The 114504-nt window shown below is 30.7% G+C and overlaps 7 protein-coding genes, 3 long non-coding RNA genes and 1 pseudogene across 20 annotated transcripts; 5 read left to right on the plus strand and 6 right to left on the minus strand.

Annotated features, from left to right (window-relative positions):
• The first annotated feature begins 5216 nt into the window (after positions 1-5216).
• On the plus strand, positions 5217-8249 carry LOC107422362 (serine hydroxymethyltransferase 4). The gene is made up of 4 exons (XM_016031801.4): positions 5217-5968; positions 6783-7173; positions 7266-7367; positions 7659-8249. The coding sequence occupies exons 1-4, from the start codon at positions 5291-5293 to the stop codon at positions 7901-7903; spliced, it is 1416 nt and encodes a 471-aa protein (XP_015887287.1). The 5' UTR covers positions 5217-5290; the 3' UTR covers positions 7904-8249.
• Positions 8250-13759: 5510 nt separating this feature from the next.
• Positions 13760-28901, minus strand: LOC107422363 (DNA repair protein RAD50). 2 transcript variants are annotated; one of them, XM_016031802.4, is made up of 27 exons: positions 28213-28883; positions 28027-28113; positions 27736-27903; positions 27115-27290; positions 26515-26629; positions 25255-25483; positions 24918-25096; positions 24651-24821; positions 24145-24249; positions 23942-24049; positions 23639-23850; positions 23458-23550; positions 21903-22030; positions 21033-21147; positions 20756-20885; positions 20370-20579; positions 19401-19609; positions 19000-19201; positions 17213-17382; positions 16812-17136; positions 15948-16073; positions 15815-15867; positions 14919-15069; positions 14761-14823; positions 14550-14683; positions 14341-14469; positions 13760-14201 (listed from the first exon to the last, which is right to left on the minus strand). In XM_016031802.4, the coding sequence occupies exons 1-27, from the start codon at positions 28333-28335 to the stop codon at positions 14162-14164; spliced, it is 3951 nt and encodes a 1316-aa protein (XP_015887288.1). In that variant the 5' UTR covers positions 28336-28883; the 3' UTR covers positions 13760-14161. The 2 variants fall into 2 exon arrangements, 1 of the variants encoding a protein (XP_015887288.1); XR_009638311.1 differs by lacking the exons at positions 13760-14201; positions 14341-14469; positions 14550-14683 and having other exon boundaries at positions 15819-15867; positions 28213-28901.
• Positions 28902-29648: 747 nt separating this feature from the next.
• LOC112492410 (uncharacterized) lies at positions 29649-34580 on the minus strand. 3 transcript variants are annotated; one of them, XR_009638364.1, is made up of 8 exons: positions 33990-34580; positions 33599-33732; positions 32564-32721; positions 31645-31724; positions 31326-31407; positions 30872-30934; positions 30533-30577; positions 29649-30087 (listed from the first exon to the last, which is right to left on the minus strand). It is a non-coding gene; the product is annotated as an uncharacterized LOC112492410 (long non-coding RNA). The 3 variants fall into 3 exon arrangements; XR_009638363.1 differs by lacking the exon at positions 33599-33732; XR_009638365.1 differs by lacking the exons at positions 33599-33732; positions 33990-34580 and adding an exon at positions 33329-33553.
• Positions 34581-35288: 708 nt separating this feature from the next.
• On the minus strand, positions 35289-37920 carry LOC107422353 (26S proteasome non-ATPase regulatory subunit 2 homolog A-like). Its single transcript, XM_016031790.3, has one exon. It carries the CDS (start codon positions 37918-37920, stop codon positions 35317-35319), a length of 2604 nt encoding a protein of 867 aa, XP_015887276.3. The 3' UTR covers positions 35289-35316.
• A 5374-nt stretch (positions 37921-43294) lies between these two features.
• LOC107422354 (26S proteasome non-ATPase regulatory subunit 2 homolog A) lies at positions 43295-46213 on the minus strand. Its single transcript, XM_016031791.3, has 2 exons — positions 46081-46213; positions 43295-45888 (listed from the first exon to the last, which is right to left on the minus strand). The coding sequence occupies exons 1-2, from the start codon at positions 46153-46155 to the stop codon at positions 43309-43311; spliced, it is 2655 nt and encodes an 884-aa protein (XP_015887277.1). The 5' UTR covers positions 46156-46213; the 3' UTR covers positions 43295-43308.
• A 1721-nt stretch (positions 46214-47934) lies between these two features.
• On the plus strand, positions 47935-51829 carry LOC107422357 (3'-5' exonuclease). Of its 5 annotated transcripts, none has more exons than XR_007241868.2 (6): positions 47935-48285; positions 49131-49310; positions 50274-50404; positions 50516-50674; positions 50752-51007; positions 51213-51323. XR_007241868.2 is itself a non-coding variant. In XM_025075542.3 (6 exons), exons 1-6 carry the CDS (start codon positions 47985-47987, stop codon positions 51433-51435), a joined length of 894 nt encoding a protein of 297 aa, XP_024931310.3. In that variant the 5' UTR covers positions 47935-47984; the 3' UTR covers positions 51436-51829. The 5 variants fall into 5 exon arrangements, 3 of the variants coding, with proteins under 3 accessions (XP_024931310.3, XP_060671501.1, XP_015887280.3); XR_007241870.2 differs by having other exon boundaries at positions 50818-51007; XM_025075542.3 differs by lacking the exon at positions 50752-51007 and adding an exon at positions 51424-51829.
• Positions 51830-54570: 2741 nt separating this feature from the next.
• Positions 54571-58176, minus strand: LOC107422368 (uncharacterized). Its single transcript, XR_001581873.4, has 3 exons — positions 57635-58176; positions 57503-57526; positions 54571-55150 (listed from the first exon to the last, which is right to left on the minus strand). It is a non-coding gene; the product is annotated as an uncharacterized LOC107422368 (long non-coding RNA).
• LOC125423342 (3'-5' exonuclease-like) lies at positions 58034-59718 on the plus strand (annotated as a pseudogene).
• Positions 59719-64254: 4536 nt separating this feature from the next.
• Positions 64255-67589, minus strand: LOC107422366 (uncharacterized). Its single transcript, XR_003056584.3, has 3 exons — positions 67471-67589; positions 67365-67386; positions 64255-64772 (listed from the first exon to the last, which is right to left on the minus strand). It is a non-coding gene; the product is annotated as an uncharacterized LOC107422366 (long non-coding RNA).
• A 233-nt stretch (positions 67590-67822) lies between these two features.
• Positions 67823-71514, plus strand: LOC107422364 (3'-5' exonuclease-like). Of its 4 annotated transcripts, none has more exons than XM_060815520.1 (7): positions 67823-68111; positions 68961-69140; positions 70074-70204; positions 70315-70473; positions 70654-70758; positions 70963-71074; positions 71196-71514. In XM_060815520.1, the coding sequence occupies exons 1-6, from the start codon at positions 67823-67825 to the stop codon at positions 71044-71046; spliced, it is 948 nt and encodes a 315-aa protein (XP_060671503.1). In that variant the 3' UTR covers positions 71047-71074; positions 71196-71514. The 4 variants fall into 4 exon arrangements, with proteins under 4 accessions (XP_060671503.1, XP_060671504.1, XP_060671505.1 ...); XM_060815521.1 differs by having other exon boundaries at positions 70963-71061; XM_060815522.1 differs by lacking the exon at positions 70654-70758.
• A 28421-nt stretch (positions 71515-99935) lies between these two features.
• Positions 99936-101863, plus strand: LOC107422361 (UDP-glucuronate 4-epimerase 6). The gene has a single exon (XM_016031800.4). The coding sequence runs from the start codon at positions 100040-100042 to the stop codon at positions 101441-101443; it is 1404 nt and encodes a 467-aa protein (XP_015887286.2). The 5' UTR covers positions 99936-100039; the 3' UTR covers positions 101444-101863.
• Positions 101864-114504: the final 12641 nt, after the last annotated feature.

The following is a 114504-nucleotide window of genomic DNA, read 5'->3' on the forward strand; positions in this document are numbered from 1 at the left end:
CCTTTTTACTAATCCCACACAGACTAGTCCACTACCTTTTTTTAAAAAAAAAAAAGAAAAAAAAAGATATTTTGGTTTTATTTTTTATTTTTTTTTAGCAACTTGGAATTTAAACATAATACTATAATTAGAAAATTAATATGTAGTATCAAATAATGTAAGAGAAGTAGTGAATCCCACTTGTTTGGAATTGGAAAGAAATTGTCAACTTATATATTACATTGTTGTCCCCCCAAAAAAAAAAAAAAAAAATTGTGTTCTATATACTATTCCCTTTAAGCACTCAATACTAATCCCTTAAAGCCTATTTCTTTGCTTTTAGGGTACCTCCTTTAAAACACATACATACCCACATTTCACAAATAAAGTTCAAACTTTATATATTCATTTCAAATGTATACATCCAATCAAGTTGAATTATTTAAGTTGAGCCACATTTGATTAGAAAAAAAAAAAATTCAAATTGGTTAGCTTAATCTAGTTATGTTTCCAAAGGAACCTTATAATTCTTGCGAGAACATATCAGTTATCAAACAATAATCCCTGGTCTGGATTTACATGCCCTAGTTTTAAAAAATAAATAAATAAATAAACTTTATACAAATATTTTTTGCATCATCAAATTGAAGATAGATAAATAAAAGAAAGAAAAAGAAAAATTGAACATAGATAATATGGTTGTTGATATTTCATTAACGTGAACGTTCATTACATACACAAATTAATACCATGTTATTGATAAGGAACGATATCATCTATGATCTTAATATACAAAAAGCATAATAGGTGAGTCATTCAACCCAAAGGCACATCTACATCAAGGTTTCATTCAATCTACTTGACCAAGTAACCACCACCAACCCCAAAGATGGTATTTTAAAATACCCTAAAGTGGCATTTTCTCATCTACCAACAAATGTGACATTTTTCTACAAAGAAAGAAAACCAAAGTCTTTTCACCAACTAACAATTTGTTATCTTCACATAAATTCATATAACAAATCGAGTTGTAAAACAACTTGTTTTTCGTACAAATATTCTGATTCATCTCTCACTCTGAAAATCAAAAAAATATTATGTTCACCAATCTTGTTTATTAAAATTTGGATAATAAATTAATTTATAATTTTTTATTCATATATATCTATTTTAACCTTTAGTCTTGATGAATTTAATTTTATATGTAAAAATTTGATAAATAAAAATAAGTATATAGAGTTTATTTATTTATTTATGTCCCACTTGGAATTTTATTGCACAAGCTAAGCAAGCCTGCAAATACTTCAGCAGACTTTACAAAAAACGCTTATCTAGGTTGGTGTGTGTTTGGTGAGGTGTGTCCAAAATTCCATACACTTTGGTGTAAACTAAATCCACATCTTACTTGAGAACACAGCCTTAGTTTTATGTATTAAAAATGATTAATTAAAAAATTTGAGCAATTAAAAATGAGAGAAATAGATGTGGTGCTCATATACAGCTTTTTAGTCGTACTTAATTGAAGGTGCACTCACACCCCACAAAACAAAACAGCCCAAAAAGATGGATGAGTTTGGGTAGGGAAGGAAAATGTCAACATCTAAGGAGTTGGTGTACTTAAAATGACAAAATTACCCTTCACCAACCCACAAACCTCTCAAACTTCAAAATCATAAATTTCTTGAAAAGGTTAAAAAAAAAATTCTAAACCAGTACATCCAAATACTTTACCAACCCCTAAAAGTGACATTGTGATCACATCATTAACTCATTCTATATCTCTATCTCTCTACGAATTTTTCTTTTTCGGTGAACCAAAAATTTTTCATTTTGTATAAATTATATGAAATTGATATTTCTTGCACACTTTTTATTTTTTTCATTTTGAATATGGGGATTCAAATTTATCATTATTGTTTTAAATAATAGTTTTATCAATTTACTGTCCCTGTAATAAACTATATTTCTTGCACATTACGTTGTTCAAATGGTCCTATTTTGGTGCAAATTCAATTCTCTCTAGTCTCTTTGTTTTGGGGACTGGGAAGATTAATCTTGCATTGGAATTTTTAGTTTTTTGGCATAAGATTGCCATTTTAAAAAATGCTTTTAATCTTGAATGTGATGTCTCACGGTCAAGGTGGATTGTAAGAATTTATTTCCATATAAGGTAGATGTAACAACATTTGCCATGCAAAAAATTAAAAAAAATAAAAAACAATATTTTTTACTTTTTATTTTTAAAATATCATTTTTCAAAAAAATATATATATAATTTAAAAATTTTTAAAAATCACAGCGCAATTCAAATCATCGATAAAGTATAGAATCTCAATAAAGAAAACCCTATCAACATTAAAAACATTTAGAAGTAAAGGAAAAAATAAAGAACAAATATAATTTAAAAATATATAAAAAAAATCACATATAAACTCAAATCACCAAAAAAAAGAACTGTAACGAATGGAAAGTTACTACTTTTTACTAATATGCTGCTCTGTATATATTCCACTTGGTTTATCTCAAAAAATAAATAAAGAATATCGATGAATAACAGAAAAAAAAAAATTGTGAAAAACGTTATATACATATTGGTGAAAAACAAAAAGAGAATAGAGTGTGAAACTAGAATCAATAAAAAAGAACAAATAAAATTGAGAAAAATCTTAGACCTAGATTAGTGAAGAAAATAAAAAATAAAAAAGAAGAAAAGTAAAGCCTAAAACTTAATGATGAACACAATGAATGGGTGGCATTTGAGAAGTTGCAGATCTGTTCAAGCATGGTGTTGTATTAGGGGTGAGAAGACAAGCGATGAAGGAGAAGAAAACAAAGAGAAACGCGCATGGGTTTCATTATTATCAAAACAGTGGGAAAATCGTTTTACTGTTTTTTAAATTTTATTTTATTTTCAATTTATTTTTAAAATTGTTTTTGAAAAAAGTTTGCCAAACTGTTTGCTTTTATTTTGGGAACGTTCTTAAAATAGTTGGCCAACACAGGGTGTAATTTTTTTAGATTACACATGGACATTAATTGATTTTAATTTTTACAATATAACATATATTTTATTTACCACATACAAAAACGAATAGAATATAGGACCCTTTTTTTTTTGGATGAATAATAGCATACAGGAACCTACTAAAACCAAAACATGGCAATTTTTTAGTTTTTTGAATGACAAAACAAGGCAATTTATTGGCATAATAAGATGAGCATTATTATTTATTTAAGTCCATTTTTTTTATTATTTAAGAAAATAGTGATTTTTGTGATTGTTCGATTAATGTACTAACTTCATATAAATAAATAGTAATTATTCTTCAATATTTTTATCAATTAAAATTTACCCCTCTAAACGAAAATATATTTATTACTCTCCATACTTTCAATTAATTGAGTTGTCTTGCATTTGTAAAAGTAATCAATAATATTTATTTTTTTGCCAAAGATCAATGTTTTTTTTTTTTTTTTTACTAGAATCAAAATCAATTACTTATAAATAATGTGAACTATTTAAATTCCAACAATATAACTATCTAATAAATCGTCCCATATAGTATAGTTTTCTCGAATACAGCCAATGACAATAAATTGTTGTCATTGTCCATTTCTGACAAACTTTTCATAAAAATCAATCCATTTTTAATCAGTATATTTGACTACTTAATGATCCTCAAACTTGTAATTTCACTCTTTATTAAATCTTAGGCATTTTTTCATTAATTAAATTTCTCTCAGAAAAAAAAAATGAAAAATGAAAAAGAAAAACATAAATGGATCTAGTGTATAAGTAGATATATAAACATAATAAGAAATTAATAGATGGTAAGACAATATGATTGGTTTTATTGATTAAAAGACAGTACAAATCATAATATATAATTCATAGATGTAATTTTTTTTTTTTTTGGTAATAATAGATGCAAATTTTTTTTTTTATTAGGTATATTATACTGTATATTTTTAAATTTTTTTTTATTACAATCGAATATACTAATATTTATATTTTTATAATTTTATAAAAATATCTTGTGATAATTAAAAGAAACTTTAAAAATATATAATATAATATAGCTCTTATTTATTTATTTATATATATATATTTTATACCCTGCTACATATTTACACCTCCATATTAATTACATCAGAAATCAGAAATCAGGTGATTTTTTTCCCCTTATGCCCCCTATTATTTCTTTTTTCATTTTCATTGATTGTGTTTTATATACAACAAAATATTTTTCTGTTTCTTTCTTTAAAATACACACACACACATATTATATATACTTTTGTTTTTTGATAATATATAAATACATAATGGGACAAAATTAGAGTTTTTGGTAATTTGTTGGACAAAATTTGGATTCTAAACCAAATAAGACACCATTTACAAAAAATTCTGCTACAGTGAGTAAGACAATTAACTAGTTTCCATTTAAACAGCTTAATAGTAGAACCATTGTTTTTTTCTAACAAATATCTATAATTAAAATCCCCAACCTAAAATAAAAAAATAATAATAATAATAATTATGAACTGGTATGATAATATTCCATAGAGATAAACTCCAGTTTATTAAATTTATATAAGTTGCTGTCATTTATCCATCTATTAGCCTTTTTACAGCTTGAATTCACATAAAAAAGCCTCAAAAGCTTGAAGGAGATTCAACCTGATCAAACGTACTTAATGAATCAATGCATTTGCGGAGGAATGAATAAATTGAATACATAAAATTATAAAATCTGATCTGTTTTCTAGAATTTTGTCTTTTACACTTTCATTGTTTTTAAGAACAATATTTCAGATGATAAAAGCAAAATCATGAATAGATCAATTTTAAAACTTGTAGCAAACAAACAAGACAAAATAAAAATAGGTTATAGTCATGAAAATGAGTTTGGAGTTCACAGAGACATAAAAAAGTGTTTAAAGAAAAAAAAGTGTGGCTCTTAAAATTATAAATAAAGGAAAACATTCCGAAATAATTTGTGACAAACAGATATTTTAAAGTAAAAGGGAAAAAAAAAAAGAAAAAAGAAATAAAAGAGTGAAAAACTATTGTGGATAGGCCACCACCACACACCAACAACAAGGTTAAAATAACACACACCCCACCTAAAATCTTGAAAAATCATACAAATTTAAGGCTACAAGGGGTATAACAGTAATTTCAGCCCACACCTCCCTCTTCTTTATAAGACTCAGATTTCCACCATGAAAATACCAACAATTTTTTCCTCTCTCTCTCTCTCTCTCTCTCTCTCTCTATACACACAAACCCTCTCTTTTTCTGCCTTCTCCAATGGATCCCGTTAACGACTGGGGAAACACACCTCTCGATGTCGTAGACCCAGAAATCCACGACCTCATAGAGAAAGAGAAACGCCGGCAATGCAGAGGTATCGAGCTCATTGCCTCGGAAAACTTCACCTCCTTCGCAGTCATAGAGGCTCTCGGAAGCGCCCTGACGAACAAATACTCAGAGGGTATGCCCGGAAACCGTTATTACGGTGGCAACGAGTTCATCGACGAGATCGAGAACCTCTGCAGAGCCAGAGCACTCCAAGCTTTCCACTTGGACCCAACCAAATGGGGTGTCAATGTCCAGCCTTACTCTGGATCTCCGGCCAACTTCGCCGCCTACACAGCGGTTCTTCAACCCCATGATCGGATCATGGGTTTGGATCTCCCTTCTGGTGGGCATTTGACTCATGGGTATTACACCTCCGGTGGGAAGAAGATCTCCGCGACTTCGATCTACTTCGAGAGTTTGCCTTACAAGGTGAATTCCACAACTGGGTATATCGATTACGACAAGTTGGAAGAGAAGGCTTTGGATTTCAGGCCCAAGTTGATCATTTGCGGTGGGAGTGCGTACCCTAGGGATTGGGATTATGCTAAATTCAGAGCTGTTGCTGATAAGTGCGGTGCTCTTTTGCTCTGTGATATGGCTCACATTAGTGGCCTTGTTGCTGCTCAGGTATGACTTTGGGTTTGTTGTTTATTTTTGGTGTTGTTGAAATTTTGGTTTTGTTGCATGTGTTAATTTGGTGTATTTGGTGTCAGATCTGTGTGTTATTTGGGGTTGTACATGATTGGAAAGATTTAGTTTTTGCATGATTTGAACATAATTTCGTGTTTTGAATTTGGGATTTGTGTTTTTCTGTTCCATGCAGATCTGCTATTTGCTTCTTCTTTAATCTTTTTTTAAGATTAAGGTCTGGGTTTTTGAAGATTTTCACGTTCTGTAAAAATATTGATTAACTTCCTTTTTCCAATTTGTCTAGCATGTTTGATTTTCTTTTTCATGCTTGATTGACAACTCAATGTTATGTTGTAATTAGCGTTGCAATGCACGGTTTTGAGAATTTTGTTTCTAAGCTTTGATTTCATAGTGAAATAGTACATGCACTGTACATGCAGGTCTACATATGACATTGACCATCTTTAGGATAAAATTTCAAATGAATTTACTTTAAGAAATTTGTTGTCGGTGGAATAATGAGATTTTGTGTGTTACTTTTGAGTTATAAATTATGAAGTAGATCTAGCCCTGCATTTTATGTTTGTAAGTATAGTTTGGATGCCTTTATTGGTATGCCAATTACTGGATCTGATGAGAACACATAAAACTGGGTCCTTTTATTTAGTTCATGCTGTTTTTTTGTATATATAGATGTGTAATGTAATTGTGTTTTCAAATCGGAAATAAAGCATGTGAATTTCCGTTAATCTAAATCTAATTTGTCCCTGTTGTTCTTACTCTAATTTTATTGTTGTTCTTGTTGGAATAGGAAGCTGCGGACCCCTTTGAATACTGTGACATTGTTACAACCACTACCCATAAGAGTCTGAGGGGTCCTAGGTCTGGTATGATCTTCTACAGGAAGGGTCCTAAACCAGCCAAGAAGGGTCAGCCTGAGGGTGCAGTTTATGACTTTGAAGACAAGATCAACTTTGCTGTTTTCCCCTCCCTCCAGGGTGGTCCTCACAATCATCAGATCGGTGCCCTTGCTGTTGCCCTGAAGCAGTCCCTGTCACCTGGGTTCAAAGCATATGCTAAACAAGTCAAGGCCAATGCAGTTGCCCTCGGAAACTTCTTGATTAGCAAGGGATACAAGCTTGTCACTGGAGGAACTGAGAACCATCTTGTTCTTTGGGATCTCAGGCCTCTTGGTTTGACTGGTAAATGAGAATTCAAACTAATTTGATGGTCATGGATATTGATTTTGTCTCCTGTTCATTCCAGTTCTAATATCCTGACGATGTTTTCTCAGGCAACAAGGTCGAGAAGCTTTGTGACCTATGCAACATTACTGTCAACAAGAATGCGGTGTTCGGTGACAGCAGTGCCTTAGCTCCTGGAGGAGTTCGTATTGGTAAGAACTTCTATATGCATTTTCCTTACTTGGGTTTGGAGTTATAATTTGATGCTCCAAGGAATCTGTTGTCATGGTGGTGTTTGAAGAAATTCAAAGATGAATTGTGAAAAAAGACAGAGAAGAAAACAATTGGACTTTCTGTTTTTGTACATGTTTCAAAGATTTACCTTTGAAAACCTTTTATTATTACTATCGTTTACTATAGCTTGTTTCTAGTGATTCAAGTTGTTGAATTTGTCTTGCTACATTTGGCATGAATCTTGGACTAATCGGAGATTTTATCGATAGGTACCCCAGCCATGACATCAAGAGGTTTGCTCGAGAAGGACTTTGAGCAGATTGGAGAGTTCCTCCACCGAGCCGTAACCATCACCTTGAGCATCCAGAAAGAACATGGGAAGCTATTGAAGGACTTCAACAAGGGACTTGTGAACAACAAGGACATCGAAGCACTCAAGGCTGACGTCGAGAAGTTTTCTTCCTCATTCGACATGCCCGGCTTCCAGATGTCTGCAATGAAGTACAAGGATTAGATTTCATCACTTCCACATTTGCTACACTTGCCATGAACATAGCCTTCTTTGGCTTATGAGTCAAATGGAATTTTCTCTTCTTTTTTTTAAGTTGCCTCACTTGATGCACATCGGAAAGGTTACAAGGGGAACTGAAAAAAAAAAAAAAAAAAAGAAGAAAAGAAGCAAAAAAAGCTTTGTATGGTTTTCAGTTATAGGTTAGCTTTGTTTATTTTTTCTATTCATTTAAAGTTTCTGTTGGTTGTGTTATGAGAGTTTGATATGATATATGTCCTCTCGATAACTAGCTGTATTACTTTTCCAATAAACAATGAAATATGAATCTACAAATATTTTTCTTCTTTAATTTTTATTTTTATTTTTTGGGAATAATAAGTCTAGAAAAAAGTTATTGATGTAGCACGAAATGAAAAAATGATACAAATAAGTGAGCTACATGGTCTACCCCCAACCAATTTTCGTTGTCTTTTTCTACCTCATTTAAGAAAGAGTGGCTCGTGCATCTTTTCTTCTTTTTAGTTTCTTAAAATATTTAAAACTTCCAACTCTATGAGGTATTTTTGAATAATTTTTCTGTGTCACATAACACTTTCTACTTAAAGCACACGGAGGATCTATGCGTAGTTGTTATTGCTTTAGTAAAGTGATACTGTAACAGTCTCTGCACGAGTAAGGTCAATTAGCCGAACTATTGGACTAAGAAGGAAAAAGGAAAAGCCCCTGTATTTTAATGTTGACTAATGACTTGTTTATTAGCTTGGAGAGAAAATTATAAAATACTCTTTGTGTTTCCATTCAAGTTTCAATTTGCCTTCTAAACTTTTTTATTTACATAAACAAGCAATTTTAATATTGATGGGTGAATTTTATCAAACAATGCCAAAAGTTTAGAAGGCAAATTCCTTTTAGAAAAATATATTATGAGGTAAATTGAAACTTGAGTTTAAAGTTGAAAGGTATAACTTGTAATTTTCCAAGCGTTAACATCATGGTGCAACTTAACTAGGGACTACTTAAACTTGGATCAGAGGGAAGCAAGCAAATAGGTTCAGGATCTTCTAAAGCATTTCCTCATATATAGGTTCCAATAAAATATGTAAATGTTTACTGTTAGACTACTTCTTTCTTGTAGAAAAAGTAATTTCACTTTGACATGACTTTTTTTTTTATATAAATATATATATGATTTTGCTATAAAAAAACACCACGTACACGCCTGGGACCATAATATATTGCAAGATATTAGACACATGCAATGCTCTCTATGTGGTGCTTTTGTAGCATGATTGCATATATATATATATATATACACACACACACATATATATGAATTTTTATGCAAATATAACCAATTTCTTTCACTTTGATCATTTTGTTGATTTGGATCCTGATCCTAACCTTGAAATTGAACTAATTATGACAAATTATTAGCAATTCTGGAAAATTTTGATAGTGAGATTTCTCTCAGAAACAACTAATTGATATTGGATAGTAATTGTCGTGTGGCTAAGTTCTGATCATTTTTCCTTTGATGGTTTGTTTGCTTTCATATTTTTATTTCTTTTAAATCTTTTTCCCCTATGTTTAAGATTATACTAAAGAAAGAAAAACGTGTTTCCCTTTGCATTCTTCATAGTTCATACAAACAATTTTTAATATAAATCTAAATTATGTCCCTTCTTTACTTGGAAGAAAAATCTAGTTTACGGTTTACAGAGAAACATGTTCTTACACTAACTATGGAGAAAATCCCAGTTCTTATTAATGGTGGCAAACCAATTTCCCAATTCTCTGCTCCCCAAAGATCCCCATCAAAGAGCTTTGGCTAAGTTTTGGATACAGTTTCTTGTACACGAAGTAATTGTTTTTCTGATTTAAATTTATTAATTACTTGCATAGATATGGAATTCAAATTTCTTTCATTTTTTATTTTATTTTGATGTACATGATTTTTGGTGATTTGGATATCCTGATCATAAACTTGAAACATATTAACCTAGTTGCCTATCAATATCTAACAAAATGTGGCATCTATCTGCTATCTTCTTTCCCCTCTGAGAAGGAAAAAGAATAGGAAGTTACAAAGAAAACACTGGGAAGTTTATGAAAAATCCTGAAAGAACAAGCACTTGTAGACAAGGAATTTTTAGTTTGGTGACACTATAAATATGGTCATATGGAGTTCTAGCTCATTGGTTTTGATTATGAGGAATCACTACTGGTATAGTATATACTTTACGTGCTTCATTGAGCCTTTATGTGAACTTAATTTTCGTTATCAATTAAATTTATATTGGCTTAAGTCCTACCATGGATGCCTGCAAGGACAATTCAGTGTCACAATTTTCTTAGACAATGATTCTCGATTCAAATTTCCCATATACCCTCTCAATATCAAAAAAAAAAAAAAAAAAAAAAAAAAAGTTGAAGTTGAAACAGCGGAAGAGAAGAAGGTAAAGGGCTAAAGGGTATGATGAAAATTTGACGGATCTTTGCTTGTTGAGGTTGTCTATTGTTCTCCCAATTTGGGAGTCATGGACTAGTTAAAACTGCTTTATTGATGAAATTGATTAGAATAGAGCTAGTTTTTCATTCCTATCCATGTCCTCCTTTATTTTTCTTTTCTCTTTATTATTATTATTATTTTTACCTTTCTTTTGTGTTTACATGCTGTTTTCTAATGGCTCGTTTAATAATGTTCTTAGACTAGAGCATAAGTGAATGATAATACGACCATTATGATAGTCATTTCTAATCGTAAAAAGAAAGAAAAAAACATTTATAAAAATAAATCTCGTTTCATAACTAATTTAAATGATTTTTAATATGATTATTTTTATTGTAGTTTAATCAGAAGAAGCCTAAGTATGATTTGAAGCAAAAACCAATTGATATGTTGTCTATTATTGTTTTGGATTAAAATTTGTTCAGGACTCCTTATTATATATAATATATCTACAAATTGATTGCCAGTAATAGGTTTTTGGATAAATGCCGATAATAATAGCACTGCAACTTACTAGCCTGCAAAATCTTGATAATATCACTTTTTAACAGGAAAAAACCACCCTTGTGAAGATTGCATTATACCAAAGTTCAATATGAACCATATTTCATTATATATATATATATATATATACAAAAGTTTATGACGAGCTGCCAATGGAAACCCAAAGAAGTGTCTTCAAGGGGATGTAGAATATTAAGCAATGGATCTAGAGAAGTCTAGATTTCCACTGCATAATTATAAATATTGACGATAATATTTAACTTACAGAAAATTTTAAAAGAACTTGAAACGAAAAAAAAGAAAAAAAAGAAAAAAGAAGAAGTGCTAATATCCAGGATAATTTGATGCTAAAATTGATAAACCACAATTATCGTTTCCTAAGAATAAACATTGACCATCCAAAGTCTCTGCTTGAATACGTTCAAGTTTCCTTTTGAGTCTATCACTTTGTGTATTATGTATGTCTTAGAATTCCAACTATCAGGACAAAAATATCTATACACCAAAAGAAGATCTCCATTTATGGCTTTCACGAAGTATCCATCTAGATCACACGATGGTACCTCCAAAGTTGGTGCACTTTGGCTAACCTTGAGGTACCGAGAAGAGTCACTTTTATCAATATCTTCACTGATTATATCTATAGACACAATTACACCATCAAAGGTGACACCAAGCATTCTACAATAAGCACGATAACAACTTACAACAAAGAAGGGTCTCTTGATAATGCAGCTAAATCAATGCGGTGTGGTTCTATGAATTGAGGAAGATGAAATTTTTGACTAGAAAGTGGGTTTAAAACCATCATCATGGTGGAATTGGAATTGTTGTTTTTCTCATAAACTAGCAACCAACCGTGAGACCAGGAAACAGCACACAAATCTAAAGCATTACAAGTAATATCAGGGATATCTAACTTAAAACTTGCAGATTTCAGTAGAAATGAAATTATATAAACTCTAATTGAAACTTTTGTTGTGTATATGGCACGTCAATAGCCATGGAGGCTGGTGGTTGCTTTGCCACATGCGGTTTTCTTTGTAAAACAAAGCTATGGAATGCCATGATTTGCAAACGGCATTAAACCTTATATAATCAGAAAGAAGGACCATTTGTCCAAGATTAAACCCAAAAGATCAAAATCAAAACCTGACCAACTTGGTGATAATAAATATTTTAATGATGATGATGATGGTAGTAAGGTCGACAAAGAGTGTGCCTTCTTATTTTTAGCCCTTGAACAGGTTGAAGAGCATGACTTTTTAGCCACTGCAAAAGTTGAAAAAAAAAAAAAAGTTTTAACGTTCAAAGGGGAAAGATAGATATATACAGAGAGAGACTATTTCTATTATATGAGACTGTTTCTATTACATATAAACGACGAAGAACAAGAATTCAACTAGGGATATTTTATTTTATTTTTTTAGGCTATAAGTTAAAAGGTTGGAATTTGAAGGGTTACGGTATACGTTAGACACATCCATGTTGATTGGACAATCTGTACACATCTATGTTTATAGATTGAGAGGGAGGTACTTTGAACCTTTACCCTCTTTCTTAGAGTACAAGCATCTTATCTTAACGGGGTGTTTGGGAAGTATCAAAGTTAAAAAAGAAATTGATTTTCGAAATTTAGTTTCCTGAGAATTTTTTTTTTCTTGATCTGTTTGGTGAATAATGGGAAAGTTGAAATTGAAAAGTAATTAAATTTAATATTGTATAATAAATTTAGGATAAATATGTATTTTAAAAAATTTTTAAAACTATTTTATCTGGAATTCTCAAAATGATATCTATAGATGGGAACAACTTTTCTACATATCTTTCTACATTAGTGGGAATCTAATTTTTTGAGTCCACACTTTTTCACTTCAGAATAAATATCCAAACAAAAAACAATTATCACTTTCTCAAAGAAATTATATTCCTACTAATTTTACTTTTACCCAAACATGCCGTAAGAATTTAACTAAGCTTAGAACTTGGGAGGAAGATACATAATAGTTCTAATATTGCGATAACATAGGTGCATGACCTTCTCTATTTATGAATGCCCAAGACAATAATTTTAATTGGCCAACATATTTTGTCTATAAAATAAAATTTATTTAATACATAAACCTAAAAAAAAAAAAAAGAATGGCAAAACATATAAATTATTAACAATAATGTCCTTATCCATATGGGAGTGTGTACCCACAGAATTGTTTTAGCTTGATTTTGAAGCATTGTTATATTCTCATCTTTGAAATATGGGTACTCTGTAATTTTTTTAATAATTCTTTCTTCGTGTTTTTTTTTTTTGACAAATTAAGAGGGTGTGTTTTAGGAATTATTTTGCATGTGACACCTCGTTCTTTTTACAATTAGCTTTACTAAACTAATTAAAACATTGTATATTATTAATTGCTTAATAGAGTGGACCATTCTAAAAGTAATTAAATATGTTCATATAATCCCCTGCCATATTAATTAAACTTGGAACCTAGTGCTATTACTAAAAATACTTGGAACTTAAATATTGCTCCAGGCCAAGCAAGAAATCTACTGTACTAAAATGGCTATAAATTGCCGAAGTCGCCAAAAGCTTTGCATTGCAAGCTTGATCAACAATAGAAGTGAAATGCTCTAGCTCAAAATGAAAACCAATTTCTGAGTCTCTTATTATCCTCCAATACATTGAAGAAGCATGGTCACAAATCCTCTAATCTTTTCTTACATCACCTTTTTATTTAAGCTCAGTTTTCCTCAAAGTATTGGTATTGCATTCAAGCGCCCACTATCATCATAGCTATATGTTTATTAAACGAAACAGGAAAAAAAGAAAAAAAAGAAAAAAGAAATGAAAAACATAAACTTGCAACATTATACAATTACCACCTATCATCCCTCACAGCAACAAATATTTAAAGTTTCCAGTCGGTGTTTGTAAGTTGCCCTGGGGGCTGAACACAGAGAAGACAATTGCATTGTTTGGATAATTTTAAAAGCATATTACATTACAGCTCTACTTGATGATACAAGAGTGAAAAGAAAAAAAGGAAAAATAGAAGATAATATAACAGCGCTTGTGGATGATTCAGGAAAGCTTGAAAGATTGAATGTTTGTACATTTTCACTAGAAGCTAAACAACTTACAGCAAGAACACTGGGACATAAAGAATTTCCAGTCTGCTGCTTCATGTGATTATAGGACATAGGAGCATGAACAACCATTTGGAATACGAACAACCATTTGGAATACTTCAATCAAATATTTCCTGGGCTTCAATTATGCTGTGTTGGCTGAAAATCAAGACCCGAAGGAAGTCAAGATGGTAGTGAAAATCAATATAACAGTAACAGCATTAATGAACATAACAAAAGAGGAAAATGAAAAATCTAAGGCGTATCAGAATTTAAAAGATGAAGATATTAGCCATACTGATCATCCTTTGTGACCCGGTAATATTTTTCTGCATGCTGGCGTTGGCCAATTAGTTGAGCAAAACGCTCATCATGAGTAATTACTATGAGCTGAAAATTCTCCTGGCCCTTTCTATCCTCCATAATTCTGCAGAAAAAGAGAAATATTAGCAAATGCTGGTCATAATCCAGTAATGGAGTCTCAAGATAGTATATAGCTTGTTATACCTAAGGAGTGCTGCAGCAAGACTCTCAGCATTCGGGCTATCCAAGTTTGTTGTTGGTTCATCCAGTGCTAGTATTCCACAATTGAGGCAAAAAGTTTCCGCAAGAGCCAACCTTATGATAAGGGAAGCAAGGACCTGATGACAAAGCATTAGTTTTTCCCACAATTCATAATACAGCTGTACAAATAGTAGGAAGTACAACCATAACTCACCTTTTGACCAGCACTGCACCTTCCTCTCATTTCCAGCTCCGCATCACCAGTCTGCATAAGAACCTATGCAAAAACCAAATGGAATAAAAGATGTAAAAGTAATTAGGGAAAGACAGATATGCAAGAAGCAAGGAAAATGAACAAAAACACGAACACACCTTATAGCTGTATGAGCGAGTCCCGGCTCCTTCAGAATCAGAATGGATACAAATGTAATCTATATCCTGTCCTCTGTATGTTTGCTGCCACAACTCCCTTATAATTTTATTTATTTCCTCCATTTTCATTGTGTGGAAGCGCATGAGCGCCCTGAAAAGTATAAATCAGTAAGAAAAAAGAAATGAAAGCAAAGTGAATCATCAGAGCTTTATATCTATTGACTTGAAACAAATATTTAAAACTCCTTTAAGGGAAATTAAGAATGAGAGTTATTTTTAGAAAGGCCTCAAGTTAACAAAACTGTGATTCGCTTAAGTGGAGAAACAGCACCTTCTCAAGTATGATGAAAAAGACACCTAAGAATGTGAAATTCTGATTTCCACAGCCACATGCTGCCTTGTCCTAGAGGACCATTATTAGTTTCAAGGCATGTGTAAAAGTTACGCATATACTGATACAAGATTTTTGAGACCAGAAATGGGCATCTAACCAAATTTCCTTTGGAAATAACTTGTCCATCAAGAAAACTTGGAACAATTTGTAGATAAGATTGTTATGTGAAAAATGAAAAAGATCAATGTCTGATTTGATTTGAGGCATTGAAGCAGAACAAAACGAAAACAAAAACATACTGAGTTTTTTTATTAAAAAACCAAGCTCTGGCGCTCAAATCAAAATTTAGTTCAATCAAGTAGACCAGCCAAAAAGAAACATATAATGAAGTCTTAACATGACAAAACCAAATAACAAAACTATGTTTTACTCATCAAATAATGTAAGACATTAGTTTGCCACTAAGAAAATTGATTAATGAAGCAAGGAAATTATCTCAATCAAAGTAAGAAAGTTGATCAAAGAATATAAATTAATATAAAATTTATTTCGAGAGGTTTACTTGTCAAGTGCATTGTAATATCTGTCCAGATCCTTATTTGCCATCTCTGTTGTCTGTCACAGTATATTTGGGTTAGTCATACGCGGTGTTAGCAGCAACATATCAAATATTCATGCATTCAACAACACTCTACCTTGAGCTGAATTAGCTGATCATAGTACCGTTTGTCAATATCCTTGTATTGCGCTTGTTTAAGATCAATTTTATTCTTTGAAATATTGCTCTGATAAACAGACATCGTTCCATGATACCTGTTTACCTTTTATAAAGAATAACAGAGAGAAAAACTCATTCATTTAGGCAAACAAAGGCAAGATAAGACAGAAAATATAAGCAGCAGAATAAAGTTGATGTCAAAGGTGCCGCTTCAGCTATCTGTGAATTTCAATATGAGCTAATCTTGACAACATTAGCAGCCCTATAATAACCAAGAAGTCAACTAAATTGCAGCACAGAAACCAGAATGAGAAAAAAGAATTAGAAAGAAGGGTGAAGATAGGAGGAGAAATGATCAAGGAAGAGGACAAAATGATGGTTTATTGTCTGTAAAGTACCACCGCCCATAAATGTAATCAAGTGAAAACAAATTTTATTTATACAGGCAGTCCAAAATATAAGGAAGCCCTAAACTGACAAATATAACAAATGCATTCGTTTATGCTTTAGGTGACTAACTCTTTAACTTCATTCCAGTGAAACACACAATAATTGCACTAATTTGGGTTCCTACAGAGGTTACATTGAGTGATAAAGGTGCAGTCAGTGGAGGAAGCATTGCTGGAAAAGGGGAACAGTGGGGGAAGAAACTTTCTAAATGATTCTAATGGGAAAAATTTATAAACATGAACATAGTCGGAGGATTTATCAGACGATTAATCACCATTTTGTTGCACTACAAGTACACTTTAAAGGAGTAGAAATAGCACCAAACAATATATCTAGATAATAAATGAAGAAACTTTTTAATAAATTTACTCAAACAAGGATTTATCAATACCTCTGAAAGAAGTCTCTCTCTTTCTTGTGAAAGCTTTACAAGTTCACCTTCAAATGTGGAAATCCCACCAATCTTCAGTATTCTGTCTTCCAAAGATTCAATTTCAAGGGTAAGCGCATCTACTTCAGCCTTTGTCTTTCTGTAATTCAAGTTGTCCTCAATATTTCGTCTTAATTGATCTTGATTCCTCATCAAGTCTTTACTTTTGTTTAGTTCAGCTAAAATATCCTCCTTTCTAGCGTCACAACTTTTTAGCTGAGATTCTGACTGATATTGCCTTTCTTGCAATTCCTTCAACTTTTCTCCTTTCTTTAAATCATAATATCTGATAGAACATAAAAATGATGTCAATCTCAGTAGCATTGTAGAAGAACATCTGATTTCAGGTTCACGAAACTTACTCTTTTATTTTAGAAGTCATTTTAAGTAGTGAATCAAACTCTTGCTGATAAAGCCTTTTTTCTTCAGCTTGTTCCTCGTATTCACGGTTAAGTTTAACTTTGAGTTCATTGTAGTCACTCAATAATTTATCTTTCTCCCTTGATAAAGGCCCAAGAGCCTCTGCCAAATGCTGAAGTATGAAAAAAAATAACAGTAGTTTATGCATTGTAATAAAAATTGAAAAATGTAAAATTCAAGAAACAAGACACAAAAAAAAAAAAAAAAAAAAAAAAAAAATGTAGATGGCAGTTCGCATAGTCTCACCCATTTAATTTTTATACATTCAATGGAGAAGTAAATGATAGTTATTAAAACCCAAAAAGACATAATTCATACCCATTTAATTGTGCATGCAGTATTTTATAACTTCTTAAGTTTCTTTCCACACTGCATCATCATCCAGATTTCAACATTATCTTTACTTCTGAGGACTAATAAAGATAACGACCATCGGCCAGAATAAATCCTAAATATGCGTGTTTTCCTTATGCAACTAAGAACTAGCCCAGCAGATTTGATAGCACACCCTTGGAAATGGAAATTTATTCAATGTTCATCAAGCCCTGAACACCTCAACTTCTCAACCCCTGAACACCTTAATTCCAATATATCTAAAGCTGTTTGAAATATTATAGCCATACTACCCACCAAAAATTGTCCACATTTTTAACAAGTGATATCTCTATACAAGTTTGGATGAGAGAAAAACAAATCTACTATATTCTCAACAATGTTTAATTGCAAGGACTGGTGTCTCTCTTATCGATTTGGCTTCTATCTATCAGAATTTATGATCTCTATTTTTCAAGGGAATAGGAACTCCGGCCATTTTTTCCATAGTTGCAGCTTAGATATAGTAATTAGTTGTCTAAATAGTGTACAGCTTGTAAAATATATTCTGGCAAATGTATAAATGCCTAGCAAAACATCAAATTATAACCATAAGAAAATGTGAGCTTACCTTTAAAGTCAATGCAAGATAAAACTTCAATTAATTACTCAGTAAAGCAAGAGAGAGGGGGAAAAAACAAAAAAAAGGATACAATCCAACAATCATATGAATGCAGTAGAAAATTTGGTTAACAATTATCAACATATTATGAGAGAGAGAGAGAGAGAGAGAGAGAAATACTTACATATAATGCACACAAGCTTAAGATAATATTTACATATTGATTATCAACAACTATTCGTACAGGAAATGACCAATATATCAAGCTTAAGATAATATTTACATATTGCAGTATTTGATATTTTTATATTTTTATCTTCGATGCATTGTAAAATAGTCCCAAGCACCTCTACATTTAAAAAAGGTTTAAAAAGGGAAACAGAAAAACTAAGAACCACAAATCAAAGCTGACTTTAGTCAAAGTTTTTATTTGTTTGTTTTTAATAGGTCACCTTTGAAAAAGCTCTCATTCTCATAGAGTCAATCAATATAAGTAGGTTGAAGGTAAACGTATTTTCATTAATTTCTAGTGTTGAAGTTGTACTGACCAACATTTATTACACATACTGTTAAGTGAGTTAATTGAAAGCTTTACATCAACAACCAAATAACCGATTAAAAGCGTAAAATACCATTAGGAGAACCTAGAGAAGCCTGTACTACGTATATCTGTTGATATGTTATGCTGCTAAAAATTTTTAACCACTGGCAAAATAATCATGTCTATACAATACAAAAAAATTTGTAAGAACTTAGATAAGCAATAGAAATAAATATCACAGATAAAGAGATGACCTTTTCATCAAAATCAACTTGACTTTTTTCCTCGGCCAAACGCTCCAACTCTTCTTCTGCCTTTCTGACATCTCGCAATACATTAGCAGCTTTGACTTTCTCCTCCCTGAGACTGTGCCACCGTATTTGAAGGTTTGATAGATCATTTTCCATGTACCTTTGTTCATCCCTTAGCTTCTCCAGTTCATTATGCAAATTATCTCTGTTGCCCCAAAAAGGTAAATTAGATATCTAAAAATAAAAGCAAAGCTACATATCAACAAGTGCCATATACTTGTTTAAACAACTAAACATTTTTCAAACAAATAACTTCTTAAATATATGTTCTATATGCCGATGGATTATCACATATGCTTACAACAGCATAGATTACCAAAAATGGTGGGAAAAATATTATGTACTTTGTATTCTGGTAAGTATTCAATTCCAACTGAATATCTTCCATGGACTTTACACCCTGCCCTCGAAAATCAAGCTTATACTCCAAATCATCAACTTGTTTCTGCCACATCTGAATTTCTTGGAATAACCTATCAGCAGTTTCAACGGGTTGCATCAAGCCCTCAATTAAGTCTTTGTCTGCCTTTACTTGAGCTAAAACACCTAGCACCTACATAAGGAAAAAAAAAAAAAAAGGGGAAAAGGCAGTTATTTCTTCTTAAGGATAGAAACTCAGAAGTAATCAATTTGTCAAAACTACATGGATTATACAAAAGTCACCAGATCAAAAGATTATCATTAAATCTTTAGTGAAAGAACCTGCATTAAAGAGGCACTCCTCAGGTCCCTATCCCATGGACAAACTAATATGACACTAACAAAATTCATAAAGTAGAAACATACAGAGTAGGACAAGAATAGTAGCAAGAAGAAAGAAATGAAACCTGATCTTATTTCCAAAGCACATTCTTTGACAGAGAGATGTGTATCTTTTTCCTCTCATTGGTATGTTCCTGATTGTCTAATGCAATTACTTATGCACCCTTAGGTGGAAATAAAAAGCAATTAATTCTCTACTTAAGAAGGTTACACTTTTTAACATCATTGAAGGTGATATTTAGTGCTAACAGCAAATACCTTGTCACCATTCTGCCTATTGTTTGGAGTTACTTAAAAGGCATTTAATTTAAGTTGTTAATGTATGTCAGACATGCACTCCACACTTGTTTCTTCCGGCTCAATAATTAGTTATAAAATTGGATTCTAGAATGATGAAGGCAGTTTTATGTGGATATCTTAATTTTGCAGATTTAGCAGTGGTCAATGGTGAAAAGTGTAGAGACCAAAAGAATTCCTTGAAAGTTTGTAACATGGTCAGTGGATCAGGCAGCAAATTCTAAAAGCATCATATAGCAGAATTGAGTAATTACATCATCAAGGGCCTGAGACTTTTGATCCAACTCTTCAGTGAACTCATGTAAATCTTTCTCTGTGCTTGGAATTGTTTCGTCTTTAATTTTCATATATTCTTCATAAACCACACGAAGCTTGTCCAACTGCTGAAAGTACAAATCAGCATTGGAGGACTCCACTGCCAGCACCTTCATATGTTGAGCTGAACTTGCAGCCTTCGCTCTTTGCTGTAACCCACAAATATTAGCAAATTCAGAAATAATTATAAGAAACTAGAAAGTTAATGGCTTATACCACCTGAATCAATAACATCTGAGTTGAATACTGAATATTGAGAATACCACGGGTATCTTAAAGCCAATACATCACCTGCAAAATGTTTTGAATGACAATGTATACCAACCTTTTTAACAAACTCATCTTCCTCTTCCGCAGAGAAAGAACGCTCACAACAAGGGCACATATGATGAGCACGGGCAACTCTCTCAAAAGGATCAAACATTTGTCGCATACCATCTGCAATGTTGTATTTGCTGCAAATGAGACACCAGAAAATTAAAACCTTTATCATTAGAGGTAGTCTGATAGACATATGAACATGTCCACAACATACAGATATTTTTCACTTATATAACCTAAAGTAAAAATTAAAAAAAAATAAAAATTAATAAAAAAAAAACCTTTTTTGGACATCTCTTTTCTCCTTAGCCGAGTCCAAGACTTGAACATAGAAATCAATAGTATAGGTTTGTTGATCCAAGGCTTGGAGCTTTGACTCGATATATCTCCTCCTAGCTGCATTGAATTCAAAATAAGGAAGCACTGTGGGGTAAAATACACACACACACATATATATAGATTTAAAATAAGAAAAATTGGGGAAGCATGGAGAATGTGGTCAATATCAAAGATAATTACAGAACAGTACTTGCTGACAAGCTAAAGTCACTAAGCTAAAGGTGTGTGTGAGCACTCGGTGGTGAAAACTCATATACAGGTAGAAAACTTATGCTTTTTATGTAACTTAAACTAGGCATGAAAATGGCATACATCAGCCTCTCAGAACCCATAAAACTGGGAGCACAACCATTAAGCTAAAGGTGTGTGTGAGCACTCGGTGGTGAAAACTCATATACGGGTAGAAAACTTATGCTTTTTATGTAACTTAAACTAGGCATGAAAATGGCATACATCAGCCTCTCAGAACCCATAAAACTGGGAGCACAACCATTAATATGAGCCACCATTACTTTAATACATGAATAGCAGCTCTAGAAGTATAAACACTGAAGATAATCGTTTCACCATGAGCAAACAATTAACAGAAGTAAAATTTATTCAACTAGCATAATCACTTGTATGGAATTATTGATAGATACAGGTCAGACTGTCATAAAATAAACTCCATGCTATCAGATTTTTGTTACAACAGATTCAGAACCACAATGCAAGTGAATGTTCTGCAACCTGCAATTGTCAAAACTAGAATCTCATCATAGGATGATGCTTTTTGAAATATTAAAAAAAAAAAAAAAAAAAAAAAAACTTACATTCCATATCTTTACGAAATTTGGAAAGGTTACTATTAGCTTCTTGTATTTTCATCTGCAACATATTCACCTCCTTCTCAGCTTCACGAGATTTGTTGTTCACGTCATCAAACTCCATTGTAACAGCCCTGCAGCAATGATAATATCAGCTTGAGCCCAGGAGTTTAAATGATCTAAATTAGTATTAGGTTTCTCAGGCTCAATTCATGATTTTGAAAGTTATTGGGTTCAGCTTGAGCTTGTAAAAACTTGATGCACTTTGCTCATGCTCAGCTCAACTTTTTAAGCAAGCTTGGGCCAAGCTCAGCTGACTAAAGCTTGAAGGTAAGTTTAAAAAAGAAAAAAAAAAAAGAAGTGTTAGCTATGCTTGTTTATTTATCTTACTTACCATTTGAAACCAGGTAAAATTTAATGATTAAGTTGATAAACAAGTTAACACATCACACGAACAAACAAAACCAATTTTGAACTAGTCTAATTAAACAAATTGATACCAAGTCAAAAAAACAGTATCTTGAGTTCTTGACTAAATGACTCATGAGCTTTTTTAACTGAGCTAGTCAGTACTTAAGCTCGACTCACATTTTATATGAGCTTAACATTTCTCCATGATTGATTTCTTTTCTACTTTCATTTTTTCTATGATATTCGTGTTCAAACAAGATAAAATGAGCCAAACAAATTGTTTCAGCATATTTCTCGCCTTACTTCCTATATTGGTTTGTCAATATTATAAAAAAGGTAAATGTATCTCAAATCATCAGCAAACTTAAACCACACAATTTAATGGATAGAACAGCAGACTGATTCAGAACCAGGGGTTGATGGCTTGACTTATAAAATGGAACACTCAATAAATCAACAAAAGCAATGCATAATCTGTTCGGATAACTAATACCTCAAAAGTAAATTTGCAACTAAGATTCCCATAACTGAAGTTAAAACGACTAAAAGTCCAAAATTTTACTTCAACTGAGACAAATGCTGCACATGATATTCATTGCATGTTCATGGAATAGTTATAAAATTGGCAGAAACAATAACAAAAATAATAATCTGGATATTCACTGAAACAGGAATTCAAAATAGTGCAATACTATCTGGTAGCAACATTTCATAAGATGATGACAATAAAAGCTAGTCTCAGCATTCCACATGGTTCAACGAGAATACCTATTAAAATGTAGTGATTGGATAAATCTGATACATACCATAATTATGTATCATTATTAAAACATGATAAGAAAGAATGACTCCTATTTTTAATACTATATACCTTAATATGAAAGTAAGAAATATAAAGATGGAAGCATTGCACCATAAAAGAATAATATGAGAAAAGTTAAAAAGTTAGACAGCAATTCTTTTATGCATGCTATTAATCCTATACACAGTATGGCATATGACAGTGAAAAACACAGAGACATTAGGATTTTAAACACAGAAAACGCATTTCAAACTTATGTCATACTATCTTCCAGCTGAGTAAGCAAGCTAGAGTAGCATAAAACACAAACACTGTCTAGAAGCCAAAAAATAAATAGTTCAGGACAACCTCATGGCTTGAGTAATTTCTTTTTTCAAATCCTTGTCGGGAGGAAGCCTCCCTTTCAGCACTCCTTTTATTTTTTCCTTGTATTCATCAATTCTGTAAGAAAAATAAAGAGACCTCAGTTCCAAAACAGACAAATAAAGGTTAGCCCGAAAAGAATAAGAAAGAAAGGGATTTGACTTGCATCTTTTTTTGCTTCTTTTTATGGTTCTCCAATTCTGCCTTCTTCAGAGAAAGTTTTACTCTGTCCTCAGAATCCCCAGCCATGATGTCTTTCTCTCGATTAACAGCCTTTATATTTTGCTCTATGCCATATAACTCACTCTGCTTTTGGCGTATGATTGATTCAAATTCTCTGTCAGCAAGCTGGCTTGTCTTTCTTTCAACCTCAATTCGCTGCAATAATTGAAATAGTATCACTATATTGTTTAATTTTTGCATTTAAACTAAAGACTGGAGACCATGAATGATCACTGAGGTTTCTCACCATGTTTTTCTCTTTCTCATCAATATGAGAAAGATTAACATTTGAAATTTGAAGTTCAAATGAATCACGTTCATTTTCCTTCTCTTCAATACGTTTCAAAAGGCCGCTCTGCATGAGATCAGAAGTAAGAAAGCACACAAAAAAGAAAAAAGTAATTGGCGCTTGGGAAAGCAATCTATAATGCACATTTAATTAATACACACCTTTATTTCCGCTTTAGCCTGCTTTTGAGCCTCAACATTTTTCCAACGGTCACTTGCATCCATGTAGCAATCCCAAGCTGTCTTGAGTTCGGTTTCATTAGATTTCTGAAATAACACAATTCAGATTAAGTGTTCGTAATTTGGCATAAAGCTGGTATAACTTAGAACTCGAAGGGGAAACTTGATTCTATGGTGAGTTTTTAATTTGATATCAAAGTTCCAAATTACAAGAACTGAATAGTAAGTACATAAAATATAACATGAAGCACATGGCTCTGTTTATAAATATTTTGGAATTGCTCATAATAATCAAAATATATCGGGTCTTGTTTCCAACTTTCCCAATCAGTTTGAATAGAATTTACATTGTTGAACCTTTCATTATTTAAATTACATCTCTGTTAGTTGTCGTGATTAATCATTCAATTAATGACTTGAAAAAAAGAGTGTGTGTGTGTGTGTGTGTGTGTGTGAATACATGTATATAGGAAAAAAATATAGTTCACCTTCTTATCCTGCAAATCCTTGTCAAGATCCATCAATCTTGATTTAATTCTATTTGTGAGGCTCAAAGCAACGTCATTGCTGAAGGGAGGATTTGGAACAGAACCTAAATTATGGCTTGCAGAAACTTTTTGAATAGTAGAGTCTCGTTCATTCTTCAAGGACGTATGAGCCTGAAGTCAAATTTAAAAGATTCAAATAGAGTCACATTTGAATTACAGATAAACTAGATACAACTAAAATATCAAATTGTATGCAATTTCATTTACTTCAGCTTCCATTTGAAGCTTGCTTATCTCCCAGATATGTTCATTGATTGTTTTCTTAAGGAACGAACTTTTAGTCTCTGAGTCATTCATTTCTCTCTCCAACTTGCTAATTTTAGATTCCAAAAGTGCAATTCTTTCTTCAAACTTGGTTTTCCATTCTTTCAATTCTTCATCGGTGTCTGTCCAACATAAAAGAAAAGAGGACCAATAGGAAAAAAGGCTACAAAATTCCATCAAGTATGGAAAATTAAACTATAAAATGAAAATCAAGTACAGAGTAACTAAGTGAACCAACGCACAAGATTATGTACTTTTGATAGGCATGGCATCTACAGACCTTCATTTTCCTCTGCAAGGGCTGCATACTGTTTCTGTTGTTCCTTAAACAAAGTGCTCCTCTCAGCAGTCTTGGTTGATATCTGTTCCTGCAGCTTCCTCAGATCTTTTAATGTTACTTCAGCATTATGAATTTTGGCATCCACATCTTGGATATTTCTTTCCAACTCCTGCATCTGACCTTTCAAAGATTCTGTTTTTTCCTGATCTTGAGATATGCTTTCACGAAGCTGAAAAGGTGGGCATAATCTATAAGAAAACCCAGTCTTGGAAAGCTCAAAAACATATCACACCCAATCTTATTGGTTGAATCAATATGCTTCTAACAAAATACAGAAGAAAGATACACACATGCCGTGATAGCTACAGAAAGAGAAGATGGGATTCATTATGACACTTCTACTGCATATTGCAGCCCAAACAAAGTATAAGGGGTAAGCAAAACAAAAGGGAAAATAGTTCAGAAAAATCTAACCGATGTTTAAGAAGAACAGCAATAGTTTGCACATCAAAAGCATATAAAACTTCAACTTAAAATAGCCAATCCAAAATGTCTAATGCTGATTATTTAAATCTTTCTTTGACAGAAAATAGTAGTTTACTGTGGATCAGACAAGATGATGAAGGGGAGGATAAAAGCAAATTGATGACAAACATGCTCCAACTAAGGCATGAAGGGGAAAAAATTTGAACACAAAACAACTAAGCTTTAAGGAGCTTAAGCAAAAACGAAGTTTTATCAAAAAGGCAAGAACCACAAAAAACCCAAGGAACATGTTTCAGAAACCACAACTTGGGTAAATGTGTCATCTAATCAAATGCATCAGCAGACTAAGAGGCCCTTTTTTTTTTTTTTTTAAATCTCATTTCCATATAACATATATCTATGAATAAAGTCGTATGTAAATGATATACGAAAGAACATATAACATAATGGCATGACAAACATGATAATAGATTCCTTAGTTCAAACAGCACCATACATGAAAACATGAGCCCCTTATACTTCAACCAAAAATAAAAGGTATATATGTATATAATTGAAACAAGAATGAACTTAGAACACGTAGCCTCTCCTTGGACAAATCAATTAATGTAGAAAGCACTAAAATAATCATTTACTGCACTATGAACTTGCTACAACTTACAAAAAGACTCATAATTTCATAAGTTCACTAGAAAAGTAATTTGGAGAAAAAGAAATAGCTAAGAGCTTATATATAGAAATATTTTAGTAAATAAGGGGGGAAAAAGCAGAAACCTTATATGCAGCATCCTTCAATGTTTGAAGATGCTCCAATTTCAGTTTGTAGGTCTTTATTTCTTGAGCTTGTTCCTTGTGAAGTTTTTTAATCACCTCCAATGCCTTTGTGTATCTGAATATAGTCAGTGGTCATGCATCAAGGTACAAGAAAAGTAGATAAACAAACTGAGAAGGATTCACAGAATCCCTACCAAGCCCTAAAGATTTACCAACTTACAAAAGCAGAGTCAAAAATCCATTTACTGAAAGTGGGGGAACAACACCTTAAAAGATGCAAACTAATTTATGTGTTCAAGAATATGGGCACATGAATGGCACAGACTACGGACAAATATGAGCAACAAGTAATAGAGTTACTTCATATGAATATGATTGAAATATTTTAAAATATATCAAGCAGGAATAATAATTATAATGTTAAGAATAGCTGTCTACCAAACTATATGACTATAACTTAAATTGGGGGGAAAATGCCTTGCAATACAGACAGTTTATGAAACACATACATGAAGAAATGCTAGCTTATCTTAATTGGAAAAAAAAATTTAGAACAGAAAGACGAAAAGAAAGAGCTGCTTTCAAAAAGAAGACGAATACCTGGTAGCAGAGAAGATATCATCAAACTTTTTCTTTAAAGTGGAAGAATCTTGCAATGGCCAATTGGCCTCGTCTTGGTGTACAAATATAACATTTTCCAGAATTGCCTTGGAGACACCCATTAAAGCAGGGATTTCCCTATCCATGTCAGCACATCTATAGCTAAGGCAAACCTTCTGCACTTCAGCAAAAATTGAAAAAAAAAAAAAAAAATTTAACTCAAGAACATATTTTAATTTACAGATTACAGTGCTAATACCACTTAAAGCTACACAACTTACAGGGAAGCAAACCCATTACTTGTTGCCGCCTATTATTACAACGAGCAAAAACATACATACCCATATAGAGCATCCCTTGACAGTATTCAAATTTTTCAGAGAACAGGCCAGCATGTACATTTTACATGCATATTATGGCAAACAATTGGAAAACCCAAGGGTTATCTAAAAGTGACTCTTGATCTAATATATTACAATACATACCCTTCAGAGAAAAACCCAAGTTTTATTGCAAGAAAAGAAAAGAAGTCAATAAATAAGAACAACAACTCCCTTACATCGACTGGCATTGACTTGATGATCATAATATTTGGTTTAGTATGGAAGAAAGTTTAAGTACCTCTCCAGTGTGAGGATTGATAGTCTGAAGCACACTCTCAATAGCTTTAAACTCCATCTTTGATGCTTTCTGGGTAAGCTGGAAGGACCTAATACACACCACATCCTTACCAGCTGCCGTTTTGAATCGCAGTTTTATTTGTCCTTTTGTCTCAGTTTCCCCAGCAACCTGCAAAAACCACATAAACCCAACATAAAAAATTTCTTCAAAAAAAAAAGAATAAAATTTCTATTCCTTCTGCTTTGCTGAGAAAGGGGCTTTTTGGACAATATTACAAGAGAGAGGGACAACCTTGGGATCATGGATGAAACTGTGGCCAGACCTGGCATTGGGAGGCAACTCGCCGGTGCAGGAGAGCTTCAAGCACTCAATTATGGTCTGCAGTTGCAAAACAACAATCATTAGCATCTGAAGGAGAGAGTATTATATATATATATATATATATATAGAGAGAGAGAGAGAGAGAGAGAGAATTACGGTTTTGCCAGCACCGTTGGGACCGACGATGAGGGTTAAGGGTCTGAAGAAGGTGATGACGTGCTTGTTCTCAGGGTCAAAGCTCCGTATCCCTTTTATTAGCATCTTATCCACCGTACTCATTTTTCCTTTTCTTCTTCTTCTTCTTCTCCGTCTCTACTTCACATATCCACCGTACTTCTTCGCCGTCCGATCAAGCTCCGTCGCCGGAGACACACTCACACTCGGACTCAGACTCAGTCTCAGAGCTCTCTCTCTCTCTTTATGCTCTTTCTTCACTGCGAGGAAAATGGAAAAATGGAGAAAGGGCGGGACTCGTTCCATTTACCGAACCTACTTCATCAAACCACGGGCTGGCCCAAGACGAAGACTTCGCCTTCTGCGGCCCAACGGAAACACATACCAAGAAGTGTTCTATAAGCCCCTCCATACTTTATACACTTCCCCAGTTTATGTTAATTGCCTAAAATACCCTCCTTCTTATTCTTCTTCTTTCTTGCTTCTGTTGTTTTTTTTTTTTTCCTCTTCTTAAACCCTAACTAATTTTTCTTACATCCTCCACCGGCATCCAACAACAGCAGACCAGATTAAACAGTGCCACCTCCGGTGGAATACTGTGGAATTCAGGGAAGAATCCGGCAGCAGTTTCCGGTCTACAGGTGGTGGTTCTGGTGGAGGAGAGAAGCTATTTGTATATGGTATAGAAAAGAAAACAAAATTAAAGAAAAAGGTTAACGTTGGGTTTTTCAAATTCAAAATGGAGGGATTTTAGTAAATGTACTTTAATGTAACCGTGTAAACTATAAAACTTCTCGAGTACGAATGGCCCTTTTTTATTTTTTATTTTTCTTTTGGGGTGTGAATTCTCATGTACGGATTAGACAATGGGCCAGTATGAATATTCAATTGGATCGAACAATTTTGAATTATAAAATATGAAGTAGCCTAATTTAATTGGTTTATGCTCTCTCTCCCTCCCTTTTTTTGGTTTTGGAATAAAATATTGTGATCAATAGTTGATCCATTGAATTCTAAGTATGAATTATTAAAAAATTTGTATGTCTTTTAAAAGCGTCTACCGAATTTTTATAGAATGGGATTTTAAATTTAAAAAAAAATGAAAAATGAGACTGAATTAAATTAAACTAATCTTGAAGGAAAAAAAAATGTTAAAAATTTGATTTGTACCAAAATTTTACTAATCAATAGCTACAAAATCATATTTGTACTAAACTTTCATTTTGTGTTTTGCTGCAAAAATATTTGTAGCCCAAAATTTCTAGTGATCAGCTACGAATTATTTTTGTAGCAAAATATTTACATGAAAATTTATTTTATATAATATCTTCTTCTTCTTTTTTTCAGAATATTAAAATACAAATTTAAGATATGTACTAGTAAATCATCTACACATATACTAAAGAAACAACACAAGATTTCCAAATAAAATTAATTCTCATATTATTGCATTGATTGTTGAAACCAAATGTTTTTATAAGAGTAGCATTGAAGTGAGATATAAACTCTATATATGCCTATCCTAAAATAATCCAACACCTACTTACAAACTAAAATCTAATGCCTCATTTTTGCATTTCAATCTTGGTGACACCCAAATGAGCATACCAAATTACTAACATAAAAAGAAAGCTGGCCAGTTCTATTGACAAATCATATTCCACAGAGAAGTACACAGGCACTTCTCAATGAATGATCAGGATAAAGATATCAACCAAAAAAGGTAAGAAACAAATATTTAAGCTTAGGAAAATATAAATGCACCAATACAAAAAGAATAAGAACAGAGGATAAATATCATTATGAATTGTACAAGGTTTTGCATGATTTGGAGTGACACCTTCTATGCTAGCATATCTGCAAAATGAGAAACAAGTATTTGAGTTAAAAGGAAAATTTTGTATAATATATATATATATATATATTTATATCATTATTCACCATTAAAAATGAAAAATATCATGACGAGTTGTACCAGACACATGTAAGTTCTTTCCTTTCAAGAACAACATCACCATGGTATGGTGTGGAATTGGGCTTGGCACGGGAATTTGGTTTTGAATACATACTGAATATGTTCAACCTGTTGGTGAACTTGTAAATTTTGTGCACTGATATGTACTCTCACAAGCAAAGTTGGATTAGATGGTATAAATGCTTTTGTTTCGGAATATACCAATTATTTGATTTTTTTTTTTTTTTTTAAAAAAAAAAAAAGACAAAATAGTTCAAAGAGCCAATACACCGAGAAAGCAAAGGAAAATAAATAAATAAATAAATAAACGAAGGAAAGAGTATTCACCTTCTCTTGAATGTCAGTCACTTTGCTTGAACCGCTGTTTTCTCCCTGCATAAAACAAAAGCTAAAATAAACTCTGAAAAATGCAAATCACAAGCGGCAGATGTAAGAAATCAATAATGTTAATGTAATCTGTTTTCAACCATGTAATCTGTTTTCAACCATACTATTTGGTTAGTGATCATCACCCCATTCCTAAGAACATTTGATATGACAGTACAAAGCATTAATACATTTGTACAGCCAATCATGTTGATGCAATAGGTTTTCAATCTTAATTTAAAAAATGATAACAATCTTCATTTCATATTAACAATGAAAATATGATGTTTATCTGTTTACCTTACTCTTTTTGAGCTTCCCTGGTTTGGTATGAGTTCATCCACCCACAATTGATATGTTTCCCTGCCAACAAAAAGGATATTGATAACTGAGTTAATAGGCATCCAGCATAGCAGCAAGCTATGGTCTATATAGCAGCTATACATTTAATTAGTCAAAAGCCTCAATTCGCAAAATATTCAAAAAGTTGGTAATCATGTTGATTTGAATCATTCTACAACACAAAATATCCAATAATTGAACAAACCCAAAATTTCTATTCAAACCAGACCAAAGATGAAACAAATTGTGCAAGTCAAGAATAAGAATTTAGACCTTGAGCAAGAACTAAACAAAATGTGAAACAGAAATAAGTTTTCAAAACTAAGATTTAAGACCATGGTCTAGTCAATTATAATATTTTGATTACTAATCAGTAATATATATAGACTATAAAGTCAAGACATCAACTTACTCTGTTCTCGGTCAAAATTTTGTCATTTGAGATTGTTTTCTCAACATCTTGTCCTTCCCTACTTGCTGTATATCGTTCTGACCTGATTAAACAAAAAATGGAAAAAGACAAGGACTGATTACTTCATAGCTAATAGTCTCTCAAACTTATCTCTTACTTGTGGAAGTGAATAGGCATACATCCATCAGTTACTGAACAAAAATCTAGAAACAAATAGAAAATGACAATTGGATCTCCAATGACTCAAACATGATGGTTAACTAATATGCATCTAATATATATGAGTAATAGATCACATGATTCTTTAATATGTATATACCTGCTAAGGAATCCAAATTCCAGGACTAGCAAATGATTGGAGGAGATCAGAACCACAGACAAACACAACTTTCAAAGATTCTACAAGGAGCAATGAAAAGGTAAGATATCATATGGACTTTGAAAGAAATGGACACTTATAAAACAAGAACCAATGTTAATGCCCAAATTGATTGAATATCATCCTTAATTGGAAGCATTATTAAAAACCTGTATCACAACCTATGGAATAACATACTTATTGAATATCGTCTTTGTTTTAGGAAAGCAAATAAGCTGAATAAATTCCAAAAGTCTGGTGATAAAAATGAAACTAAGAACAACCTACTAAATTTGCTAATCTTAAGAATTCTTGCATTTGCATATGAAACAGTACACTTAAGTTAAAACCATAAATTAACGCTATGTAAACATGGTTTACATGGATGCACCATTGTGAACAAAGAATGCTAGTCTTGTGTTTCTAATGTGTTTCTAATTTATCAAAATTTTGATAATTTTTTCCGTTAATTTTATAGTTCATTTCTTTCTATTCTTCTCTAGAATAGCTACATTAATTACTTTAAAAAAAACTTCAGATGCACACCATGCAACAGTCCTAGTCATAAAAGTCCAATTACACTAATCCCGCATATTCAAAATTTTATGAAGTGTCTTCCAATTATCAATTAAAACATGTGATCTAGAGACTAAGAAAAGAATATCCATTTTATTCCATTTCTAAGCAAGGGACCTGAATCCAAAAGCGTAGTTTTAAATTTCTCTAATTTTCCAATCAAATTCACTAGCAAATAAGGTTTCCTCTTTATCTAGGACAGACTATCAGATTCCTTTCAAGGATAAAACCACTCAGTGATATACAGAAATAAAAGGGGAAGAAATGCATATATTGATTCACAGTTAAAGAATGCATGCATTACCTGGAAGCTACACGTACATTGTCTTCTTTGCCAAGATAGTAAAATTCAGCAAGACCCCAGTCAATCAAGTGAAGCTTGCAGAGCTTATGGTCAATCATAACATTGGGAGGCTTGACGTCCCTATGCATTATGCCTCGTGAATGGCAGTAATCCAATGCCTGTAATTCCAATGTCAGTTAAATCAGTTAAGAATTCAAAAGTTAACAGGAAAAACTCAGGGTCACGCCATTATCCAACGATAACCGAGTGTTGTCCAAAGGCAATAATACAAACAGCAAGAACCCTTTCCCTACAGAGCAGAAACACTATATTTGCGTACTTCGTATGAGTGAGTGCTGGTGTAGTATACATATTAAAAGAATAGATCATCCACAAATACAAACAGGCAGGGAAAACACAAAGAATCACTGACCATCTTTTTCATGTGTGACACCACCAACCATGTCTTTAATTCTCTCTACCCCCAAAATTATGCTAATACTTCTGCATTATTCCTCGCTCAAGAAACACCCCAGGTGATTGTTCATAGACTCTACTTTTTTGCCTTATTAACATATATATGACCAATTAACATATATATATATATATATATATATATTATCATTTCAAAAAAATAAGGCATTGATGCTTTGATTTAGCTCCTAAGAACCTTTTGGCCTCTTATAAATTAAAGAGATTGCCAGTTAAGTTATACCTACATCTCTTACCTGCCCACTGCCTGAAAATGCCAAACGATAATTACAAGAATTAATTGTTCTTAATTACCAGGTTATGGATCAACTTTATTCACAATTTGATCTTCTAAATTCTAGTACATGTAGTCCCTGCGAGGACAGTCCAGGAGTAAAATCATTGATGTCTCTGAGTAGTTTATGATCCCAAATTAGAATCCTCTTTATACTCAAAATTAAAATTCAAAGAAAGAAAATGTAGCATATAAATTTATCTAATTTTTTAAACCCATGATAAACTTAAGCAATTTAGTAGAAGGCACGCCTTTTTGGCTGAAAAGAGAATCAAAGGAGCGAAACCCACCTAAGCCATTTCTTCAGTGGCTTAATTTATACCCAGATTATCATTTTCAGCAGAGCTTAATTTGCAGCAAATATTTTGCTGGGAGTTTCCAATACGGCAAGGAAATTAATATTTAATGCGTCTTGGAGAGATATCTACAAAATTACAAAAAATCTTAGCCTAACAAAAGTAACATCGACGTTGAACTCGATAAATAAAAGGACACTAGTAGACTACAAGACACATATACCACGAGATAATGATATGCTCAACTACAAATTAAGCATATTGTATCTGAGAATGCGACATGACACGCGCGCGCGCACACACACACACACACACACACACACACACACACATATATATATAAATACATGCCTATCACAGAGTAAAAACAAGCACACAACCATACCTTTGGAGGCCACATCGTCATCCTGGGCTTAAATAATCGGAGCTGGGTTTCAGTGATTTCCATGGTACAAGAAGAAGGGGATCTGAAAAAAGACACTGATTACCACCCGTATCCATTGGCACGTGGAGGCAGAGAATGCAAACCCACATAACCAACCAAATCCTTCCACGAAATCGAACAAGAAGAAGAAAGCCCCTTCAAACCCAGACCCAGTTGCTGACCCATGAGCTAGCTTAGCTACTACTACCATTGTCGGAGGAGATAATTGGCTGCCAAAATCCTAGAGAAAGCACAACTTTGAACGATGAGAATGAATTGGTATATAATACGGTGGTAAAATGAGGGCACATAATTAAAAAAATAATAATAATAAAAGAAAAAAAAAATTCCATTTTCTAAGCATTAATTTACAAAATTCGTTTCGTTTATCATTTCACCCACAAAACCATTTTCCTCAATATCAGGGAGGCCTCTCAGTACCTGTTTTACCAAAACAACAACATTATTTTGGCAAGGATTACACTGACACAACAAAAGATTATTTACAGAAACATGTACTAATTATTCTACACTATTAACTTGGCCTTGAACCACCAAAAAAAAAAAAAAAAAAAAAAATGGCTACCATGAAGTAAAAGCATCAGTAATATTAAAGTGATATTATTCTCCAGCAAACAAAACCAAAGTTATTACCATTTCAAAAGCTAGAGAAACACTTTTTTCACTGCTAAAACCAGTGAAAACACTTAATAGTACATACTCTGGAGTGTATACTTAGACAAAAGAATACATTTAGAAAACATTATATGCCCAATTAATATTCCAAATTCTAAGAACATAATATTTGTTTGAACCTCTAATTACAGAAAAAGCATAGGTTTAGAACCCATTTGCACCTACAAAAAACATCTGAATAACTAGTATACCGAAGTGCCCAGTAAAAAGATATGCTACTAGAGTCTTAAGAAGAAGAAGAGCCAAAAAAAAAAAAAAAAAAAAAAAAGATAGAAAAAGAGACAGCATTCAAACAAGTTTGTTGCAATTGCAACTCTCACAGTTCCAACTGGTAGATAAGTCTGGTTATGGAGAAAAATTGTTGATGGGCATAATTACCATCCATCCATTACTCCACTTTTATTAAGATCTAACCAACAGTAGTACATAACATGAAGGATATTTTCATAAATAATTTTTACAACATTCATACTTAGCATCAAATGGTTCAATAATTGATCACAATTTTGGGGATCCATTTAAACATTTAAAAAAAAAAAAAAATTTCTTGTAATACATAATTAAAAAAAGTAATAATAATGACAATATAACACTAATCTTCCTGCCAACGTTCTGGATTCTTCTTCAAAATGACATAGCCTTCAAGAATGGGGGAAAGTGGAATGTATTTGTCAGTGGCCAACTCTGCTCTATCACCGGCACCAAGAAGAACTGGGGTGGAGTGTGTCTGGAACCTAGTTATGGTTTTAGGGCAACCAGCCTTCCCAAAAACATCAACGGCATGTTCCACTCGAACTGGTACAGAGACAGGTTTGAGTTCCTCATCCACCGTCATCAACATTCTAGGCTGCATTGCCAACACAAGGAAGTATAGAACAAAATGATATTCCCCCAAAATGATGTCTTTCAAGTCAAGACATGCATACAGCATGGTTATAATACCAGCAAGAGCTGTCGGTGATAGAAGGAATCGATCAGAATGGTATGGATTTAGAGTTAGTAAGCCCTTCCCCATATGTACCAAACCTTGTGCAATGCGTACACAGAATAGAATGCTGGGGTCTTTGGAATAATAGCTAGACAGATTCTGTAGCAAGCCGGCTATTCTGGCATTGTTAGTTCCAGCACCTATTAAGCCTAAAGAGATGATGGCTGCCATGGCTACATCTGAATCTGTATCATGACTAAGTCTGCTTAAGGTATCCATGACATTGACCTTCGGGTTCGAAATTGAAAGAAGACCAAGAGCCAGAGGAACTGCCCGGCGGATATTTTTCTGTTCTGATCCATAATGTAAAAGATGCTCTAACAAACGAATTGCCATTTTGAGTCCCGATTCTTCAGCCATTGCCACCATTGCAATTCCAAGCAGAGCGGGCCCTTGGTGGGTGTCACTACCCTTCTCAAGATGATGTTGTGAAATACAATTACCAAGAAGGTTTTGGACCTTGAGAACATTCCCTGTTCCTGCATAAGCACAAGAAAGCAGAACCATACCACAATGTTTTCTGATCTTCTCATGAACGATACTTTTTGAAACTTCCATAGTAGCCTCAACTCTTTCTTGCTTCCCAAGGTATAGAAGACCAAGACTTAGAGGCAATAGCCGAGTAAGAGGTCGCTCCTTAAACTCTGACTCATTTCGGTTCATCAATGCAAATATAATTTCCTTAGCAACCTCTTCATTGCAAGATCCCACATATATCAATCCCAGGGAGATTGCAGCGAATGCAATCACATCAAGGGGAGCTTTTGCATCGTTGAGAATAGGAGAAAGTTTATGACGTAGTGTTTCGTTTTGACTACCAGCATATGCTATTCCTAGGCCCATTATTGCACCAATTCTGATCGATGAATTTTCTCTATCCAAGTAGCCATACTCACTGTCCAGAAGTAATGCCATTGCCGGATGACAATTATTCTTAATACTGCTACTGACAATTCCAATTCCTAACAAGGCACCGGCAATCAAGTGGCTGTCGTTGCTGTGTAAGTACTTGTCAATATGGGCAAGTCCAGAATCCACATCCCACAATGATATCATACCAATGCTTGCAGCAGCACTGGTCTTCCCATGCTTCTTATTCTTGAAAACCCAGTTTCCTGTTGAATTAGTACTCGTCATCACCAGCTTATCCTGACCAAAACCAGCATTTATAAATGCATTCACAAACGTTGCTGCCAAGTTCTGTCTAGCCGAATCAACAACACTTGCTTGTCCATCAAGTAAGCGAGCCTTGTAGATGTCCTCTGGAGTTTTGGCCTCCATGACTTCGATATCGAGAGCAAGGGTAAGATAACCTTCATTTAACTTCCTATTGTTGATGATCTCCTGCAGTTTGTCAATCTCATCTCCAGCCATCTCTTCATCAAGTTCAAAACTAACACCGTGTCGAGCAAGGAGGTAACATAATTGCTTTTTTCTCGCAGCATCATCACAAGAGGTAAAGACCTGCCTCACATACCGCATATTATCAAGGAAAAGCGCAATCCGAAGTGCATTTGAAAAATCTTGAAATTTAAGGCATATCTTGTATGCACTATCCAGAACCAATATACCATCTGGTCCTGTATGGCATACGTAACTTGCACGATCAACATGCTCAGATAACAGGATTAGATCCTCAACTTCCATTAAAAGGTCAACTGCTTCAGGTTCAGCGTTATGATTCATATAAAAGGCAACAATTTGTTGTACCAGCTCCATTAGATCATCAATTGGGGCCTCTTCGCACTGCCGCTTAGCGTACTCTTGAGCAATTTCTCCAGCCAAGTTTCTGACATACTCGTGACCCCACGAACCTAAATCACCTCCGGAGCCCAGCAATCTGTACTTCAAGCTCTCCCTTTGTTGTCTGTCGGCAGAAGAAGACATGGTCAGTGCCAAAACCGACAGTATGTCTGCAAAGTATTTCTTTAAATCTGAATCTGCCAATATTTCATGGTATGCTTTTTTCAAAGTTGCATAATGTGGTCTGAGAAATTTGAGCGGCTTTGGAACTGAGGTCATAGAGCTCATTGAGGTACGGATTTGGTGACTAATACACTCAATAGCAGTTTTCTGCAAACCTGGATCAGGATCTTGCACTCTCTCCACGTACAACTCCAGTTGCTGCTTTAACACCAAGTCCTGATCTTCGTCATTGTTGTTGTCGTACTTCCTCTTCCTCTTCCTGTTGGGATCCTTTGATGCCATGGTCATGTACTTAGATTGAACCCTTCTACAGAAGTACAATGAGCAAAATTAATTGAGAAGTAATAGTTTGTTTCTTCTCCGCAAGAAAAAACCACTTGGTTCTTACTTTGGCTCTCAGCTTCGAGTCTTTATAATGAACGGACTTGATTGAGAAATATAGTTTTGTTTCTTCGTCCGCAAGAAAAACCACTTTAATTCTCTCTTTGGCTCTGATCTTTTGAGTCCGTTACATATATATATATATATATATACAGAAGATACATACAACAGCAATCTTTTCTCTTCTCCTATTTGAATTGGGATAACTTTCCTATTTTACATCTACATGTGGATATCAAGGCAACTTTCATATTTTAAATTATTATTTTGATTTAATACATTACGTTATTTGCAAGCAACTTTCATATTTGAAATTATTATTTTGATTAAATATATTATTTAATTTTGCGGACTCGGAATTACCCTATTGCTTGGATGGACCATTTTATTTTATTTTTTTTATCTTTTATTTTTGAACATCTGTTAGTAAATTTTGCATCTTTTTAGAGAAGTAGCTATATAATTATCTAAAATAATATATTTGGCCCCTCCTAAATTGAAGTACTATATCTATTAAAATTATTTATTTTTTAAGTGACACATTAAAAGGAGTATTAGAATATAATAATTTGAGAGTCGTAAATTTCATCTACCAATTTTTTTAAATTTTATTTTTTTGTTAAAAAAAAAAGTAGTGCGTTATTGTATTTGAGGAAAATTTCATAAACATCACTCCCCTCAAAAATTTCAAATTCATCCCATGTTAAGGTTGGCTAAGAAATTGCATTTTTGACCCATTCTTGAATGGTAGAAACTAGGAAGCCTATTTTATCTATCATGTGAATTAAAATAAATAAATATTAATTTAATATTTTATCTTTTTACCATTGTATATCACAGATAATGATATAGATTATATATATATATATATATATATATTTTGAAAGAATGATATAAATTATATTATATATAAAAAAAAATACAGTTATAATATTCATATCCAAATGCAAAAAAGGTGCAATTTTTTTTTTTATCAAATATTAATACATTTACCGAATTGATAACAAAATAGTAACGGTCTATATTGAGTATATTATACGTAATATTGAACAAATTCTCGTAAGCTATCATATTTTAATTATTAAATTTTATTTCTTTAATATATAAGAATCTCTTTGAATTATTAATAATCAAGAGAAAATAGATTAAAAAAAAGGAAATAAACATAATAATGAATGATTAAAGTAAGAATATAAAAATAAAGAATATAATATAGAAAGTATTGTTGAAGGCCATTTTAAAAATTTCAGTTTATATTATGATAAAATTAAAATACTCTTTATTTTTAAAAGTTCATTTGAATTTATTTTCTAAGAGGTTAATAATATTTTGTCTGATCCAAAGATTATTAGACTTTTCCTCCCATTTATTCATTACCAAATTTTTTATTTGTACATTTTGTTTTTGGTGAATTATTTATTTATTACAATTTTTTTTATTCATTACCGATAAATATATATACATATATATATATATATATATATTTATTCATTACCTATATATAAACTATAAAGATTCTCGTGTACCATTTCTTTTTTTTTTTTTTTTTGGTGGTGAATTCTCATGTACGAATTAAACAATAGGCCAGTATGAATGTTCAATTGGACCGAACAATTTTAGATTATAAAATATGAAGTAGCTAATTTAATTGGTTTACTCTCTCTCTCTCTCTCTCTCTCTCTCTCTCTTTCTCTCTCTCTCTCTCTCTCTCTCTTTTGGATAAAATATTGTGATCAATAATTGAACCGTTGAACACCACGTATGAATCTTGTAAAAATTATTTATTAAAATATTTGTCTGTTTTTTAAAAGGGTCCACAAAATTTTTATAGAAAGCGTTTTTCAAACTAAAAATGACAAATTAGATTGGATTGAATTAGGGAAAAAAAATGTTTAAAATTTGATTTGTAGTAAAAATTTTCAAATCAATAGCCACTAAATCATATTTGTACTAAACTTTCATTTTGCGTTTTGCAAAAATGGTTGTAGCCTAAAATTTGTACTGTTCAGCAACGAATTATTTTTGTAGCAAAATATTTACATGAAAATTTATTTTATATAATATTTTTTTCATAATATTAAAATACAAATTTAAGGTATGTAATAGTAAATCATCTCCACATATACTAAAGAAACAACACAAGATTTCCAAATAAAATTAATTTTCATATTATTGCATTGATTGTTGAAACCAATTGTTTTTATAATAGTAGCATTGAAGTGAGATACAAATTCAAAAACCTATCCTAACATAATCTAACACCTACTCACAAGCTAAAATCCAATGCCTCATTTTTGCATGCATTTTCAATCTTGGTGACACCTTCTATGCTATCATGCCTGCAATATGAGAAACACAAAACCAAATTATAATGTCAGGTCATTACCTTAAAAAAAAAAAAAAAAAAATTTACAATGTCAGGTATCTGGATCAACAATTTAGTCAAATCAAACGAACTTTTGAGTGCTAAAATTCCAGGCCTTTCAATTCATACGAATTCTATGCCTTCTTTAAAATAAGATTTTCAGTTGCATTATAAACCCAAATGAGCATACCAAATTATTAACATAAAAAAGAAAGCTGGCCAGTTCTACTGACAAAGCATATTCCATAGAAAAAGTACAAAAGCATTTCTTAATGAATGATCCGGAAAAAGATACCAACCAAAAGAGGCAAGAAACAAATATTTAAGCTAAGGATAATATAAATGCACCAAGACAGAAAGAATAAGAACAGAGGATAAATATCATTATGAACTGTACAGGGTTTTGCATGATTTGGAGTGACACCTCCCATGCAAGCATACCTGCAAAATGAAAACTATTTGATTTAAAAGGAAAATTTTATGGGCACCAAGATAAAAGGAATAAGAACAAAGGGGGAAAAAAAATTATATATATATCATTATTCACCAATTGCAGATATTGTTTAACAGTTAAAGAATCAATGCCTTACCTTGAAGCTACTCATACGTTGTATTGTTTGCCAGGATGGTAAAATTCAGCAAGACCCCAGTCAATCAAGTGAAGCTTTCACAGCTTATGGTCAATCATAACATTGTGAGGCTTGACGTCCCTATGCATTATGCCTCGAGAATGGCAGTAATCCAATGCCCGTAATTCCAATGTCAGTTAAATCAGTTAAGAATTCAAAAGTTTAATAAGTAAAACTCAGGGTCATGCCATTATCCGACCATAACCACAGTGTTGTTGTTCAAAGGCAATAATACTAAAAGTTGAAGTTAAAATCCATTCCTCAATTTCTTTGTTGATTTTTTTTTTTTTTTAATCGAAAACTAGATTGTCTACTCTGCAAACATAAAGGTAAAACTGTATTCCCAAAGTTAAAGTAATGGGAAAAAAATATTGCAAATATTATAAAAAATACAATTTTTTTTGCAAGAAGATAAGATGAAAGAACCTTGAGGACCTCATATATATAACAGTGTATGTCATAGCCCATTAGTGTGGGGTATAGAATTTTGAAATCTGTTCTGTTCACATATTCAAATATCAAACTGGTGTTTTTGAATGCTGATCTCTTACAATATCAAGCAACTTCACGACATTTGGGCCTCCACAAAGATTTTGCAATACTTTAATCTCTCTCAATCAGCATAATACCGACAAATTACTACCAACAAACAGCAAGAACCCTTTCCCTACAGAGCACGCGTGCGCGGGTGCATGCGCGCGCGGGCGCGCACACACACACACACACACACTATATTTGTGTACTTCGTATGAGAGTCTCCTTGTGTGGTATGCATATTAAAAGCATACATAATCTATAAATACTAACAAGAAGGGAAAACACAAAGAATCACCGACCTTTTTCATGTGTGACTCCACTGACCATGTCTTCAATTCTCTCTACCTCCAAAACTATACTTATACTTTTGCATTATTCCTTGCTCAAGAAACACCCCAAGTGATTGTTCATACTCTCTACTTTTTAACCTTTTTTTGCTGAAAAAGATGTTGTATTAACCAAAAAACCGGCAGCCAAGAACCTACAAAAGGGAGGTAGGCTGGCAGCCCCTCTCCCTTTTAACCTTATGAATATATATATGACCACTTAATATATATATATATATATATATATGCATGCATGTATGTATATATGTTATCATTTGAAAAAAATAAAGGCATTGATGCTTTGGTTTAGTTTCTACGAACCTTTGTCTTATAAATTAAAGAGATTGCCACTTATATCCACATCTATTACTTGCCAACTGACTGAAGATGCCAAACAATAATTACTAGAATTAATTGTTCTTAATTACCAGGTTCAGGATCAATTTTCATTCACAATTTGATCTTCCAAATTCTTTGTATATGTAGTCCCTGTGAGGATGGTTCCAGGAGTAAAAACCATTGTTGTCTCCAGTAATTTAATGATCCCGAATTAGAGTTCTTAAAAAAAAATAAAAAAAAAATGAAGAAAATTATAGTATATAAATTTATGTAATTTGGTAAACCCATGGTAAACTTGAGCACTTTGGAAGAAGGCATGCCTTTTTGGCAGAAAAGAGAATCAAAGGAGCGAAACCCACCTAAGCCATAGCTTCCATGGCTTAATTTATACCCACTATATCATTTTCAGCAGCTTAATTTAATTTGCAGCAAATATATTGTTGAGAGTTTCCAATACTACATACAAGGAAATTAATATTTAATGCGTCTTGGACAGATACCCACAAAATTACCCAGAAAAAAAAAAAAAAAAAAAAAAAAAAAAAAAAAAAAAAAAAACTTAGCCTAACAGATACCACATAGACGTTGAACTCGATAAAATAAAAGGACACTACTAGACTACAAGACATATATACTACGAGATAATGATATACTCAACCTCAAATTAAGCATATTATATCTGAGAGTGCGACATAACATATATACATACATATAGCAAAAAAAGTAAAAACAAGTATAAAACCAAACCTTCGGAGGCCACATCGTCATCCTCGTCGTCAATAATCAATAGTAGTACGAAGTAAAAACAACTCTCATAGTTCCAACCGGTAGATAGGTCTGGTTATGGAGAAAAATTGTTGATGGGCATAATTACCATCTATCCATTACTCCACTTTTATTAAGATCTAACCAACAGTAGTACGTAGCATAAAGAGTATTTTAATAAATAATTTTTACAAAATTCATATTTACCATTAAGTGGTTCAATAATTCATCACAATTTTGGGAATCCATTAAAACATTAAAAAAAAAAAAAAACTAAATTTCTTGTGTTACATAATTAAAAAAAAGTAACGACAATGACAAAATTAAACTAATCTTCCTGCCAATATTCTGGATTCTCCTTCAAAATGACAAAGCCTTCAAGAATGGGGGAAAGTGGAATGTATTTGTCAGTGGCCAACTCTGCTCTATCACCGGCACCAAGAAGAACTGGTGTGGAGTGTGTCTGGAACCCAGTTATGGTTTTAGGACAACCAGCCTTCCCAACAACATCAACGGCTTGTCCCACTCGAACAGGTACAGAGACAGGTTTGAGTTCCTCATCCACCGTCATCAACATTCTAGGCTGCATTGCCAACACAAGGAAGTATAGAACAAAATGATATTCCCCCAAAATGATGTCTTTCAAGTCAAGACATGTATACAGCATGGTTATAATACCAGCAAGAGCTGTCGGTGATAACAGGAAACGATCAGAATGGTATGGATTTAGAGTTAGTAGGCCCTTCCCCATATGTACCAAACCTTGTGCAATGCGTACACAGAATAGAATGCTGGGGTCTTTGTAATAATAGCTAGACAGATTCTGTAGCAAACCGGCTATTCTGGCATTGTTAGTTCCAGCACCTATTAATCCTAAAGAGATGATGGCTGCCATGGCTACTTCTGAATCTGTATCATGACTAAGTCTGCTTAAGGTATCCATGACATTGACCTTTGGGTTCGAAATTGAAAGAAGACCAAGAGCCAGAGGAACTGCCCGGCGGATATTTTTCTGTTCTGATCCATAATGTAAAAGATGCTCTAACGAACGAATTGCCATTTCGAGTCCCAATTTTTCAGCCATTGCCACCATTGCAATTCCAAGCACAGCGGGCCCTTGGTGCGTTTCACTACCCTTCTCAAGATGATGTTGTGAAGTACAGTTACCAAGAAGGTTTTGGACCTTGAGAACATTCCCTGTTCCTGCATAAGCACAAGAAAGCAGAACCATACCACAATGTTTTCTGATCTTCTCATGAAAGATACTCTTTGAAACTTCCATAGTAGCCTTAACTCGTTCTTGCTTCCCAAGGTATAGAAGACCAAGACTTAGAGGCAATAGCCGAGTAAGTGGTTGCTCCCCAAACTCTGACTCACTTCGGTTCATTAATGCAAATATAACTGCCTTAGCAACCTCTTCATTGCAAGATCCCACATATATCAATCCCAATGAGATTGCAGTGAAGGAAATCACATCAAGGGGAGCTTTTGCATCGTTGAGAATAGGAGAAAGTTTATGACGTAGTGTTTCGTTTTGACTACCAGCATATGCTATTCCTAGGCCCATTATTGCACCAATTCTGATTGATGAATCTTCTCTATCCAAGTAGCCATACTCATTGTCCAGAAGTAATGCCATTGCCGGATGACAATCATTCTTAATACTGCTATTGACAATTCCAATTCCTAACAAGGCACCGGCAATCAAGTGGCTGTCGTTGCTGTGTAAGTACTTGTCAATATGGGCAAGTCCAGAATCCACATCCCACAGTGATATCATACCAAGACTTGCAGCAGCACTGGTCTTCCCATGCATCTTATTCTTAAAAACCCAGTTTCCTGTTGAAGTAGTACTCGTCGTCATCAGCTTATCCTGACCAAAACCAGCATTTACAAATGCATTCACAAACGTGGCCGCCAAGTTCTGTCTAGCCGAATCAACAACACTTGCTTGTCCATCAAGTAAGCGAGTCTTGTAGATGTCCTCTGGCGTTTTGGCCTCCATGACTTCGATATCACGAGCAAGGGTAAGATAACCTTCATTTAACATCATATTGTTGATGATCTCCTGCAGTCTGTCAATCTCATCTCCAGCCATCTCTTCATCAAGTTCAAAACTAACACCATGTCGAGCAAGGATGTAACATAATTGCGTTTTCATCACAGCGTCATCACAAGAGGTAAAGACCCGCCTCGCATACTGCATATTATCAAGGAAAAGTGCAATCCGAAGAGCATTTGAAAATTCTTGAAATTTAAGGTATAAGTTGTATGCAATATCCAGAACCAAAATATCATCTGATCCAGTATGGTAAACGTATCTTGCTAAATTAGTAAGATAGAGACAGGTCCTTTTGAAATTTGCACCATCAACATGCTCAGATAACAGGTTTAGATCCTCAACCTCCATTAAAAGGTCAACTGCTTCAGGTTCAGCGTTATGTTTCATATAAAAGGCAACAATTTGTTCTACCAGCTCCATTAGATCATCAACTGGGGCCTCCATGCACTGCCGCTCAGTGTACTCTTGAGCAATTTCTCCAGCCAAGTTTCTGACATATTCGTGACCCCACGAACCTAAATCACCTTTGGAGCTCAGCAATCTGTATTTCAAGCTCTCCCTTTGTTCTCTGTCAGCGGCAGAAGAAGAGATAGTCAGTGCCAAAACCGATAGTATATCTGCAAGGTATTTCTTTAAATCTGAATCTGCCACTGTTTCATGGTATGCTTTCTTCAAAATTGCATAATGTGGTCTGAGAAATTTGAGCGGCTTTGGAACTGAAGTCATAGAGCTCGTTGAGGCACGGATTTCGTGCCTAATACACTCAATGGCAATTTTCTGCAAACCTGGGTCAGGATCTTGTACTCTCTCAACGTACAACTCCAGTTGCTGCTTTAACATCAAGTCCTGAAACATTGACAAAACACAAAGAATCAATATCAGTTTTGAATTACAAAACGTGATCAATTAAAAGAAAAATTATAATAATATATATATATATATATATAAAACGTACGCTGTCTAGAATTTATAAAGGCAGCCCAAAAAAAATTGTAGAAAAGCAGAAAAAAATTCAAAAAACCAACGAGAGGGAATTACCAGATCTTCATCATTGTTGTTGTCGTGCTTCCTGTTCCAGTTGCCACCATTGCTGTTGCAATGCTTTGATGCCATGGCCGTGTACTTAGATTGAAACCTTGTATAGAATTATAATGAACAAAATTAATTGAGAAATAACAGTTTGTTCCTTCGTCCGCAAGAAAAACCAGTTAGTGCTTGCTTTGGCTCTGAGCTTGAGTCTTTATCTTGAACAAATTAATTGAGAAGTGTAGTTTTGTTTCTTCATCAGCAAGAAAAACCACTTTAGTCTTTTACATATATATAGATATAAAAGATACATATATAACAGTAATTTTTACTATTCTCCTATTCAAATTAGGATACAATTCCTATTTTACATCTACATGTGGACATTAAGGCAACTTTCCTATTTTAAATTTTTATTTTTATTTAAAAAATTTTCCAATATATATATATATATATATTTATTAATTTTCTTTAATGGATTTTTCATTACCAAATTTGATTAAACTTGGCGTTGCCCAAAAAACAAAATAATAATAATAATAATAATAATAATAATAAAAAAGAGACCGCTGGCTGTACAACCTCCATCAAAACCTTGTGCGCATTAAGTTGCTTCGAAAAGTCAAAAACCCCCAATCGAATTTACTTTCATTCCCGAGAAATAACCAGAGGCAGAGACGTAAACAATTTACTTTCAATTCGGATTTATAAGGATTCTTGGTTACCGGGTTTGGGTTCTTCTAGGATTTTGTCTCCTAGAGTCTTAGATGAAGATGCTCGAGTTGAGTGTCTGCTTACAGCTTCTGGTACTTGGAATTTAGGAGTTTTACAAGCTGTTTTTTCAAAGCTGAAATAATCAAAAATATTCCGGTTGATGGTGTAGGACGTGAGGACCGTTTTGCATGGAAATTCAATCCCAATGGTGTATATACAGTTAGGACTGGTTATTGGGAAGCTAGGAAAATAGAGGTTGGGAACCAAATCAGTGGACCAAGTGATTCTCACTCTAATACTTGGTGGAGAGGTCTCTGGTGGTTAACCATTCCAAACAAAGTGAAGTTATTATTATGGCGGGCTTGTGATGATGCCATTCCTTGTCTGTCATTACTGGCTTCACGTCGCATTACTGGCTTCATGTCTGTCATTACTGGCTTCACGTCACATTTGGAATTCTATAAGCAACTTAAGAATGGTGTATATGATTCTTTTACTGCTCTGTGTTTTCATGTTTTTACACAATTTTATGACTTCCAAAGAGACAAATTTTCATGGACGTGTTGGAGTTTATGGAATAAAAGAAATGATTTCTTACATGGTAATCTTTGTTAAATTTGATATTCAAATTCTGGATTCAATTTCGCGATTACATGTGAGAGTTTAAGGGTGCTATGCAGAGGGAGAGCATGAAACGTCCAAACCAAGTAAACAAACATTGGCAACCAACCCAAGAAAGCAATTTTAAAATAAATGTGGATGCATCTGTTAAGGATGATACAAACAGAGTAGGTATTGGTGTGGTGGTGCAGAATTCCTCTGGTGAGCTAACGGGAACCCTGGCGAAACCTTTTGAAGCTTGCTGGTGGGTCCTATATTGGGAACTCACGGCCATTCGTGTGGCACTAGATTTCTGCATGGAGGCACGTTTCTCTCAAAGTGAACTGCCTTTTGATAGAAAGCTTACAAGAGCTGTTCTCGTCTTGTCCAGGTTTTGTAGTTTCTTTTTGAGTCCAGAGAGTCAAATAAGTGGCCCACGGTCTTGCAAAAGATGCCACCAGTCTTTCTGGTTTTGTGTCTTGGCTTGAGGATGGCCCACAATGACTTTACTCATTTGCTTTATGCTGATATGTGTAATATTTTGTCGTAATATATGAAATCTCTTCTTTCCCCCCCAAAAAAAAAAAAGGGGAATGGCCTAAATGGACAACCACCACCACCACCGCGGCCATACAAGCTCCGTCACCGCCTTCTCTTTTATATCCAACTGGGACGACGAACCGTTCACCGACGAAGACCTCCAAACCATTGAAGCTGCTCTTCAATCCGCCTCCAAAAGGCCACGACCCTCCTCTTCTCACAACCACGATGACGATGACAACCATAATTCCGGCAGTCCAGATCCCCCAACCGTTCGTGTTGGTGGTGGACGCCGCCGAAGATTGCCCAGTTCCATTCCCGCTTTCCAGGATCCGAACCCATTCTCTCTTTCGCCTTGCCGAGGTGGGTTTTCCTTCCAAGTTTTTGTATTTTTCTTTCGATTTTACTGGTTGGGTACTGAGAAAACAACGGATGGGAAAATGGGCAGTTTCGATGTTTCATTTTTTTATTATTATTATTATTTTTTTTCATTTGAACTATTGGGTATTTTACTTGGGATGCGTCATTTTGATTTTTTTTTTTTTTTTTGGGGGGAGTTTCTTGAATTTTATTTTTGACGAGTGCGAATTTTGAGTTTTCAGCTTTAAGTTTTGAAGCTAACATGGGGATTTTTGATTGTTTGGCCAAAAAATTACTTTTTTTGTATTTTGGAAATTTGAAGTTTTTTAACATTTAGTGGAAGTATAGAGAGTACTCGTTTATTTATTTATTTTTATAGCTAAGGAAGAGAAAGTCGCATCCTCGTATCATCTAAATCATACAAAGCGAACTATTTGCTTAAAAAAAATCTTGTTAGGCATAAATGACATTCATGGTCGATGACCAAAGGGTGTCCTATATTTTAAGGAAATTATCAGTTATTGGATATTTCTTTGTTGTCTTTCTGGTGGTCTAATTATAAATACCATTAGGCTTAGGTGTTATGTACAGCATTTCAAACAAATTTTAGGATAGTAGAGTTTGTATTGGGCATGGTTTGTCTTGTCGTGTAGTGGGGAGAATTATGAGAATTATTGAAGATGAAACTCACACTTACTGCCACAGATTTTATGAGTTTCAGTTATTTGCACACCCTTTGCCTATCTACTTGATAAGTCGGATATCATTTCCATGTTTTCCTTGTATTTTTCTTATATATTTGGAAAAGATGAACGATGTAGAATTTTAATTTGTTTTTCCTAAAGCAGCCAATTTAAGGATGAGATACCCTGTGATGAAGTTTGGAGGTCAAATTACATATAGCAGGACTGCCGTTGAAGTGGAGGCAGCTGCAACGGAGATCCTAAAGACTGTTGAAGCAAAGAATAGAGAAGTGGGTGAAGCTGCAGTCGGATTTGACATTGAATGGAGACCTACATTCAAAACAGGTTAGTTGGATTGTCCTTTTTGACAATTTCTTTTGGCTATGGGGGTCTTTTTCTCCAGTATGTTGCATGCATATTGTCAAGAATTGTCTCCGTTCCACAAGAAGTGGGTTGATTTATGATAAGACTGGATTTATAGATTTGAATGCATAAACTTGAACATAGCCATTGGAAATAAGGCAAAGCTTTATGTAATGGTGGCATGTGCTGCCAATGGTTTCAATCTCATTAAACATTTTGTCCAAAGTGGTGTAAATGGAATTGCAAATTTAATCTCAAACAAACAAATGGAAGGGACGGTTTCAATTTTCCATAATGTTTGTAAGTTTGACATCTGTTAATGTTTGATAATTTGGCTTTCCAGCACGCTTTAGGAAGGTTAATAATGTTTGGCAGTTAGTCTTGATCATATTCTTTGGTTGCTTTATTTGGGTTTCCTATTATTTTCACTATATCTTTCCCCCTGTTGCCTCCTGTTAGAGTTGTTTCTACTTTTAAAGATTGTCCAGCTAGCTTTTAAAAAAATGAGGGAGAGCATAGAAAAGTAAGAAAACTGTAGTTTGTTGCTCTAGTTCATGATTTTCACTTAGCAAACAAGTATGCTAACAATCTTGTGCTCTTGCAAATTCATTGTGTGACTCTGCCCAGTTAACCTGTGATCCTCACTTGTGCAGATTTATCAGATTACAGCTCTCTGTAAATTAAGGTGATTAGCTTAAACTAATTAATGCAGCCTCTATAACAAGTTCTCTTGAATGATGATATAAGAGCATCTTCATATGCAAAATTGTTTCTCATACTGCTCTTGATGGCTAGTGAACCAAATTTCATTCAGATGTTATATTTGCCAGCTAGATATGAGAGTTTTCTGTTCATTAATTACATTTTTGGGGTCAGATTATTGTATTGTTAAAAAATATGCACCAGTTAGGCTTTAATTTCCATATAGTGGAACTTAAATTGCAGGTGTTTCACCTGGGAAGGCTGCGGTTCTGCAAATATGTGGGGACACTAGTCATTGTCATGTTATGCACATTATCCATTCTGGGATACCTCAAAGTCTGCGTCTACTTCTCGAGAATTCTACACTTTTAAAAGTGTGTACTTCTATCACAAGACGTGCATATGAACATATGTATTTATCAGTATTAGTATTGGTTTTGGAAATGTTATTCATAGTATTTCAATATCTCTTGATACATTCTCAGGTTGGAGTTGGCATTGGCAATGATGCTGTTAAGGTTTACAAAGATTATAATGTATCTGTTAAGGCGGTCAAGGATCTCTCCTATCTTGCCATGCGAAAACTTGGTGAATCCCAAAGATGGGGTCTTGGTTCTCTCACTGAGACACTCATCTCCAAACAGGTTATAATATGGTTTTTCTCTGAGAATTCAATATTTCTGCGATTTTATATTCTTCTTACTATTTACTACTTGGTTAGATCTCAATAAAAGTTGAGAATGGACAAATGGTAATTATGCCCATCAACAATTTTCTCCATAACCAGACCCATCTACCAGCTGGAACTGTGAGGGTTGCAACGCAACAAACTCGTGTGAATGGTGTCTCTTTTTCTAGCCATCCTTGTAGCAGATCTTGTTACTGGGCACTTTGGTCTAACTAGTTGCTCAAATGTTCTTTAAGGTGGAAATGGGTTCTAAACGTAAGCTTTTGGTGTAATTGGAAGTCCACACAAAGTATGCTCTTGGAATTTGGAATATTAATTGGGCATGATGTTTTTTAAATGTATTCTTGTGTCTAAGTATACACTCCTGAGTGTATACTTTTAAGTGTTTTCACTGGGTCTAGCAGTGAAAAAGTGTTTCTCTAGCTTTTGAAATGGTAATACCTTAGTTTTTGTTTGCAGAAGAATAATAATTACTTAAATCCCTTCAATTGCAGCTTCCGAAGCCCAATAGAATTAGACTTGGAAATTGGGAGGCTGATGTTTTATCAAAAAAGCAGTTAGAGTATGCTGCCACCGATGCTTTTACTTCATGGTATCTATATGAGGTACATATATATATATATATATTTTAATGGGGCAGAATAATTAGTATATTTTTCTGTAAATATTAATTTGTGTCACCATGATCATTGCCAATTATTGTAGTTGTTTTGGTAAACAGGTATTGAGAGGCCTCCCTGATTTTGAAAAAGTGGTAGCTGAAGACAGCAGCAAGGAATCAAAAGCTGCGTCACCACAATGTACTTTGCCTTGAACATCAGAACCAGTTGGCCAATCAAATGCTACTATGGTGGAAATGAGAATCGTTTCGTTGTGTTAGGATCTAACCCTGATGTTTTTTACAATCTTGCTACTGATGCAGCAGTTTAGCGATTATTTGGGTTAATTTTGTGCTTATATTTTTAATGTTAAAAATTATCAACACTCTCTACTAGAAAATTAATTAAGGTTGTTGGTGTTTTTATTTTTATTTTTATGTTTTTAAATGTATTCTGAAATGAGTAAAACCCAGTTCATTTCAATTTATCTGCAGTATCCTTTATTTGCTAAAGTGCTTGCTTAATTGCATTGCCAAATTGGCTGAACCAGTTTTCAAATATCCTAACTTCTTTTATTGTTGATATAAGCTGCTATAAGACTTCCTCAAATGGCATGATTGGGAAACCAGATTTAACAATTATTATCATTAGCAAAATACAAGCATTTGTACTAATTTATTACAAATAGCTAATTTGATATATAGCATTGTGGTTATTATTAATACATGTTAAATTGTTTTTTCTTATCATTAACAAAATAAAACCACATGTAATGTTTTTTTGTTTTGATATTTTCATGCTCTAAAATTTATGATTGTATTGTTCCTAAAATTTATATGTTGTGCATTGATATCGTCCATTTCAAGCTGAAATTTATATAAAATCAAATTCTCATTTCAAACCCTATTATCCTTCTTATTTCAGACCAATTATATGCATATCAGAATACTTGCAGAATGAAACTTTAACTTTATTTTATTGTGTGCCTGAAAATTCTCAAACTTTTCCTTGTTCTAAACTTCTCAAAATATATGGTTCAATGGTATTAAAGTCTCAAACAAATTTATGATAATTTGTAGCATACTTATGGAAGGTGCAAAGCACTAATTATTTGTCTTTGAGGTTGGCCAATCTCAATTAGCACACACCCTCTTTATTGTAATTTCTCATCCACATATATCCAAATCTTCACTAACAAAATATGTCATTCATGATGCAGAATCTCTATATCCTTTGCTGTGATCATTGACTTAGGTACACTACTTCAAGTTCGTCAACATGTTAGCCTAAAATTTTTCTACATTCAAATTTATGCCTACTCATGGTGTTGAATATTTCAGGTCAATGATTGTTTAACCATCAAAGTTGTAAGGAAAAAGTTGATTCCTTATCACCAATCTCTTATGAATGAATGTTACCCTAACTTTTGCTGAATTTATATCCTTCCAATATGTTAGATGAAACTCCCTAACTTCCGTCCTCTAGTTTTTACCATATTCTCTTTAGCAATAATTCTGAAATTATCATTTCTCACAAAGCAAACAACCAGCTAAGAAAATCCCCCCCATTACACCCTTGTCAAGACATGCAATATTATTCAGAGAATAATATTGTTGGCATAAACCTAGACCAGTAAACATTGTTCAGAGAATACTTGCAGGGCCCTTGATGCTTAAAGGTCCACTTCCTGGTTCTATGTCCAATATTACCATCTTAAGGGTGGACACAAGACATCCTCTGGATTATTCTCAACTGGTTGGTTCCCTTCGATTACAAAATATGCTATGCTATCAAATTAGATACCTAGCCCCACTCTTCCGCACTTTGAGAATTAAATTAAATCTGACCGTGTAGCTGTATAGGACATAAACCTATATACACAATTTGATCCATTGCTAATCCTACAGTTAGTGGAACTGATATGGTGCAATGTTAAATGGGTGAAAAAGGAGTGCAGAAAATTTCCATGTTGCTCAGTACAAGGTCTAGCAACATTGCTCACTAGATCAAAATCGATTAGTTTTCATTACTTTATTTGCACAAAATTAAGCTTGTAATTCTTCATGATCCCGTCTGATATAAACATATAAAAATAGTATGTTTCTCCATGAATTACTGTATGTCAAATCGTTGTCAAAACATGATATCATGTAAATAGTTTTGCTATGTTATGCTTGCAGGTTTACCTTGTACCTTATAGAAGTGTACAACATTTTTATGTATCAGGTAACATATTTCAGGTCGTACAATTTTTGTAAAATATTTTTCTATGTTGTACAACATATTGCACAATTTAAAAAAAAAAAAAAAATGTTGTACTCATTCTATAAGATAAGTGCAGCAATGATATTTTTCTTTTGTATAGATCTCTGAAATTGTTCTCAGACAGGGAAAGGGTGGGTGGCCCCTTACGCCTTTTTTAGGAGGAGTCCTTTGTAGTTAAGTTGGATGGCAGGGTGTCTTTAGGAGGAGTCCTGTGTAGTTTAGTTGGATGGAAGGGAAGGGACTGTCTTGTATCAGCTTAAATTATAAGATGGTAATTCATAAATAACAATTAACTAAAAATAAAAATAACTTAGCATTATATATAATTAAAATTGTAAATATTCTATATTTATATTTATAGACAAATTTTAATTTTTTTTTTTACATCCATAAATTATATTAATATATTGTTTTTAAAACCAATTAAAATAAAATCATAATATTGTAAGTTACAATCACAATCAACAAAAAATCCAAAAAAAAAAAAAACTTAACATTATATTTAATTAAAAGCTTGTTGATAATATAGGAATATACATCTCCACTTTATACATATATATATATATATATATATATTTTTTCACATGTATATTTAGTTTTAAATAGTACTGCATACATAATATATGTTAAATTTTGTAAGGATAATCTACTAATATAACTAATAAGTAAATATACTTATCGATAATAATCCAAATAAACAACTTAATATAAAACTATTACTTCATTTGTTGTTCAAGTGAGCACAATGTATTTGTGGTGGTATTTTATATTGGATTTATCTTTAAATTCTTGCACTTGTTGATAACATTCTAGCCAAGAATTATATATCCCTGATTGTCTACCTTTAAATACAACATAAACTCTTTTCTTTACCATTTAATATTTTTGCATATAATAATAAATAATAATATAACATAATAATATAATTAAACAAAAAAACATAATATCTAAATCATTCAAGCGCATGATAATATATTAAAAAAATAACTTATAATCATAAATTTGTCTTTAAATGCATAATAATAAACCAATATACATTAAAATATAACATGTCCATAAGTTTTTGCTTCTAAATGTCATCTCCTCCAACATAAACATAAATATATAATCTATAACAGTACTACTTTAGTTATCTAAAAATTCAGTAGCAAATTCAATCTTCTCCACATCCGTTTTAATAATCTTAAAGACCTCTACGTTTGATGGATCCAATCTCATCGCCTTCGAAATTTTGAGGTTGTCAGTAACAGAAAATCCTAATCTTTCAAGCTCCACAGCTAAGTATTTTGGATAATTAATCTCAGATTTTTCAAACTTCTCAAACAATTTATTAAATAATCGAGACGTTATCTCACCAAACGCTCTTGCAAGATCGTTATCTTCTAGTCTGGACTTCCTCTTTCTTCTTGATTGGGATTGTGTAAACGGTTCATTAAAGTCTTCATTTCTAATTCGCCATGATACATACATATACATAAGCAAAACCATCATAAAACACATACAAAAAGATTCTAATTCTAAATCATTGGCAAGCAAGAAGAACGTAGCAACCTTCCTTCGATCCATACCTACAAAAAAAAAAAAAAGAAAAAAAAAAGAAAAAAAAAAGAGTAAATCTCTTCAACTTGTGTAGTCATTTGATCAAAAATATACTATCAGCCAAAATCAAGCATCTTAGATGAGCAGTCAACGGCTAATAAACAATACTTCCCTTATAAGTATTAAAAAAAAAAAAATCAGGAACATGTTTGAGGAAGGAAGAATCAATTTTAAAGAAAGCAAGCAATCATGGAAAGTACATAAAATTATGCTCTATCTGGTTTTATATATATATGTATATATTGAAAATGAAAATAATTGCATATAAAATGAAAATAATACAAAATGTAGATGGAGGGAAATGATTTTATGATAAAGGAATGAATTTCAGTTCTTCTGTGGACCTCATGCAATGGGCTATAAGATACTCCACTAACATTCCAAATGGATGGATTTGCTTTGCTTAGCAGGCTATATGGAACCAAAGAAATGCAAACATTCATGGAAAGACATAAAACCAGATTTACTATTATTGGATGGTACAACAACACTACATTGGATTTTATTGAAGCTACAATGAAAAACAAATTGTAAAGATACCAAAAAGGGATAGATGGAAATCACGCAGAGCTATTCACTAAAAAAAAAAGCTCAAAGAGCTGGAAAGTATAAAATTTAGCAAATACCTTATCATCGCACGAAGTGAGTCCACATAATCAATGTCACTTACAGAGCGAGAAATATTACATAATTAATGCTGCTTACATAATTAATGCTTGTTCAATCTTACACTAGGTTGTTCAATATATTAATCATTTGGAAGTTTTGAAATTTTTGGTCAAATCAAGAGGTTATGAGAATAACGAATTCCTCAACTTGAAAGCATTTGACTGTGGCAATACCATTTTGCATTTAGCAGTGATGCTAGAGTAAATTGAGGTAAGAAATTCCTTATGTTCCTTTAAGTAATAAAATAAATTCGGCACTATGTATATAGAGTAAGAATTTTGTTATGCATCACAAATCTTTCAGATGTTGGGCAAATCTCATTTCTTTTGTAACATCAATTTAATTAGTATCTAAATATTAACATGTACATCTACTTTTTAGATGGTTTTAATAAATGTTATTACTATTGCATGCGGACTGTAAAATACGAACTCTCAGTGCCAGGGGTTAAAGTGGGGGCAGATACAATGAACCAGAGTGGCTTGACAACCTTTGACATGCTACAACACATCCTAAAGGACTTGACAGCCTTAGACCATAAACCCATTTAGAGATTTTACCATTTAATGCAGTGCATCTATTTGCTCATAATACTTGGTGCATCTACTTACTTCAAATATTTATTACTTGCATCTATTTACTTCAAATATTTAATTACTTTTCTTTCTCTAATTAAGCATATTCTCTTCAGCTAGGCCAAGATTCCTAAAACCCACAAAAATCTAAGTTTATAAAGTTAATGAAAGTAATGCAAGTTTCCAGTGGTTTTTATTTTCTTCTCGAGGAAAACTCAGCTATTGAAGTTACTCCCATATTATTTTCCATGTCCCGAAACATAGCAACACCAACGTTGCTTAAAAGTCAAACCAAGCTTGTAACATTGAATGACTCATGTAACAACTCTTTACTGCAATGGAGGGAAGTTGGATTTTTCAAATGATCAATCTACTATTAAGTATATCCCATATTATTTTCCATAACCCAAACCATAGCATCATCAACATTGCTTAAACATCAAACCTAGCTTGTAACAATGAACGCCCTATCAAACAGCTTTTTTACTCTAACAGAGGGAAGTTGAGTTTTTCAAATGATCAATCTACTATTAAGTATCAATATACAACCAAATTAGGCAGATCCAAGAACCAAGGCTTTGGAGGGGTCCTTAATTGCTACACATGTAATTTGTTGCTTTTTTTATTAGTTATGTGTCATTTTCCCAAAACTAAGTTTAACTGCAGAAAAGGAATAAGGAAATGCACCATCAAGTTGAGCAAGTGAGGAAAGGAATTTGAGAGTGACCCAAAAAGAAAATATAATATGTATATAGTTTCTATCTAACGAGATATTTTACGTGCTTATGGACACCCACCTCCCCCCCAACACAAGAAAACCTTTTCACAGGTCGTATGAAATCAGGAAATGTAGCTCTCTGTCTCTCTTTGCTCTGTGGGTTTTTTTCTTTCTTTCTTTCTTTTTTTTTTTTTTTTTTTTTTTTTCCAGATTCCATATAAACAAGTAAAAAGAAAAACAGCAAAAGAGATGAAATGATGCTGATCAAGACATAGCAAAGATGAAAATATGGAAAAATATATGAGAATCAATATTAACAGCAGAGAAAGGCAGAGAAAGCTAAAACAAGAGAAACTCACCTCTGTCTTTGATGATTGGTGTGGCTGACAACAAACAGATTTAGCAATTTTAAAACAGCGAAAAAATTGAAGAAGGAAAAGAAGAAGAGAAGAAAAATAAGAATAAGAAGAAGAAGAAGAAGGAAATCTCACAGGAGGCAGTTTTTGTCAAACTCGTGTCTCAGACAAGAAGAAGAGCAGGATTGAGAAGAAGAACTTTCAATATAGGGTTTCAAAGTGAGATTGTCAGGTCACGACCCATGGAAACCAGCAGCACAATTGTCTCCCAAATTAACCGGTTTGTTTTTTAATTTGGGACAGCTTGTCCCTTTTTCTGTTTTTGGTGTCCAAACGTTTCACTGGGACTGTGTCCAGTCCTGGCCAGCCCCGGCCAGTCCCGTGAAACAAACAGGTCCTTGCCGTACACCCGACTTTAAAGCCTTGCGCGCATTAACTTGCTTCGAAAATTCAAAAGTGAGGGTTTCCCTCCAATTCGAATTTTCTTCCATTCCCGAGAAATACCCAGAGGCAGAGACGGAAGGAATGGCCTAAATGGACAACCACCACCACCCATTCCGAGAACACGAACACCACCACCGCAACCATACAAACTCCGTCACCACCTTCTCTTTTATATTCGACTGGGACTACGAACTGTTCAACGACGAAGACCTCCAAGCCATTGAAGTTCAGTTCCATTCTCGCTTCCGCCTTGCCAAGGTGGGTTTTCCTTCCAATTTTTGTATTTTTCTTTCGATTTGTCTCCGAAATGTTATTCATAGTATTTCAATATCTCTTGTCTCAGGTTGGAGTTGGCGTTGGCAATGATGCTGTTAAGGTTTACAAAGATTATAATGTATCTGTTAAGGCAGTCAAGGATCTCTCCTATATTGCCAAGCGAAAACTTGGTGAATCCCAAAGATGGGGTCTTGGTTTTCTGACTGAGACACTTATTTCCAAATAGGTTATCATATGCTTTTTCTCTGAGAATTCAATATCTCTGTGATTTTATATTCTTCATGCTATTTACAACTGCTTGGTTAGATCTTAAGAAAAGTTGAGAACGGATAAATGGTAATTATTATGCCCATTAACAATTTTCTCTGTAACCAGACCCAGCTACCAGTTGGAAACTTGTGTGAATGCTGTCTCTTTTCCTTACCATCCTTGTAGCAGGTCTTGTTACTGGGCACTTTGGTCTAACTAGTTACTCAAATATTCTTTAAGGTGGAAATGGGTAATGAACTGTTACTTGCTTCAATGTTGAGAGGCAAAAACATGTACTAACTTGCTTTACAGGCAAAAACTTGTCTGCATCTTTTAACTTGAACCCAGTTGTTTTTTGGTTTGGACTGGTGCCTTTGAACCTTCATGATAGCTTTTACGTTTTAGTGAGAACAAACATACCTAAGCTTTCGCTGTAATTGGAGGTTCACGACAAAGTATGTTCTTAGAATTTGGAATATTATTTGGGCATAATGGTTTTAAATGTAGTCTTATGTCTAAGTATACACTCCTGAGTGTATACTTTTAAGTGTTTTCACTGGGTCTAGCAGTGAAAAAGTGTTTCTCTAGCTTTTGAAATGGTAATACCTTAGGTTTTGTTTGCAGAAGAATAATAATTATTTAAATCCCTTCAATTGCAGCTTCCAAAGCCCAATATAATTAAAGTTGGAAATTGGGAGGCCGATGTTTTATCAAAAAGGCAGCTTAGAGTATGCTGTCACTGATGCTTTTACTTCATGGTATCTATATGAGGTATTTTATGTATTTATTTATTTATTTTTTAGGCTAAATTAATGGGGCAGAATAATTAGTACATTCTTTTGTAAAGATTAATAATTTGTGTCACCATGATATTTGCCAAATAATGTAGTTGTTTTGGTAAACAGGTATTGAGAGGCCTCCCTGACATTGAAAAAATTGTAGCTGAAGACAGCGGCAAGGAATCAAAAGGTGCGTCACCGCAATGAACTTTGCCCGGTTGGCCAATCAAATGTTAGTATGATGGAAATGGGAAATCGTTCCATTGTGTTAGGATCTGACCCTGATATTTTTTACAATCCTGCTACTTATGCAGCAGTTTAGTGATTGTTTGGGTTAATCTTGTGCTTATATTTTTAATGTTAAAAATTACCAACACTCTCTACTAGAAAGTAATTAAGGTTGTTGGTGTTTTTATCTATCTACCAGAAAATTAATTAAGGTTGTTGGTGTTTTCATTTTCCCGTTATTTTTTTAAATGCATTCTGAAATGAGTAAAAACCAAGTCATTTCACTTTATCTGCAGCATCCCTTATTTGCTAAAATGCTTGCTTAATTACATTGCCAAATTGGCTGATCCAGTACTAAAATATCCTAACTTCTTTTATTGTTGATACAAGCTGCTATAAAACTTCCTCAAATGGTATGATTGATGTCTTTTAGTAGAAACCAGATTTAACAATTATTATAATTAACAAAATACAAGCATTTATGCTAATTTAGTACAAATAGATTATTAGATATATAGCATTGTGATTATTATTAATACATGTTTTGTTTTTTCTTATAATTAACAAAATAAAACCACATCTAATGGTAAAAAAAATAAAACCACATGTAATGGTTTTTTATTTTGATATTTTCATGCCATAAAGTTTTATGATTATATTGGTCCTAAAATTTATCTAATGTACATAGACATCGTCCATTTCAAGCAGAATTTTATATAAAATCAAATTCTCGTTTCAATCCCTATTATCCTTCTCATCTAGATCAATTATATGCATATCAGAATCTCTTAACTGTTTAGTGCTCTAATAATCAGGTTAAAAATACTAACTTACACACAAGTGACCTAGTTTAATTTTCTTTCATCAACATTTTTTTCTTCTTTCTTTTTTTAACAATTCAGGCTAATTGCATCTTGTATACTGTAACACAGAAGTTTAGGTATAATCAGCTATCATGTTGACTGAACAGGACTGATAGACAGTCATTAACTGTTTCCTATGCTGATTGTGAGTAAAATATCAAGTTTAGGATTTATTTATAGACTAATTTTCATTTGAATAAACTAAATTTTAGTAGTCTCTAAATTTAAAGTTTAAACATGATGACCTGTATGAACTATGGAAAATGTGGGTCTACAGACACTATGGGATTGAAACATCCTAAGGATGTTGATTTAACAATTGTTGACAGGAGAAAAGCAGATAGATGAAAGAGGGTCAAAACCCTTCTATGGTGTCCATTGGTTTAAATTACTAGTGAATTAGTGAATACATGATGAATGCTTTGCATGGATTCCAGCCCAAAAGATGTAGAATGAAACTTTTAACTTTATTTTATTGTGGCCTAAAAATTCTCAAACTTTTTCCTTATTCTACACTTCTGAAAATAGATGGCTTAATGGTATTAAAGTCTCAAACAAAATTTATGATAATTTGTAGCACACTTATGGAAGGTGCAAAGCACTAATTATATGTCTTTGAGGTTGGCCAATCTCAATTAGCACACACCAGCTTTATTGAAATTTCTCGTCCGCATATATCCAAATCTTCACTAACAAAATATCTCTGAAATTGTTCTCAACATTTTTTTTCTCAGTGGGTTATAAACATAGCTTTTGGGTTGTCTCGCATTGGTTCTTAAGCATATTGAAAACAATGTTGTGTATGGTAGGGGTAGCCCCCATTTAAACTTTTAATTTGATGGTCTGAATCATTTTTTCTTTTGATTGTGATGGAAAGATGAATATGGTAAGTCTCTGCATGTGGGTGGGGCTATATGGTCTCATTTATACATCATTTCTTTCTCTCTCATCTTGTTTTATATAATGGAGGTTATTTTAGAAAAGTATGGAAAGCGAAAATAATGAAGACCATGGAAATGTTTAGTTTTTTAACAGAGTATATCTGCGTGGATCTTCCATAGATAATATGACCACACAAATGGAAATTTGTTTTTTAATTTTTCTTGCTTAGTTTAAGGTTTTCCGAAAGTGCATTATTTTTCATTTTTCTTGCTTAGGAGAAGAGGCGTTATTTTTTTCCAGCTAATATGCATGAAATGCATACATAAACTTGCTGTTTTTAAAAAAAAAATTTTTATGGCTTTATTGTTACTACTATAATTATTATTATTTTTATTTTTATTTTTGTGGAGTCTCACAAAGAGTCCAACTAAACCGGTTTTATTAAATCAAATTAAGTTTCTTAAGAATTATTGATTCAATAATTGGTATATGATACAGTGGTAAAATGAGAGCACATAATTGTACCAAAAAAAAAAACCCACTTACACCTTAAAATAACATTTGAGTAACTAGTTAAACCAAAGTGCCCAACAAAAAGATCTGCCATAAAAGTGGTAAGAAAAAGGAGAAAGCATTCACAGAAGTTTGTTGCAATTCCAACTCTCAAAGTTGCAGCTCGTAGATAGGTCTGGTTATGGAAAAAAATTGTTTTATGAACATAATTACCATCTATCCGTTACTCTACTATTATTAAGATCTAACCAAACAGTAGTACATAGCATGAAGAATATTTTAATAAATAATTTTTTACAAAATTCATACTTAGCATTAAATGGTAAGTATAATCACATGTATTTTAATAACTATTAAAAAGAACAAAAAATTAGATAACAATTTTATAGTAGAAAAACCAAAACATCAATTACAACTTACCCTTTCTGGTTATTTGTGTAGATCAAAATAATAGTTATCAATAAACAAAACAATAGTAGATAGATAATGATAAATATATATATAAATTCTGAATTTACTATTCAATGGCTAATTTTTATAATTAGTATATTATTATTATAAATGAGGAATTTTTTTTAAGTGACACATAACAAGTATTATTAGAAGATAATAATTTGAGAGTCATAAATTTTATCTACCGATTTCTTTCGTTTTATTTTTTTCCTAAAAAAATTGGGCATTATTGTTTTTTAGCATGTTAACGTTGGTTAAGAAATTGCATCTTTTTTGACCCATTTTTTAATGGTAGAAACTAGAAAGTCTGTGTTTGCTATCATGTGGATTGAAATAAATAAATATTAAATGAATACTTTTATTTTTTGCTATTGTAACTCACAAATTATGATAAATATTATCTTGCATAAAATATACAATTCTATCAATTTTGAAAATTATTAGCAAAAAAGTACTTTTTTTTTTTAAATATATCAAAGACAAATAGATTTGCCAAATTGCCCCCAAAAAAAAAAAATGACGGTTTATTTTGGTTTTTTTAAAATAAGTTTGGCTCTGAAAAGAGCCAAATATATTTACCACATTGAATATTATATATAATATATAATGAAGAACAAATTCCTAAGCCGTTAACATATTTTAATTATTGAATTCTATTGCTTCAATAACACCTTTTAGTTGTCAATAATTGAGAGAAAATAGGTGCAAAAGAGGGAAATAAACATAGTAATAAATATTTAAGGAAAAAATAAATAAAAAACATAATAAAGAAAATATTGCTGAACAACATTTTAAAAATTTCACATTTTATATTTAAAATATATTTTTTATTATAAAAAAAAATTTTTTAGATAGATATTCTTTATTTTAAATAGTCCATTTGATCATGCTTTTTAAGAGATTAATAATATTTTGTCAAACCTGAGAAATTTTTCCTCCAATTGATTCATTACCAAAATTTTATTTTTTATTTTTAATTTTTGTTTTTCTGAATTATTTATTTATTACCATTTTTTTATTCATGTCAAATTTAATTAATGCTTGGGACACATTTGATATGCAAGATAAGTGTAATTTTGTGTTTGGTACATATTTAGACTTAAAAATAGACTAATTATCTCATATTTAATGAAGAATCGGATTGAAATAGACTATTTTATAATTATTTAAAATAATTATTTAAAAAAAATTAAATCATATATTTATATTTAATTTAAATTGTAAATTTATATTTATATTTCCATACAAATTTTAATATTTATTTACACCTATAAATTATATAAATATATTGTTTTAAAAATAAATTAAAATTAAACTATGACGTGATAATTCATAAATAACAATCAATTAAAACTAAAAGTAACTTAACATCGTATATAACTAAAATTGTAAATATTATGTATTTATATTTATAGACAAAATTTTATTTTATTTTTTTACAACCATGAATGATGTTAATATATTGTTTTAAAAACCAAAATAAAATTATAACATGGTATGTTACAAATAACAATTAACAAAAAATAAAAATAAAAAAAAAATTAACATTATATTTAATTAAGAACTTATTGCTAACATAGAAATATTTATATCCACTTCATGCATATATATATCTACATGCACGTTTAGTTTTAATTAGTAATGCATACATAATATATGCTGGCTTTTGTAAGGATAAGATATATTCTTATACAATCAATAAATAAATACATTCATTAATAATAATTCAAATAAACAACTTAATAAAACCATTACTCCACTTCTTGTTTAAGTGAATACATGTATTTGTGATGGTATTCGGCATTGGATTTGCCTCATTAGGCTCTTCATCATCTTCAATATTATAATATGTTTAATATATATTATCTTTAAATCCTTACATATCCATAATTATCTATTTTTAAATAAAACATAAACTCTTTTTTTATCATTTAATATTCATGTATATAATGATAAATTATAATATAATTAAATTAAAAAAAATACCCAAATCATTCAAGCGCATGCTAATATACTAAAATACGTATAATCATAAATATGCCTTCAAATGCATAATAATAAACCAATATCCACTAAAATATAATATATGTCCATAAGTTTTAAATCCAGGTGTTTATAAATATCATCCTCTCAAACATAGACATAAACATATAATCTATAACAATACTAATTTAGTTATCTAAAAACCCAGTAGCAAATTCAATCTTCTTTGCATCCGTTTTAATAATCTTGAAGACCTCTACATTTGATGGATCTGATCTCATTGCTTTCGAAATTTTGAGATTATCAATACTAGAAAATCCTAATCTGTTAAGCTCCACAGCTAAATATTTTGGATAATTGGCAGCAGACTCTTCAAACCTCTTTAACAATTTATTAAACAATTGAGATGCTACCTTCTCAAGCCCTCTTGCAAGGTCATTGTCTTTTAATTTGGATTTTCTCTTACTTCTTGATTGGAATTGTGGAGACAGTCCCCCACGTATAATTTGATTCTCAGACGTTGAAGAAGATGCATCATTAAAGTGTTCATTTGTACCCTCCATAATGATATTATTAACTACAACTGGAATTGTGTTCCACGTCCTGTTCCATGATTCTTCCCAAATATGTTAGCAAGTCTAGTTATTTGATTTCTAACACCCATATCGTTTATAATTCGCCATGATACATACATGCATATAAGTAAAACCATCATAAAAACATACAAGAAGATTCTAATTTCAAATCATTGACAAATAACAAAAACGCAGCGACCGTCTTTCTATCCATATCTACTACATTGGAAAAAAAAAAGAAAAAAGAAAAATAGAAGAGTAAATTTCTTCCACTTGTTACACATTTAATCAAAAATATACCACCAACCAAAAACAGGCAACTTAGATGAGCAGTCAACTGCTAATAAACAATACTTTCCTATATGTTTAAGATGTGGGGACATAAGCATTAACCAAAAATATATATATATATATATATCAGGAACACGTTTGATGAAGGAAGAATCAGTTTTAAAGTAGGCAAGCAAACATGGAAAACACAAAATTATGCTCTCTCTGGTTTTATAAATATATATATATATATATATATATTGAAAATAAAAATAATTGCATATAAAATGAAAACAATACAAAATGAGGATAGAGAGAAATGGATTTTATGATAAAGGAATAAATTTCAGTTCTTCTATGGACCTCATGCAATGGGCTTTAAGATACTCAACTAACATTCCAAATGGAAGGATTTGCTTTTCTTAGCAGGCTATATGGGATCGAAGAAATGCAAACATTCATGGGAAGATATAAAATCAGATTTCCTATTAATGGATGGTACAACAGCACTACATTGGATTTGGGTTTTATTGAAGTACAATGAAAAACAAATTGTAAAGATACCAAATGGGATTGATAGAAATCACCCAGAGCTATTAACCAAAAAAAAAAAAAAAAAAACTCAAAGAGCTGGAAAGTATAAAGCAAACACCGTATTATTGCACGAAATGAGTTCACATAATTAATGCTATTTATAGAATGTGAAATATTACATAATTAATGCTGGTTCAATCTTACACTAGGCTATTCAATATATTAATCATTTGGAAGCTTTGAAATTGTTGGTCAAATCAATAGGTTACAAGAATAACGAGTTTCTCCACTTGAAAGCGTTTGACTGTGGAATACCATCTTGCATTTAGCAGTGATACTAAAGTAAATTGAGATAAGAAATTCCTTATATTCCTTTAAGTAGTAAAATAAATTAGGCACAACGTATCACAAATCTTTCAGACGTTGGACAAATCTCATTTCTTTTGTAACATTAATTTAATTAGTATCTAAATATTAACATGTACATCTACTTTAGATGGTTTTAACGAATGTTATTACTATTGCATGCAGACTGTAAAGTACTTATTCTCAATACCAAGGGTTAAAGCAGGGGCAGATAGCTTCAACCAGAGTGGCTTGACAGCCTTTGACATGCTACAGTACATCCAAAGGACTTGACAGCCTTAGACTATAGACCCATTTAGTCATATTACCATTTAATGCATCTACTTACTCTGCATGCAGTGCATCTGTTTGCTCATAATATTTAGTACATCAACTTACTTGAAATATTTAGTTACTTTTCTCTCTCTAATTAAGCATATTCTTTTCAGCTAGGCCAAGAGTCCTAAAACCCACAAACATCTAAGTTTATAAAGTTAATGAAAGTAATGCAAATTTCCGGTGTTTTTTATTTTCTTCTCGAGGACAGCTCACTATTGAAGTTACTCCCACATTATTTTCCATATCCCAAAACATAGCAACATCAACATTGCTTAAAAATCAAACCAAGCTTGAAACAATGAATGACTCATCTAACAACTTTTTACTGCAATGGAGGGAAGTTGGGCTTTTCAAATGATCAATCTACTATTAAGTATCTCCCATAATATTTTTTATATCCCAAACCATAGCATCATCAACATTGCTTAAACATCAAAGCAAGCTTGTAACAATGAACGCCCTATCAAACAGCCTTTTTACTCTAACAGAGGGAAGTTGAGGTTTTTCAAATGATCAATCTACTATTAAGTATCAATGTACAACCAAATTAGGCAGATCCAAAAACCAAGGCTTTGGAAGGGTCTTTGATTGCTTACACATGTAATTTGTTGCTTTTTTTTATTAGTTATGTGTCATTTTCCAAAAACGAAAGGCTTACACCACAGAAAATGAATAAAGGGGACGCACCATCTAGTTGAACAAATGAGTAAAGGAATTTGAGAGTGACCCAGAAAGAAAATATAATATGTGTACAGTTTCTATCTAATGAGATTTTCTATGTGCTCATGGATACCCCCCCAAAAAAAAAATAAATAAATAAAAAAAAAATAAAGCCAAGAAAACCTTTCACAGGTCGTATGAAAACAGGAATTGTAGCTCTCTATGTCTCTCTCTGCTCTCTGGGTTTTTTTCCTTTCTTTTTTTTTTTTTTTTTTTTTTTTTTTTTTTTTTTGGGTTTCAATTCCATATACACAAATAAAAAGAAAAACAGCAAAAGTGATGAAATGATGCTGATCAAGACATAGCCAAGATGAAAATATGGAAAAAAAATATATATATGAGAATCAATATTAACAGCAGAGAAAGGCAGAGAAAGCTAAAACAACAGAGTTAGAGAAAGAGAGAAGCTGACCTGTCTTTGATGATTGGTGTGGCTGCCAACAAACAGATTTAGCAATTTTAAAACAGCAAAAAAATTGAAGAAGAAAAAGAAGAAGAGAAGAAGAAGGAAATCTCACAGGATGCAGTTTTCGTCAAACCCTTGCGTCAGACAAGAAGAAGAGCAGGATTGTGAAGAAGAACTTTCGGTATAGGGTTTCTAAGTGAGACTGTATCCCAAATTAACCGGTTTGTTTTTTTTATTTGGGACAACTTGTCCCTGTCTCTGTTTTTGGTTTCCAAACGTTTCACTGGGACTGTGTCCAGTCCTGACCTGGACAGTCCGGTTAAACAAACAGGTTCTTGCCGTACACCCGCCTTGAAAACCTCGTGCGCATTAACTTGCTTCGAAAATTCAAAAGTGGGGGGGGTTCCCTCCCATTCGAATTTACTTTCATTCCCGAGAAATACCCAGAGACAGAGACGGAAGGAATGGACAACCAACACCACCACCGAAACCATACAAACTCCGTCACCACCTTCTCTTTTATATCCGACTGGGACGACGAACCGTTCACCGACGAAGACCTCCAAGCCATTGAAGCTGCTCTTCAATCCGCCTCGAAAAGGCCACAACCCTCCTCTTCTCACAACTACGACGACAACGACGACCATAATTCCGGCGGCGCAGATCCCCCAACCGATGGTGGTGGTGGTGGTGGTGGTGGTGGTGGACGCCGCCGAAGATGCCCAGTTCCATTCTCTCTTTCACCTTGCCAAGGTGGGTTTTCCTTCCAATTTTTGTATTTTTCTTTCGATTTGACTGATTGGTTACCGAGAAAACAACGGCTGGGAAAATGGGTTCAGTTTCAATGTTTCATTTTTCTTTTTTTTTTCCCCCTCATTTGAACTATTGGGTATTTTACTGGGGATGCGTTATTTTGATTTTGATTTTTTTTTTTTTTTTGGTGAGGTTTCTTGAATTTTATTTTTGACGAGTATAAATTTTGAGTTTCAGCTTTAATTTTTGAAGCTAACATGGGGATTTTTGATTGTTTGGGCAAAGAATTACTCTTTTTGTATTTCGGAAATCTTGAAGTTTTTTCCCATTTAGTGGAACCGTAGAGTACTCGTTTATTTATTTATTTATTTTTATAGCTGATGAAGAAAAAGTACTCATCCTTGTATCATCTAAATCATCAAAGCGAACTATTTGCTTAGAAAATCTTGTTAGGCATAAATGAAATTCATGGTCGATGACCAAAGGGTGTCCTATATTTTAAGGAAATTATCAGTTATTGGATATTTCTCTGTTGTCTTTCTGGCGGCGTAATTTTAAATACCATTAGGCTTAGGTGTTGTTTATAGCATTTCAAACAAATTTTAGGATAGTAAAGTTTGTATTTGGCATGGTTTGTCTCGTCGTGTAGTGGGGAGAATGATGAGAATTATTGAAGATAAAACTCACACTTATGCCGCAGATTTTATGAGTTTCAGTTATTTGCACACCCTTTGCCCTTTGCCTATCTACTTGATAAGTCGGATATCATTTCCATGTTTCCTTGTATTTTTCTTATATATTTGGAAAAGATCAGTAATGAAAAATTTTAATTTGTTTTTCCTAAAGCAGCCAATTTAAGGATGAGATACCCTGTGATGAAGTTTGGAGGTCAAATTACATATAGCAGGACTGCCGTTGAAGTGGAGGCAGCTGCAATGGAGCTCCTAAATACTGTTGGAGCAAAGAATAGAGATGTGGGTGAAGCTGCTGTCAGATTTGACATTGAATGGAGACCTACATTTAAAAAAGGTTAGTTGGATTGTCCTTTTTGAAAATTTCTTTTGGTTATGCATGCATATTGTCAAGAATTGTTTCAATTCCATAAGAAGTGAGTTGATTTATAGTAAGACTGGATTTATAGATTTAAATGAATAAACTTGAAAGTAAGCCATTAGAAACAAGACAAAGCTTTATGTAATGGTGGCATGTGTTGCGAATGGTTTCAATCTCATGAAATATTTTGTACAAGGTGGTGTAAATGAAATTGCAAATTTAATCTCAAACAAACAAATGGAAGGGACAGTTTGAATTTTCTGTAGTGTTTGTACGTTTGACATCTATTAATGCTTGGTAATTTGGTTTTCCAGCATGCTTTAGGAAGGTTAATAATGTTTGGCAGTTAGTCTTGGTCATATTCTCTGGTTGCTCTATTCGGGTTTCCTATAATTTTCACCATATCTTTCCCACTTTTGCCTCCTGTTAGAGTTGCTTCTACTTTTATAGATTGTCCAGCTAGCTTTAAAAAATGAGGGAGAGCAGAGAAAAGGAAGAAAACTGTAGTTTGTACTCTAGTTTATGATTTCACTTAGCAAACGAGTATGCTAACAATCTCGTGCTCTTGCAAATTCATAGTGTGACTCTGACCAGTTCACCTGTGATCCTCACTTGTGCAGATTTATCAGATTACAGCTCACTGTAAACTAAGGTGATTAGCTTAAACTAATTAATGCAGCCTTTATAACAATTTCTCTTGAATGACGTTATAAAAGCATCTTCATATGCAAAATTGTTTCTCATATCTCTGTTGATGGCTAGCGAACTAAATTTCATTCAGATGTTATATTTGCCAGCTAAGTATGAGTTTCCTCTTCATTAATTACATTTTTGGGTCAGCTTATTATATTGTGAAAAAATATGCACCAACTAGGCTTTAATTTCCATATAATGGAACTGAAATTGCAGGTTTTTCACCTGGGAAGGCTGCGGTTCTGCAAATATGTGGGAACACTAGTCATTGTCATGTTATGCACATTATCCATTCTGGGATACCTCAAAGTCTATCTCTACTTCTGGAGAATTCTACCCTTTTGAAAGTATGTACTTCTATCACGAGACGTGCATGAGGCATATGTATTTATCAGTATTAGTATTGGTTTTGGAAATGTTATTCATAGTATTTCAATATCTCTTGATACATTCTCAGGTTGGAGTTGGCATTGGCAATGATGCTGTTAAGGTTTACAAAGATTATAATGTAGCTGTTAAGGCAGTAAAGGATCTCTCCTATCTTGCCAAGCGAAAACTTGGTGAATCCCAAAGATGGGGTCTTGGTTCTCTGACTGAGACACTTATATCCAATCAGGTTATAATATAGTTTTTCTCTGAGAATTCAATATCTCTGTGATTTTATATTCTTCATGCTGTTTACTACTGCTTGGTTAGATCTTAATAAAAGTTGAGAACGGATCAATGGTAATTATGCCCATTAACAATTTTCTCCATAACCAGACCGTGTCTCTTTTTCTTACCATCCTTGTGGCAGATCTTGTTACTGGGCACTTTGGTCTTACTGGTTACTCGAATGTTCTTTAAGGTGGAAATGGGTTCTAAACCTAAGCTTTTTGCTGTAATTAGAGGTTCACACAAAGTATGTTCTTGGAATTTGGAATATTAATTGGGCATGATGTTTTTTTAATGTATTCATGTGTAAGTATACACTCCTAAGTGTATACTTTTTATGTGTTTTTACTGGGTCTAGCAGTGAAAAAGTGTTTCTCTTGCTTTTGAAATGGTAATACCTTAGGTTTTGTTTGCAGAAGAATAGTAATTACTTAAATCCCTTCAATTGCAGCTTCCGAAGCCCAATATAATTAGACTTGGAAATTGGGAGGCCGATGTTTTATCAAGAAAGCAGTTAAGAGTATGCTGCCAGTGATGCTTTTACTTCATGGTATTTATATGAGGTTTGTGTTTTTTTTTTTTGGGGCTAAGTTAATGGGGCAGAATAATTAGTACATTCTTCTGTAAATATTAATTTGCGTCACCATGATCATTGCCAAATAATGTAGTTGTTTTGGTAAACAGGCATTGAGAGGCCTCCCTGATATTGAAAAAAGTGGTAGCTGACGACAGCAGCAAGGAATCAAAAGGTGCGTCACCACAATGAACTTTGCCTTAAAAATCAGAACCAGTTGGCCAATCAAATGTTACTATGGTGGAAATGGGAAATATCTTTCATTGTGTTAGGATCTAACCCTGATATTTTTTACAACCCTGTTACTGATCCAGCAGTTTAGTGATTATTTGGGTTAATTTTGTGCTTATATTTTTAATGTAAAAAATTACCAACATTCTTTACTACAAAATTAATTAAGGTAGTTGGTTTTTTGTCTCTACCATAAAATTAATTTTGTTGGTATTTTTATTTTTATTTTTATTTTTTTAAAATTTATTCTGAAATGAGTAAAAACTAATTCATTTCAATTTATCTGCATCATCCTTTATTTGCTAAAGTGCTTGCTTAATTGCGTTGCCAAATTGGCTGAACCACTATTCAAATATCCTAACTTTTATTGTTGATATAAGCTGCTATAAGACTTCCTCAAATGGTATGATTGATGGCTTTTAGTGGAAACCAGATTTAACAACTATTATCATTAACAAAATACAAGCTTTTGAACTAATTTAGTACAAATAGCTAATTAGATGTATAGCATTGTGATTATTATTAATACATGTTAAATTGTTTTTTCTTATCATTAACAAAATAAAACCACATGTAATGGTTTTTTATTTTGATATTTTCATGCTCTAAAATTGATGATTGTTCGTTTGTTTGTTCCAAAAATTTATATATTGTACATTGATATCGTCCATTTCAAACTGTATTTTATATAAAATCAAATTCATTTCAAACCCTAATTATCCTTCTCATTTTAGACCAATCATATGCATATCAGAGTCTCTTAACTGTTTAGTGCTCTAAAAATCAGTTAAAAGTACTAACTTACACACAAGTGGCCTAGTTTGATTTTCTTTTATCAACATTTTTTTTTTCTCTTTCAGAATTCATGCTAATTGCATCCTATATACTCTAATACAGAAGTTTAGGTATAATCAGCAATTATCTTGACTAAACAGGGCTGATAGACAGTCATTAACTTTTTCGTATGCTGATTGCGAGTCAAATATCAAGTTTAGAATTTATTTGTAGACTAATTTTCATTTGAATAAACTAAATTTTAATTGAAAAGATGGGAAGGACCTGTATGTACTATAGAAAATGTAGGTCTACAGACACTATGGGCTTGAAACATCCTAACGATGTTGATTTAACAATTCTTGACAGGAGAAAAGTAGATAGATGAAAGAGGATCGAAACCCTTCTATGGTGTCCATTATTTTAAATTACTCGTGAATCAGTGCATGCATGATGAATGCTTTGCATGGATTCCAACCCAAAAGCAAGATGTAGAATGAGACTTTAACTTTATTTTATTGTGGGCCTAAAAATTCTCAAACTTTTCCTCATTCTAAACTTCTCAAAATAGATGGCTCAATGGTATTAAAGTTTCAAACAAATTTATGATAATTTGTAGCATACTTATGGAAGGTGCAAATCACTAATTATATGCCTTTGAGGTTGGCCAATCTCAATTAGCCCAAACCCACTTTATTGAAATTTCTCGTCCGCATATATCCCAATCTTCACTAAAAAAATATCTTATTCATGATGCAGAATCTCAATATCCTTTGCTGTGATCATTGACATAGGTACACTACTTCAACTTCGTCAACATTTTAGCCTAAAAATTTTCTACATTCAAATTTATGCCTACACATAGTGTTGAATATCTTAGGTCAATGATTGTAAACCATCAAAGATGTAAGGAAAAATTTGATTCCTCATCACCATTTCTTATGAATGAATTTTATCCTAACTTTTGCCGAATTCATATCCCTCCAATATGTTAGATGAAACTCCCTAACTTCGGTCCTCTAGTTTTTACTATATTCTCTTTAGCAATCATTATGAAATTATCATTTCTCACGAAGCAGACAACCAGCCAAGAGAATCCCCTCCACTACACCCTTGTCAGGACATGCAATATTATTCTGTTACCAAATATGAAATTGTCTTCACTATTTTGTTGGCATAAACCTAGACCATTAAACATTGTTCAGAGAATTCTTGCAGGGCCCTTGAAGCTTAAAGGTCCGCTTCCTGGATCTATGTCCAATATTAGCATCTTAAGGGTGGACGCAGGACATCCTCTTGATCATTCTCAACTGGTTGGTTCCCTTCAATTACAAAATATGCTATCAAATTAGATACCTAGCCCCCCTTTTCCCCAATTTGTGAATTAAATTAAATCTGACCCTTGTAGTTGTAAGGTACATAGACCTATATATACAATTCGATCCAGTGAGAATGTTGCTAAATCTAACAGTTAGCTAAACCGATATTGTGCAATGTTAAATGGGTGAAAAAGAATCGCAGAAATTTTCCATGTTGCTCATTACAAGGTTTAGCAACATATTTAATTTATTTGCACAAAATTACGCTTGCATTTCTTCATGATCCCATATGATATTAAACATATAAAAATAATGTGTGTTTCCATGAATTACTATGTATCAAATCATTGTCAAGACATGATATCATTTAAAAAATTTTGCTATGTTATGCTTGCCCATTTATTTTATATCTTATAGAGCGTGTGCAACATTTGTATGAATCATGTAACATATTTTAGTGTGTACAATTTTTGTAATATATTTTTCTATGTTGTACAACATATTGCACTGTGCCAAAAAAAAATGTTGTAGCCATTGTATAAGATAAGATCAGAAAAAAGAAAATTTTCCTTTGTATAGATTTTTTCTCAAACAGTGATTTTTTTTGGGGTAATAATGAGTGGAATATAAATATAGCTTTTGGGTTGCCTCTCTTTGGAGCATATGGAAAACAATGTTGTGTATGGTAGGGTGGCCCCCATTTAAACTTTTATTTTTATGGTGTGAGTCTCTCACCCATCATTTCTTCTTTTGATTGTGATGTAAAGATGAATATGGTAAGTCATTGCATGTGGGTGGGGCTATATGGTCTCATTTGATACATCATTTCTTTCTCTCTCATCATGTTTTATATAATGGAGAGTATTTCAGAAAAATATGGAAAGCTAGAAAAATGAAGACCATGGAAATATTTAGTTTTTTAACAGAATATCTGCATCAATCTTCCATAGATATATGACTACACAAATGGGAATTCGTTTTTTCAGGGACATGAGTCCACAAAAGCAAATTTTTTGTGGAAGTTGTGGTTTTATTAAATTAAATTAAGTTTCTTAAGAATTATTAATTCAATCATTTCACTGATCTATCTCAGGGCAATGCTCGACCTCTACTTATTTCTTGAGAAACTAAAATATAATTTGGTGGGAAAAAAACAATTAATATGAAACGAAAGGTGCCACTTAATTATTCTCATTTACTTTGGCTCTACATTGGTATATAGCTAGGCAAATTGTTATTAAGTCTTTTTTTTTTTTTAAATGCCTTTTAATTTGACAGATTTGTTGAATCAACTTGAGTAAATATAGCATTTTTAGAGCTCAATGGAAAAAATAAGTGGTCGTACCAAAATGGAAAAAAATTAATAATAACAATCCTTCACGAACAGCTCAATGATTTTTTTAAAGGTAAATTTTGAGTTTGAATATTCCAACTTCAAAATAAAAAAAATATAAAAAAAATAAAAAAATAAAAAGAAAACCATTACAGCTATTATATACGTGAGATTTTAGCAATATGACATTTGCGATCGTTGGAATGAAATTAGTCTTTTCAATTGGACAGTTTGTCCCGGATTAAAGTATGATTTGATTACTTCTAAATATAGGGAGTTAATTTTGTTAGGATGTCATGGAAATAAAAGCTACTTTTTGCACCTAATCAATCAATCTATGGCCATGGACTTTTTGATAGGTCTAAGGGAAATGTTTTTAATCGAGCTTTTAACCTTCTTTTCTATATGCTTTGTTTTTGTTTTGATTTTTTTTTTCTTGGCAATATTTGAATCTATTTTTACCCGTTCCTGCACTTTATTTTGATAATTAGCCAAAAAAATATTTTTTAAAAATGTTGGATTTCACTAATAAAGTATCTTAAAATATCAAAATCAAAATTTAAGTTTTTTGACGTTTACACAACATTATTATGGATGACAAACCTTTATCTCTCCTTTTCAATTTTTTTTTTTTCATTTCAATTAAGGGTGGACAAAATCTAATCTAACTCGTTCAATCCGTCCAATCCAATCTATTTTTAACAGTTTGGATTGGATTTTTACATCAATTGGATTGGATTGGATTCAAAATATTATAAATTGTATAGATTAGAATGGTTATGGATTAGAAATATAAATCCAATCCAAATAATATATTATATAACTAAAAATTTATATATTTTTTATTTTTTTCATTTTTATATATTAATTTTAAAATATTTTTTTCATTTTTATATATTAATTTTTAAATTTTTTTCCATTTTTGTATATTGATTTTTAATATATATATATATATATTTCTTTTACATCTCCATATCCCAAATCCCAAATCAAATTGTAAGTTGTAACCCTAAACTAAACATTTACCTTTGTTGCCGCCCACCACCAGTCCATCACCATCACCATCACCATAATATATATTTTTTTACATTCCCATCATATATATATAAATATATATCTACATATATTGTATCCAATTGTTACTTATATATATATATATATATATAAATGTTTAAATATAATTTATTGCTAATTTTATTGTTTTGATCTTTGTAGAGCTTACAAAATCAACTAAAATTAGTGAACCTATCAACGTTGATTGACTTATGATTTACCAAAGTTTTAAAGTTAAAAAAAAAAAAACAATTATGCATTGATTCTTGAGTGAATAAATTTTGACGAATGTATTATTTTACATTATTTGTTCTAGCAATTTTAATTTGATTTTATAGGAGTGAGATGATGACATTAATATTTGCTATTTAATAAGTACATGATGTGTATCATTTGCTACATTTTCTTCTTTATTTTCCATTGTAGACTATGTTGTATTATTCTAATTGTATTTTATGTTTGGATAATTATAATTTATTATTTATATTTTATATTTGAAAATTTTTTTATTTGTATTATATATTTATAAATTAGTAAGTTTCAAACAGATCAACCAATCCAAACCACCGATCATATATGGTTTGGTTTGGTTTGGATTTAATGCTTCAATAGTTTGATTTGATTTGTAAATTAGAAAAACAGATATGTATAGATTGGATTGTATTTCGGTCCAAAACCGAACCAATCCAATCCATGCCCATCTTTAATTTCAATGTTGTTCCTTTATCTTAGAAACATATATAGTTCGATAGGTAAAATATTTTGTGCCCTTAATATACAAATTAGGTAAAATATTTTGTGCCATTAATATGCAAATTGTTCCTATATAATTAAGTACATTATAGTCCATAATAAAACAAAGTGATGAGAGTTTTTTTTTTTTTTTTTTTTTTGGGAGAAAGGTTGGAGGTAATTAATAGAATCAATAAAATATTTAATCTCCAAAATTGGCCAACTTAAAATTGTTAATAAATTTTCAATTTGTTTAAAATGCCCAAAGAGCTTCAAATTTTTCTTGCCTTGATTCTACCTATTTGATTTGGTAGGCAGTCTTAATCAGCTTATTCAATTTTCTCATCTCATGTACAACCAAAAAAGAATATCTTGTCTGCCTTTGGTCGGTGTGCATTCTCAAATTGACCACATGATGCTTTGTATATGTAATTATAGCCTCGAGAAAGCTTCAGATTTTTATTTTTTATTTTTAAATGCATATAAAGCACAATGATATTATTATTTTTTAAACCAGTTTTGAAACCAAAAAACACATTAATAAAAAATAAAAAAAAAAGAAACGAAATATTCTAAAGAAGGCATATATCACTTTAACGGAGGAGGAGTGCCCACTTTATAATTAATTTCTGATTAAAGTGATGCAAAAAATAAAAATTCTGATCAAAGTTTGTTTTAGTTATTGTTTCCATCCTTTGAATAATTTAATCAGCCAATAAATTAACTAGTGCCATTTAATAACAAAAAATATAAAGAATACCAATTCGTTTATATATTTTCAATGTAAAATAACTCTCATATCCCTGAAATTTGCTTTTAATTCAACCATATTTTCTACGGGCTAGAAAAATATCAATTATACTTTGATGTAAACTACAAAGAATAAAGTTAAACTCAAGAGTGCCTCTCAAAAAAAAAAAGTAAACTCATGAGTGTGAATACAGCCATATGAGAGGTAAATAATCCAGTTGATTTTTTTCATATACATAGAAAAAAAAAAAATCAATCAACTTTAGAAAAAGTTAAGTTACTAATAATAATTAGACAAATAAAGTTAGTCTACTGGTAAATTATTCACATCCATGCCCAAAAATTATGGATTGGATCATGCTTTCTTCCCCATAGTTTAGAATACATATATATATATATATATACATATATATACATATATATAAATATATATATGTATATATATATATTTATATATATTTTTTGATAAAAAAAAATGAAATTAAACGAAGCGCCTAAAATAAAAATGATATTGGTGCTATTTCAAAGAGGCTTCTAACAATCGGGACAAAAAAATAGGCTTTTAATAATGCGATCCAAAAAAAAAAAAAAAAAAAAGGAAAAAAGAGACTTATTATGTGTTTATTTCAAAGTTTAAAAATTGAAATTTTTGAAAATTTAAGTGAAATGAAAATTTAAGTGAAATTTTCATATTTTTAAAGGGTAGTTATGAAATTTTGATATTAAATAGAAACAAATAATTTTTTTTAAATTTTCATAGAAATTTTCAATATATTTACAAAATTTCCGTAGAAAATTTTGTTAAATATCCATATTAATTCTTTTACAATTTTGTCCTTTTTTTATTTTTATGATAATTTCCTTCAAAATTTCTATTAAATTTAATTTTTTAATTTTTTTCAAAAAATAAATAGATATTATTCATTTTTAGCTATCTATCTACCAAATATTTTTTTTACTATATTAAATTTAATATTTATATAAATATTACAAAGTAGGTATAATGTAGAAAAAATACAAATTTGCATGTGAAATAAATGATAAGTATTAATTATAAAAATTATATAAATGTGCAAAGAATATATCCTCTGCAAATATAACTAAATAAATTGATAAAATATTTATGAAATGTTGTCAAACTGTAATTTATGGATACCATTTTAAACTCAATCATCAAAGAATGATAATCTTACATATAGATAAGTAATATCATATAATGATAATTAACAAGGATAATGATGTTTAATACAAATCTATATAGTTGTCATATTAACAATTACTTTTAAAATTATTAAGGAGATAAAATTTTTAATAATTACTTCTCATATTTCATATATCAAAAAAAAAAAAAAAGAAAGGAATAAGCTAATAATTTTCAACAAGCTAGAAATTTTATGTGGTATTCAAATAGCATTTATGACATATAATATAATTATAATAATTATTTTATATATCTTAATTAATAAATATTTTTATCAAATATGTATTTTTTTTAATTTTTTTTTTTTTTGCATTGTCCTATTGATAATGATATATCTATTGCCAAATATAAAATCTATTCAGCATTTTTGCCATTTTTATAGTAAACTTGATAATTAATTAATTAAATAAGCTAATAATAAAATTTTTGTAACATTCGGCCTTCATTAGCGGACCTGGCACTCTCTACTGATATCATCAACAATTTAACTACTGCACTCATTATGGAATTTTTATTGAGAGCTTTCCAATAAATCACTTATCCTAACTACTCTCACATGAGAACGCTTACATTTGGAATTATTAAACTCTGAAGTCAACAACTGTAAAAAAGCTCAAGTGTTATGAAAGTGATTATCATTATATTTGAACCATCTTCTAATTCCACTAGGATGATGTGTGATTGGATACAAGATAGTCTATTAATATCCCACACCTACACACACTGTGCAATTCACTCTCCTTGGGCATAGCATTTCATTGGCACACTTTTTGTCAGATATATAATCTAAACAAAAATTTCATACTGAGTGCAATAGTAAAATAAGGGATAATATCAATAAAGAGTGACAGATACGCCAATGGAGACGGATGTTACAGTTTCAATAAAAAAATTTATTTTTTAAAATAATTTTTCATCTATTTATATCATTTTTATAAATTTTTATTGATATTTAATAATTTTCGATATTTGAATGAATATTTTTTTATTTTAAACTTTCGATATTTCTGTCGATTCCCATTGTTTGAACTTAGTTTACCGAATCATTTTTTTTTTTTCCATTTTCTCTCATATACATAATTGCATTTTCCGTTGAGATGGAAGGAGTTGTTTTTCTCTACGGTTTCTTGCCACCTTTTTTAAACTATAATTATTTATAAAAAAAAAAATTTATATCTTTAGTACTAGTAATATTATTTATCTATATATGTAATCAATATACCAAAGAAGAAGACAGAGATTGCATATTAACTAGTAGATACCAATAGATACCAATATAAAGTTTTTGGATGGAGCCGAATGTATAACAAAATGCAGAAAACCACAAAACTTATAATTATTAGTTTAAATATTTCCCAGAGTCGAAAAACCATATTCAGACGCAAAAAAGGTAATTTTTAGTATACTGTAATGCAAACAGAACTATTTATAAGTATGGTTGCTGGAGTACAAAATATTTGCAGTTGATGAAGGGTCCTGATCCATTTACCAAAAAAAGGAAAAAATTTTGAAATATAAGATAATCCATATTTAGAAGAATAAAACAGTACAACTACTTAGTTATTATATTGATGATATTAAAACTAATTCTAGATAAACTTTTGGATAAGCTCATTTCTGTACGTAATTTATCGTGTTGGAGAATGTCATATATACAAAAATATCATTCATTATGTGTTTAGTTAATTTGTACATAATTTATTTTAAATATATGCACATAATTTTTTTAAAAAATATATATATTTATTAGCATGTCATATATACACATAATTTATAATGGGTGTAGCTTGTACATAATTTATATATGTATAATTAATATTTTATATGTGGGTGTGTGGCTAGCATGTTATATATGCAAAAATATCATTCATTTAGATAATGGATAGAGTTCAATTTTAAATAATTAATTAAATAATGATCTCATTGGTTAATTTCAGTTTCTCTGTTGAAGAGATTCCTCCTAACCCAATTCTAGTGGCTTCTCTTATTTTCATTCTTATCAAAAGAATGAATCTTCAAATATAAAATCATGAATCATGCTTTTCCTTTTATATCTGGTGCTATATGACTCAAAAGCATTGTTATTTATATTAATTTCAGCTTTCAAGGAATCACTTTGATTCTCCCTATCCTCATCCTTGGAGGATGTTTTTCCTATTTTACATCATCTACTTTAGTTGGTTTTAGAAAATGCATTACATATTTAAGGAAAAATATCACTATAGCACCTTTAACTGACTATTTTTTCATTATTATAATTTTATTATGATAAATATTAATATAACTCTTACATTTTATTTTCATTTTCAATATAAAACGATTTTTTAAAACTCTCACTAATAAAGTTGAAATTTAATCAATTTAGCCTTCTTTTTTGACTTGGTCTTTTTCACTTTTATTTTATTTTTTTTGATTTCTAAGAACTAAAAAAAAAAAAAATTCAAAAAACAACAAACAAAAAACAGAAAAAAAAAAAAGAAAAAGAAAAGAAAAGAAAAGAACACACACATACACACAAGCACATATAACCGAAAGAAAAAAAATACACAAACACCCACACACAAACACATATAAATACTTACTTATTCTAAAATTATTAAATTTAAAATGCTGACGCTAAAATCTTGTCTCCCTTCCCCCTCCCCCAATTTGTCCAAAAATAAAAATAAATTGTATATTATAACTATAATTTTCGTCTCAAATAAAACTTCAAAATTTAAACTTATCCATAATTGAAACTATTTAATTATGAGTCTGATCATATTACTTTTATTCATTAATTTTCATTGTCATTTATCTTTAAGAATATGTAAAAGATTTTCATTAAATAAAGGGTAAATGGATTGAATTTTAATTTTATTGTTAAAAGTTTTAAAAACTGATACAAAATTGAAACAAAATAAAATGTAAGGGAGTTATGTTGATATTTTTTATAGTTGAAATATAGTATCGAAAAAGTGGTAAAGCAGACCGATCCTCTGAGCTCAGTTTGTTGTCATGGCACTCCATTTGAGAACGGCAAGATCCTGTGTTCGAGACTTGATTGGTGAAGAAGAAAAAAGAAAAAATGGTAAAATAGGGGGCTGTATTGATAGTTACTCTATATTTAAACAAAAGGAGAGTAGAGAAGAAGTTGCTAAAAATAAAGAAAATTTTGAGAGAAATAAAAAAGATGATGCATTATTTATTATTTATTAATTATAATTTTTTAAAATATGAAATTGTTGTTTCGTTTATTTATTTTTTAAAAATAAGAAAAATAAAAATTATAATGGGTAATCTCCACCCATGTGAAACCTTATTCCACTTTCTTTTATTTTCTTTTTCTTTTATTTATTTATTAATTTTTTTCATTATTAATTTTTTTTTGTAATATACTTTTTACACTAGGAACATGAATCCTTATGTGATGAAATATTAAATATTTCTCTATAACAATTTTAACGTTTGTTGTAAAACCTACAATACTAAATCAATCATTTAAAATTAAATCCATAAACCTTAATTTTCCTTTATATATATATATATATATACACACACATGCATATAACTTAAGACCTCACCTAATTATATATTTGGATATAACTGAGCATGGTCATGGCCCCTTAAAATTTCTAAAATCTCCCAGTTACTACATGTAAAATTTCTAAAAAAATCCTTTACTTTTGAATTTAATTTTTATACTTTATTACTTTGTAGACCCCACAAATCAAATATGGCTTCTCTAAAACTATATTCTTGTTATTCAAATATATTACAATTCAATCACAATTGGTATATTTTGACAATAGGTTCCATAATTATAAAACATTCACAACTCTTCTTCTTTCCTTGTTTTTTTTTTTTTTCAACCTACAAGTAACTTTAGCAAACTATCATTAAAATGCATCTTTTTCTAACATCTAACAACAATAATTATAAAAAGCATTCACATTATAGTGAACAAAGAAAAGATAAACTAAATAATAAAATAAATCAAAAGGCATTAACCAATCTTATTATTTCTTTTCCATGTTGGTTATTAATCATTAATATATTGCTCTTTACCATTTAAAAAACAAAAAAACTTATTATAATATTATTTAGAATTAAAAAAAAAGAAAAAAAAGAAAAATTAGCAGTTATCAATTATTCATCATAATTCATAGTTCATAAAATTTCAATATGCATTGTAGAACTATTAGAAAATATATATTATGTAAGACATATGATTCTGAAAGATACAAGACAAGAAGAGATATGATCAGTGAGCAATCAGAAGGGTGAATTGTAACACATGTGAACCCTGAATGATACGAGAGAAGAAAAGGCAATATCAGTAAACAATTTCATATTATTCAAATGCGGAACGTTAATGATTCATATATAGATATAGTTATTTTCTTAACAATCAAGATATTTTTCAAAACGATTAATTTCTGAATTAAGCATCCTACAATGGGAGTAAAATATCATTCGAAATGCTATAGTAAATTTAGAAACAATGTCTCAATAGAACAAGAGAGTAACCTGATGGAGCGTTACACAGTAACACAAATTCGATTGTCATATTTAACTTTTTTAATATTTGTCATATGTGCATATATATATATATATATAGATGCTATATACTTGAAAACAATGTCTTTTTAAAAGTTATAAATATTAATTTATATATATATGGAAATTCTATGGTGAGGACAGTTCGCATGAGGACTGCAATATTAGTGACGGTTTTTCATAGTATTAATGATGGTTTTTTAGAAAATCGTCACTAATACTATGAAAAACTGTCACTAATACTGTGGTCCGTATGAGGACCGTCTGCACCATAGACGGACTGATATAGCATCCTACAGTGGAAGTAAAATATGATTCGAAATGCCATAGTAAATTTAGAAACAATGTCTCAATAGAACAAGAGAGTAACTTGATGGAGCGTTATACAGTAACACACAAATTCGATTGTCATATTTAACTTTTTTAATATTTGTCATATGTGCATATATATATATATATATAGATGCTATATACTTGAAAACAATGTCTTTTTAAAAGTTATAAATATTAATTCATATATATATATATAAAAACAATTATTTAATTTCAATTCTTCATTTTTTATTTATTTATTTCTGTGATAAGAACTTTACTACTCTCATCAGAATATGAATTTCTATAATTTTAAAAATTAGAAATATATAGTTTGTTTACATAAAGATAATATATCCAGGTAAGCTTTCATTATCAGTTTCTTTTTTTCTTTTGAAGTTAATTATATATATATCTTCGAATCTGATGCCATTTGAGAAATCAATCCTAAAAAAATATTTATCTTCATTAGCTCGCCCCCTCACAAAAATTTCTAGATGCCCATGTAACTAAGTGACATACAGTAAAAAAATTATATATATAAAAATATATATATATATATATATATTATTTAAATGAGGGATTTAAACTCGCATGAACCCTTACTTAAATTGACACAAATAGTTAAGCTTGCAACACAACAAAAACTTAAAAGATAATTTCTAAAAGCCAGTTTGATAGATGATGCGAGACTGGATTCATGAACTTCAATATTTTAAAAGTAATTACTTTCACAATCAACAAAAATCGAAACTTTTTTCTTGTTTATTCAAAGAGCAATGCTACATGTATTAAATTTTTTTATCAAAATTTTGATAATCAATTACGTGATAGTTTTTTAATGGTATTAAATTAATATTTTTTTATTTTTATTGGAAAGTAAACCATTTAAAAAATATCAAATTATAGATACCAAAATTTTGATAAAAAAATTTAATCATTCTATATTTATCCTTATTCAAAATAAGTTAAGAAAATGGTTGCTAATTTTGGTCAGAATAGTAACATCATTGCAGATTAAAGGGAATATTTCATTTACATCCTTTGAGATATGAGATAAATACAGAATATTCTCAGGTTTGAAAAAATTGTCCACATCCCCCTAATGACAAATTAAATTACCCTTATGTCCTTAGTAAAATTAAATAACCTTTTTTTTTTTCCTTTTTTGTAAAAATTAATTTTCTTAACAATTTTGCAAAAACTAATTTAAAGACTTGAAAGTTTTGTTAATTTTAGTTGTAATTAATTTTACTTAAGCTATATGATATCTTTTCATTTAAAAAAAAAAACTATGTAGTAATTTTAATTAGATAAACTTTCTAAACTAAGTGATAATTTGTCAAATAAATATAACTATATAAAATGTCTTATAATTATCAAATATATTTAACTAAATATATTATAATTTTTTAAATATATTTAACAAAAGGTATTTATCAAATATATAAATTACTTAAAGAAGCTTATGTAATAAAATTATTATATTCTTTTTTTAAAAAAATATTATCACATAGTTCACATAAAATTTAATTAAAATTGAAGAAGAAAAAAACTTTGAAGTCATCAAATTAATTACTGCTAAAAAAAAGGAATTTAAAAATAATTTAGCTTTGGAAGATATAAGGATAAATTTAGACTACTATAGGAGATGTAAATAATTTTTTCAAAATCTGAAAGACGTTTGCGTATATAATCCAAACTTAAAAGGGTTTAAATAAAATATTTCTCAAATTAAAACCAATATATTTTTATTCCATCACATGTACAATTGTTAATTAGGAGTGGAATTTTGACTTTCCCCATGTAAACTTTCACGGGTTTGGTTTTCATGAATAAAAATAAATCAAAGTCCAAATTGCAACATTTAATTTTATTTGAAATTAAAATTAGGAAGATTCCAACTACAATATTGTTACTAAGGAATCAATTTGGTTCAGACTTAACACGTCAGAACCAAAAAATAAGATATAAATATATATTCGTGCAGTCTACTTAAGGATTCTCAGCCCCTTTGTCCACTAGATTAGCCACCTTTTTGACGTTGTTATTATAGTCAGACAATAAAATAATATATATATATATATATATATACACACATAACAAATAATTATTTTGTTTGACATTTGATTTAATATATAATTATTTAGTTGTATTATTGAATTTCAAAATTTTGTTAACGATTCGTATTATTAATCATGTATTTTAATGGATAAAATTAGATGGTACTTGTTAAAAATATAAGTGAATTAATTAATTAACAAAATTTTAAGTTAATCATGGTTTCCTGTAATTATATATGTTGGAGGAGATTAACGAATTTTTTCTATGGATTAAAAGAACAAACACAAATTATTAAGATATTTTGTCCAAAAATACAATTATTTAGAAAAGTACAATATATAAAATATAAGTATTGCTTACGCTGATCAATTTAATAAATATATATATATATATATATATATATAAGTACTATGTTTTGTATAAGTATTAAAATTTCAATTTCGCTACATAATGAATTCGACACAAGCAAAAATTGTAGAATAAATTATAGTATCTTAAAATATCTTGGGTGTATACATGTATCTTCAAAAAAAAAAAACTTATAGTAGTTCTTTTTCAATTATAAAAACTATTAAAAAAATATTGTATTTAATATTTTCTTTAATTTAACTTCTAGAACTAACATAATATACAGCATGGGTCAAATAATAATAATAATAATAATAATATACAGCAAGTAGCCAAGGAGCAAGGACCATACCAAGCCAAAAGACTTGTAGCTGGGTCTTCCAGTTCCTTTTCTTCCTTTTTTTTTTTTCTTTCATTTTTTTTTTTTTGGGTTTTTCCTGAAATTTATGAGTTTTTTTTTTTTTTTTTTTTCGCCATATGTATCGTTTCTCTTTGCATACTTTTTGGCAGATATGTAAGTAGGAATAAAGTTATACTTGTAAAGACAACGCAAGAGGGTTTTTGGTTTTTTCGTTTAAAACAAGCAATGGTACCTAAGTGGTACGGTGTGTGTCACATAAAAAAAACTTTGAAAAGAAAGTACATGATTTGTGCCAAATATATTATATATCTATATGATAATTATCCAATTATATTGATATTTAAAATACGATATTTTTCTTTGAATGTAAAAATAAAAATAATTTTGTTGAGGTTGTTTTAAACAGCTCATATGTTAGTAGCCACTGCCAATAACTTTTAAATTTTTTGCTCAAGTCTTAATACTAAAATCCACCTTCTCAAATTATCATAAAAAAAAATGATAATAGTAATAATTTAATCGAATTCCTGACAAAATAATAATAATAATAATAATAATAATAATACAGTCGAATTCATGGTAACCTTACCATGTCAAACGAGAGTTTAGTTCTCTTACTATTTGACCACAACCACCGATGTTTTTTTCTTTTTCATTATAATTAATTATGCAAGTAAATATCTATTATTCCCATTATAATCTACAACGAATTTGATTGGATCCAATCGTATATTAGTACATTCATTTAATTAATGAGAATTTTTAAATTGTTTTAATAATATAGGGTCATGAAATGGCACTAACAGTCCATTAATTTTTAATTTTAAGCCACTTTTCCAAATTAAGTAAGAAAATCGAGAAGAATATAATTAAGGAAAAATAGTTCTTCCAAGGCGTTTGAGCAAATGGGAAAGAATCTGCCGACAATATGGGATTGGAGGACACTTACACCTCTCCAAATCACTTTTGATTGAGCAACGACTTTTGTCACCTTCTCTGAAAGCTCCCTCACATGCTTTTTTTTTTTTTTTTTTTTTTTTTTCTTTTTTCAACTTATTAATTTTCATTCAATAATTCAATATATTGTTTGATTGAAAATCGATGCGGTGCACCAATAGGACAAAGGAAGAAGAAAAAGAAAAAAACTATGGCTTTTGGATAAGTTTTCTAATAGGACAAAGGAAGAAGAAAAAGAAAAAACTATGGTTTTTGGATAAGTTTTCTTTTATAAGGAAGTATTCGTCACATTTATATATGCACGAATTAGGTTGATTAGTTTAAAGCATCAAAACTTATTCTTCAATAGTTTTGTCTAAATCGATCTTAATTAACAATGTATCAATTATTTAACAATATATATTTGTAATAAAGATTGTTTTAAAGGTTTTTTTTTTTTTTTTGGTTAATAAGAGTATTATTAAATATTTATTTTGTCTAGAGCACTGTTTTTTTTTTTTTTTTAAACCACATCACAAAGATTTTACATAGATCTATTGCAGATTTTTTGTTTTATTTTTAGAATCAATATCTATTTTTTCGATTTTGTAAAAACTTCTTTAGTGATGTACATAACAATATTTATGAGGAAAAATAGCATAATATTCTATTTTCACTGGCAAACATGTCACTTCTTGTTGATATGGTCTCTAATTTAGCCATCGTATTTTTTTTGTTCACAGCTTTCTAGAAGATCACCCAACTTAATTATCAATATATCAGTTATTTAACAATATATATTTGCAATAAAGATTGTTCGCAAGTTTTTTTTTGTTCATAAAAGTGTTATTAAATATTTATTCTGTTTAAAAATAGTGTAATGCCCATCTCCAATGGTAGACTTATTACTCTCTGCTGATATGGTTTCTAATTAGAAACTACCGTACTTTTTTTTTTTTTTTTAGAGTTTCCTAGATGGTCACCCTGCTTAATTATCAATATATCAATTATTTAACAATATATATCTGTAATAAAGATTGTTTTAAAGTTTTTTTTTTATAAGAGTTATTAAATATCTATTTTGTCTAACAGATCTTCCACAAATAGATACTCATCTTGAACTTCTTTTTTCATTTTTTTTATTTTATCACATCATTACGTTCTTGCACAGATCTCTTGCAGATTTTGTCTCTTTCTAAAATGAATATATATTTTTCTGATTTTGTAAAAACTTCTTTAGTGGTATATAGAACAAAATTTATGACGAGAAATAGTATAACTTTGCCTCCATCGGCGGACCCATTACTTTCTGCCTATATTGTTCTTAATTTAGCATACTCTTTTTGTTTAGAGCTTCCTTGGAAAATTGCTCTTGCCTGAGCATGGTTAACTTCAAAATTCTTTCGAACCTTTAAGCCAAAGGCTTAGAAAATGTCTCGGCGTTATGAGAGTGATAATCATTACATTTGAATCATCTCTTGATTAACACCCATACAATGTGGGATTGAAAACTAGATAGCCTTCCAATTCCCCATACCTGCCCACATTGGTCACCATAATCCACCCTCTGGGCTCAGCATCCTCATTCACACACTTCCGGCTGAGTACAGACTTTGATACCATTTACAACATCCCACCTCCACCAGTGGATCTATCACTATTTATTGATATTGTCCCTAATTTAGTCATCGTATTCGATATGGATTTTTCATTTAGAGCTTTCTAGGAGATTACCTATCATAAAATTGCTCTTACCTGAGCACGCTTAACTTTGGAATTTTTTTTAAACCTTGAAACCAATTAATCTAAAAAACTCTGGGCATTATAAAAGTGACAATCACTACATTTAAATTATCCTCTGATCGAAACGATGTAGGATTAGATATCAGATAGTTTGACATTGCCCCATACCCTTCCACACTGGTCATTGCATTTAGTCATTATTCATGAGAAACAAATATAATTAATAATATAAACAAGCAATTGTATAAAGAGATAATTATGTGAAAGAATAAAGATGCTAAGAAAAAATGGAAAATTAAACTATTTCATTAAAAAATAATATCCACCAAGATGTTGGAGATTGAGCACGACACCAAGATAGAGAAAAGAAATGCTATGGTAAACTATGGATCAACTATTTATCTCATGCTTAGCCAGGTTCAAATGAAATGTTTAATATGAGAATTAGGATGAGATTTTCCTTTTTCAACCTTTGAATCATAATAAAGGTTGAAATTAAAATTACATTTATTAATTATCGACTCTTAATATAGTTCGCTTTCCCTAAATAGGATTTTAATATATCACTAAATTTATATTTGATTACTTTTTAAATTTTAAATTTTAATACTTGATGCAATCTAATGGTTATGAATAATGGACCTTAGTTTAATAAAATAAGATGCATTTTACTTAAGACTGACTTATTATGTGCTTTTATCAAATTTTTATTATCAATTCACAATCTTGATTCGTAGAGTTCATCAATGGAGAATCCCAGGTTTGTTGAAGAAGACAACATACTTCTCTCCAAGTTACCTACCATGGAAAACCATGGCTCGCATAGTCACCGCCTACAATCAAAGAAAAGGTGGTCAAGGGTGTTGGTGGTGTTGCCAACACATACTCTCTGATACTCAAGTCAAGTTGTAAGCTTTCCTAAGCAGCTCCCTGGTCTAAATCTAGTAGTGCAATGACTCATCCTAAGAAAATATCTACAATTTCAATTTTTGAGTGGTTTAACCAAGTTTGATTAAATTGGACATTTTAAGTGTTATCAATTTGACTATTCTTTAGAGATAACTTTTGATTTTGACTTTTGTACTATTATGTCGAGGTTAATATGAATTTATAGACTAGTAGCACGTCTAATTCTAAGTTATAATTAAAAAGTGATGGTCCTAGAAAGTTTTAAGCATCAATAATTTATCTATATTCAAATTAGTCTCAGATTTTTATCTATTAGTAATCCAAAAGCATATATATATATATATATATACATACCTTGAGAGGCATGCCGTAGGATTCAACAATTTATAAAATACCCAAAAGGTGCCAAAAATCTTTAAAAAAATCCTAGAGACTCATGATCCAAACCTGACTTGCAAGAGACCCATCAATCTACCAACGCAACTCATTCGGTTTCACTGGATTTGACCATTTTTCAGCCAAATAATGCTAGATGCATTCCAACATGGTTTTGCCCATAGAATTTTTAACCTACCCTTCCAAACATTACGGTTAGCTACTGTCGTATGTACCTAGATCAAGGCTTTTTTTTTGAAAACATGGCACTTGAATCGTTCAATAGAGATTAGATCGATTTTGCCAAAATTAACCTACATCCCATCCGTTTTAGCTTACATAGATTGATCGTTGAATTGCCCGTGGAGACTGGCGATGCATTGGGATCAAAGAGTTTTCTCCAATGATGACAACTTTCCTTTTTTTGACAAATTGGCAATTTTCTAGCCAACCCAGCATGACCTATACCCTTGTCTACCTATTTTGAAACCTTTAAGTTTATTTCCAACCTCCTTTTACTCTAATTCCAACTAGTTTGTGAGATTCGAAGAGATCAAAATTGCCTAAAACTTTCCTTGCATTTTTTTATCATGACGATGAAATTGGACCTGAGTGAGCGTCTACTGCATTACTATCTCATGAGTTTTCCATTGATATAAAGTTTGTAAATTTTAGACGTTTGATATTTTTCATTTTTGGATCAATTAATTTAATATATAGTAAAATTGTACTGTATTTAGACAACTTTGAACCAAATTGAAATTGCTACTCTATAATTGGATGTTTGTAGGATCTAATAGATGGTTCAATTCCATAAAATTGATCATAAAGTGAAAATTTCCAATTTTAGATACCGAATCCTAAGAGTTTGTAGTATATTGGACCTATCAAGGTCCAATTTTGGTAATCTTGTAGTTGTAAAAGTTAGTTTAAGATATTTGGTGTGCAACGATGTCTTTGATTTAATTTTTGAAAGCCTAATAAGTATTCTCATTTTATTTTACGCATCAGGATGGAAACTAGAGGTGATCTGATTACAGATCAGGAGGGAACTGTATCTCTATTAGTGGATTTATTTTTCTAAATATTTTTTAGGCATGTTAAATTGATGGTTTATTATTTTTTAAGTTTTATGAAATTTTATATCGATTTTGGTTATATAATTATATATAATAATATATATATATATATATATATATATATATATATATATATATATATATGTTTATATATGTGAGTAAATATTAAACTTATCATTTCATGTAATTTTTGGTAAGTTTTTAAATATTTGTAAATTTCAATATTCTTATAGTGAAATTGTGGATATTGGTATTTAAAAAGTTTTGGTAATTTGATTGATTATTGCTTTATAAAATTTTATGATAATATTTTTGGCATCAAAGAAATACTTACGATTTGATTATTCTATTTAGCTTATTAATATGTGACTTGCACATGATATGCTAAATAGTTATATTGAGTTTTTAGGTAAGGATTTAAATATATATATTTGTTATGGGATAAATTTAAAATGTGAATTTATGATACTGTATGCCAAGCAGTGCCATAATTACAAATACAGATATAGATATGATTATGGATGTAATTATGATTATATATGTATATATATATATATATTACATAATATCTTGCTATTATCATGTGAGATAGAGGCCGGTTAAGAGGTTTTAGCTCTACGATGCCTCAAGAATGTCAATGGTCATACAACAGTTTCTCTTGCCCCATTGGTTTTGCAATGCCTTAAAATGCTAAGAATCGTATGGCAAGACTTGGTATTGGTCATGACACACAAGTTCTGATATCATATAAATTGTAGTTATGAACTATTATTTTTGCTTATGGTTTATTTCTTAAAAATATAATTTATTCATTTAAATACTTGAATATATTATTGGTATCGTTTTTACAAATATTTTTTCTTATGAAATATGAGATTGCTATATTTTTTGGAAAATTTATGGATTTTGGACAACATGCTTTCCAAAATAGGAAAACTTTCAAAAAAGTGAAAATGAGGTATTGAGCGAAAAAATTTAAAGATAAATGATTATTTTCATATTATTATTATATTCCACTCACTAAAAATTGTCTCATAGTTTAGTTTTTAAACTGTTTGTCTTAGGCCTTGACTAACAGGTAAAATACATCACATCCATGCATTTTTTTATTGTTCGTATATTATTCGACTACTGATTTATTGTTCTTTTCCTTTTACTTTGATAATAGTATATATACTCTTTTTTTTGTTACTTTTGATATATAAATTATAATGAGTCATTTCAATATTTATATGTTTTAAGTTGAACTCCTTAGATTGCTTTGGTAGATTAACATAATATGTATGATTCTTATATTATCTTCATTTTTCTGTTGGATCTTGGGTTTGAGACCTTTGATGTTTATATTGATGATTTTGTGGGAATACTATTAAAAATGTTTATGATATTTTATCTGTACTGTTGGGTTATATCTAAAGTATATGGAGGTTTTACTGGATTTTTGATTTCTTGAATCTTAGATTTTAAACTCTTGATGTTTATGTTGATGATTTTGTAGGAATTATACTAAAAATACTTAAATTATATGAAGGTTTTACTAGATTTTTGATAAAAAAATTTTGGTATGGCTTCTCTAAGTAGGACCATTTCAAGCATCCAAAAATGACATTATGGGCAGTCTAGTCAAGTAGAGTAACTGTAACGTCCCGCCACTCTTTCTCCACCAATATTGTTCCCCATTTACGGCCATACTTTTGATGATATGGAGTTTTTTTTATACTTTCCAAGAGATCACCCATCCTAGGATTGGATCCACTGGAGTATGTTTAGTCTTTTCGAATCTTGAGGCTAACCGCTTTGAAAAAACCTTAAAGAATGTTTATTTTATATTTAAACCATTACCTTCCATACTTAAATGACGCAGAATTGGACACCAGGTGATCTTCACTAGTAAGGTAACTTGCTAGTACCTCACACCTACCCTCACTTACCACGGCAGTAGTACACCGGTTCACCCTTGGTTGTCATAATCTACCTCAATATATTATTCACTAATCTTGCCCCTTCTTGGTTGCATCTTTTAAGGCGCATAATTTTTACAATACACCTCCTTGAGGGGCAACATCATCATTGGCATATTTTAGTCGAATAGAGTCTCTGATATCATCTGTAATGCCCCATTACTCTCTTTCCACCAATATTATCTTCTACTTATCCACTGTGCTCCAAATAGTATAGGGTACACCCTCATGGGTACACCTTCATGGGATTCAGTTTCATTATTGGTACATTTTTGACCGAGTACAGGCATTGAAACCTTTTGTAACACCTTACTACTCTCACTCTCTCTCACCACCAATATTGTCCCATATTTACCTATCGCACTCTTTTTTCAAACTTCTTAAGACGTCACTCATCTTATGATTACTTCTATTGGAGTACATTTAACTGTAAATTTCTTTTTAATATTGAAGCTAACAACATTGGAAAAATCTCGGTTGTTAAGAGAATGTCAACTTTACATTTGAATCATCATTGTTCCACGCGGACAATGTGAGATTAAATACCAAATTGCCTTTTCCAGTAAGGTAACCTATCAATGCTTTGCACCCACCCACACTTATCTTGACAACATTACGCTGATTCACCCTTCAATTATCACAATCTATCTTAGTGTATTATTTACTGATCTTATCCTTTCTTGTCTCACATTCTTTAAAGTTCACAGGTTTTACAGTAATAATAGTATTGGAAGAGAAGAGTTAGGTCGAAAAGTCATACCCGCAATTTTTTTATTGGTCCGAAAGGCTTATGGATGCATGTTGCATGGCATGTGAGCTCGTGGATTGTCACAAACTTGACTTTCCATCAACTTCTTGGAGGCTTTTTGTCAAATGGAACAGCTTTCGGCCTATGATTGCCTTCCATCTAGAAGTTAGTACAAGCTTAACCTGCCTTGGAATTGTGCCTTGGCACCCAAGTCTAGGTGCCGTTCTTTTATTGGTGCTATTTCCTTTCTTGCTTCTCAAGTAGAGGAGCATAACCCTAGTCCATGTGGCATTTTTTTATTGGTATTGTTTCCTTTCTTGCTTCTTAAGTAGAGAGCTTCTGCAAGTATCACTCACTCGTTGATATGGTTTTCGTAACAGATTCCTTAACTTGTCCTGCTCTTCTCACTTATCTTTAGATAGTGTATACCCCAGGTCATGATGCCATTTGAGGAATTTACCAAACCTAGCAGTACCTTTGTTACTTTAGGTTGTGATGTGACTTGGTGATTTTCACTGGTTTGATCTTCCCGACCTATCTTATTTCATGGTTTCAAGTTAGGTTTAATGAAACTTGCTTAGACAAGGTGGGAAAAAAATTATCCATAACAACAATCACTCCGATTGATTTCTTATAAAATTAATAAAGTAAAATTTGAATTTCTAGTAGAAAGACAAAATGATGTAAACTATCATATATTTATCAAACTTTTTTAATGCCATTTTATTGAATTTTTCTTTTCTTATTATGAACGGACACAAGACAAATATCTGAAATTTCTCCCTTAACTAATTAATTAATTTTTGTAAAGGAATTAAAAGAATAACATATCGCATCCACACCTCAATTATGGTATCTCTAAATGAAATTAGCAGATTAATTGTTTAAAATATCATATCAATTACATATCCTCACACATTTTTTGGAAGGATGTATTCAATTTAGAGTTTGATGAATTTAAAATGAGTTATAGATTTTAAAGAATTTAATGGATTGTTATGAAATTCTATAGACTCCATAAAAATTTTATAAGAATCCAATGAAATCTTTAGGTTTAAGGTGGGATTTCATATAAACAATTTTCTTCATAATTTCACTGTTAAAATCCTTTCAAATCCATTAAAATTTATCATTTTTTAAAATTTTTTAAAATTAATGACTTTTTTAAATATCACAAGATTTTAAAAGAATTTTATAAAGTCCTAATTGAATACACCTAGATTTTAATGGACTTTTATAAAATCTATTAAAATCTGAATTTAATATTATTAGTGTAATAGCCCAGACCACCCACATCCGATATTGTCCTCTTTGGGCCTGAGGAATCCTCTTACAACCCAGCCCTCAAAGTTTTGTCAAAACGCGTCGTACAGGAAATGTATCCACACCACCTTATAAGGCATGCTTCATTCTTTTTTCCAACCGATGTGGAACTTCACAATCCACTCCCCTTTGGGCCCAGCATCTTCGCTGGCACACAGATCCGAGTACTGGCGCTGGCACACCGATCCGGGTATTGGCTCTGATACCAACTGTAACAGCCCAGACCACCCACGTCCAATATTGTCCTTTTTGGGTCTGGGAAATCCTTTTATAACCCAGCCCTTAAAGTTTTGTCAAAATGCATCATACGGGAAATGTATCTATACCACCTTATAAGGCGTACTTTGTTCTCTTTTCCAACAAATATGGGACTTCACAATTAGACTTGTATGGACTCTTTTAAAATATAAATTAAATACCTCTAAACTTTTAAAAACTTTTAAAATCCTTTAAATTCTAAATTTAATACATTCTCCTTAATAATTCATCAATTTTTCAAAATTTATATATATACATATATATATATATATATATATTCTAATATTTCAAAATTTTAAATTTTTGGTAATTTACATCTAGATTCAAGCTTCGATCCCCATAAACTAATTAAAACCATGCACGTGCTAGCTTATAACAGACCGTTTGGTGACTTATTCATTTTCTTCCACGTTTTCTTTCGAATTTTCGACTCATTATTTCGACAAATAAAAACAAAAAAATTTACTATTATTATCTCATCCTAATTCAGTAGCCCCATAACAACTATAAAGGAAGAGAAAATGAAACAAATTCTTGTGCAAAATGCATGCACTAAATTTATTATAGACATTTCTTTTTCCCATTTCGTACCTTTTTAATTTATGACAAATTTAATTTGTATCAAAATACACCATTCATTCCTTAAATTTTATTAAACCGTAAAATGGTCCCAAAAAATAAATTATACAAACATGCTTTTTAGTTTGAAAAAAAAAAAAAGAAAAAACAAAAGGAAACCCTGTTATAAAAATTAATTTCCGTATGAACAATTTTTTTTTTTTTTAACAAGGGATTTGAACTTCAAAGTTTTACTAATTTTACCATTAAAATACATATTATTAAATAACTGGAAGTTTGCACAATTCGGTTGTTCTAAAATTTCTCAAATTTGTAATGATAAATATTTTTACGTACATATTATCATATTCTACCATCCTTACATCTATTCGTAGGGTCATCCCTGAAAATAAAATAAAAATGAATTAATTAATTAATTGAAAAAAAAAAAAAATCTTTAAGGCCATGTGATAAAGAGACTGACTTCGAAAGAAACAGGAGGGTTCTTACTATGAACCTTCCTTTGTGTTTTTCCTCTCATTCATTGAAAAAGACACACCTTTGTAGGACCTACCCTACATCTTGGCCTTTTGTGATTTTACATCTGTAAACGACATGTCATCCAAAACATGAAGTTTACTTGGAGTTAAGTTATATATTTAAAAAGATAAAAATAAAAAATAAAAATAAATTGCATAGTTAATGCATGCAGGTGCACCAAAACGAATGGTATGGCACTGAAGTGAAAACAAATTGGAAGCTAGTCAACCTATTTTGTCTACCTATGGAATTCACCACATTATTTGCCCTTACTGGTTCACAATATTTACGGAATTAGCCTTGCTTTATGTTTTATTTTATTTTTTGGAAAAAAGTAAAAGAAATTAATTATTTGAGATGGGATATATAGATATCGACCAAATGGACCTAGGTCGGCCACTGCAATTGCTGAGAAGCGATATGATTTGTCTAATCACATGAGCTTTTTTGAATTAATTAATATATATATATATATATTGGCTAAATGAATTAATTAATAATCTTATTACTATCATTATAGCTGCGATGGCAATTGATAAGAAAAGGATTAAATTTATTCACCATAAAAAAAAAAAGAGAGAGAGAAAAAAATGGTTAAATTTGTCAAGTTAAAAAATTATTTATTTATTAAGAAATATGAATTTTTATTAAAAAAATGAATACAACTTAAAAAAAGAATTCCTCACTAAATATTCATGCTGCTGGAGTCTACCCAATTTTATATATTTTTTGGAGATACTTTTTTTAATTTTTATTTTTTAAATTTAAGCACATTGAAGGACATATTTAACATATTAACATTTAAAAAGAAAATCACAAAAAAAAAAATTTTAATCACAACAAACTGGTTTTGTATTAATTTTGGTTTGCATTTCAATCAAAAGTATATGCATATCAATTAATTATATCTTGATTGTAATTTTTTCACTGATTAAATTTTGTTAAATTATTAATATTTAATTATTTGATTTAAGGCATCATTTTAATTATAAAAATGAATCATAAAGAATAATTTAGATTTAAAATTTATTGTTCTCCAATATCATGTCAAGATATTAAATTAATTAGAAATTTCGCAGTCTTTGGATTTATATATTTTTATTAGTAGTTCGTAAATAATTACAGTTACTGTCTAATTAAAGTTGACATTTAATATGAAAATAACATAAACAATGTGGACATATATATATGTATATATATATATATATATCACATTATGATAAAGTTATATATGCTTATCAAATTGATAAGTAATAAAGGAACAATTAGAAGAATACTTCAAATCATAGTGATAACTAATATAAATCAATTAATTAAATTCTATTCTGAAATTTATTTTTCTGAAAGTAAATATAAAATTAAATGTGAAAGCATCTTCACCTCCATGTCTCTGTGAGCATTCAATTGAGAATGTACCATATTCAAACCATGACCTTTTTATATCATTTTATTGCGTACAAAAATCAAGTCAATTTTCCAAAATCTAACAACCAAAAGCATTTTTCCATTTTTTATTTTTTATTTTTTTATATTTCTTCCTTTTCTTTACACTGAAATATAGTTATCCTTTCCAGCTTTTATATATTATCATTTTTATAAAATTACAAAATTGAAAAAGGACTTCCCAATCTATTTATGCATAACCAAATAAAACCAAATCTTCAGCTAATCAAATTTAACGCTTATTAACTTATGCATGAATTGAATTCTTACTATAAATTTTGGCAACATTATATAACAATAATACTTATATACAATTTATTTATCTACATTTTAGATTTCAGTACATATTATTTTATATTTCTATTTTTTTATTATATCAACCAATCCATTTTTTTTACAAAAAAAAAAAAAAAAAAAAAACTAATCCACTGTCTTTTTTACGGCAACAAACATTGATTTTTTATATCTATTTATCTATATATTTAACTTATATTAATTTGCAAATTAGTCATGTACCACCAAAATTAGTTGTATCAAAATGTTGATAAAAATAATTAGTGTATAGTTAAAATGAAATCTTTTGTCAATTTCGAACGCTGAATCGACTAACAATTTTATTAGATAAAATTTAAAATAGTTTAATCCTATTTAATATATTCCAAGGGAGCTAATTCCATATTAAATCTTATACATTGTTTAGATAAAAGTAATTAGAACGATAAACCAAAGTCTTAAATCCAACTCTCACTCATAATTTATAAAATAAAAAAAAAATATATATATATATATATAAAAAACTGAGACCCACCGACTAGGGAGATTAATATGTTTTCATGCAGCAGTAGCAGCAACTTCCATCCGTGGCGGTGACTACAGGCAAAAACAGAAACACATTTTATACACGAAATCACATTAATTAATTATTATATAATTAAATTCCGTAAACATTGCCTAAACTGCTTGATATATCATTTGCTTAAAATATTATACTAATAGTTGCATGATCCATACCTTAAATACCCTGTCGGTAACAAACGGTCTCTCTCTCTCTCTCTCTCTTTCTCTCTCTCTCTCTCTCTCTTTGAGGATGCTTTTACTTTTATTTATTTATTTTATTTTTCTTTCTAATTTTCTCTTCGTTTTTCTTTGGCTCTAGTGTTAAACGTTTAGAGCTTTATACAGAATCCAATCATTCATTGACTGGCTTTGTGAAAAAACAAAGAAAACCTATTACTAAACTTAGCCACGTGAATTTTCCTACAAACTTTCTCACTTGCTAAAAGCCCTTAATTACTCCTTTTTTTTTAATTTTTATTTTTCCAATAGATCATCTTTGACTGCTTTTAAATCCAAAATACGTACTTTTGCAGGTTTTTTTTTGTTCTTTTGTGGCAAATTAAAAACTTTTTTTGACCAAAATTACACAACAAAACAATTTGATTCTAATACCATGGTAAAGCTAAAACTGGATTTCAAATTTATCTTATTTATTGCAAGCGTTTGTTTTTGTTTTTATTTGATTTAAAAATTAAAAAAAATAAATGAAATTCATAACCAATTTATTTTTTTTTTCTAGATTGGAACAAAGAGTGTTCAAACCTAAAATACGTGTTGAATCACATGGCCGTGTGTTTTTTTTTCAAAGTTTTCAACCCATTTAGCTGGCATTTTTCCATTAAAATAAATATATTTTATATATATATATATTTATATATAAATATTAATTACGACGAGGGTATGCTGGTAATAATTTCAACAATCAAGGGTTAAATATAAAAGTTATTATTAGCCATATTTTGGAGACCACTTTCCATCTGTAAGATAGCGAAGCGAGTTAAGAAGGAAAAAGAAAGTGGTCTCCAACCAACACCAACCTTTCTCTCTCTACATTTTGGCCCCACCATTTTCGCTCTGTAACCCCCCCTTCCATCTTCCTCTCTCTCCTTTATATTGATGTTTACACGCTCTTCTCAGCTTCAGGGCTCAAACTTCATCTCAGCTCTCACACAGACTCATTTTTGAGCCCTTTTATCTCTCTTCCTCATCTTTCTCTCACTGAAAAAAATGTTGGGTAAGCACGGAAGCAATTCAACAATGGCTTCTTCTCCGCCAGACACAAGCAAAACCATCAAGCTTGAACGCTATAACAGCTATCTCCGACGAGTTAACAGCACGAAGCTTCTCAATGCTTCTTCCAAACTGCTTTTCCGAGCAACCCTTTTGGTCGCTTTGGTTCTAATCTTCTTTTTCACATTCAATTACCCACCACTCTCAGATAATTCCGGTCATCACCACCTCCATACCCACCACAATTTCCTCTCCTCCGCTTTTTATGGCTCCGGCGCCGGCGGAGCAGCATGGGAAAAACAAGTCCGGCATTCATCGACTCCTCGGAGACCCAACGGAATGTCGATTCTGGTAACCGGAGCCGCCGGGTTCGTCGGAGCTCATTGTTCTTTGGCTTTGAAAAAGAGAGGAGATGGAGTTCTGGGACTCGATAATTTCAACGACTACTACGACCCGTCGTTGAAGCGAGCGAGGCAAGCGCTTTTAGCAAAACACCAAATTTTCATCGTTGATGGCGATCTGAACGACGGGCCGTTGCTATCGAAGCTATTCGACGTCGTTCCGTTCACTCATATCCTCCACTTGGCCGCTCAAGCCGGCGTTCGATACGCAATGCAAAACCCCCAATCTTATGTGAGTTCCAACATTGCCGGCTTCGTCAACCTCCTCGAGATCGCCAAAGCCGCCAACCCTCAGCCCGCCATTGTTTGGGCCTCGTCGAGCTCTGTCTACGGCCTCAACACCGAGAATCCATTCTCCGAGCTCCACAGAACCGATCAGCCGGCGAGTCTCTACGCAGCCACGAAAAAAGCCGGCGAGGAGATCGCTCACACTTACAACCACATCTACGGACTCTCCCTCACCGGACTCAGATTCTTCACCGTGTACGGACCTTGGGGGAGACCAGACATGGCGTACTTCTTCTTCACCAAGGACATCTTGCAGGGAAAGACCATTGATATTTACCAGACGCAGGACGATAAAGAGGTGGCGCGTGACTTCACGTACATCGATGACGTCGTGAAGGGATGTCTCGGAGCTCTCGATACGGCGGAGAAGAGCACCGGAAGTGGAGGCAAGAAGAGAGGTCCGGCTCAGCTGAGGGTTTACAACCTCGGGAACACATCGCCGGTGCCGGTCGGGAAATTGGTGGCGATTCTCGAAGGGCTGTTGAACACGAAAGCGAAGAAGCACGTGATCAAGATGCCGCGAAACGGCGACGTTCCGTTCACGCATGCGAATGTGAGCTTGGCTTATAGGGATTTCGGGTACAAACCCACCACGGACTTGGCTACTGGACTGAGAAAGTTCGTTAAGTGGTATGTTAGTTATTATGGTATTCAATCGAGGGTAAAAAAGGGAAATAATATCCAGCCTGGTCATCCCGAAGATTCGGCTTGATTATCATCATCACCACATGGGTTTTTTTTTTCTTTTTTCTTTTTCCTTTTTGTTTATTTCCTAAAATTTTTAATTTTTGTTGAAAATTCTGCTCTTTTTTTTTTTTTTTTTTGGGTGGTGGGGGTTTAAGTTATTGTTGTGGTCCTCCATGTATTGGATCAAAAATTGTTAATGTTCTTGTTGTAGCATATAGATATATAAACTTGATATAGAAGAAGAAGAAGATAAAGAAGAAGAAATGGGAAAAAAAAATGGCTTAGGAAGAAGTAAAGTGTAGATCTGTAAACAGGGTGGAGGAAAGAAGGTGTAATAACATGGTGGGGTCTACTTAAAAAGAGGAAGTAGATCTCAGCCATTTGATTTTATATGAAAAAGAAGAAAATGAAAAAAAAAAAAAAATTGTGATTTGATCAACAAAAATGATGAGATATCTCAAGAATCTTCTTTTTTGTGCCTTTATTAAATTTTTATTTTTCTTTGCATTCATTCTCATTTATGATTTCCCTTTTTTCCTTTGCCCTCTGTTTTTTCTTGAGTTATAATAATTAGTTTTACTTTTTGGATTGCAAGAGTCAAGAGGGTAAAAATGTTATATAATTTCTTTTTTCTTTACTCTTTTGGAATATGCTTTTTAATGAAGAAAAATACAAGGATGGCATATCTATAAAAATTATCTACTAGATTTTATTGAGCAATTTATATTGAATATGTATATATAGATATGGGTCATTATCGGCAAAAGAACATTATAACATATGTGTAAAATGTAAGGTCTTGGAAAATTTTAACATCTTTTCTGGTCAAATCTGTGTTGTTCATTGAGGAAGGAAAGGTGATTCTTAATCATTATTGAAAAGAATTTGGGTAATAATTACTATGTAGCAAAAGAGAGAGAAATTGGAAAAAGAAAAAAACCAATAGGAAAAAAAAAAGGGGGAATTTTGGGTAGTTATTTATTTGTTTTTGGTCTAAAGGAAGGGAATTTTGAGTATTTATATCTGAATTGAAATGAAAAAGACACTTATGGTATGAGGATTTCAATGGGGAAAGGGTTACAGGAAGTTTCTTTGTATGGTACATATGGAAGTGATTTTATATAATTTTTTTAGGGGTACGTATAAATGCACATGATTTCATGATCCACATTTTCTTTTTCTATTAATATTTATTTTTTATACATATATTTTTTTTTCTTAACTTACATTATCTACAGTGTTCTACATGGTTGCACATGATTGATAAATTCGGAAAATTATTATTTTATCTTCTTATGTGTACATTGATTCTTTTTATCAGTGTTTTTATTTTTCTTGTCTAGAATCATATATATTTGGTTTTTTTTTTAAGGAAAATAATATATATATTTGGTTAAATAAAAAAAATGTTTTACACAATATTGTCTTGCATTTTCTTTCCCAAGGAAATTACCATAAAATAATTTTTAATTTTAAGAAAGAGTTGTTGTCATATTCTAATTACACACTCTTAGTTAATTAATTAATTTTGTTCTTCTATATGGATATATGAGTAAATTTGAATAGCTAGGTTTTTCTTTCTTTTAAAGCTTTCACATCACGTACCTTTTTTTCACATGATATTTAGAGGATTTAAGATAGGAAATAATTGTAAGTCATTTTCAAGAACCAGAAATTTCATAATTCTCCTACTGAAGCTTAACTCATACTATACTTGAGCAGCATAAAAAAATACAAGTTAAAAGGTAAATATTTTTTAATCTTCAAGAAAAATATTATTTTTTCACACAAGTGATGATCAATATGGCGCGGTTCCACCACAAGTGAAATGATAATTATTAATACATTTTTTTTTCAATATAGATTTTTAATTTATTTTAATGTTAGCTTTACTCGATTTTTGAAGCATATGAAGCTTGATCATATGTTTTTTGTCACCATAACATTATATAAAATCATCTTATTTTTCTTGAAAAAATCATTTGAATACATATATTTTCATATTTTTCCGAATTTTCAATTAATCAATGTAATTAGTTCTCATTGGGCTGTCCCAACTAGAAATAATTTGACGGTGATAACTTTAAATATTAATTTTTCCATTTCTAATTTATCAAAAAAAAAAAAAACTAATTGCTGTCATATATGTACATATTATATTTCGTTATTATATTTTGTAGCACTCCTAATATGAATACATGTAAATAAATAAAATACAGTATAAAAAATAACCTCTTAGAAATTTTTGTACGAATTAAATAATTACGATTATGTGCACTCCCTATATAAGATCAGCCTCAATTGTATTCAAATATCATATAGTTGTGTTTCCATATTAACAACAAAATTAATTTTTTAAGTGGACAAAATAATACTCACTTTGGATGCCAAAAACAACAATACATAACCCAATTATAATTGTCTAACTTTACAGGTATGCAATACTTGTGGGACAAGAAATCTCAAAGAGCAACATATACCCTCCTTTTCATGTACCCCATTGCATTTTAGGATTAATTGAAATAAATATATCTCTCATCTATTTTTTTATATATATATTTTTTTCATATTTTTGAAAAAAGATCCTATCTCCCACTATAAGAATATCTATATGCCATTAGCAAATGAAAAAAAAAAAAAATCTGTGTTAATTATTAGAAAGTGAAGTGGATCATTAATATATATTATGTATATATTTGATAAAATATAATATGTGTATATATATATATATATAGATGTTGTTATCAAGTATTTATGTGCCTGCATGAGTCATTGATTCAACAAGATAGTCCAACATCCTACAATTATAGTCGGGTAACGTCTCAATTTTTATTTTTATTTTTAAAATGATAAAAGCTACTTAAGTATTTTTCCTTATGATTAAAAAGTATTTTACTTATATATTTGTGTGTGTATATATATATTTAACTAGTCAAGTATCTAATGCTTGTTCAAAAAAAAAAAAAAAGGGGGGGGGGGGGGGATTTTAATGGAAATAAATTCAATTTTTTTTTTCAAAACAATATTATTTTCTTAAAAAAAATATCATTTCTTATTTCATATATACCTTGTTTTTTTGGTTGAAAATATACGTTAATCGACTTGCCAAAAAAAGAAAAAATACTTTAGTCTTTACTTGTTCTTCTAGGCTTGATCCAATTGCACTTTCAATGATTTTGTTTATTATTTAAAACCATTTTCTTGTTTTTTTAATTAATCTTATAACACCCTTAGATGTAAATTTGCTTTATTTGGAGAAAACAGTATGCTATCATTATCATTATTTTTTTCTCATGTTATAATAATTTTAACTATAATAGGAAAAGGGGTGTGTCTAGAACACATCATACTTCACCTCACGGGTAGTAGATCTAACTCACTTAACAGAGAAAATAATGATTGACTATTAAATTTTAGTATGCAATTAAAATTTGGATTAATTGTACTTTAGTATTATTGATTTGTAAGATTTTATGATTTAAATTCTCAACTTTTAAAAGTAACGATTTAAATTTTTAATTTTTCAATTTGAAAATTGATAACAAATCTTTATAAGAAATTATTTCTATAATAGAATAAAAGTAATGGAGTCTGTGAAGAAAGATATTAGAGAGTTAATTGTGGACAAAACTGTTACTGATTTGTTTGGCTAAATTGGGGATTTGATTAATCTGCAACAAATTAAAAAATTGAGGGTTTAAATAGCTAGTTTTGAAAATTGATGTCTAAATCACAAAAGCTTTAAAGTTATAGATATCAAAGTCTAAGTAAACCTTAAAATTTATCATATTAAACAACTTTAGCAATTGTAGTATGTATAAGTCTTTTTGGAGATGGTTTAATAACTAAACTAAAATTAATGAGATAGTATTAGTAAAGTACAAGAAAATTAATACTAATAAAATATATAAAATTTATAATAACCCATGAATTATACAAGACAAGTTTTCAAGTTTGATCACTTTCATCATGTATAGTATAATTAATTATGCATTAGCAATGAAAAGGATCTAAAATCAGATAATTAAGATCGGAGTCTTTGTGGTGCTTGTCTATTATCTAAGTTGAAACCAAAAGATCAATTCCTTGATAGGAAATGGATGATAGAGGTATCTCAGATCCAACAAGGTGTAACATAACCCAAGTCAATAAATTGATGTAAACAACATTAGTTTTTAGTTTTAGGGTTAGAGCATAAGACTTCAACCTATGAAGAAGCCATACATGATATATATGTGTGTGTGCGCGTCTGTATTTATATCTGGTACTCATTGAAACCATGCTTACCTCTTGGATATATAGCATCTCCTTTGGCATTTGTTGATTGGCATCTTCTCCATAACTTGCAAATTTTGACTTTATGGGTCATCTAATTCTATATAATAATTAGAATTCCATGAAGGATCCACTTCAAAAATAAGAAAATTATATATCTATATATAATATTTTATACTTTCTGTTTTGTGGGTTAGTGGCTCCAAGTCTTAGACTTCATCACCAAACTACAAAACATGGATGTTGTAGGTAATTGTCCACTAGTAGTTGAAGACAAGTTTCCACATTTGACTATATATTAGGATATTCTAATCTAAAAAGAACTATAATAAAATTTCTATCATATTGATTCGATGGTAAAAATTTTCTCTTTCAACTCTTAAATTGTTTAAAATATTAAGATTTAAAAATATATTTTTTTTATTATTTAGAATCTTACAGAGTTCATTTTGTCCACATAAAATTTTAATATATTAATAAATCTATATTTAATTTTTTTTAAAAAACATAAATTTTGATTATTAATTGAATTATAACATTTAATGTTATTTAATAGTTATTGAAGGAACACTTGATGCCAAAATTATCGAGTTGATATAATATGATATATATATATATATATATATATATGTATGTTATTAAATGTTTGAACGGAATTCCATTATTAAATTGAATGTGTCATTATTTGGTATTTGGCTTTTGCTTATTTTTAATTTCTAGTCTAAAATTGTTTCTTTACTTGTAAAGTTTTATAAAAGAAATCGATGTCAAATATTGTGGGAATGGTAGCTTCAATTTTAATTATTTGATACTTGCTTTTAAGATCATGCCTGAAATAAATAAAAAGAATACAAGTTCAATATGCCAACAACCACCTAATTCCTTCATCCATACTACCCTCCAATTGTTTATTACTGTTATTTTTTATGAAAAATAATTCATGTAATTTTTCTCTATGGTTTTTGTTTTTGACAAATTAACCTAACTTTCTATATATTTGTTTTAAAAAATTAATAAATTTGTCTACATATGTGTTTCCCTAAATTATATATTGTCTTCCATGAAATTTGTTTTTGAATTAGTAAATCAAGGCACATTGAATTTACAGATAAAAAAATAATTTAAGTAAAATTTTGAATTAATTACATTTTGATATCTTTAACATTTAAAATTTTACAATTTAAACCCTTAATTTTAAAATATAGTAATTTAGGCTCTCAGTTTTTTAATTTGTTATAAATTGGTTCAAGTTTTAGTTTTGGTCAAAAAATATGGTAATATAGTTTTGCCAAAAAACTTATAAAAGAATATGTGAGGAAAAAGATTATAATTTCAATTAATGAAAAGAAAACCAAAATCGTTAGCACTTTATTTGATAAAAATTAAAAATTAGATCAATCTACAACAAATATATAAATTAAAGATCTAAATTATTATATACTCCTGGGAATTATTCTTATGATTTGGACTTATAAATAAAAACAGTTCCATAATGTAGTTTACTTTTATATATACTGTAGATATTCGAATTTGGTATACATAAGAATATGAAATCAAGGCCAAATTCATATTGTTGAAATAAATTTTGAGACTTGCAAAACTATATCATTGTTAAAATCTGGAAGAAACATAAGCACTAATAATTAGAAGAAACATAACCAATAATGATAATATAACGAATTAACTTCACCACAATAATTTCATTTTTTTATTGAACAAAAACACGGTGGAATATGTATTTTGCCCAAACATCATTATCTTCAAGCTAGAAGTACATAGTCTTACATCAATATTCCGAATCAAGCCCACAAGTTGGGGAGGAATTCGTGGAAAAGTTGTCAAACCCATGACGGCATTGACATGGACATATAGTGCTTCCCAGTCTGTAGCATCTTTTTGGCTCCTAAATTTAAAATTTAAAATTATTATTAATAAATTTTACCACATGACTATGAAGTTGACCTAATTTGTTTATTAGTGCTTTTTTTTTTTTTTTTTTTTTTTTTGGGTCTAGGGAGACTTCTGTTTATTATTTTAATTAATTAAAATTCATCGAAAATGAATGCCAAGGTCCTTGAAGTACAAACATGGTCGGTGTGTAAATAAAAATATACAACTTGCAGCTTCTCTGTAATTTTTTTTTTATATATTTTTATTCAAAATGCAAAAACATTTATTAGACTATATATATATAGATTATAAGAGATAGAATCCACGTAGGAAAGTCTACAAATTTTGAACCAATTGCCATTTGCACTCATGATTCCATGAGTACCGGTCTTTGCATTTCCAAAACAATTAAAAGCAATTTTAATTTGGGGAAATTAAATAAATTATATAAAAGGAAAGATTAGACAAAGATAAGTTGACAATTTGGATACAGACTCAAAAATATAATATTATATTGTGTTATTAATACCTATATAACAAACGAGTAAACGTAGGCGTAGAGTACATATATATTGGGATTTGGATTTTTATGAAGTCAAAATGTGTAACCCAATTTTTATTAAAACGATTAATAAATTGAATGAACACCCACCAAAATAATATAAATTGAAAAAATCTTTGTAAAATAATAAATTGATAAAAATTGGTGTCATTTTCAAGAATTTCATGGACCATCCAAGTAAGGGAAGGGAATATCAAGCTGAGACATGAAGTGCTTTTTGGCTTGTAGTAAGATACTTCTTTTGTTAGGTACAAGTTTGAAATTCTAATTTCTAATAAAATATAATATATATATATATATATATATCAGTTTTTGTATGGAAAACTTAATTTATCTAGTTTTTAAGATTTTAAATTCTGACACTATATTAAATTATTATTGATTTTAAAAATTTAAATTCATAGAATATGAGTTTATTATATAGATCAAATTGTGTTTAGCATGTACCACCCAATATCCAACAGTAATGACCAATAACAAATATTTGTTTTACAATTCGAGGAGAAAATATGTTTTACCCACTCTCTGCTTTCTAACCTAATTTTTTCCACTTTTAAAATGCATAATGAGAAAAGAGACAAAATAACTTCCTCTGAATTTTTTGGGTCCTTTTAAAATTAGGTACATTTGTAATCACCGTCTTTTGGAAGAAAATTTACCACTTAATTAATTGATTTTTTATATAATTTTCTGGCAATTCAGTAGCGTTGTCAAGGATTTTTATATTTGCTTTCTCACCTGCATCTGAATTTTAAAATCAGAAAATAGTTAATCAAGTTTTAAACTTTTGAACTATAAGCAAATACGTTTAATTAATTTTCCATTCAGAGCTAATTGATAAATTGATTAACTTGGCTAGTTGGCTTTGTAGTAAAGGAAACATTTTCTAATTAATTTAAAGAAAAGCTGTTCTACGATTGAATAATTAATTTTCAAATTTTCTTACACATCTTTAACTGTCTTTCTATGATTGCTGTTAAAAACAGCTTTTTTATACAATGATTAATTTATTACTTCAATGCATACTCGTATAATTTGTATATATATGGCGTAAAGTCGCAGGCTTATTATATTTTAAAAATAATTCTGTATTCAAGTAAATAATACCATATCTTAGCTTCGACAAAAAGCAAGACTTAGTGTGGGAAAACAATGACTAAAAAAGCAATATGTATATTCTTTACTTTTAATCTTCTAATGGCAGTGCAATAAGTACTTTATTTTAATTTTCAAATAGGTGGGTATAGAAGTATCTTCGATACTCGTTGGAAGCTAAAATCAAGTCAAACATATAGAAAAAAATAAAAAATAAAAAAAATTAATACAAGGAAATCGAGGTTATCTATATATATATATATATATATATACGATATGTTATATGAATCACTCTATGTTTTGGATCAATCAGAATGAGAATTCCTATACAATAAGTTGTTTCTTTAGGTTTGGAATTAGAATGAAAATGGGATTTGGTTTCCATTTAGATGTTCTTTTTCTAATTAACTTGTCAAGAAAATGAAATTAAATTTAATCAACTTTAGTATGAAAGTATATAATTAAGTTTAAAAAGAATTTAAATTTAAAATAGAATAGGTGAATCGTATTATAGTCAAGAATGAAATTTTAATACCAATTATTATTTTTATTATTTTTTGTTTTACAACTTAGAGAAAAGGGGATTTTCATCCGGGGTCATGCCTACAAACACATTAACACGGATTACTAAAAGCAAGTTTTATAATTAAAATTTCTAAATCTGAAATAATAATTCAAATAGATAAAGTTATAAAAGGCCAGTTTGATCCATGTCTCACCGTACTCTACCATCTAAGAGCACACAACATTTAGATAAGTGTGGTAGTTCCATTGGTAAGAGCACCGCCATCCAATTGGGTTCAAGTCTATTAGGAGGTAAGGGATGCTTGGGGCATAGGCAAAAAAAAAAAAAAAAAGAAGAGCACACAACATTTAATTGGATTATGTACCATCCTCGTCAATATGACAAGCATATCCTTCAAACTATAGTAGCCAATCATAATAAAACTACCTTACATTAATGATATTTAGATATTATACATATATATATATATATATATATATTCATTTACTAACTACAACGAAATTAATAATTGAAAATAAAAAATCTACATTATATAACAACTTATAATTCTATTTACTACATTAATATATAGTTCCCCTTGTATTGTCAAGAACATGTTCCTATTTTATGATAAAAGGCATGCTACCATGGCCATTTTGGTATCTCACAACTTCAATTAAAAATGTAAAATAAAAAAATTTAGAAAGAAGCAGCAATCATTTGCACCAAAAAAAAAAAAAAAAAATTACTAAGGTTTTCATTATGAAGTGTGAGCGCATCTTGCCCTCAAATATTATATATAAAATATTATCTTTTCGATAATCGACCCTAAATTGACTTATAAACCAATTAAGCCCTAGTTTTACTATCGTTGAAGGGCATTAAGCATGCAAAAACAACCTCTACTATAACTAGGAGACCCTTTAAGAGGATGAAATTCCCATGATATAATATATATCCATGTAAAAAGAAAAAGAAAAAAAAATTGAGATAAGCTTGAAAGGAGTCTTTATCAGTCACTTTATATTTCATGCACAAAATAATATAATGCAAAGACTTAAGTGAAGGGATACTCGAAAAGAAAGTGAACTTGTTTGATTGTGGAAGAATAATTGGAGCACAGTTTGAGGGATAAAGACTTGGGAACCACCCATGTTCATATAAGACCCCACTTTAGCATAATCCCGAACCAGTTTTTTTTTTTTTTCCTTCATTTTATGATATTTCCATTTGTCTTATTATTTGACCAATTTCCATAAATATACCATCCCTATGTCCTGCTTACCGACACTTTGAGGGCAAAATTTCAATAGCACCAAAAATATTGGCGGCATATACATATGTATATAACAAACAACTATGCTTAGATAGGCCTAGATAAATAAGTAGGACTTGACTCTAAGATTACTGAGCTAATAATCAAGATAAACGGTTGATTGGACTGTTAGTGCTGCCTTCGAGCGGTGTCCTCCTCCCCTTCATATAGAGATTCATAGTTCGAAGATATAATACTTAAAATATTGAAAATATAATATATCAACGATAAAAAATTTTAAAACTTTATCTTTATCCCATTATTTTTAAAGTTTATATTAATCTAAGATAAAATTCATCTCCATTATGAGATTATTTTACTATGCAGTGCCTTTTTTTTTAGTAATCTTTTTGCTATACTTGTTCCTTAGTATTTCATTCCAAATGTTTTTTATTTTAAAAAAACTTGAAACTAAAGTTTCTTATTTCATAGTAGAAATTCAACATTATAAAAGTTCTAAACCACAAACTAAATTTTATTATTTTTTTTCTTATTTATTAATTATATATATCTATATATATATAAATATATATACTCCAAGTTAAATTGAACTTATAGTTTTAAACTTTAGTTTCGAGCTTCGGTCCTCCTAAAAATAACAAAACATGAACTTGTTCTGTTTGCTTTGTTGAGCACGAATCCTAGGCAAACTTTGAATCCTAGAAAAACTTTGAAATTGAGTCTAGGCAGTCATGAAACTAGAATTCACATATTTTGAAATTTGAATTATAATATGAATACAAGTTTATATTAGTAATTTTTTTGGGGGAAAAAAAAAAAAAATAGTATAGTAGACATTTGAAACGAAATTGTTATTGAATAAATTTGTCGACTCATAAGTACGAAGCAACAGAGAATGACCACAAACGGGCCCAAATTGAAGTTTGGATGTGGTGGGTTATAGGGTCCAATACCAATTTTTTTGGGCTCTAAATATAATTATGCTCTCTTCTCCAATTCTGGTTTGGGTTTTTGTTTTTGTTTTTGTTTATTATACACCTTAAAAAAGTTTTATTTGTAATATATTTATTTATATTTAAAAAATTATTATAAAAATAATCTTCTTTTCTCTTTCCTCAATCTTATTAAAATAAATCATATATTAAAAAACAATTAAAATAATTGAAATGAATATATAAAAACAATCAAATAGATTATTTTTTGATTAAAATAAAATAGATAATTTAAGTAAAAATGTTGGTAGAATTATAATTATTTGAAAAAGAGGGGGTATATTACAAATGCGTGTTCAAAAAAGTATACATTGGGCTAAATTATACACGTTCAAAAAAGCTAGTTGCATTACCAAACAGCGAGCTCTATATATATTTGCATTTGTTGTTTTTCTATAAATATTGTAATTTTTATAAAATAAATTTATTATTAAAGATATGCATTAACTGAACAGATTATATTATTTCGAAAAAAATCTTCAAACAGTTCCATAGATTGCATTGATTATCTTCTTCTGAATATCTCTCTCTCTCTCTCCTTTTTTTTTTTTTTTTTTTATGTTACAGATTTTTTCATTGTTGTTGATTTTAACTTGTTTTTTGGGTTGGTGTTTGTTAATGCATTTTCAATTTATGCTGGTTGAAGTAGAGTAGCTTGGCTTTGTTCTTGGTGTTTTCCAGTGAGTGATTTCGGAATTGATGTTAATTTGTGACAGTGAAAGATAAGGAAAGATGTTTGGGAGACAGAAAGAAGAGTGAGTATACATGTTTCCATTTGAAAGACTTATTTTGATTTATTCATTTTTTGGGACTTAATTACTTTGGTTTTAATTTGTTAATACTGTTAATTATATAGATTTCTGATGTGGTTTCTCATTCAGGATTATGTTAGTATGTGAGTTTGAACTGCCGTTGAATACACTGAAGAAATGTAAAGGTTTTTCAAGTTAGTTGAGGTGTTGTATATTACTAGTTCCTCTACATTTCTCAAGTCACTCCATCTTTTATTTATTTATTTATTTTTAATTGCTAGATTTCTCTTATTTTATTTTATATTTTTATTTATTATTATTTTTTTTGTTGGAGGATGCATTGTGGGCTACCAAATCTTATGTGGTTGGTTATTTAGTCCAATACCAACATTTTGGGCTCTGAATAGAAGTATATTTTCTTCTCCAATTCTAGTTTGTTTTTTGTTTTTTATTTTTGCTTAATATATGTCTTAAGAAACTTTTATTTGTTTTAATTTTAATATATGATTTATTTAAAAAAAATTACAAAAAAAAAACTTATCTTTTCTTTTTCCCTCAATTGTATTGAAATAAATCATATTAAAAAACAATTAAAATCATTAAAGTGAATAAAAATAATAAAATATATAATTTAAGTAAAAATGTTGGTAAAAAGGAATTTTAATATTTGAGAGAGCTCAAATATTTCTTCCCTTGTAAATAAAACTATGGGTAGCGAATTGTTAATTTACCAACTAATATATGTAGCTGTTTATAATATTAGCAGTTTCAATCGCGAGGCATGTCAGTTTTGAAATAAATGTTAAATTTGATAAAAAAATAAAATAAATAAAGGGATTAAATCTGACTAACAAACAGTGTTCTTTACATTTCTAAGAAAATAAAAAGAACTTTATTAACAATAAAATTCAACTAAGAAATGAAATAACAAAAGAGGAATAGAGCAGAGCTAAAGCATATTAAAAATACCAATTTGGGTGTGTGGCTTATTTGGTCCAATACCAATTTATTTGGGCTCTTAAAGGAATTGTATTCTTTTCTAGCTTTTTTTCTTCTTCTTCTTCTTTTTTTTTTTTTTTTTTTTGGGAGGGGGGGGGGGGGGGGTTTAGATATGACTTAAGAAATTAATTATCAGTTATATGATTTATTTTTGAACAAATAAAAAGAAAAAATCTGATCTTCTTCTCTGTTCCTTCAAACACATTAAAATAAATCACATTAAGAAACAGTTAGAATAAAATAAATAATTTAAGTAAAAATGTTAATTGGTAGAATTTTAATTATTTGAAAAGAGGGCTTATATTAAATTGATGTTAAAAAAGGTACACATTGGGCTAAATTATACGAGCCTGACACAGTTAAAAATTTAACATATTAGATTATTATGATAGATTCTTTAAACAGTTACACCCACCATACTCCAATCCACCATATATGCTTTAGATTCACTATCTTCTTCTGCATATGGGAAGCTCTTGAGCAAGCAAGGATATGGGCTTTTTTTTATTTTTATTTATTTTTTGGGTGGGGGGTTGGGAAGGAAAATAAGTTGTTTTTGTTTTTGCAAAATTGTGGGAAGAAAAAAAAAAAAATCCATTTTTGTTCCATAGAAGCAACCATATCTGTATGTCAGAGATATAATACAAATTGACTACATCACAATTCAATAATTATCATAAAATAAACATTATCTTAGAAAAAAATAAAATAAAAAAAGTTAAAAAACAGAAAAGGATAGC

This window comes from Ziziphus jujuba, chromosome 3, assembly GCF_031755915.1.
Source record: "Ziziphus jujuba cultivar Dongzao chromosome 3, ASM3175591v1".
Lineage (NCBI taxonomy): Eukaryota > Viridiplantae > Streptophyta > Magnoliopsida > Rosales > Rhamnaceae > Ziziphus > Ziziphus jujuba.

What these genes read in the sequence shown, in the direction of transcription:
- LOC107422362 (XM_016031801.4), top strand. Translation starts at nt 5,291, where the DNA reads ATGGATCCCGTTAACGACTGGGGAAACACACCTCTCGATGTCGTAGAC. An exon ending in CAGGCCTCTTGGTTTGACTG is followed by an intron (nt 7,174 to 7,265) that starts GTAAATGAGAAT and finishes ATGTTTTCTCAG; the next exon opens with GCAACAAGGTCGAGAAGCTT. An exon ending in TCCTGGAGGAGTTCGTATTG is followed by an intron (nt 7,368 to 7,658) that starts GTAAGAACTTCT and finishes TTTTATCGATAG; the next exon opens with GTACCCCAGCCATGACATCA.
- LOC107422363 (XM_016031802.4), bottom strand. Translation starts at nt 28,335, where the DNA reads ATGAGTACGGTGGATAAGATGCTAATAAAAGGGATACGGAGCTTTGAC. An exon ending in AGGCTAAAGCGGAAATAAAG is followed by an intron (nt 24,050 to 24,144) that starts GTGTGTATTAAT and finishes GATCTCATGCAG; the next exon opens with AGCGGCCTTTTGAAACGTAT. An exon ending in CGGGTCACAAAGGATGATCA is followed by an intron (nt 14,202 to 14,340) that starts GTATGGCTAATA and finishes CTTGATTTTCAG; the next exon opens with CCAACACAGCATAATTGAAG.
- LOC107422353 (XM_016031790.3), bottom strand. Translation starts at nt 37,920, where the DNA reads ATGGCATCAAAGGATCCCAACAGGAAGAGGAAGAGGAAGTACGACAAC.
- LOC107422354 (XM_016031791.3), bottom strand. Translation starts at nt 46,155, where the DNA reads ATGGCATCAAAGCATTGCAACAGCAATGGTGGCAACTGGAACAGGAAG. An exon ending in ACAACAATGATGAAGATCTG is followed by an intron (nt 45,889 to 46,080) that starts GTAATTCCCTCT and finishes TCAATGTTTCAG; the next exon opens with GACTTGATGTTAAAGCAGCA.
- LOC107422357 (XM_016031794.4), top strand. Translation starts at nt 47,985, where the DNA reads ATGGACAACCACCACCACCACCGCGGCCATACAAGCTCCGTCACCGCC. An exon ending in CTCTCTTTCGCCTTGCCGAG is followed by an intron (nt 48,286 to 49,130) that starts GTGGGTTTTCCT and finishes TTCCTAAAGCAG; the next exon opens with CCAATTTAAGGATGAGATAC. An exon ending in GAGACCTACATTCAAAACAG is followed by an intron (nt 49,311 to 50,273) that starts GTTAGTTGGATT and finishes CTTAAATTGCAG; the next exon opens with GTGTTTCACCTGGGAAGGCT.
- LOC107422364 (XM_060815520.1), top strand. Translation starts at nt 67,823, where the DNA reads ATGGACAACCAACACCACCACCGAAACCATACAAACTCCGTCACCACC. An exon ending in CTCTCTTTCACCTTGCCAAG is followed by an intron (nt 68,112 to 68,960) that starts GTGGGTTTTCCT and finishes TTCCTAAAGCAG; the next exon opens with CCAATTTAAGGATGAGATAC. An exon ending in TAATTAGAGGTTCACACAAA is followed by an intron (nt 70,759 to 70,962) that starts GTATGTTCTTGG and finishes CTTCAATTGCAG; the next exon opens with CTTCCGAAGCCCAATATAAT.
- LOC107422361 (XM_016031800.4), top strand. Translation starts at nt 100,040, where the DNA reads ATGTTGGGTAAGCACGGAAGCAATTCAACAATGGCTTCTTCTCCGCCA.